Source organism: Cajanus cajan, chromosome 8 (assembly GCF_000230855.2).
Source record: "Cajanus cajan strain Asha chromosome 8, NIPB_CcT2T_4, whole genome shotgun sequence".
Taxonomy (NCBI): Eukaryota; Viridiplantae; Streptophyta; class Magnoliopsida; order Fabales; family Fabaceae; genus Cajanus; species Cajanus cajan.
The window spans coordinates 925,454-1,028,601 of NC_138524.1; the positions used below are offsets into that span (position 1 = coordinate 925,454).

The 103,148-nt window shown below is 30.7% G+C and overlaps 9 protein-coding genes and 1 long non-coding RNA gene across 20 annotated transcripts; 7 read left to right on the forward strand and 3 right to left on the reverse strand.

Annotated features, from left to right (window-relative positions):
• Positions 1–7,492: 7,492 nt before the first annotated feature.
• On the forward strand, positions 7,493–15,094 carry LOC109798639 (PHD finger family protein). Of its 2 annotated transcripts, none has more exons than XM_020358979.3 (13): positions 7,493–7,838; positions 7,998–8,328; positions 8,627–8,801; positions 8,884–8,933; positions 9,743–9,835; positions 9,915–10,003; positions 10,724–10,802; positions 11,189–11,271; positions 11,811–11,889; positions 12,009–12,732; positions 12,974–13,054; positions 13,617–14,199; positions 14,502–15,094. In XM_020358979.3, exons 1-13 carry the CDS (start codon positions 7,807–7,809, stop codon positions 14,641–14,643), a joined length of 2,541 nt encoding a protein of 846 aa, XP_020214568.1. In that variant the 5' UTR covers positions 7,493–7,806; the 3' UTR covers positions 14,644–15,094. The 2 variants fall into 2 exon arrangements, with proteins under 2 accessions (XP_020214568.1, XP_020214569.1); XM_020358980.3 differs by having other exon boundaries at positions 7,998–8,322.
• A 1,398-nt stretch (positions 15,095–16,492) lies between these two features.
• NRPB11 (DNA-directed RNA polymerase, RBP11-like protein) lies at positions 16,493–18,997 on the forward strand. The gene is made up of 5 exons (XM_020359264.3): positions 16,493–16,651; positions 16,736–16,825; positions 16,924–17,002; positions 17,938–18,033; positions 18,770–18,997. The coding sequence occupies exons 1-5, from the start codon at positions 16,599–16,601 to the stop codon at positions 18,800–18,802; spliced, it is 351 nt and encodes a 116-aa protein (XP_020214853.1). The 5' UTR covers positions 16,493–16,598; the 3' UTR covers positions 18,803–18,997.
• Positions 18,998–19,571: 574 nt separating this feature from the next.
• Positions 19,572–22,684, reverse strand: CHX28 (cation/hydrogen exchanger 28). Its single transcript, XM_020359262.3, has 4 exons — positions 22,341–22,684; positions 21,243–22,250; positions 20,477–21,070; positions 19,572–20,210 (listed from the first exon to the last, which is right to left on the reverse strand). Exons 1-4 carry the CDS (start codon positions 22,497–22,499, stop codon positions 19,602–19,604), a joined length of 2,370 nt encoding a protein of 789 aa, XP_020214851.1. The 5' UTR covers positions 22,500–22,684; the 3' UTR covers positions 19,572–19,601.
• A 3,450-nt stretch (positions 22,685–26,134) lies between these two features.
• On the forward strand, positions 26,135–37,229 carry LOC109798874 (protein SEMI-ROLLED LEAF 2). Its single transcript, XM_020359293.3, has 19 exons — positions 26,135–26,565; positions 26,686–26,760; positions 27,280–27,395; positions 28,244–28,358; positions 28,491–28,619; positions 28,771–28,818; positions 29,182–29,303; positions 29,392–29,588; positions 29,684–29,976; positions 30,135–30,284; positions 30,400–30,921; positions 31,032–31,178; positions 33,012–33,087; positions 34,544–34,671; positions 34,921–35,121; positions 35,198–35,335; positions 35,438–35,569; positions 35,983–36,216; positions 36,426–37,229. The coding sequence occupies exons 1-19, from the start codon at positions 26,431–26,433 to the stop codon at positions 36,591–36,593; spliced, it is 3,126 nt and encodes a 1,041-aa protein (XP_020214882.1). The 5' UTR covers positions 26,135–26,430; the 3' UTR covers positions 36,594–37,229.
• A 3,458-nt stretch (positions 37,230–40,687) lies between these two features.
• Positions 40,688–44,254, forward strand: TWD1 (FKBP-type peptidyl-prolyl cis-trans isomerase family protein). Of its 4 annotated transcripts, none has more exons than XM_020358452.3 (8): positions 40,688–40,800; positions 40,942–40,982; positions 41,078–41,263; positions 41,871–41,960; positions 42,089–42,273; positions 42,341–42,463; positions 42,590–42,742; positions 43,755–44,254. In XM_020358452.3, the coding sequence occupies exons 2-8, from the start codon at positions 40,943–40,945 to the stop codon at positions 44,088–44,090; spliced, it is 1,113 nt and encodes a 370-aa protein (XP_020214041.1). In that variant the 5' UTR covers positions 40,688–40,800; position 40,942; the 3' UTR covers positions 44,091–44,254. The 4 variants fall into 4 exon arrangements, with proteins under 4 accessions (XP_020214041.1, XP_082918244.1, XP_082918245.1 ...); XM_083062118.1 differs by having other exon boundaries at positions 40,739–40,800; positions 40,913–40,982; XM_083062119.1 differs by having other exon boundaries at positions 40,758–40,846.
• Positions 44,255–55,096: 10,842 nt separating this feature from the next.
• On the forward strand, positions 55,097–60,186 carry TTA2 (fibronectin type III domain protein (DUF1423)). The gene is made up of 2 exons (XM_083062417.1): positions 55,097–58,435; positions 59,376–60,186. Exons 1-2 carry the CDS (start codon positions 55,435–55,437, stop codon positions 59,930–59,932), a joined length of 3,558 nt encoding a protein of 1,185 aa, XP_082918543.1. The 5' UTR covers positions 55,097–55,434; the 3' UTR covers positions 59,933–60,186.
• A 5,923-nt stretch (positions 60,187–66,109) lies between these two features.
• Positions 66,110–68,215, forward strand: LOC109798282 (protein TEEBE). Its single transcript, XM_020358491.3, has 3 exons — positions 66,110–66,333; positions 66,478–66,972; positions 67,488–68,215. Exons 1-3 carry the CDS (start codon positions 66,246–66,248, stop codon positions 68,006–68,008), a joined length of 1,104 nt encoding a protein of 367 aa, XP_020214080.1. The 5' UTR covers positions 66,110–66,245; the 3' UTR covers positions 68,009–68,215.
• On the reverse strand, positions 67,357–70,637 carry LOC114915906 (uncharacterized). 2 transcript variants are annotated; one of them, XR_014428600.1, is made up of 3 exons: positions 69,137–70,637; positions 68,507–68,604; positions 67,357–68,324 (listed from the first exon to the last, which is right to left on the reverse strand). It is a non-coding gene; the product is annotated as an uncharacterized LOC114915906 (long non-coding RNA). The 2 variants fall into 2 exon arrangements; XR_003804114.2 differs by having other exon boundaries at positions 67,357–68,604.
• Positions 70,638–74,843: 4,206 nt separating this feature from the next.
• LOC109798353 (2-oxoglutarate (2OG) and Fe(II)-dependent oxygenase superfamily protein) lies at positions 74,844–84,517 on the reverse strand. Of its 5 annotated transcripts, none has more exons than XM_083062345.1 (17): positions 84,310–84,506; positions 83,992–84,069; positions 83,170–83,219; positions 82,994–83,047; positions 82,757–82,809; positions 81,388–81,460; positions 80,584–80,645; positions 79,643–79,711; positions 78,859–79,011; positions 78,584–78,689; positions 78,335–78,399; positions 77,997–78,124; positions 77,216–77,311; positions 76,019–76,086; positions 75,808–75,853; positions 75,200–75,275; positions 74,844–75,072 (listed from the first exon to the last, which is right to left on the reverse strand). In XM_083062345.1, the coding sequence occupies exons 1-16, from the start codon at positions 84,451–84,453 to the stop codon at positions 75,204–75,206; spliced, it is 1,317 nt and encodes a 438-aa protein (XP_082918471.1). In that variant the 5' UTR covers positions 84,454–84,506; the 3' UTR covers positions 74,844–75,072; positions 75,200–75,203. The 5 variants fall into 5 exon arrangements, 4 of the variants coding, with proteins under 4 accessions (XP_082918471.1, XP_082918472.1, XP_020214172.1 ...); XM_083062346.1 differs by having other exon boundaries at positions 78,024–78,124; positions 84,310–84,504; XM_020358583.3 differs by lacking the exon at positions 78,859–79,011 and having other exon boundaries at positions 84,310–84,502.
• Positions 84,518–92,386: 7,869 nt separating this feature from the next.
• On the forward strand, positions 92,387–97,914 carry LOC109799164 (uncharacterized). Of its 2 annotated transcripts, none has more exons than XM_020359697.3 (5): positions 92,387–92,580; positions 92,709–92,871; positions 94,281–94,374; positions 94,979–95,178; positions 95,533–97,914. In XM_020359697.3, the coding sequence occupies exons 1-5, from the start codon at positions 92,521–92,523 to the stop codon at positions 95,607–95,609; spliced, it is 594 nt and encodes a 197-aa protein (XP_020215286.1). In that variant the 5' UTR covers positions 92,387–92,520; the 3' UTR covers positions 95,610–97,914. The 2 variants fall into 2 exon arrangements, with proteins under 2 accessions (XP_020215286.1, XP_020215285.1); XM_020359696.3 differs by having other exon boundaries at positions 92,388–92,580; positions 95,582–97,911.
• The last annotated feature ends 5,234 nt before the right edge of the window (positions 97,915–103,148 follow it).

A 103,148-nucleotide genomic window follows, 5' to 3' on the forward strand; every position in this document is an offset into this window, starting at 1 on the left:
CTAATTTTTAAATTATGCCTCGACTGGTGTTCCTTGAATATCTCAATGAGAGATTAAATGGATGGAATCACTTAGAGGTTAAAGTAGGTTCTCATTTTGAAATAATAATATTGTGGGTAGTTAAAAACTTAAAATATGAATAATATAATTATTTCATTATATTATAATTAACTGTTTTTTGGCTAATATAATATTAGTTTATTTTAATTTAATATAATCTTATGGATAGTTATGATAAGTTTGATGTTTTCCTTTCTTTTTCTCTTTATATTTATGTTATTATTATTATTATTATTATTATAATAAAAATAATAATAATAAGAGGTAATTTACTTATTTTAAAAATAAGTCTTTCGTTAAATTAAAACTTATATATATATATATATATATATAAATTAAGCATCTACTATATAATAATAACTATCCATTTATTTTGTAATCACCTTTAGTCAATATTTTTGTTTAAAATTATTTTGCAAGCACTTGTACATTATTTCACTTGATTTATATTGTTACTTCTATTATTTTTATTTTTTATTTTTTATTATTTTTAAATAAAATTTGTAGATAGAATTATATATTGTTTATATTATATATAATAATGTCTATTTAATAATAAGTTACTTTTAAGTATATAATAATTTATGTCATATTATACATTATTATATAACAGCATATAATTCTATATATGCTATGCTTATTATATATATTTTATTATTATTATTATTATTATTATTATTATTATTATTATTATTATGTATGTGTATGTGTGTATATATACTCAAATACTTAAAAAAATAATTTAAATTCTGTCAACAAAGTATAGTTTTTGCGGTCTACTTTAAAATATAAATGTACAAATGTAAAATAATACTATAATGTTTATTAATTGATAAATATATTAAATAGTTTGACTATTAAATACCATTTTAAATATATTATTGTGAAATATTTTTAAATTTAAGCTTAAATATAATTTTGATCATTTATTTACATTTTAGGTTTGAGTTTGATTTTTTTAAATTTAAAATATTTTACTTTGATCCCCTAGGTATCTTTGGGAGATTGAATTGATCCTTCTGACAATTTATCTCACTAATTTAATCAATTTAATAACACGTGTCAGTATGTGAAGATGTTATGTTTGTCAAAATTAATACTATTAGTACAAAAGGTTGATAAAAGGACCAATTGAGTAATAAAAGTATTTTAAGAGGTCATAATGAAACTTTTTAAATTTAGGGGACTAAATTAAAATCTAAAATAAAAATAAAGGATTAAAATCATATTTTAGTCATAAATTTTTTTAAAATTATTTTATTATTTATACAACTAATTATAAACAAATCAATTTAATATGAATATGGTATGTAAAAATTGTTTTTTATTCAGATAAATTGTACTTTTCTTTCTTTTAATTTGCATTTTTTTTCACCTTTTTATGATTTATTTTATTATAAATTAAAGACATTTAATCTCATAATTTTAAAAATATGAAATTTTAGTTTTACTGTCTATCTTACATCCATTGATCATACTTTTGAAGTTGACTCAAGACCTATCACAACTTAATTTTGAGCTTGTGAACTTATTTTTGCTCAATTGCCTAAAAAAATTTGTATCAATAAAAATATTTTTATACTTATAATTTTGTATTTTTCCTGTTATTCTAACAATATGAGATTTTTTATATTTTCAACGATCTTTATCTTAAACAAATGTTCATCTTTTAAGAAAAGTTAAATTTTCAATCTACAAACATTTAATTGTGATACTTAATACTTTATCGTATTATAAATACTTGCATAGTCGCTCATTTGTTAGCTCGCAACAACAAAAGTCATTTTTACAATTCACAAGCATTCAATGGTAGTTTTTAGAGCAATTAGTCATCTTTAAGATACTTGATTCGTGTTCCTTCGTTAACTCGCAATTAGGAATGTAATAAGTCAAACTTGGAGTATAAAACTCAAACTTGTTCTATAAATTAAAAATTTTAATATAATATATTACCTAGGGTTTTTCTTATATTTTAACATATTTTTTTTAAAAAAATAGTCTAACCTATTAGTCAATTTAAAAATTTGATATAACTTATTAGTTTGTTTAAAAAAGTATTTTATATTAAGTTAAATATACTAATCAATTTAATTTTACATAAGTCAATAAATCTATTTTTAATGCACATATGAATATCTTTTTATTTGTGTGATAAAATTAGTTTATTATATTATTATTAAATTTTATATTTTAAAAGAAAAAAAAAACTAATATAAAAGGGATAACTTATACATATTCATGTACACTAATATACATCCAGACACAAACTATGATGAAAAGGGTTAATATTGTAAAAAAAATTCTACATATTTCACATATCAAATTTGAAATATACTAAATTAGTATTTTAACATGTGCAATGCACAGAATAAATATTTATTATATATAAATAAAATTTGCAATAAAATATACATAGAAATAAATATTATGTATGAATATATAAATCATATTTAAAATTTATAGAAATAAATATTTTTAAACATATAAATTATATTTTAGATTTATGATAAATACTTTATATTATAACACAATATTATTTTTATAGATAATTTTTTTAAAATATTAAAATATAATCCATGAATAATTATGATAAATTAAAACTAAATCAGATAATATTTATATAAAAAAATCCCTAAAAGTATTTTTTTTGAAGAAAAATTCCTGAAAATTCTTTTGTGCAACATACAAATTCATGTTTAATATATAAAAGTTGACAAACAATCATGAAGATGAAGGACAAAGTATTAGAATTTCTATTTTTTATTTCTTTTAAAGGTGAAAATATAAAAAAAAATGATAATTTGTTTTTTATATTATAATTTTTTATTTAATTACATTGTTAATAATGTAATATGTACATTAACTTTTTTATTTTATTATATTATATAGATAAATATGTTGATTTTTCAAATCTAACAAAAATTTTATATAAGTAAAAGTTCAAATTTTTAAAATAAATAGATTTTTAAAAAAAATAAACTTGACCTATTGTTAAATATGTCAAAGTAGGTTAAGCTTTAAATAGGTCAGACTACAAAATTATTGACTCTAATATTAATTGTTGCGTATAATGTGTTTACACACATGTCATTACATTGATATGGTATTATCTATTTTGAGTTTAAATTTTATGATTTTACATTTTACCATTATCTAAAAGGTCTTATACTAAAAGAGACTTTGTGTATCCAATAAACTCTCATATTGATTTCTTTAAAAGTATACTTTTTAAACTAATTATAACTTATAATATTTTTTAGGAATTTGTTTTAAAGAAAGTGTTTTTAGGTATTTTGTTTTGAATATAAAGAATTTTATTAATTTAAAAAAATTTATTTATAAATTAAATTTTAATAATCTCAAAATAAATTGAAAATAATATTGTATTACAAATATTTTAAGTTTTTTTAATACAAATTTTAAATATAATTTATATATTTAAATAATTATATATATATATGTGTATAAACTTCTCAATAACAATGCATAAAAATTGATTTTGAAAACCAATGAAGGTTCTCTTAATAAATTTTTCATAAATACTTATAAGAAAATAAAATAAGAAGCTCAAAAAATTAAACACATTTTATAAACTAAAATTAACTTATACACTTAATTTTTACAGAAGATTTCTCTTATAATTTTTCTAAAATTTAAAGTGCATAAGTTAATTTGTTAAAAACAAACTAATATTAATTATAGTTTCTTTTATCTTTTGTATGAGTATTTTATATATATATATATATATATATATTTTTTTTTTTTTGGAAAATGGTGATGAACCTAAGGTTATTTAAAAGGTGAAAGGGAACACTAGTGTGAAACAGTAGATCTGATCCAATGACAAAGGCCAGGTCGGGGCATGACATGGCATCCAATTGATTTGATTTTCTCTGTCCTTTCGATCTCCTCCTTCCTCGTCTAAGCAGTCACTAGTCAGCAACCTTGTTACAGCACTCCCTCTCCAACCTTGAATTGAAAGTCATATTTTCCATTTATGAATATTCAACTTTGACTCTAGTACTTTATCATATTAGATATTTGTTTTGTCGTTTTTTTTTTGTTAATTTAGGATCAAGAATAAACCAGATTTTAAATATAAAAGTGCAATCTATTCTATAAATTTAAAATATAATCTAATATATTATTTATTATAATTTTTTCTCATAAGTTTAATCCAATTTTTTAAAAATATTTAGTCAAATTTATTAACCTATTTAAAAATTTTAATTAATTAGTCTATTTAAAAATATATTTTACATCAATAACATTAAACAAATTAATAAAATTAATTTTAAATAAATTAATAAATCTATTTTAAATATATATATATATATATATATATATATATATATATATATATATATATATATATATATGAGGAGGGTTATAATAATGTCGGTGTAATTTTTACTAAGTATTACATTGTTTAATAACTTTATATTAAATGTGAATTTTGTAAATTCAACCATTAGATTGAATTTTTTTTTACTTTTAGATCATATATACAAAATTTTATATTAATATAAGATGATTTAATATTTCAATTTTATAAAACAAAATTAATGTAATATATACATTTTAAAATATACTAAAATATGAACATTTTGATTACCTTTAAGTTATTTTTAAATTTTATCTAAATTTGATATAAATATATAAATTGATATGAACTTTCAATATAACGATTGTATTTATAAAATTCATATTTAAGATTTGACTTATTCTCACCTTTACAGCTTTACTCATGACAACAAGACATGCCAATTATAGTCCTTATATATACTTGTTTGGTTAATCACTTAGTTGAAATATTGCTTTAATACTAATTGTTATATGTTGAAAGTTCACACATATATCTTTATATTATATGATATTGTCTATTTTGAGTTTAAATTTCATAATTTTATTTTTTATTATTAGTTAATAAAACACTTTATTTGTGTTTCTAACAATTCTTCTCGTGTTGAATTTTCTAAAAACTTTTTTAAGCTATCATAAAGAAGTTAATTTCACTTTATTTTTCTTATAAGTATTTTTAAATAAATTTATCTAAATAGAACTTCTATCTCTTTTTTTTTAAATTCTTAATTTTGTTGAGATTTTTTAACTAGATCCTTAAACTAAAAAAAAATAAATTGAGTCATACATGTTTTATTATTATTATTATTATTATTTTTTATTATTTATAAATATTTATAATTTAGTCATCAATATTAAAAGAGCTGTTTATAATATGTTAAATTTGTCAAAATAATTTTATATCTTTATAGTTGAATAGCCACATCATATTTTTATTCTATGATATTATCCCTTTGCATCAAATTTTAACATTTACTCATAAACTATGATGATATAAATAATATTCTGACAAATTTCACATATCATAAACAAACTTCAAAGTATGAAATATGAATATTAAATTATAAAAATATAAGGAACTAAATATTTTTTATTTATTTTGAGACCTAATTAAATTCTTTAAAAGAAACAGGAATAAAATAATATGTTATTTTTCTAATACAAGAATTACGTAAATAAAAAAGAGATTTTAAGACAAGTGAATTTACAGACATCAGTAATTTACATGTGAGATTTTCTATTTGTTTCTCATAAAACAATATAAAATTTGTTGCCTTAGTAAACTTGTATAATGAAATACTCAATTCCACCCTAATGTTCTTAATAAAATTATGTGTTAAATACTCAATTTTATTCATTATTTAAAAGTACTTTGGTTATTGTAAGTCTGTACTTTATTTAAAAGCATTTTTTCTTATTGTAACCAATTTGATTGACCTATGATGGTAAGTCTTTTTTACATATGAAATACCTCTCGTAAATGTAAAAGTAATAAAAAAAAATTGAAGCTACAAAAATGACAACCATTTGTGATTAAGAAAAATATGTTTTAATTTAATGTTTTTTTATATATAACTAAAATATACTTCTTTTACAATTATTTCCCTCTCATCTATAATGGATGTGAGATAGTATTTTTTTAACATACTACTTATATCTAATAATATTTGAATTGATATGGGAATAAATGTTGTGTGAATATTTTATTTTAATATTCAGTTGGATAATAAATTATTTGTTTGATATTAAGGATATAAGAGTGAATTGGATGTTAGGTGAGTAAAGTTCACCCATTCATAAAAAAGAGAGAGTATTATATAATGCTTTTATCGGCAGAAGCTACACTCCTTGATTCTAGATTAGTCATTTTAAAACAGACTATGTCCACAAATGAAAAGAATATTCAAATGATAATGAATATAAACAAATTTGAAGAGAGTAAAACATTTACATAATATTAAATTATTCTTATATATATATAGTGAGAGAAAGATAGAATGTACAAATCTTTACATTAACAAAATATGACTATTAAACTTTATTTTTATGACATATTAACATGTTTAAATATTTTATAGTATAATAAATATATACAAAAAGAAGACCATGTACCAAAATAATGATAATAATAAGATTTAATTCTACCTTTGTCATGCAAATTTTACATTATTGCAAATTTTGTTGTCAAAATTAAAAATATGTTTATGTTATTGCATGAAATTTAAAATTATTCACATTTTTCATATTGTTAATTAACTGTTTGATGTTGTTAATTAACTATTAACATGATATATTAATTGTTGCCATGAATTGATGTGTTATATCAACTATTAACTACCGACATGAGATTAACAATTAATAGAGAATAAAATATGTAAAATTTTAAATTTTTTATACCAAAAGGGGGTAAATTTAAAAGCTAGGTGTCAAAATTATTAAAATCGTAAAACATGGGAAATAAAATTACATTTATGTTTGATAATAATCTACACTTATATATTAAGTATGATTGACTTTTTTAGCCATAATATTTTTTTTAACTTCTTATCTAATCTTTATTTATAAATTAAATTTAATATTTTTAACATTGTGTTACAATATAAATTATAGTATTTATTTATATATATATATAATTTAATATAATTTTTTTATTATACATAAAATAATAATAATAATAATAATAATAATAATAATAATAATAATAAAAACAACGTTTAACTCATGTATCACCCATACTAAAATGCTAATCATTTAATAAGTGAAACTTTTAAATAACAAATAGCAATGCATAAAAATGATTAAGGTTCTCTTATTTTTTTTCTTCATAAATACCCATAAGAAAACAAAATAATAAGGGGTCAACAAATTAAATTTATTTCATAAACTAAAATTATTATAGTTTATTTTCTTTTATCTTTTGTATATGTATTTAAAAAAAAGAAATCCGAACAAGAGTTGTGTATTTTAGAAGTAAGAAGAAAATATTTGTATGGAGTTGAAGTTGATTTATTTTTTGGGATGGAAAATGGTGATGGGCCTGAGGTTATTTAAAGGGTGAAAGGGAGCAGTAGCGTGAAACAGTAGATGTGATCCAATGAGTAAGGCCCGGTCGGCGCATGGTATCGCATCCAATTGTTTTGATTTTCTCTCTCCTTTCGATTTCCTCCTTCCTCATCTCAGCAACCTAGTTACAGCACTCCCCTCTCAATCCCATCCACCCTATTTATTTTTTTTCTTTTTAATTTCCCCCTTTTTATTTATGTTTTAAAAAAGAATCTCAATTCTCCATTTTTATTTATAAAAAAAAGGGGAAGTAAATTTAGGGGGGAGCGATCCCCTAAAGACGAAAAATTGAAATCTAAATCTACAACACCACAACACAAAATGGCATTTCACGTAGCTTGTCCAATTACATGGTAATGCTTCTTTTGCTTATGCTCATGCTCATGCTCATGCTCATGCTTCCACTCTTTATTTCCCTCTCTTCTCTTCTTTTCAATCACGCCAAACCGCTCTCTATATATATCCACCGCCGCTTCACTCTCTTCTCCTTTCCTTCCTTTTGATTTTTGCAGTCGCCGAATCTGTTTCTGCGCGCTAGGGTTTCCGCGAGCGCTCCACGCTCCAGACCCTGCCAATGCCTTTCTCCACGACGTCGCTGCGCTCGGGGACTTCCTCGCCAACGCCACCGTCGACGACGCCACCGTCCAGGTCGCCGTCCCCAAGGTTTTGCCGCCGCCGCCTCCGCCACCCACCACGGACGGTGTTCCTCCCGGCGTCGACGCTATCGATGAGTCCGCCTCCATGAAGGCCAAGCGCATCGCGCTCCAGCGCAAGGGCGCCGCCGCCATGATCGCCGCCGAGGAGTACGCTCGCCGGTTTGAGTCCGGCGACGTTGTGGTGAGTGTGAGTCTTCTCTTCTCTCCTGACTCGAGTGTGATGGAATCCTGATTTGATTGGCTTGTTGCATTTTTTGATTCATTGATTCAATGTTCATTTGAGCTCATTGCTGCTAAAGTTCTTGTGTTGAAAGAGGAGCTGGAGTATTTTTTTTGGCATGTATATGATTTTAAACTTTTGATTATTATCATTGCTGGGCATTGAAGTGGTTTTAATTAATTGTGTTGATTTTATTTTATTTTTTGATTTTGTCTTTCTTAATTCTCAAGACTAATACATGTGACGGTGCTGGTTGTTTGAACAGAATACACCCGGGAATCTTACTGGAGATGAGCAGGGTCAATCGAACAGGACCTATTGTCGATTTTGCAAGTGTGGAGAAGTTGAAGGAAGTGAGAGAGCTCAAAAGATGCTATCGTGCAAAAGTTGTGGTAAGAAATACCATAGGAACTGCTTGAGGAGTTGGGGTCGACATAGAGGTAAGAAAATATATTTGCTTGTATATGTAAATGTGGTCTAAGTGTTGTTTGTTCTCATGTCATGGGTGTTCTTTTATGGCAGATTTATTTCATTGGAGTTCATGGACCTGTCCTCTTTGCCGAATTTGTGAGGTAATTAGTGATGCTAATGGGATTTTACTTTTCCTTGTATTGTTTGGGGAAGGCTCTCTTCTTTCCAAATCTTCATGTGAAAATGGTTGCTGTCTTTGTAATTTTAATCATACTCTCAATCTATGTATTATGCTCTCTAGAATGAAAGCAGCAATGCTGTACACTAGCAATGTTTCATGTTATTTACTTGATTATGTGGTTAGCATATCCTATACTTGTGAAAATGTTGCTTGAGATGAAACTTGATATTTGGTTTTTTTTGGGTGGTATCAAGTGGAGTCTAAGATTAGCTTGTTACATTGAATGAAGCTGTACATTGGTTTTATTAATACAAAATGGGAAAGTTTCTATCTGTATTTATTTATTTTTTAATTACAATAAAGTAATATTTTATACCAGCTATAATCATAGTCGTTGGGATATCTGCCATCATTTAGTTTCTTATGTATTTTATTCCGGAAATTGAGTTAATTTTGGAGATGATGTCATTATGTGGCCGTATGACGGAGTCATGTTTTTCCACACTTAAACTATGAACTTAATAATAACCTGCTTTTTATGTGATCAGATACTCAGCTGGTTTTAATGACTTGTGGGGGGTACTTACCCCCATCTACCCCTCAACCTCTAAATATCCCTGAAAGTCAGCTTATTTCCATGTGAAGTGTTTAGAATAGCTATTTCTCATGTTCTTCACCTTAAAGATCCATTTACGTTGATAAATTGAATGTCTTTGTAGAAAAGTTGCTGATACCAACTAATATTTAATTGGAGTTCTGGTAGTCTTATGCTTTATTTGCTTCATCCAGGCTTGCAGAAGGACTGGTGATCCATTTAAATTCATGTTTTGCAAAAGGTGTGATGGTGCTTACCATTGTTATTGTCTGCAACCTCCTCACAAGGTTGAGTTTGTATCACTTACTAGTGAGCTTAATATTGATTTTATAGTTACCATTTCATTTATTATTGTTCATAATGCAGAGTGTTTGTAATGGGCCCTATTTGTGCCCAAAACATTCAAGGTGTCACAGTTGCGGATCCAATGTCCCTGGAAATGGACTAAGTGTGAGGTATGAATCCTGAATAATGTAGCTTTTGCTTTGATGTCTGGTCTGTTGTTGGTATGCCTAACATTGTTTCAATGATTTATTATAACATAGCCCTTCTATTGTTACTGTGTTGATGCCCATAGGAATGTTGTAAGATGAAAGTCGAGTTATATTTATAGTCAAAGCCTATTTTCCTGGAAGAAAGAAGGCTGTTTTTTTTTTTGTTGGATGTTTTTCAATTATTACCTTCCTTTATTTTATTTGTTGGCTTTATATCATCAACAATTACCATGGCATGACATGCTATTCAATGAGTTTTGGAAATGATAAGTAATGCTTTGGTTTTATTTTAATTTCATGTCATAAATTTAAAATACTTTATCTTCCCCATGGAATAAAAGCAGAAAGTTTTTGTTGAAAAGTGTATTTGCATATTCTCTCCTGTAAATCTTTTTGTAATTTTTCAATGAAAACTTTTTACGTAATGATTCCTTAACTAGTGTCCTTAGGGAACTGGTTAGCAAGACCCCTTCCCCCATCTGTGTAGTATGTGACCGGACTTTATTTTTTTTAATTCCCGACAATGTAAATCAAATAGGCTACTTAAAGTAGTTTAAAGCTTTCTGTCTTTATTTTTACATTGGCACTGTGGCAGTTAACACCTTTCTTGGCTTGAAGATGCACAGTATATATTAATCCAGGGATGGATTTACCATTTTTTTCTTCTAAAATAATGTATAGGTGGTTTATGTCATACACCTGCTGTGATGCATGCGGAAGATTGTTTACAAAAGGGAACTACTGTCCTGTTTGTTTGAAGGTCAGCATCTCTTCCTAATCATCTTTAAGTGACGGTTGGCAGAATACAAAATCTTAAAGGAATTTATTTGATGATATATATATTTTTTCAAGGAACTTATCTGCAGCATTCTTATTTCCTTTATGATATGCATGCATGTCTGTTGGTTTCACAAATATTGGCTAGAAGTGTGACATAGGTTTTATAAGGTCCCATATCCATCCAGCATCTATCTCAAATATTATGCTGTACTTGTATGCATGCCATGTTACAAGTTAATTTCATTTCGGCTTCACTTCCGTATCCCTTTTGTGCCCCATGAATACTAGGGCTATGTGTAAAACTAAACAATGTAGGCAGAACAGGAGTTCTTAAAGTTCATTGCACGTTTTTGACTGACTTTGTAGGTTTACAGAGATTCAGAATCAACACCTATGGTTTGTTGTGATACTTGCCAGCTGTGGGTACATTGCCAGTGTGATAATATCAGGTTAGGTTACCCCTAGTACTTGCAAAGGCGGACTGCTTTCAATCTTTCTCTGTATCACATGGGCAGTTTTTCATGTGCAATTCTGGAATATATACGTTGAGGAATGTTCTTTAATTGTTTTATTGTGTTGTAAACATTGATAACATTTTGGTGATTACTTGGTCCTAATTCTATAATGCGTGATGGATTAGTATTTGGGTTTCAATCATGCAACTATATGTCTGGACTAGAAGGTATTGTATATTTGTATAGTTTACTTCTTGTGCAATATTCTTTTACTATATGCGCTTAAATACAGAAAATTGCACTCAATATCCTTTAGGGATACAGATAGGTGTTAACTTTTGCAGATTAGTTTCTTTGAATATTTTTCCATCTCGAGTTTTTTTATTAAATAAATTATTATTCATTACTTTTCGTTCAATGATTGTGCTTATTGATTTGTCTTGACCTACTTTTTAAATTTTGTATTCATGAGAGGCTGACTTGTTTTGGCAATGACATCAGTGGACTCTTATTTTGGAATAACTGTTTTGCAGTGATGAAAGGTATCACCAATTTCAAGTGGATGGGAATTTGCAGTATAAATGTCCCACGTGTCGTGGGGAATGTTATCAGGTATGTGGTATATGCCTTCAATACATAACTACTTTTTGTCTACCATGGAAAAGCTCTTTGAAATGAGTAAATCTAGATTTTATTATCTCATCCACCTTATACGAATCTTTATGCTCCAGGTTAAGAATCCTGAAGATGCTGCACAAGAGATTTGGAGGAGAAGGAATATTGCTGAGAGAGATTTGATTGCTAGCTTGAGGGCTGCAGCTGGTTTGCCAACTCAAGAAGAGATATTTTCTATTTCACCATATTCAGATGATGAGGATGGTGGGCCTTTAAAGTTAAAGAGTGAATCTACTCGTTCCTTTAAGTTCTCTCTAAAGAATTTGTCCAGTGACTCGCCAAAGAAGAAATCTTCAAACAAAAAGACTGCTAAGAAAAAAGACTCTCAGTCATTTATGACTAGTAAAATCGACACACACAACAGTTTTGAAGGACATAGTGATATTAAATCTTTGCATAGCTTAGATGATGATAAGAATGATGATGTACAATCTCAGAGAAATGAAGGTCCAGATGTTTACTCATCACCTGCTACTGGGAGCCTGAGTCAAACTGATGCTCCTTGCCCAATTAATCAGCCAGGAGTTTTGAAACATAAGTTTGTTGATGAGGTGATGGTCAGTGATGAAGAGAGGAAACCTAGATTTGTTCGAATTAAAAGTAACAAAGCACATATTTTGGATAGTGAAGAGGAAAGTGGAAAACAGAATGTTAAGACTCAGAATGTGAAAGGGAAGAAGTTGGTTATTAATTTGGGTGCGCGGAAAATTAATGTGGCTAGTTCCCCACGGTCTGATACTTCAAGCTGCCAAAAAGATCAAGATCTGGTGGCTGTTAATGGTATATATCTTTCTTTCTTTCCCTTGTCACCATATATTTGCTTGAGAAACAGTTTGTGATTTGATTGTGTAAAAGTGGTCTCTGGTTGATTTTTCAGTCAATTTCTCTCCGTGAATTTGGTGACACATGTTACACATTTCTTGTGTGTATGCATGTGTTCTTGATTGGTTTGATTGCTCTCTTATGTTATTTTCCACTCTTATTTTTGTTTGTGATTTTTCCAGTTCTTATTTTCTTTCAGGAAATGAAGATATAAGCCAATCGAGGAAGGGAGACAAGTTTGCATCAGACAGACAAGATGGCACAGCTAGGCATATTGATGGTAAAGATATTAATCCCCATCGGCCCCCAATCTATACCAATTTTTGGTTATTGCTTTTTGTTATATATTACCTTTGTCCTTAATCCCTATATATAAAAACCTTTTAAGAAAGATGGTTAATTTAGTTAGTGACATTAAATTTGTTAATAATTTAAACTTTTTCCAAAGTTACCCTTAATATTTTTTAAATTAATCATCTTTCTTTGTACTTAACTGTTTCACACCTAATTAATTAATGTTTGAAAAGAGAAAGTTGACGAGTAAGGCATTTAAAAATTGTATCTACTTATCTTCAATTCTAATGAGAGAGAGAGTTTGTTTTATTAATTTCTAACATTTATTATTTTTTGCCTAAAAAAATGGTAAATAAAAAGGTGTTTTAGGAAAAATAATTAATGCAAGAGACAATTAAATAGTGTCTTATAAAAAGAGACAAACATAAAGTAAAAAAGTCTTATATACAAGAGTAGAGGTAATATCAAGCATTAACAGTTGAAGATTTCTCTGATGTTTATATAAGTTGTCTTGGATAAAAACTGACCTAGATTCATGTTCTTTTCAGGAAACAGAGTCGATTCTGGGCAATCAAATTTTTTCAAGGTTTCGGGAAGAGAAGGAAATTTGATTAAGCTGGGAAAAGTTAAGCCAGATGTTTCTGAATTCAACCCGACCTCTGGTAGAGGCAATATGTCTGATGGGCGGGTAAAACATAATACTGATGGAACGATTGATCAGGTTGGACTAAAAGTCACATCAAGAGGCGAAAGGGTGCATCTGGGGAAGCAATCAGAAGTCAGCTCTGATGCATGTGATGAGACAGATGACAATAATAATCGTACACCTTCACATTCTTTGCCAAAAGATTCTAAACCTTTATTAAAATTTAAATTCAAGAAACCAAGCATTGAAAGCCAAAATTCTCCTCATCAGGAGGAGGAGAAGATAATCAAGGGCCAGAGGTCAAAAAGGAAGAGACCTTCTCCTTTTAAGGAGAAAACACCATTTAATGAGTCTGAAAATGCAAGTCAATCACATCAAGACAGTGTAATGGATGAGATCTTGGATGCAAACTGGATATTGATGAAATTGGGCAGTGATGCAATTGGAAAGAGAGTTGAAGTTCATCAGTCATCTGACAATTCTTGGTTAGTGCCTTTTATGGTTTTTTGTTAATTTTGTTATTAAATAACACACAAGGGGGATGATGGGTCGATCATATTAATTATTTTATGAAATAACATTTCTTTCATTACTGTGTTTTTCCCCTAAGTTGCATTTTGCAATATAGAGTATGCTTGGATATAGTCTATAAGGACTTTCAAGAGCTTCTTTCTTAAAAATAAAAAGTATTTTTCAGTGGAAAAACTATTAAAAGCATTTCTAAATTGGTATCCAAACATGCTAGTATGACAATTTATGCCTTTTTTACCTTCTTTTTCTTGTCCAGGCACAAGGGAGTGGTCACTGACGTAGTTGACGGCACTTCAAAGTTACATGTTGCCTTAGACGATGGGAAGGTGAAGACCTTGGAACTCAGGAAACAGGGGGTCCGTTTTGTTTCTCAAAAGCAGAAGAGATCAAAGACATGAACTAAACTTGGTCAGCCTTGGTGATCATTTAATGTGGAGACTTTACTTAATTGACTTTGAAGATTGTTTCATCTTTATGGCCACTCCTTACTGAATTTATATTCGTAGCTGCTCACATTGCTGCTGATTTTTGGGTGAAGCATTCTCGATTGGAGAAATTTCAGTATTCTTAAAAGAATTAACCTTTCACCTTAGTCCTTTTTCTGGGCTGCAGGTTCTTGATCGCGAGTTAGATTTTTCTTGCTTTTCTACATGTATCTGATTCAAAGTAGATTCTACCTGTGATGTATAGGTCACCATTTCTGTAGAATAGGGAAGTTAAGGCCAAGGTGTTAGCTGTATGATTAACGCTCTGCTGGTAGTTGTGAATTGAGATATTTGTCTTGAAAGATGCAATTATTGTCATTTTGTTAAAGGAGATGGTAGTTCACTTCTACCTTCTCACCCTCCATACTTGCATCTACTAAGATTCCCTTTCAACACTAAAATAGAAATAGGTGTTTGGGTATAGCGGTGGAATAAAGCACGAACATGTATCTATAAATAATTAATCAATCATAGGCGAAGGTACCGACCAAAGAAAATTAGAGGTACAAGTGTGTAGGTAACTCTGCAGCTTTTCGATGATTTCCATCTTAAGCGCGTAGGGAAGTGACAGTGATTCCTCAAATTTTCATGGCGTTAAATCTCCTATGCATTTTCAACACTAGGCAATTGGCAAAATGAGTAAACCATTTCAATGTGTCACTACTAATCTGGAAAAAATGAGGTGGGACAAATTGTCTTGTCAGCAAATGGCTTTAAATTAACAACAAAGTTTTTTTTGGATAGGTTGGTGGATTGCTTATTTGATAATGAAAAAAATTGTGACGTTGTATTGAATGCTCATTCGCCCATCTAAGATACCCAAATTTGCAATGGGAAGTTCACAAACGCTCACAAATCACTAACTAGTTAGATATGTAAGAGCATCTCCAAATGAGAACTCAAACGGGTTCTTAATTACTTTTTTAAGATCTTACTTTGCCATATGACTTAAGAATTCTAACAAATATGTATTCCAATGCTGAAAAAACAGGGAGAGATGAAAAACATAATGATAATAACTACAGTAAATCGTAGTGATTGTGACGGATTCAATGTTGGTGTGATTGATTTACCAGTTACATCCACTTAATCAGCTGTTGAGTGTAAAAGATACATTTTTACCTCTACGATGCAAATAGGTTTTAAAACACACTCTTAAGTTGTTTTGAATGTTAAAATTTCATACTCAATGATATTAGTTGGAAACTTGGAATATTGAGTCTCAGCACTTGAAATCCAACTTGATACTAACCAGTTCAATTTATGTTATTTTTTAAATATGTTTCGAGTCATGTCGTATTTTTCATGTTATTATTATTATTTTTCACTTTGTATTTATTTATTAATAATTGTCTTGATTATTGAACCCAACTTATACGAATATGTTTCGATTCATTTCGGTTTATTTCATTTAGCCATATAAGGAGCTTTTAAATGTTTTAGTCTTTTATTGTGACATTAATTTTATTTCTCATCAATTATTTTTCCACATGTAAGAGTCATAAATTGTTTTAAAAATATTTTAGACCATCGTAATCAGTTATCATATAATATACATAGTACGCCAATTAGAATGTTCATTAATATAAGTTTATATATATATATATATATATTTATAATTATCCGAATTATCATGTAAAATTATTAATTTTTGCGATAATTATTTTAAAAATTAATATAAAATGATTTTGAATTAGTTTATTAGTATTACTAGTTGGGTTTATGTTAGTGGTCATATTAAGTATTAACTAGGGCCTGGCCCGTTTTGATATCCCGGCTTCATGTCTTTGACCGAAAAGACGATATAAGTGCAGTATTTGAAGCGTAGTGAGAGAGAGTGAGGGAGGAAACAGAGAGAGAAATAAGCGATGAATGCACCAGATCGTTACGAGCGTTTCGTCGTCCCTGAAGGCACCAAAAAGTACGCTCCCTATTCCCCCCTCTTTCTCTTCCTTCCATTTCCACTTTCTGATTCTCTCTTTTCTCTCTTCAATTTCAAAAACAGGGTCTCTTACGAGAGGGACACCAAGATCATCAATGCCGCCTCCTTCACCATCGAGAGAGAGGAACACACTATCGGCAACATCCTCCGCATGTATTCCCCTGTTCTCGTTCCCCCTTCTCCCTTCATTTTAACTCCCTCTGGCCAAACCCTAATTTTTCTTTGTTCTTGTTTCTGTCGTTGGTGTTCAGGCAGCTGCACAGAGACCCCAACGTGTTGTTTGCTGGATACAAGCTTCCTCACCCTCTTCAGTACAAAATTATAGTTAGGGTTAGAATCTTTTCCTCATTACTACCTCCTTTTTAATACTTGTTTCATTTCGCTTCAATTTTATCGAATATTCAAAGGTTTCAGTAAACATCCAAATTGGTCTTCAAACTAAGGAATTGTAACATACGGCCCTAAAGTACGAATTCATAATTACAATAGTCCAAAACTCTAAAAAAAAAATGTGACTATAAAAATAATATTGATATATTTTCAGGACCAAAATGATAGTAAGCATTTAAATTCAAGGATTTATATGACATTCTAGAGACTTTCTTGGCAATTTCTTAGTTTCAAGACCAAATGATAGTTTCATGGACCAAATTGAGTGTTTACTTTCAAAGGTTTTACATTTCAAAACTTCTCCCAATAAGATTTTAGTTGTAAGCTATTTCAACCAGTTTGTGGCATAGTTTGTTACGGGTAGAAGATACAAATCATAGTTTTGTTTGGAATTAATAATGGTTGACCAGCCTAAGTCATGCTTCTTGAGTGCATCCTAGGTTGTTAGCTTTGTGATACTGCATGGACTGTATTTGGACAAAAATTAAAGCAACTCATGTCCTTGTGGCATTTCAATCAATTATGGCGTGTAAAAGTTTAAAAAATTAAAGTGAATAAAATAATAATAAGCATAAAGTGTCTCTATGCAGTGTCCGACATAAATACATGTCTGACTCCGTTAAGACGTAACATTGTCATTATTCAGAAGTGTATTTGCTTCTTTGGTTTAGACTCTTTTGGATTGGCTCAATCTTACTCCTTTTAAATCTTGGCACGTCGATATTGACTTCAGATTTGTATGTGTGTGTGCACTTGCATGTGCTGTTTGCAGTATTTTTTTCTTCCCGGAGCTGGGGAGAGCATAAATTTTATGTTCTTTCTGTATGTGAATCAAGAGTTCTCAAGTATTATCTATTTTATTGTTATTTTTACAGATACACACCACTAGTCAGTCTTCACCAATGCAGGCATATAACCAGTCTATTAATGATCTGGACAGGGAATTTGATCATTTGAAGAATGCCTTTGAGGTAAAATGCGTCTTCTTGTTGTTCTTCGAGCAATATATATGTAAATTCTATGACATTATTATTACTGGTTTACTCGTCTATCTAGGAATTCTTCTAAATATTGAATAGAGCATTGGCTATTAGTATTGCACCATTACCCTGCTTGTATATGGGTCTCATTTCAATTTTCTTCCCTAACCTGGAAAGTTGTTGTTTAATTTTGACTTGTATCATTTGACTGTTTGGTGTCTCTAATCCTTGTATCTATAGAGAATTTGGAGATTTACTGAGGTTCAGCATTTATAAATCACTTTATGTATTAGAAGTGTGCTTGTCTTTTGATGTTGTCCACCCTTCGATGGCATTCACTATATTTTTCCTAAAGGCATTTAGAAACAATCATGTATCTAATTAAGGACATCTATGCCACACTTGGGATTCAGAAATAGACTTTTGCCTAATTTGGGAATGCAACCTCTTGAATATCAAATAGTTACTGACAATTCTCTGGCATTAATATAGTTCTTTTGAAATATACATACTAAATATTTATCTCTAGGTGGTTTGTATGGGGTGAAATACTTACTACTTCAAATAGTGGAAATCGTTATAGCATTCCAGACTCTAATATTTGATAGGATTTTCTGGAACCACAATATTTCTAAAAAATGATTGTAGTAGATGGATTGTATTCAATATTCTTATTTACTTTTTTCTTAGGTTCCCGTTGGTAACTTATTCGATATGTTTATTGCAGGCTGAAATGTTGAAGTTGGCAAGGGACTATTGATTTACAGTCAAGATGTATGGTGTGTGCATTACAAGCCTCGGCAGATATCGAGATAGCAAATCACTTCTGCTAAATGAAATTTAAATAGGGTGCTATGAGTGTTTTGAGAGACTTGTTAAAGATGATTTGTTGTTGTGAACAATTACGAAGTTAACAAAAATGCATTAATAGGAGCAATTGCATTATATTATGCTAGTTATGTTCGCAACTATTAGTAAATTTCTGTCACATGGATGTTATATTGACGGACTTGGTATAGACTTATTTGATGTTCCAAATATACAATGCCTAGGGCCACGGGTGACGAGTAATCAGTTTTACGGTTTGGATTATTTTGGCAACCAGTTAAGAAGAGGATAGGCTTCCGTTGTTTAGGTGCGCAATTATTACTGATTTCGAATGGAATAGTTCTGAATATGTGGTCTTTTTATTGTATGGTGAATATTATGTACAAGTTGTCTAGTTCTAGTGGATGCGTGTTTAGTTTCTCTTGTACGTAGTGTATTATTTAATCAACATTTTTAGAATCAGTTAGTTGTTTTAGGATTATACCAGTAATCGATCGACTAGTGTGGGGAGTCTGTTTCTATCGATTTTCTTTTATTTTTTCGTTTGGCAACTGAAATTTGTTGAATCTACCGTTTTTTTTTCTTCGTAAAATGATGTAAGGAACATCTTCAATGGAGACATGATTTCTGAATGCGCTTTTATCTTTACAATTTTCACAAGGTGATTCTAGCAAAATTTTGTTTGTTTGCTACAATTTGCATCTATCTCTACACTACCTATCCATTTACATCTACATGATAGAGAAGTCCTCGTCAAGGCCATCTAGCTCTCCTCTAAGTTTGTGTTGTTGGATTATTAATACAGAGACTGACGTTGAGAAGTCTGGTCCTGAAAGAACATCCCCTATCGGTCCTAGTTCTGGGCATTGTTGCCAGTCATTCATCCCCTTTGTCAATATAGAGTTTATCCCACCTTCTCTTCCTACAACCACCAGTGAGTATTGGCCTTCCAATGATCTCAGAGTAGCAAATGTCTCGCCCGCATTTGCAAGATGCTTCTCCATATAGTGGATGCGACCTGCAACTATATGCTTTTCATAGAATTGTGCAAAGCATTCGTCATCCAACCCCATCTCCTCCTCTTGCTCTGGCAGGCTTACCCTATAAGCCGCCAGTCTCGAGGATTCTGCACTGGTATCTACCAGGAATCTTATTACTGTCACTTTTACTCCCGAATGCCATGCTACACGACCCGCATATGCAAGTACTTCTCTATCATCTTTTCCACCAATGAATATTGCTGCCACTTGTAGTGTTACCTCAGACCTTGATATTTTCGGAATGGACCCAAAACCTCTGTTCACAAGAATCCCCACGGAGCAAGGAGCAGTCTTCAATAACTGTTGAACGAAAAATCTGTTAGCTGGTTGAGCGATTAAGAAGTATTTCTCTGTAATTTTCTTTTGTGTAACCATACCGGTAAAGCAACACTAGTTTTTTTGCTATAAATTAAACATACTGTGTAAGATTTTTCACATGAATGAACAAGAATTGATGCATAATAATTCACAGCATAATTTTTATATTTGATCAAAACATCGACCTTTATGTTGAATAAGAGATCCTAGGTTCAAGTTTTACTTATAATTTGTTTCCCTTAAATTACCTTTCGGTTCACATATCTAAAACCTTGATTGCCACCATCCAATTTTCCATCCTGACGCTGGCTCCTGTGGAATGGAAGTATAATGAGGGCAATCATCAATTCCTCTGCTAAAGAGCAGATGTTCTGTGCCATGTTGTTGATTGTTGAAATTGCCAATGATCTTTTGAGCGTAATACCATCGCCATCATTATCTAGATAGGCTTTGAACGAGCTCGTCACTTGTTCTCTCATCTCTATCACTGCCTTGTCTCTCACAGTTGATGCATGTATTCCTTCACCAGTCTCTACTGTTGCTTCTATTTGATCAGTTAATTCAATAATTTCTGCCAGATAAACCAAAAGGCCCGGTTCTGTTGTCCCTCTGGAAATCTCCATGAAGTTGATGGAAGCAGGAACATTGGGAGGTCCGTGAACGCACAAGAGTATCCTTAACTCACTTGACGGGTCCAGCAACTGGAGGGCCATGGTGTGAGTAGGTGCCCTTCTCCTGGCACGTTTGATGATATGTGCCACAATTATGGGTGCATGCACCACTGTGAGAAATGTTGCAATTACCGACATAATGCCCGCGGAAATAGTGGAGCCACAATTGATCTGGTAATACAAGAGAAGGAGAAGGCATGAGAATGAGAATGATCATTCATGATTTGTGTTTTAATTATTAAAAAAAGAAAAAGAAAAAGAAAAGGTGAGGTCTCTTCCTTTTGCATGTATAGATAGTATTAGTGGATGTATGATAAAAGTGAGAAATGAGGGAAATACTTGCCCCTTTGATAACCATGTAGATCTGAAAATGGCCCTTGGTGACGAGTAGCAAGCCAATTACAAGAGATTCTGGCCAGTGGAAGCCAAGCAGTGCCCCAACAGCAAGCGTGCCAGCAACTTTACCGACGACCGCCATGACAACGGGCAGAATAAGCCTGAGCCACGTCACAGGGTCTCCAGGGGCCAACCTGGTGAAATCAGCAGCATAACCCATCCACAAGAAGAATATCGGGTAGAAGATGGTGGTCAAGAGATAGTTTATCTTGCCGACAACCCATTTGGAAACTCTTCCCTCCCGGGGAAAACAAGTCCCTGTTATAAACGCACTTAGAACCGGATTATAGTTGTATAGAGTTGAAGAGGCACAAATGATGACCACGAAGGCTATTGACAGTACCAGATGTGGACCTTTCATCGGCCTCCCCTCTGGGTTCTCATCGTTAACCCACGCCATAAACACCGGCGACACCAGCCCCGTGAACACCGTCTGCGCCACCACCGCCACACTCATCGTTATCACCGACTGCGTCGTCTTCTCCACATGACTATGAGGCTGAGGCCCTACGCAGAATGCCTCCGCCGGCATGAAAATGTACCCTACTGATAGAAGCAACGAGCACACAAAATCTGCGTGCATCCCTGCCCCTATCACAAGCTTCCCAATATCCGATTTTCCTATCTTGAGGTTCGTTAAAAGACGCGTCAGAACGGGAGAGGCTGTGCTTGAGACAAGCGCCGAGAGGCACAGGATGAACGCAAATCCACGCTCTTCTGTGAAGTAATGCAGAAGTGGTGTCAGGGAACACGATATCACGAAGGTGAAGATTATTCCTGAATACGCTATTTGAGCATCCTTGCTTGGCCTTCTCAACAGTGCGTACGGATCCATCTCTATACCCAAAGCAAACATGTAACACATCATGCCAAAATCAATGATAAACCCAAAGGTACTGTTGAATTCATCATATAGTTTACGTAAAAAAGGTATGTTCCCCATAATTAGTCCTACCTGCATAAACATACATGGATATCAGAAACTTCATCATCATGCATGCACCATGCTGTCTACGTGTCTTACTCATCATCACGAGATGCTTACTATTATGTCAGAAGCAATGCGAGGTTGTGCGTACGGCTTTAGTACGTAATGTGCCCCGTTGCATGCAATCACCATCGCCATGAACACAAGGAAATTTTTCCCTAGTTGAAGTATCAGGTACCCTAGCTTTTCTGAACATTGGGTTATCGCTACTGCCATATTATATTATATATCTATCTTCTCTTAATCTCTTATCTTGCTTTTCTTTTTCTCTACCTTACCAGTTACCATTACCATGTTGTGCAACACTAGTCTCATCGCCACGCACGCAATTTTTCCTTCGCATTTTTGTTTTCTTGATGACAATCCATTGTCGCCAATTTTTGGCCAAACCCTTTGGGAGAAGCGAGTGGTCGTGATTCATGGCTTACTTTCAGGAGACAATATTGGAGGAGCTCTCTCCCCAGTATAAGACATACGTAGCTTCTGAATTTGGAGCATTTCGACACTTTACGAGGCTGCTAATAAACCGGAAAACATGGATAAATCACAAATAATGTTCTATATATCTACACCAAAATCACAAATGTTCTATCCAATCTCCTTCACTAATTATTTCTATGTCGATGACCATTTTTTTAAAATGCCAACCTGTCCCATCCTATAATATATACTTTGTTTTCTATGCTTTTTCTTTTTTTAACAACCGATGGAGATTAGTTATTTAAATTAATCACTACAATTATAAATTATTTTATTCCAAAATATAGTCTTCATTATTTATTTTGGTTCTTGATCTCTAATATGTCTAAAAGCAAATCAATCGAGGGTTGTTAAATTCAAAAATAAATTAATGATGATGGTTATATTTAGTGTTGTAATGTAACTAATTATTTGGTATTTCTAATTTCAAATATTAATTAATTGATAGTTGTCAAAAGTTGAAATTCCTTTTTTTTTTTTTTAAATATCAAGGCGTAAATTAAATGGTATTATAGTTTGCGAATATAATTTGGTGAATTACTCCACCAAATCCACTGAGACATTAAATATCTACTGAAAAATAAAATCCAAGAGAATCGGATCCAGTTTTTTTAAATTTTTTTTTTATCTTATCTTCTTTTTAAAAGAAAATGTTGGGCCATATATTTTTCAATTTCATAGAAAGCTATTGAAAAGAAAAGGTGATAGAGCTTGAAAAAAAAAGGTGTTTTTAATTAAGTTACTTCACATATAGTCCCCTTTTCAAATTTCAACACTCCAGAAATTCTCCCGTATATCCTCAATATTCTATTAATGGAGAAAATTTGATTATTTTGCTGTCAAAAAAATAATAAATTCAACTCTCATAAAATACCATTATTTTTAATTTATCATCGGCTTCTCCAATGAGTGTCATCGTCTTGTAATTAGTAATTTAATTTTTAATTAATATTATATAAACTAATTTAATTTTCCATCATTATTAAAATTAACTTTTATCAATTAAAAAATATTTTTACATTTTTAAAATTAAATTTTTTTAATGTATGTATTTTAGTGCTTTTATAATTTTTTTTATTATGGTTAAAAGAAATTTTTGTTGATTAGATTAATTTTTTATGTAATTTTTTTTTTGAAAATATGTTATTCCATTGAGTAAGATAATTAGTTGTTAAATAAATTTAAAATCTTTAAATTTATTTATCAAACAGTTTTTAGTTTAAAAGAAGCTTTGAAATTAATATATATATATATATATATATATATATATATATATATATATATATATATATATATATATATATATATATATATATATATATAATCAAGAAGTTTGACACAAATGACTATAGTGTTGAATTCAAGTTCAAATTGTTTCGACAATGTTAAAATTTGATTTTTAATGGAAGTAATGTTTAGCCAAATTTTACTTATCTCAATGGAATTAGATTAGCTATGACGAAGTTTTAAAACACCGATGTAAAAATTAAAAAAAGAAGAAAAAAAATATTAAATAACTTTTTTTTTTTTTATTTGGAACTTTAGTTTTAAGCTGAAAAAAAAGCTAGGCCGAATATAGCCGCCGCCGGGGTCCCGGGAGAAAGTAAGTAGAAGGATTTTTTATTTTTTATTTTTTTCAGTTTGATTTATTTTACATTTAAAAGAGGGCTTAATGATCTCAAAGAAAAAATAGGAGAGAAATTATAAAAAAAAATAGTGCTAGCAACTACATAATAGTAAATAAAAAATATTATCATTTAATTTTATTTACTATTATTTGAATTAAAAAATAGTGATAGTAACTACATAGTTTTAGATTAAAAAAAATCAACTCTTATTTTATTTTTATCTAAAAAAAGAGCATGAGTGTTTTTTTTTAATATTTAAAAAAGAGTATCAGTGTTTTTCTTTTTATGTAAAAAAGAGTATCAATGTGAACATTGATACCGTAATGAGTTTTTATATCGTATTTAATTGCACATTGTGATATTTGTTTGTTTGTTTGTTTTTTATACTTTAACAAATAAATATATTAAAAGTCATACTTATTATAATTTTACATCAATAATGCGTAAAAAATAAAATTAAAAAATTACTACTTCTGTCTCTATATTTAAGATTTTTTTAAAATTTTTTAATTGCTAGTTGTATTAATTAAATATTCTCTAAAATACCATTATTTAATTAATTTTTTTTAGACAAAATATAATAAATATTTAAAATTAATTGGATAAAAACTTTTCCTCTTTTATTAGATTTGAAAAAGATAAATGGACATATAAATACTTCTCTTCTAAATATTAATTAATTAGGTAAGAAATGATTAAATAAAAAGAAAAAATTTAATTTAAGAGATGTTGAAAATAATTTTGAAAAATATTTAAATTATTGACAAGTTTAATACACTTAATTAAATTAATTAATTTTCAAAAAACGTGTAACTTAGTTAAAAAATATTATAATTTGAAATGAAGGTAGTATTCCATCAGAACCTATATTATATAATAATAATAATAATAATAATAACTGATTTCATATGAATTAAAAAAATTTATTAAATACATTTAATTATCCAAATTTCACATAAAATATACACTATATTTTTTAAAATATATTCTTTATCACATTTATAATATATATTATTCTCATTGGTTATAAGAGTATTTTTTAATCATAAATATTAAATAAAGTTAACTTATATTTTGATAAATAAATAAAAAGTAAACATTTTTTTACCTATATAAGTTCATACGGAATATATATTAATATTTATGACTTTTTAGGGATTGATTTGATCTTGTTATATTTTATTTTAAAAGTGGAAACATATGCAATCATTGTCCATTTGGAGTTATCGGAAGTTTGGATGAGATTAAAATTTTCAAACAGAGGAGAAATTTTTTTCTCTCAAACATTGAGAAACTGCTTAAAATTTTAGGTTGTTAATCATTAAATTTTGGCTTTATTAGGAAATTATGAAAGAGAGAGAGAGAGGAATATTTTAAACATCATCGATCAGTCAAATAAGTTTATTAATAATCTAATGATTTTTCATTTTTGCATGCAACTTTTTAAAATAGAATGTTTGGCAAGCGACCGGCACATGAAATTAAATAATATAAACAGTTTTAGTTTTATATTTAAATGTCTATTATTAATAAATATGATAAATAATATAATAAAGAGAGGTAAAAACAAAATTTGTCGGAGAATTTAGATGTGATGATTGAGTTAAGAAGAGATTCAAAATTTGAAAAAGGAGGAGTGCATGAAAGGTTATTAGTTGGCGGGAGAGTGAGGAGAGTGTGAGGTGTCAAAAAGGAGGTGTGGTGAGGAGAAAGGGAACACTATAAATACGAAGAGGAGAGAAGCGTTCCCATGATTGGAATTTGCCTTTGGAGCACAAAGCCAACACCCAAACGCGGAATAGATAGAAAGAGAGAGAGGGAAAGGGAAAGAGAGAGAGAGAGAGAGAGGAGAGCCTCTCATTGAGCGGTGCCATCGGAATAACAGTTTCATTCTCATTCTCGTTTCCCTCTCTCTCTCTCTCATTGGATCCTCTCTTCTTCTTCTTTCTCTCCATTTCCAAATTTCACATGCCATCCATCTTCTACACCGTTCTTGTTTCCAAGTAATTTCCGTTTGGATTTGAAAGAAGAAGAAGAAGATGAGCGTGATTTCACGTAACATATGGCCGGTCTGCGGAAGCCTCTGCTGCTTCTGCCCCGCGCTTCGAGAGCGATCCAGACATCCGATTAAGCGTTACAAAAAATTGCTCGCTGATATTTTTCCTCGCTCACCGGTCAATTTTCTCTTTCCTATCACATTCAATTCCATTTCTCATTTCTAATCTCTGATTAATTAATCCTGATATTAATTATTAATTAATTAACGATGTTTTTGCTGTAATCGCTGATTGTAGGATGAAGAACCGAATGAGCGTATGATCGGCAAGTTATGCGAATATGCCGCCAGGAATCCTCTCCGCGTCCCTAAGGCATGTATATCGCATTCTCTTTAAGTTTTGTTCGAATATTAATAGATGTTTCCATAAGCTCTTATAAGAAGGTGATATGTTTCTTTCTAAGTTTTGGTTGAATAAATTTTTCTATAACAACACTTGTAAGGTGTTATGTTTTGAGTTTCTCGGGGCCTAAAATTAACTTTAATACATCTTAAAATTTGGAGACGTTAAATAAAAAAAAGCTTCTATAAAAGTTAATTGCATGAAATTATTTTAGTTTATTATCTTTCGAAGACATTAAATAATTAGAGCTTCAACAAAAGTTAATTGCATAAGTTGATTTTAGTTCATTAGTTTTTGAAGACATTAAATAATTAGAGATTCAATTTAAGTTAATTTCATAAGTTTTTAATTTATTTTACTTTTTTTTCTTTTTTCTTATTAGTGTTGATGGAGAAATTTAGTCAGACATGAAGGGCTTAATTCTAATACTACGTATCTATCTGTTTTTCTTATACTTACAAATATTATGTATCTCTTTGTTTGTTTCAGATAACCAGCTATCTAGAGCAAAGGTGTTACAGGGAGTTGAGAACTGAAAACTACCAATCTGTAAAGGTTGTTATATGTATCTATAGGAAGTTGTTGATTTCTTGCAAAGACCAAATGTGAGCTTCTTTATCTCATTTTGAATTCACTCTTTTCAAATTAAGGTTCGGATAGGATAAACTTCTCTGCTGCTATATGGAGAAAAAGAGACAAGATTAAATAAATTTATCTCATTAGTTGAAACAAGCTTTAAGAGAAGCTAATACGAGAGATGTTTATAAATAAGCTTTTAGTTTACAGGAGGAATTTATTTCTTTTTTTTTTTTTTAATTTTCTTCTCCTGTAACTGTTTGTGTTCATAGAGAAGTTTATCAAAATAGGGTCTAGTTTCTAGTTGCATCAGCTTTCACACTCTCCAATGCATCACTATGATTCATCACTGTCAGTAAAATAGTTAAGGGGCTTCGAATAAGAGTGTGTTTAGAAAATATGTGAAAATTAGGTTATTTCAATAATCGATAATATCTATAATTGATTGCAATCAGAATGAGTTTTTGTTTGAGTAAATTATTGAAAAGTGATTTTGAGATGTTTAATTTTGTTTGGATATAACAAAAAATCAGTATTTATACAGTAAATCAGTTTCAGAAGAAAAAGAGTTTTTGAAAAATAATAACAAGGTTCAAATTTTCAGATTCTTAAAAACAGCTTTTTTTTTTTTAGAAAAAAAAAGTTATTTGTAAATTGAATCAATTTTACCGAACATAATTTTTTTGAAAAACAACTTTTTTCAATGAAAACAGCTGAAAATATGGGAAATTGTCTTTCCCAACCATGCACTATGGAGCCGTGTCTTCGTTGCATCTACATAACATCGTGTCATGTATCTTAACACAAGCCTCCACATATTGTGAAAATAGCCTCCTAAGGAAACAAACACAAGCTGATTTTCCCTTTCTTATGCCAGGCCTTTGTTTGCGAGTAGCTTGCTTAGCATCATACAGATTCTTCTTGATCAATCAAGGCATGATGAAGTGCAGATTTTAGGATGCCAAACTCTGTTTGACTTTGTGAACAATCAGGTGGGGGATTTTTGGTAGGTTTGCTATTTTTGAGTTTGTTGCTAGTTCATTCTTTGTTTAATAAATTTATACAACAGTGCTAGTTTTTTCATGCGAAAGCTTCAAGTGTCTGGTATGCTCTTATTTGTGCAGAGGGATGGTACTTATATGTTCAATTTAGATGGATTCATTACAAAACTCTGCAATCTAGCTCAAGAAATGGGAGATGATGTCAAAATACAACATTTGCGTGCTGCTGGCCTTCAAGTTCTTTCATCAATGGTAATTAGAATCTCACATGGACATATGCTGTCTACTGTTCTGTGCTCTTTTCAATTCTAATCCATTTTTCAACACACCAAAATAGAGTTATAAAAACAGAGGATAATGTAGGGTGAAGTAAAATTTTTAAGATTGTTTCCATGTTTTACAGGTTTGGTTCATGGGTGAATTCACACATATCTCAGTTGAATTTGACAATGTAAGTAATATTTTTTATTTACTTAGATAATGTTTTTGCCCTTAATTGGGTAGAAAAAAGCACATTAATGATTGGTTGTTCTTCTTAAATCAGTGCACTTTCTTTGACCCAAAACTAGGTGTTGTCACTAATTCTATAGAGTTTTTTAACATATTACATACTGATTGTTGTTTGTTGTTCTTCTTAAATCAGCGCACTTTCTTTGACCCGAAGCTACATGTTTAATAAATCTGTCACTAATTACTCATTGTTTTTTAACATATTTCTTTGTACACCTTATAATAATAGTTCCATGGGATCATTTATCTTACTCTTCTGTATACATTTGCATTTGACAGATTTGTGCATCTCTTGTTAACTCAGGTTGTTTCAGTTGTTTTGGAAAATTATGGGGATGTCAACCAAGATTCTGAAAATGCGAATTCAATGAGAGTTTATTCTTGGAGATCGATAGTGAATGACAAAGGAGAAGCTAATGTGCCTATGTAACTGTCCGCGCTATCATAATTGCTTATGTTTTGATTTTCTCATCAGTTATAATCACTGTTAACTTCTTTTTCTTCTCCTCCATAGGGATGATGCCACAAACCCTGGATTTTGGTCACGGGTTTGCATACAAAATATGGCGAAGTTAGCCAAGGAGGGTACAACAGTTAGACGTGTTCTGGAATCCTTGTTCCGCTATTTTGATAATGCCAATCTCTGGTCTCCAGAACATGGACTTGCTCTTTCTGTCCTGCTTAACATGCAGTCTATAATTGAAAATTCTGGTATTTATTTTCTGGAGTGCTCTAACATTAGATTTCTATCGAAGTTTATTTTCCCTGTCTTAACAGTTTATAATTGGATTTGCTGTAATTTACAGGACAGAATACACACTTGTTACTCTCCATTTTAGTCAAGCACCTTGATCACAAGAATGTCTTAAAGAATCCTAATATGCAGCTTGACATTGTTGGTGTTATTACCCATCTTGCTCAACAAACAAGAGTTCAACAATCTGTGGCTATAATTGGTGCATTGAGTGATATGATGAGACACCTGCGGAAAAGCATACATTGCTCTATTGATGATTCAAATCTAGGGTCCGAAATAATACAATGGAACCAAAAATACCGACTGGAAGTAGATGAATGCCTTGTACAATTAACAATCAAGGTGACAACAAATTCCCCACTATTGAAGATGATTTTAGTTAACTGTGTAACAAATTGGAGAAGCATATACATCTGTATGCACATTTGATGTGAAAGTTGGATGTTTAATTTTTAAAGATCTAATGTTCTTTTGTTCTTACTGACTATAATGTTTTGCAGATTGCAGATGCAGGTCCTGTTATTGATACCATGGCTGTGTTGTTGGAAAACATGTCTAATATTACTGTTATGGCCAGAACCTTGATTGCTGCAGTCTACAGAACTGCTCAAATAGTTGCTTCAATACCAAATTTGTCATATCAGAACAAGGCAAGATTAGTTAAATTGCTTGCTAGGCTACTATGATTGTAATATTTCCGTGCTTTTTTCTGACTTTTCTTTGTCCTTTTCTGTTTGTTTGCAAATTTCAAACTCGACTCTATAGGCATTCCCTGAGGCATTATTTCATCAGTTACTCCTGGCAATGGTCCATGCAGACCATGAAACCAGGGTGGGTGCACACCGCATATTTTCTGTTGTTCTTGTGCCATCTTCAGTTTGTCCTCAACCTTCTTCTTCAGATCCCCCCATAACAAAGGCAGCTGATATTCAAAGAATGCTCTCAAGAAATGTCTCCGTGTTTTCTTCTTCCGCTGCACTCTTTGAGAAATTGGAAAGGAAGCAAAATTCCTTGCCAGAAGATAATAGTAATACCGATGGAAAGGTCAATGATAACACCATTTTGAACCGATTGAAGTCAACTTATAGTCGGACTGCTAGTAAAAGAAAATCTGGTATTGGCAGTACTGAATATCTGGAAAACAGGAACTCAAAGAATAGTAATTCTTCTGTGATGAATAGATTGAAGTCTAGTTACACCCGTGTTACTAGCGTGAGGAAGCCCCAAATAACCACAACTGGGGAAGAAAATATTACAAATACTTCCAATACTACCGATAAACAACAGGTATATATACTTACACTTTTTCATTTTTACATTTTGGTAATAATAAAAGAACTCGTCAAAATCCAACACCACCAGATGCTACCAGTCTTCTTATGGCTACTATGTCACAGGTATTACCCATTAGGCTAAGTAGTCATCAGATTACCCTTTTGCTATCATCAATCTGGGCCCAGTCCATCTATCCTCTAAACACACCACAAAATTTTGAAGCAATTGCTCATACCTACAGCCTTGTCTTGCTAGTTGCTCGGAGTAAGGTAATATACTCACTTTTTGTCATTTTAATATCTATATGTAGACTAGAAACAAATTGTTGATATCAATTCACCTTGCTTAGTCAGCATTTTTGTTTGGCGTTTTGTATATCTTGTTCAAACCAAATTGTGGTGCCGGTAATGACAAACGAAGCTGAAGCTAACACGTGACATGTTTTTGACACATTCTTTGCTTCTTATGAATAATGAGAAAATCGAATATACTCGTCATGAACAAGTGGCAGGTTCAGAACTGCATACATAAAACAAGTGGCAACTTCGTGCGCCATCTCTTTAAATTACTTTTAAAAAATTCCCTGTATAAGCTTATTAATCAATTTTAAATATAAATATTTAGTTGGATTATTATTTTTTAACAAAAAGCTTCTTTATTGACTTTTTTGGCTAATGCAATTGTTTCATTATTGATTAATTCACTTTATTTGAGAGTGATACATCCATCTATTTGAGCGTTTAATGGTGGTATAGTTAACTGTCATTTTATGTTAGTTTCTTCCCATATTAGAATAATATATTGATAATATCTTCACAGTGATCTTGTGTTGTGTTACACTTACGGGTTATTATTCTGTACAATATCTTTCACCTGGATTTATCTTTTCATGATTTATAGGTTAGTTTTCTTTTAGTTGGAACTTGGTATACTTTTTAACAAATTGATGAAGTGATGAAAAATAACTCTAAATATGCTTTTCAATTTCAAGCGTACCAGTTTTTTTTTTTTTTTTTTTAAGTTCTCTTCTAAATATTTTCTCGATAATGTAGTCCTAAAAATTAGAAGAAAAAAAACTTACCTCATGTTATTCCAAGATTACACTCAAACTCATGACTTCCACATATTTGCATTAACATGAAGGCTATGTTAATGATCAAACTTGCAATTACATATTTTAATGCCAAGGCAGGAATTGCCATATTACCTTTATAATTTGGGAGTTACATGATTAAAATGTTCATGATCTATGCAAAATAATAATAATAATAATTAAAAAAAATAAAATGAAGCCGACTATTATAAAAGAGAAAAACATGGTTTCTAAAATTATATTCCACTTCATTGATTAACCTACTTCATAACAAAACTGATAAATGTAACTATAATTTTGTATAATAGTTATAGAAAAATACAATCTTAGAAGTTTGATTGGAAAAGGTTTAGTGACTAATTAAAACATAACTATAATCAATATAAAGAATTCTATTTAAGTTATAAAATCTTTGTGATAATGTTCAAACATTCACCAGTAACCATGAGTACTGTATTTTAACTGTTCTTTTGTTTAATTTATATGCTGCTCACTAGTTACCTCAATATCCCTAGTGTATGTTACTCCATCTCCATTTCTTTTTAGTGTGATGGTTAATCGTCACCAACATCGGGTGATAAAATAGCAATGTGGTCCAACACAGCATCTTGATTTGGAAGTTAAAATTGATTAGATATTAAATTTGCTGGATGGTCCCTTATTTATTTATTTATTTTGTTTATCATTTTATGATAAATGTAACCATCTCAGATAGAGAAATATTTGATGAAGTAATTTATATATGATTTTGAGAACTTCAATTAATTTGTCAAAGTTTAATTATATTGGTCTTAATGTTCTAACGACTTCTGGTATTGGTCATGGAAGTACTTTTACACCTTTACTAATTGTTCAGATTTATTTTATCAATGCTTCACAATCAAGTCTGTAGTAATCATGGGGTTTTAGTTCTGTAATTGAATATTCTTTGAACTTTTTGAGGCACAAGTTTATTTTTAAGTATAGCTTTTATTTTATCCTCATATCTTGTAAGTTTTGTCTCCTACAGAATTCCTCTGACGAAGCTCTAACTCAAAGTTTTCAGTTGGCTTTTTCCCTGAGGAGCATTTCTCTCAATGAAAACGGTAGAGCCTTGATTCTCATATTATTTAATGTTTCTGTTACTATATTTGCATATTCTTGTCTTTCCTAAGAATGAGAGTTCAAGCTCAATTTGAGCAATGCACGCTATGATGGATGGATATCTTAAGATCTCATCTTTAGAATTGTGTGATTTCTTTCCCAATCTTCATTTCTAAAAGAAGGTTTGGTACTCAAGATTGGAGGAATTCCATTCCTGCCTCTATTATGCAGGAATTGCATTTCCTTAATTTGTATGTAGAGAAGACATGGAATGACAATTCCATTTCAATCGTTGATTCTGCAAAGACAGAGATGATCTTTCATTCCTTGTGAGGTGGGAATGATCATTCCTTGCAGATATGAATGATTTACTGTTTGTTTTATGGTTCCGTTCTAGATTGTTTCCAAATATACCAGAAGTACTATAAACTCACATGCTAATTAAAGTCATCTCTGACTTTTCCTAATTGAACCAATAGTAGAAACTCAATTTGTTTCTCACAATTGTTTAATATTATCATTTTAATTAAATCTTTAAGTTAAAGGAGGCTTCATGAATAACTAATACGGGAACAAAGTTTCTACCAACAATTCCATTTCGTTGCACTCTAATCAAAAGAGAACTGTCTTTATGAATGAACTAGTAGGAAAAGAGGCACTTCGTGCTTCTATATATATATATATATATTTTTTTTTTTTAAATTTGAAAGAATTTTTTTTTTTATAAATCTAAAGGTAATAGAGTCTGGTACAAAAATGAAATTTTATTTTTGAAAAAAGTTTGAAAAAATAAATTTTATTAAATCTAAGGATAATAGAGTCAAATATAAAATGGAAACAAAAAAATGGTTATCAAAATCTATTTCCTTTATAATAGGTATAGAAAATTATCTAGAACTTACTTCATTTTTCCCACGGTCTAAACATGTAACTGACTAGATTAGTTTTATGACTAAACTAATAATAAAAAGGCACTCCGTACTTTCGGAAAAAAAATTAGTGTTTAAAAAAAAAAGTGGGTAGTTATTAATTTTAAAGAGGTAGTTATTTTTTGTATATATAATTTTCCTATTTTATCCTTATATATAAATTAGCAAGAAAAAAATAAAATGAAACATAAGGGTATAATTGTCTTTAGAAAAGTGAACACACAAAAAAAATAATTCCCTTTATATATTGTTATAGATTATAAATTACTAGAATAGTTACATGATGGTGATTAGTGTTTTGAATTTATTTGGTGGAGCACGGAAGGCCTAAATTTTTATATGGATTCATATGCAATTCCATCATCTGTATTTTATTATATGTTGTGATTATAATTTTGACGCATGACATATATTTTATTTATTGCATACGTTCTCATATTTGATTTTTGTGTTGCTTTTTGACAAAATAGTTTAAAGTTGCAAAGTGTAGTTAAGGTGCCTAGTTCTGAAATACCTTTTATCTTTTCAGTAAAACTGCAACCATCACGCCGCAGATCTCTCTTTACACTAGCAACATCCATGATTATCTTCGCATCCAAGGCCTACAACGTCCTCTCTCTCATTTCTATTGCTAAAATGGCATTGGCAGATAAAACAGTATGTATATCTTGTTCCATACAAGGTTTTTCATTGAAGTTGTTCTATTTTCCTTACTTTCCCCACTTTCTGTTATTGCTTGCTAATGCATTAATTACTTACTAAATTGAATATGCTTCTTTCTATTTCTTTTAGGTATTTGTTGTGAAAATGGCTATTCGTTATATCTCTAAGAATTTTTTGTGCTTTTAGGTTGATACATTCTTGCAACAGGTTAATGATAGCAAGTTACAATTTTTGTGCTTTTAGGCTGATCCATTCCTGCAACTGGTTAATGATAGCAAGTTACAAGCGGTGACTGATACAGTTAGGCTGCCAAGTAATGCTTATGGATCAAAAGAGGATGATGAAGATGCTTTAAAGTCACTTTCAGCAGTAAATTTAACTGAGAGTCAGTCTAAAGAATCATTTGCTACCATGATAGTGCAGAGTCTGGGAAAATCGTCAAAAGTAATGACTAGATATGATGTAATGCTACACCAGCGTATCAGAACCAGTGAACTAACCTTTAGTCCTTTCTATGTAGGAATCATCCATGTTAAAAGAACAGCTGCTCAATGAGTTTTCACCTGATGATGCCTGTCCGTTGGGAACCCAGTTATCCGCTGAGACAACAGGAAATATGTACGAGTCCGGACTAAAAGATGATAAACTTCCTGATATGGTAACTTGCACAGCTCTGCTATTGCTTTTTAAAAAAAAAATTAAAAACTATTTTCTTTTATTTTAGCCTTCAATTCATAGCTTACTCCTTGAAATAATGCAGGTCGATATTTCATTATTTACTATTGATGATGACATTCCCGCTTCTGGTTTGGAGAGCCAAGATAATTCTGATGCACAGCAACAGCCCTCACAAAATCTAAGCCTGCTGAGTGTTGATGACATATTGGGTTCAGTAAGTTCTTGTCATTATACATACTTGTAACATGTTAAGTTTGAATTAAATTATAGGCAAAAATCACTTTTTTTTACCTTTTCAAAAACACTCTTAGATTTTGATTAATATTGTTTTGAACATAAAATAACTCAAAGCACAGATAACATCATACTTGTTAGATATAAACTATTCTTGGGCCTACACCTAACAAATTATGATTGGAGGTTGATCTAACTCGATATAATATTGTAGTTTAACGTGTATTGAATTATCATTTTTGTTTAACTTTTAAAATAGTTACTATAAAAATCAACAAATTTATCATATTAGTAATTGGATAACAATGTAAAAAGAGTTTTACACAACCATTGCATTTGTATCTTTTATTTATTATTATTATTATTATAAAAATGATAATTCCACCTGCGCAGGTTTCGGAGACAACACATCAAGTAGGAAGGATTTCTATTTCAACACCGTTTGACATGCCTTACAAGGAAATGGCTCTCCATTGTGAGAATCTCCTCGTGGGAAAGCAGCAGAAGTTGTCTACATTCATGGCTGCCAATTCAATACAAGGATGTTCATTTAGGATTCCTCTCCCTGAATACAACCAGGAAAAGGACGCTTCCTCAAATTCCAATGTTCAACTGACTTTACCTTCGGTACTTCTTTACTTCAACAAATTGTTCACTTTGAGATATTTGCTTGCATCTTCAAGCTGCTTATTTTTATGGGAGTGTTCAATTATGAATTATTAAATTCTACTAAACACTCACCCATTTATTGGATACCATCATGTTTGAAAAGCTTGAGTTATCCTGTTCCCTATAACCAAAAAAGCATCTTATTCCCCATTTCATTTGAATTGCAGAGTGGAAATCCATTCTTAGATACAAACTTCGACTCTACTTCACACAACACATTGCCTGGCACTGCTCCAATGCTTTGTGCGACAGCATACCAGCAGCATCAGCCTGCCTTCTTTCAACTACCAGCATCACGCCCTTATGATAATTTCTTGAAAGCAGCTGGTTGTTGATTCATGGCCGAAAAAGATGGTGATTCCCATAGTTGAGCTTCTTCATAGAACTGTCCTCACAATAGTTGATATAGAAGATGCTCGGAAAAGTTGCACTAGCTGCTTTCTTGACCGTGAATTGGCAACAATTGTGATGGTTGGATCAGTGTGTTTTTCAGGGCCAACAATTATCAATCAGAGTGTCCACTAAATTATATCTTTTCATTCATTTGCTTCATGCAAGGAGGTTTATCTTTTATTGACCTCCTTGCAGAAGTTTTATATGAGCATAGGTTTCCGGTCTTGCAAATGTGTTCGTCATTATTTTTCCCTTTTTCCTTTTTCTTTCCTTCCTTCATTGTTCTTTAACTCCTCATACTATTTTTGGGGTGTGAGAATTTTGTAAAGACAATTCTTTTTGATGGAGATTCCAATCTGCAAATGGATCAAACCAAACAACATGGAAGGATTGCTATGACGTTTGAACTTGACCATTCCATGAATCAGTTTTGATCCTGGAAGGAAGCGTTGAGATGAGAGGATGTAATGGTATAGCAGTCTTGCTTTGGTTTACGTAGAGAACTTGAATGGTAAAGTGAGTCAAACTACTTATGTAAGAGAATGCCATTGCCAAACCATTCTCTATTCTCATGTTCATAGATATTCTTTAAAAATTCTGATGTTCCTACAATTTATATATATATAATATATTAAAAAAAAGCAAAAAACTTATTGGTGTACTTCTAAATCCTGTCGATAGGAACTTGCTTAAATTTCAATATGTTTACCTCTTAGAGATGACCAAGATATATCACATTTGAATAACCGCGAGTTTTATTAGTTTGAGGTTGGGGTGGCAAAACGGGTCAACTCGGCTTATTTTGGCCTGGTTCAGCTTGTCAATGGTTTGTCAGAAACAGGTTGGACCGGGCTCTCCCGCCATTGAAAAACGGGTTAGGAATGTTAGCCCACCCTGCCTAAGGGTAGACTGGCAGGTTGGCGGGCCAGCCCGCATATCACTAAAAAAATTGTAAAAAAAAGATATCTTATGTTCAAATAAAAAAATTGTTATGAATAAATAAATATAATTACATGAAATTGAAAATGTTTGTGCATAATATATGTTTAACAAAAATAAATTACAAAATTTGAACAAAATCAAATAAAAGTTAGTCCACTTACAACAAAATTAAAACCAAATTACAAACTTACAAATTACTAATAATCTAAATTTTCTAATAATTCACAAATGAAGTCCAATTACTTATGCGGGCTAGTGAAGCCCAATTACTTATGCGGGCTAGTGAAGCCCAATTACTTATGTGAGCTGGCAAGTTGTGACGAGTCAACTCGCCATTTGGCCCGATCGGTTAGCGGGTTGAAATAATGAGCCCGACCAACACAATTTTTGGTGGACCCGTGACCATGACCCATTTTGTCACCCCTAATTTGAGACAACAATATAGACTGCCCCTGTTTTTAACTTTTGGATATAAATTTAGAATGATTAATGACTAACTTCATGAATGGTAAAATCAACCTAGACCTTGCGAGTATCCGTAAAAATCCTCGCATGCGAACGGATAAATACTCGCTTATATGGGATGGGTACGTGGTGAGTATAGACCCGTAAAATTTAATGGGTACAAGTATGGGTATGAACATTATGATATCCAACTTGTCTCACTCTGCAGTTTATATATATATATATATATATATATATATATATATATATATATATATATATATTAATTGATATAATAATATTGTTATTATTTTAGATCCAAGATATAAGTTGAAGTTGTTAGAGTATATTTTCTCTAAGTTTTATGATAACTCATCTTCAATCGAAATTAATAATATCAAGAAATTATGTTACTCATTCTTTGAAGAATATCAAACTAAAGTTAAGAGAATAGTGAATTTTTTAACTTCATGAGCAAATGTCAATAAGTCAAACTAAATAATTTAAATATTAGTAATTTTTTTGGTGATTATGACTCATTTGTGAATAATACAATAGAAATACAAACAAAGTCTGAAATAGAGTTCTACTCGAAAGAAAGAGTTTTGCCTTGAAATGTTATTTTTGACATTCTTGGATAGTGAAAAATAACTAGGATCAAGTATCTAACTTTGCAAAAAATTGCTAAGGATGTTTTAACAATCTCAATTTCAACTGTAACTTCAAAATTTGCATTTAACACACGAGGTGAATTTTTGAGTCTTCAAGTTCCATGAATTTACTCTGTAGACACTTATGTGTGTATAAAGTTGGTTGAAATACATGCAATAAGATAATACATAATTAAACTTTTTTTATTTAATAAAAGTTTTTTTTAAATTTTTTATTGTTAGTTTAAATTATTAATTTAAAATATCTAATCACTCATTTTCTTGTCATGTAGTTTCTATTGTCATTATTGGACTAAAATAATATATAAATTTGGAAGACAAGTATTTGCAAAAATATGGAGAAGTTGATTCCAATGATAAAGTCAATTTGCCTACAAATTTATTTTTTGAAATTTAAAATATATAATTTTAATCTAACTAATTTCTATATAATTATTTTCATAAGTCTTGACGAACATTGTTAACATGTCATGGTATTAAAAATTTAATTACAATTTTTATTATGTTAATTTTTTTAAAATTTATTTACAAGAATTGAATATTTTATAATTTTTATTTATAAAAATTATTATATTAGATTTTTATAATGTTAAATATATGAAAAATTAATATTATGTTTACTTATATGAAATGTTATCACTTTATTGATTTAATTTTTTTTATACATAAATAAATGTGAGGCACAACTACAAGTGTCGATATATAAATATTCAACGATACATGAATAAAGATTAAAATTACTATCTATATAAACATAAGACTATATAGTATATTATTTTTAAACATGATATGAATTATTTCTATTAACATATTACTTATTAAAAAATTACACCAAATATATAACGCTAAATTAAGAAATTCCATTCTAATTCTGAAGTTAAATTTTAAATCCAAATTCGATATCCGCCCTATTTCTTTTCATTTTCTCCAAATCTTCACCTTCAAAATAAACAAAAATAATAATAATTGCAATGCACACATTTTCAAACTCCCATTAAGAGGATATTAAAGACTGAACAATTTATACGTATAACTAACGCGAAATTTTGTATACTTTGATAATTCATTTAATTTTCCCCCCTCAACTTTTATTTTTAGAATATAAATTAGTTCATTTTAACAAAATGAATTCCTTTTTCTAAATCCTAAACCCTCAACTTAAATTAGTTTATTTTAAAACTTGTACATAAAATAAAGAGAATTGAAAAAAATTTGGGGTCATGGTCCCTTACAACCAACACATAATAAATGTCTACTTTATTTAACTAATATTTATAATAAATAAATGTTTAAACATACAAAGTATATTATATTTAGAATTAATAGTTATTTTGTTATAATAACTAGAGAAGAAGTCTATAATAACAAGTAAAAATTTAGTTATGTTTGCTAGCCTTGTTCATTATATAAATATGATTATTTTATTTTTTCTATTCTTAATATTCTTAATCAATTATTATCTCTCAGCACATTTATCTTATATCATTAGAATTGTCTATCGTGATATAAATTATTTTTAACTATTTATCATTATTATCTTTAATTATTTCATGTTTTATCTGTAATATTTTTAACAAGTATGTTTTATATAAGTGAACTAACTTAAGTAAATTGTTTGGTTTTTCATAAATTGATATCTAACCAATCGACACGTGATCAATTGACATAGTTACTATCGGCTCGAGTCCAATACTAAATAAATATATAAAAATATTAATTATATTTTATATCTACATAAATATTTTGAATTAGAACATAAAATTATTAATATTATATATGTATATATTAAATTATAGAAATTAAAAAATTAATTTCAAATTTGAAAAATAAAAATAATCTTATTCCAAATTTAAGAAAATGTTCAATAAAAAAAATTGAGGTAGGTGATAAGAAAGATTCTAGAAAATTTATGGAGCTATTAAACCAAAAATAAATAATGTAGAAAAAAGAACCAATAATAAATAAATATTTTTTTTCTTTCTTCGTAATTTTAAATCAGATTCACTATAGCAATATAGCCATATATCTCTCTGTGTCTGTCTCTCTCTAGAATCATCTTCGATCGACGCAGACAGAAACTGATCCGGTCAACGTAAGAGTGTTCCACTGTTTGCCATTTCACAGTTTTCCTCTCCCATGTTTGATTCCTCACAAAATTTACACTAATCTAATTGCTCTTTTTTTCTTCAATTCTCCTCATATAGCGTATACAATATTTATTTACTTTTTGCAGAATGGAGGAAGTTCAAGAGTCTCAAACCCCATCATCGCTCGGTAATTTGTATGCACTTCTATGGGTTAAAAAAAGGGTCTTTCTTTCAAATTTTGTTAAAGCCTCTCTTTTTTTTTGGCACTTTTAATTGTTACAGGTCAAGAAGATGAAAATGGGGTGATTACTGAAAGTTCGGCATTTGTTAAAGGGGAACCGGAACAAGAATTCAGTAGTAACCCCCCAAAAGTTGATTCTGAAGCTGAGGTCCTTCACGACAAGGTCACCAAACAAATAATTAAGGAAGGCCATGGCCAGAAACCTTCCAAATATTCAACATGCTTCTGTAAGTACCTCACTTAATTATAGTCTCACTCTGTCATGTTTGCAATTATTGTGAAAATCATTGTTTCACAACAATCTAGAGTTATATAATTTAATTTGCGGTTGTGTATATAAAAAATATTTGAAATCAATTGAACTTATTCCTGTCAAACTACTCGTGCTTTCTCTTCAAAGTTCAAACTACCCTAAATTCGAGGGCAAAGTCACAGCCCCAGATAAAGCATGTGTTAAGTATTGCGGTTATGGAGGGGAATATGGGATATATGCTACAGTAATATCAAGTTATGTGATATTGGAACTTTTGTTTCCTTGGATGGCATTCATCGTGTCTAGCTTAGGTATAGCAACTTAAGCTATAATTTAAGCAATTTAGGGCAATGATTTGATTCAAAATGTAAAATGTTCAGATATCTAATGTTGTTTCACTATAAGAAAATTTTCTTTTGTTGAGGCAAAATGAGGCCAAAAATTGGGAGGACCAAAATATATTAGGAAGTTGTTCCTAATTAATATCTAATACTGTACTCTTCTTATTAGCCATTTCCTGCTTAGCCTTTTCTTTTTCTTGTTGATTAAAATCATGATTGCTAGATGGTATGCGGTTGCAGTCCATTACAGGGCGTGGTCTGAGAAAACACAGCACAAGTTTGAAGACACGTGGCAGGAGCAACGGCCAACTGAGATGGTCTTAGGAAAAGGTATGTTCCTGATGGAAGTTTAAAGCATTGAATTTCTTTGTTCAGTTAATCAATAGGACATGGGGGATATCATTTTACTATTTGTACTGCTCATTGTTATTCAATATTGGTGTATTTCTCTTAAACAGAGAAGAAAGAAATGACTGGTTTGGGCATTGGTGTTGCAAGCATGAAAGCTGGGGAGCGTGCATTGCTGCATGTGGGCTGGGAATTAGGATATGGAGAGGAAGGCAGCTTTTCTTTTCCAAATGTTCCACCCATGGCAGATTTAGTTTATGAAGTTGAGCTCATAGGCTTTGATGAAACAAAGGAAGTAAGTTGCCATTAAATTATTGGATTGCTGTGGACTCGATAAGATGCTTAAACACCTGATTTTGCAGGGGAAAGCTCGCAGTGATATGACCGTGGAGGAAAGGATTGGTGCCGCAGACCGGAGGAAGATGGATGGAAATGCTTTGTATCAGGATGGAAAACTAGAGGAGGCTATGCAACAGTATGAAATGGTTACACATTTATGTTTCTTGTGCTCTTCTACATAATTCTTTACTGTTCTTAATCCATTGAAATTTCTTTTTTGTCTTTTTATTTTGGGATTTTGACAATTTAATGATTGTTTTGGTTCTTGTCAGGCCATAGCGTATATGGGAGATGACTTCATGTTCCAGTTGTTTGGAAAGTATAGAGATATGGCTCTGGCTGTAAAGAACCCATCCCATCTTAACACAGCAGCCTGTTTAATTAAGCTGAACCGCTACGAAGAAGCTATAGGACAATGTACCATCGTGAGTATCAGACTTTGGCTGATCAATTCAGCATAAAATGCTTTCTGTTTATGATTTTTTTTAGTTCTGATAATAATTTTTTTCTAGATATAAAATAGTGTTAAAATGATCTATTTTGCAAGTTCCTTTCACCCAATTTTGGGTTGTGAATGGAATATAACTATAAAATCACAATTATACAAATATTTATGCTGCTTTAGTGTTAGACATCAGTAAGGCTGTAATATTCCCACCTTAAGACATTGAAGACAGCTAATGTTTTTTCGTCATAAGGGTTCCTTCTAATCTTATTGAAGTTAAAATTCAAATGGTTTCTTGTTTATTTGCATGATTGATTACCCAATCAGATTATGATTGATGGAATAAGCATACCTTGTCATATTCTGTCAGTCAAATAAAATGTGTAGCTGGTGTCCACAAATAAATTTTTTGCTGCCAGTTAGGATAGGATGTGTTACCTCGTCGAGAAAATGAATTAAACCAAATATGTTAGCATTTTAACTATCAACGAAGAAACTGTATTGTGAATTTATGATGCAATGAAAAACCATGATTTTCTGACCGAAACTCAAATAATCTTTCCACCTGTGTTTGGAAGAGCGTATTTACAGCTTATCTGAGTTTATCTTATGACATGAACATTTATGCAAGTGTTTGGGAGAGTCATTAGTTGTTTTTGGTTTATTTCAATAAATTCTTCAAGATAACTTTTGAAAACAACTTACAACTTATATAAAAACAGTTTAATCTTATTTTCTCTTTGATTACAAGTCTGTTTGGATTCAAGTTAAAAGTATTTTTGAGAATTTTTTTTACTAGAAAAAGTGGGTTTATTTTTAGTAGAAAAGTTATCAAAAATCATTCTAAACTTGTATTCAAACAGACTCTATAGAAACAACTTATGCATAAATCTTGTATGATAAATACTAGTTTAACAAGTGTTTAATTATGTTGTTTACCCTAAAGTGAAGTCATTGGTCACTTATGTGTAACTTTATGATGGAACTTGTAGGTACTAGGTGAGGATGAGAACAATGTGAAGGCATTATTTAGGCGAGGTAAGGCTAGAGCAGCACTTGGGCAAACAGATGCTGCCAAGGAAGATTTTCTAAAAGCACGTAAATATGCCCCCGAAGACAAAGCAATTGCAAAAGAATTGAGGTTGCTTGCTGAACATGACAAGGCTGTTTACCAAAAGCAGAAAGAGATTTACAAAGGAATATTTGGACCAAGACCTGAACCAGTACCTAAGAGAAGAAATTGGCTCATCCTTATTTGGCAGTGGTTGCTTTCAGTATTCTATCGCCTTCTCACGCTCTTCAAGCGTGAAAGCCATAAATCTGACTGAACAAACAAGACCATTGGTGAGTTGACAATTGTTTACGTGCATCCTACGAAAAGCCACGTTTTGTGCTACTACTGAGGATATAATTATTTATACTTTTACTATTTCCCTTTGCTTGTGGAACAATCAGACGCTGAAATAACAGTTGTGATTTCACTCTTTGGCAATGCTTCCAACCTGTTCGTATGTTGCTTTCCAAATAGAGTTTGGTAGTTTGTCTAGAAGCACCTTGTTCTTTAATTTAATCTTTATTATTACAAAAAAAAAAATTGAAATGGGAAAGAACCAGTTTATCTAAAATCAGATAATTTTTAAGAAAATGCTGCATGCCTTTGAATTAATTCATGATTGGGTAGCTCTAATGCATGGATATTTTACAATTAACAACCTATTGAAAGGATGTATATTTATCATATTTCTTATTGGGATGGTTTTTGTTGTTGTATCGGTATCCATGTAACATAGTTAAGGATGAAAATTGAAAAAAGAAAAAAGAGAAAAAAGAAGATAATTCTCTCTTTCATTTGAAAAATGTATAGTTCCAGATCAGCAAGGATTCTGAGAGATGAGCATAGGAATGATCCAAAAATGACAACTCATACGGGAAAGTGTGCAAGGAAGAAGCCCCTATTTCCTAATAAATAAAAAATTGCCGGATTCATATGAAATTTGTCGGTCACATCAATTTTACGTGTTGCGTTTTTGTGGCAGGTTGCATATCCCTACAAGGCTGCAACCTTAATTTTTTTTAAGGATCACTTTGCTGTTTTACACACTTCATTAAGTTTATGAAAACAATTGAAAAGGTTGAAAAGAAATTTTGCTCCAACAGTAATCTTTGCCGTCCATAAATCTACTACTGCAACAGTTTTACCAAAATCGTGTATCCTACGATGCTATACTAACATTATTTAATCAAAGACTGGTCCAACTGCCCAAATCCTAAGTTAATAGACAACGGAAAATCCAACTCTATTTTTTCAGGTAAGGACGGATAAAGAAATCGTATTGTGTGCTCCAAGATAATTGATAATTGTAATCTTTTCTTATGTGCATCTACAATCTCACTCTACTTCAAGCTCAAGCCTCCAAGTACCTAGAAAAATATATGGATCTTCTGAAAAATAAATTACAATTACCTCTTTCATTTTTTTCACATCACTTATTTTATTTCACATTCCTTTTACTCTTCAATATTTATCTCTTTATCTCTTTAGTATACAAATTGTTGTGAAAAAACGTAAAAGCAGGAATAGGATTATTGGCATCCTCTTTCGGCCATCACAATTCTTACCCAACTAATATATAGAGAATCGCCAAGAGGAAATGAATATGCATATACAAGAGTAACCAAAGTAAAAACAACAATAATAAATAAAAATTTAAAATGGCCGCACACAGCCACCATCTATTACCGTTGACCAATACATAGCCATTCGTGTTCATAAAACTTTAATTACAAATGAGCATTTTCCAAACACATCTTATTGCTGTTATGCAAATAAATGGCCAGTGCTTACAATTAATTACAAGGGTGATCTTTTCTACAAACGAAAGGAAAGTGTAGAACTTGATCATAAGAAGTGACTATACTACCACATGGGTTTGGGCACAGAAGTCCAAGCAAAATAGGCACATACTAGCATCTGAGATATGTACACATAAACTGCAAACGATATACTCATCAGCAGCAAATCTTTCCAATCACCCTTTTGCTGAGGACTCAAATTCTCTTTCATCCTCTTCCCTACCTTCCCAATATTGTTTAACATTTTCCATTTCAACAACTTTGCCTTTTCTCCTTCTATGTCTTTCTTCTCTTCTGGACTTGGTTTACTACCTTGGCATGATAATAGAGTAAAAATTCTGGGTCTGTTTCTGTTGGTGAATTCATGAGCCAACACCCTTTTGCTGCAGCAACAGTGGCCAACAGTGAGAGATGCCATGGATCAGATTTTGGTTATTGATGAAAGTGTGGAATGTGAATAATTAGAGAAAGTTGGAATTTGAAGTAAACAAGCAGAAGAAGATAAATCTGTCACTTTGTAATTGGTAGTCTCTTTCTTTACGCCAACGCAGAAGAATAATATTGCAAGTTAGAATTAGATATTTTCTTCAAACACCCAAATGGATAAGTCTTTAGACCGTAGACCCATGCATTATGTGGAGGAGGAATAACAACTTGAGTTAAAATAAAAATAAAAAAAAAACTTTCTAAGGATTTCTAATTTTATCTTGTTGCCAGTGATGAGTCATATGACAATTATGTTTAAAATAGGTACAACTGTTATGTTCGATGATTGTAAAACTTTTTCTTTAATTATTTAACTCAATTATATATACAAAATTTATATTCTAAATATTTATATTATTTAATAATATGGAACAACTTTTACCGATTTATGCGTGCGTTTGGTGGTACAAAATAAAAATGGAAAAATTGAGTCAACTAATCTCTCTAAAATGCAAAAATCTTAACAATTAAAATAATTTTGAAAATTACAAGAAAAATTCAAAAAAAATAATAATAAAATTAGTAAAAAAAAATTATAAAAAATATAAATTTTGACTTAAAAAAGCATAAAAAATATAAATAATAAATTTTGTTAATTAATTTAGTCCCAAAATAAATATTAGTTGATAATATTATTATAACTGACGTGACAAATAGTACAATAGTGTCACATCAATTTGTACTATCAAATTAGTCTATATCTAAAAATAGTTAACAATTACATTAATTCGAAACTTTCAAGTAAGTCTCTACATTAATTTATTAAAATTTATTTTAACTCTTGAAAATTGATAATAACTTTCAATTTGGTCCTTACCAAAAATAGCCAACACATATTTTAAATTCTCAAACTAGTTCATGCATTAGTTCATCAAAATCCATTTTAGTCCCTATTAGTTACTAATAACTTTCAATGTCATTCTTAGACAAATAACTAACACAAATGATCTTGAAATGCTTGTAATGAAACTTTATGATATCTATGAGCTTACCCATTCATCCTAGCTAAATGTAATGGTGAACTTGAAATGAAAGAACCATCCAAACTCTTATTTTTTTTTCCTTAATCTTCCTTCACCAAGTTCATATTTTGTTTTTTTTTTCTTTAAATATTTCTCTTTCCATGTTTTAACTTTTAGGTTAAATTATATTTTTACTTTCTCTTAGGATTCAATTTAGTTTCATTATTTTTAAAAGTTTTAATTTAATCTTTTCATTTTCAAGAAATATTTAATATTGTTCTTTCATCCAAATTGATACTAACAATATTAATAAAGTTAGGTGAAAGGACAACATTGAATATTTTCTTAAAAATTAGATGACCAAAATTGAACATTTTAAAAATAATGGGATTAAAATGAACATTTTAAATGATTCAATTTGATTATCTAATTTTATACAATGTTCAATGTTATTCTTCTATCAAATTTTATTAATGTCATTAATGACAATTTAGATGAAATGATAATATTAAATATTTTTAAAAAATTTAAAGGACTAAATTGAACCATTTAAAAATAATAAAACTAAATTAAATCTTAAAAATAAAATAGAGATACTAAAAATATAATTTACTTTAACTTTTACTATCACTAATACCACTATTTTCACACATTTACCCATAAACAAAATGATGAGAATTTCAATAATACATCATTATCTTGTTCTCATCAACCTCGAATAAATCTTCATTCTTATACTTGTTAGCAAAACTGGAGGTAGTTGAAAACACTTTAAACACATAATTAAGTACAATATCATCATCATCACTAGAGTGAGTTTTTATTTATGTATGTCAAGTTCCAATTTTCTTTTATTAAACAAGTTATAGGTAACAACAATGCTTATGATCAAGAAACTCCTAGAACTTGTTAAGTATAATTTGGTTCACAAAGTCAAGGACTCATGAGATCATAAAGTACACATAGTTGTCTTTGAATTTAGGACAATAATAAACAAAATCATCATTAACATAAAAGTAGTCCATTTATTATTAATAGAAAAAAAATTAATATCAACAAGATTCATTACAATTTATAGAGAAATCAAGTTTTTTAAGTTAATAATTTTTACGCCTTAAAAAAATTAGTCTCAAACTATTTAATTCACACAAAAATGTAATAGAAAAAGATTTAAGCCATGGCAAAGGGTGATTATGTGAATCCCAAATCCTTAGGCCAAGCAAGTTTGTTAAAACTGACCAAACTTTAGAACTATCAAATTACATTGAACTCAACACCCTCGATGCAATTGCAAAAGCTACTCTTCCTAACAATTTTACAAACATTTAGAGCTATTCAAGTGTCCCCCACTGTCGAATGTTAACCGTTGAATCTATTGTAAAAACAATTTGATGTGTGAAAGATGTCCTCATGAACATCTCAAAAGAAATAACGCACGAGTCATGTGATCATACTATTTATCCAATAAACAATGAGTTAATCATTTATATATTGTCAGTATAAATTTTTTTTACACTGGTAATTAATTATATTTTTTAATTATGTCATGTCATTATTAAAAATAAATATGTTTACAGTGACATGAAACAATTAAAAAATATAATTAGGTGATTAACTCATAAACAATTATTTACACAAAAACAACTAAAAAATTAATTCCGTGTGTTTTTGTCATGTTTGATCTCCTTCGTCTTATGTATGTCGCAATAAATTTGGTTATCCTCGAAGTATGTTTTCACACCTACATTTGGCTTGAAACCAAAATTTCAATCAAAAGCAAGCAATATCAAAGTTACTTTTTGAAAGATCAATTTTTTGTTGGAAGAATTTAACCGGGATTATTGAATGCCAAACCCACTTTATATTTTCTACTGCATAATGAACTTCACACTTTTTTCCACTAATTATACATTCAAAATATACTTTTGATTATTATCAAAATAAATTGTATTTTATCAAACATACTTTTGAGAAAAAAATATTCAAACATAAAAGAGTAATTAACTTTAAAGTAGTTACTCTTCATTTATTTTCATTTTAATTGTCAAAAAAGAATTACTCCTTTAAACCGTTAAATTAAGAGAAAACAAAAATTGAGATAAAGAAAAAAGAATTTAAATCACTTTTGGATTATTTCTCCGTATTTTATTCTTAAGAAGCTAAAACTACTTTTTATTGGGTCATACATACATGCATATAAGTCGAGAAAGAGAAGTATAAAAAAAGAATATATATTTTACCTTTTCTAAATGTAGATAAAAAATTTATGTTTTATGAATTAAGCTCTGAATCCCAGCCCCAGGTGAGAGTGAGTATACATAATGATAATGTGAAGCGGTGCGCAGAGAATAAGAAAATGGTCAAATCAGCGTCAACTATAAAAGTAAAAGCAAAACAAATCACGTGACGTCAAAAGCGAAGCATGTAATGTACAAGAGTCAAATTGTGCCACCTTTTATCACGTTCACGCTATCACGTTAATTCTCCACTTTAATCTTTTTTATTCAACTTATTTTTATTATATGCTCATTTTTAACATTTTATTCAAAATATAAACTATAACGAGACAAACGAATAATTAATTGGATAAAATCACTTTTTGTCAGATTAAAATAATTCATAGTTCTTTCACATTTAATTGCAATTATTAAAATAATGGATACTATGTAAATTTACTATCATCATTAGGATTATGGTTAATGTGTCTAAAATATTATTTACTTTGACGCTTGTTAAATTATCATGATTTTGTCTTCTAAAAAATATTTTAATGGGTTAAGAAAATAAGATATTTATAAATTATTGGCTAAAAATCTAATTTGATCCTTTATAATAATTTTTTGTTTTAATTTAGTCCCATTTTTATTTTTGGTTTCAATTTGGTCCCAAACTAATTAATTAGTTTCAATTTAGTCCCTAATAAATCAATTGGTTTCAATGTGGTCCTTCCGTCAAAATTTCTTTAACGGTGTTTGGATTTTTTCCACGTGGCAAAAAACAAAAATGTGATAATTGTAATTAATGCTGACGTGGATTTCCAACGTGGGCTGTTCCATATTCAAAAATTAATACACCACCAGTACAGCAGAACGGGACGTTCTGGAACGAGAACGGGACGTTCGGGAACGAGAACGGGACGTTCTGTCAGAACGGCCCGTTCCAAAACTGAAAATAAAATATTCTTGCTCAGTTGTGTTTTTGATCGCTCAAGTATTATAATTATGCAATTTTGATCCCTAAGGTTTTAATTGAGTAATTTCAGTCCTTAAAAGATTACAGTTATGTAATTTTAGTCTCACAATTTTTAATTGAACAATTTTAATCTCTCAAATATCATAATTGTGCAATTTTAGTCTTTCTCATTAAAAATTTAATAATTTTAAAATTTTAATATATATATATATATAATGTTTTAAAATTATATAATTATTTGCTTATTTAAATTAACGTATATTATAATTTTTTTATAATTATTTGCTTATTTAAATTAACGTATATTATAATTTTTTTTAATGTATCAAATGATATATATTTACATTATATATATATATATATATTAAAATTATTAATTTTTAATGGGAGAAACTAAAATTGTACTATTATGATATTCAAGGGATTAAAATTGTTCAATTAAAAATTGAAGGACCAAAATCGCGGAATTACAATTCTTTAAAGACTAAAATTACCCAATTAAAATCTTGGGGATCAAAACTTCACAATTGTAATACTTAAGGGATAAAAAATGCAATTAAACCAATATTCTTTATTAATTTTATTAAAAAATATAATAATTTTGAAAAATATTTTTTTATGGTAAAATGTTAAAATTACTTATTTTTATAAAATACATTTGTCTTATAATTAGAGTAATGGTTTTTTCTTTTTCTTTTTCTGTTTGAAGAAATATTTAAGTATCACTTTATAATTTTTTGCAACTTATTTAAAATTAGAGGAATAAAATGATAAAAATTAATAAGATAAACATAATAAAATAAAATATAAAAAAATATTAATATATTTATTTTATTAGATATAACAACATAATTAAAATATAATTAATAATATCTATTTTATAAAATTATTAATATTTTATATATAAAAAAAATGAAACCGGAACGGCCGTTCTGAAACTAGAACGGGCCATTCTGGTTTCTTTTTTGGTGTGTTAATTTTGCACCTGGAACGGGCCGTTCCGGATGTAAAATTAACACACCAAAAGAGTAGCTAGAACGGCCCGTTCCGGTTTCAGAACGGGCCGTTCTAGGTCCAGGTGTTTTAAAATAAATTTCATCCACGTGTCATCCACGTATGCATCTACGTGACCAAAAATTAGCTTCGTTTAAATAATTTAGACGGAAGGACTACATTGAAACCAATTAATTTATTAGGAACTAAATTGAAATTAATTAATTAGTTTAGGATCAAATTGAAACTAAAAATAAAAATGGAACTAAATTGAAACAAAAAATTATTATAAGGAATTAAATTAAATTTTTAGCTTAAATTATTTTTAGACTCAATTATTAAATAATGTGGAACTTTTAGACGTATCGACAATGGTAATATAGTGGAGATGGAGATTTAGTTGCAGGTGGAAGGTTTGGCATCTCCATACGTCACTGCGTTGAAAATTTGGTCTCCGATTATTGAAGATTCCCTTTCCTACGGGAGATTTCAAGAAAAGGTTAGGTGCATCACATGCTTCCCTTATACATTTACCCTGCTTCATACTCACTAAAGAAAATAAGGACAACAATTAAGATTTAAATCATTGTGACATTGGGCAAGAAGAAACGTATCTAGCTACTGACTTTTATAGTGGTGTTACTTTTTAAATCGGTTACACAATAACCAATTTTTCAAAAGTGTGTCATGCCATATTTAGTTTTTGCATTAGTGAATGATAAAATTGATAATCTTAAAAAATATATAGTTGTGATACCTTTTTATGAAATTTGATAATAAAGTTAGTATTTGAGTAAAAAGTTTGTAAATTGAAAAATAGATGTATCATTGTGAAATAATTAATGGTATGATTAACAATGTCATAATAATGATTTAAATAATATTTTAACTATTAAATAGGGTTAATTCACACAATTTAATTAAAATCAACACTGTCATACTCGAATAACATTAGTTAATTATTAAAATATAAGAATCAAGATTGAAATAAAAATTAAGGTGAAACCGCATGTTAATCAACCATGCAAGAAATGCATGTTTTAACGTTGAAAAAATAGTAGTCAATACAAATATAAATCATATATGTTAAACACTAACATTTCACATAAGTATAATAAAAAATAAAAATGGAAAAACAAAATATGCTAAAAGAAATATACAATCTAATAATAATCTAAGCATTTGAAAATGTTATAAAAGATAAAATAATAGAATGATGTCATCGATCTAGTACATATACCTTAAACATTAATTATATTAGGAAATATATAGTCATATTCTTACTAATTCAATACATTAAGAGAAATTAACTAAATAGATTTCACATTAAGAGAAATTAACTAAATAGATTTCACCTCTTGTTTTTAAAAGTTCTAACAATTTAAGCCTTCAATTAGTGGATTTGTCCACATAATAAGATGTCCAATTTGAGTTATGTACCTTCCTGGTTTACAATTGACCGACCAGGCCGAATAATACATACTTTCTTGATCCTCATCTTACTGAGCAACCCGGATCTTAGGTCAGTCATTGACGTATTAATGAGTAAATTCTGGTAAAACTAATTAACGTCATGATTTCTATGATTCTTGCGCAGGTTTGATTACGATTATAAATGCAGTTCATAAAGTAATTATAGAGGAAATTTGCATGTATTTCAAGAAATGATAATCAAAGATCCGTATCACGTATATGAGACCAATATAAATAAGGAAAAAAAAGTACTAATGAAAGACATGTTTTTCTCATTCTTAAATATTATAAATCAAGATAGTGGCTAGATCTTCTTAGAGTTCACTTCACTAAAAATTCATTGGCTCAAATCTCCTTATTGAAACAGGTTCAAAATCATAATTTTGTCTCCCATAAACATACACTTAAAATCAAAATGTTTTGTACAATAAAAGTTGTTGTTTTGAGGAAAATGCACAACAATATTGTCCACAATATATAACAAGACGATGAAAAAAATTCAAAACTCTTTTCTCCTTCTGCTTGTCACGCGTACGTCAAGAGGGAAAGGAGGTTCAAATCCTCCACAATGATATTTTCACTATAGGATATATCAGGCACTAAAATTATTTAATTTATTTTGTAAAAATACTATAAAGTATGAAATTATGTTTAAAAGTTTTGGATGAAGGAGACAAATACACATGATCCTCCCATGTTAAATTTCATGGGAAAGAATTCTTCCCTATGAGGGACTACGAAAATGTAAATGAGCCCACCACCTTGTGTAACTAAAATATTCATTTTTATTTTATTTTTACACACATTTAATCGGGTTAATAAAATATCAAATATGTCACCCTTATTTTACACACTTCTCTTTATTTGAAATGTTTGTCATTATACACGCATATTCTTTCCTTTTTTATTTTTACGCAACAAATCAAGAAAAAAGAAAACGATTATACTTTTCTTATTATCTCGTATTAAAGAACCTATAAAGCATTTTAGTTTCTACATTTTTTTCCTTGCGAAACCAAATGAAACATAAATATATAATGTTTCCATTAAAAACACTTCTTACAAAATAGTAAAATATTGTAGTCACTATTTGTATATCATTATTGTCATCTTTAATTGTCACTGCTTCTGTCACCATATAAACAACTCTTAAACAAATTTAAGCATATAATTGAGAATTTTCAAAATAAGTTTATTTTGAGACTAAAAATTAGAATAAAGAACTAAAATTATTTTTTAAAAGCTAAAATTTGATTGTAAATTGAGTTTTTTAAAACTCACTATTACAAGTCACACCATTGTTGAATCAAAAATAAAATTTTTATTTTTATAATTTATATCGATTATGATATTTAATACAATTTTTTTATTATACAAATTACTTAAATTAAGTTTCAATTAAAAAATAATACAAGAAATAAATACTGTAAGAAACTATATCTAAATTTTACATGAAAAATTACCATCCTGATTTTTGACCCATTTTTAATTACAACACTAAATCTTAGGAGTTTAGGTCTCTTAATCTACTTCCAACCTTTTCTTAATGCTTCTAAAATACGTTTGAAATAATGAATATAGTTGGATTAGCATTGAATTATAATAATACTTTCTGCGCGACTTTTAAATTGTTGTGGAGTGTTCAACGCAAGGTTCATTACCAGCTACCAAACTAATTTCCATGTTTGACTTCATTATAAATGAGAAGTTATCAAACACCAACTTGCTAGCTTTTGAATCACAAATATGGCTAACAAAATTAAAATTTGCAACTTTTACCAAGTTGTTTAATTCCAACTTCCAATTTATCCAAGAGCCATTTTAAAAATAAATTTAGAACAACTTTAGAACATAATGTATTTTTTTTACGGCAATGTCTTTTCGATCAATTCTTCAATAAAACAATTGTAATTTTAAGTATGAAAAATCATTTTATTTAGAATATGACGAAACACATGTCATGCACCAACTCCTTATTATTTGAGACATTATTGGATTTGGCAAAAAGAACCACCTAATTTTGCACAAGTGTTATTTATTGATTTTGAGAATGAAAAAAACAGATGAAGAAAACAAACAAGGCGTGAAGGTGAAAGAGCGAAACGTGTCAGTGAAAGAGTGGTGTGCGAAACACGCAGTAATCGTGAACCCACCGCATGCGATCCAAATCACCCTAACCACAATAGTACAAAGTACAAACAAGTCAAGTGCGTTCTATTTTTAAATCCCGCTAAAATGCGCGTATGGAGCGCAATGCGCACTGCAAGGTTCGCTTTTCGTTTTCATGCGCAGCGTGTGCGTAGTGCGCACCTTGCGTATCGAAGTCCAACACCTTTTGTTCTCTCTCATGAGTAGTTAAACTGCGTTGACTGGGATAAATCTCATACCTTTTTCATTTCTTTCCTTTTTCCCCCTTCTCTTTATTAATATATCACCACCGCCACAACTCGCCGGAAAATCTTCGCCGGTAACATTTTCCGATCGCCGCTCTTTTTACCTATTTAACTCTCTCTCTCTCTCTCTCTTACGCTTATTTCTTTTGAAACACTCCTTCTGCCTTCTGTAATCTGTTCTCAAAACTAGGGTTTCGGAAACCCTAGCTGTTGCTTCCGCAACTGCTCCATGAGTTTGGGGGAAGTTGTGCAGGAGTTGTTGTTGTTATTCAGATTCACCTTGTTGAGGTAAACGACTTGCGTTTTGGTGATTTTCGAAGATGAAGAGATTGAGGTCGAGCGAGGATCTTCACTCCTACGGAGAGAAGAACAGTGGTTGCAAGGATTCGAATCTGAACCGTTCGTTCTCCTCCGCGCAGAGGACTTTCTACTACAAGCAGGAGAATGCGCGGAAGGGTTTGGTGTCGTCGTCGTCGTCGTCGTCGCGCTACGAGAGGGATCGGACGGTGGAGGAGGATCGGGAGGGTTCGCGCGTGGTTCGGAAGCGATCGGAGCACGATTTCGAGGGTTTCGATCGGAGGAAGGGGTTCGATCGGTACAGGGAGAGCGAGAGGGGTTTGATTCACCGGTCGGAGAGTTTCTGCGGCGGTGGTGGGTCGCGGCGGGATCAGTTTCCGAAGGGGTTTCGGTCGGAGAGGGAGCGGTCGAGGAGGGAGGGGAGCGTGTCGTCGTGGCGGAGAGGGTTGAAGGATTTGGATGAGAGGGAGAGGGAGAGGGAGAGAGTGGTGCGTTCTCCTAAGGGTTTGAGGGATGTGAAATCTCCTTCGTGGTCTAAGGATTCTGTTTCCGAGAGCGAGCAATCTAAGAAGAGATCTTCTTCTTCTCCGAGACCCTTCAGAGATGCTAACTCTGCTAAGTCTAAGTCCAAGTCTCCCACTTGGTCTAAGGATTCCGATTGCGAGCAGTCCAAGAGTGTTGAGGTAAAGAAGACTGAGGAGGAGTCGTTGCAGCAGGTTCAGAGCGGAAGTAGTAGTGAGATGGAGGAAGGGGAGCTCGAGCCTGAACCGCAACCGGAACCGGTTCTTCCTTCGGGTGAAGACTTGCCCTCTGTTACTCTGGAGACTGATGAGAAGCAGGTTCAGAATGAGAATGAGAATGAATGTCGCCCTGATGGTGACACTGATGCTGTTATGGAGGAGAGGCAGGAGTTGTCGAGTAAGGAGGAAGTGAAACCTGATGAGGAGGTTGGTTGCGAGGTAAAGGATGCAGAGAAAGAGGTTGATAAGCTGCCGGATGTCCAGGATGATCCGACTGAGGAAATGGTTGTTACTGAGACTGATGTTGGGTCTGTGGGTAATGGGGATGGTGATAGAGAGGAGTGTTTGGATGCAGGTGGTGCTGAGTGCGAGGAGGAGGAAGCAAAGAAGGATGCGGATTTGGAAAAGGAGAAGGTGGTGTTGTTGAATGAAGAGGAGCAGAAGCAGGACAAGGCTGTAGGTCAAGAAACCAGCATGGATGTTGTCAAGCCCGAGTCAAATGATGAGGTTTCAACAGGAAATGAAACTCCCAAGCATGTGGATAGAGAAACGATGATGGAGGGTTTGATCAACAATGTAAAGGATAAAGGCAAAGGTGTCTCTGTTGCATTTGTACCTACTGACGTTGCTCATTCTGCAGAAGATGGCCTGTGGATTGATAGAGGGTCGAGAGACTTCCCAACGTGTTCTGTTGATGTTATAGAAGGTCCAAGCACGAGGGGATTCGAGTTGTTTTCCAGATCTCCTGTTAGAAAAGTGGAGAAAGTTGACCACTCCGTTCTCAACGATCATAAGGATGACATGGAACAGCTTGATCTTACTCTTAGCTTGCCGAATGTTCTGTTACCTATTGGTGCTCATGAGACAACATCGCAAGCCCCTGGATCCCCCAGTCAAGCACGGAGTGTGCAGTCTTTAAGTAATACATTCTGTACTAACTCTGATGGTTTTACTGCATCAATGTCCTTTTCTGGTTCTCAGTCATTGTATCACAATCCAAGCTGTTCTCTGACCAAAAATTCCGTGGACTATGAACAATCTGTTGGCAGTCGCCCCTTATTCCAGGGAATAGACTGGCAAGGTCTGTCTCAAAGTGATCCCAAGCAGAAAGAAGTTCCTTTTGGTCAAAGAACTTCGGCAAATGGAAATGGCTCCCTTTACCAGTCTCAGGCATCATGGGGTGCTTTAGACAGTCAAGCTGTGAAGGGTCAACATTCCAGGGTTCTAGAGGGGAGTTCAAAAATGGGCGGTGGAATAGACAGGCAATTGAGTTTTCATAAGCAGTTTTCAGGACAGTCAAGACGCCTTGATGATGTTAGGTCTCCGTCACAGAGTGTTGGGTCTCATGACATTGGATCAAATTATAGCTTTGAGAAAAAGAGGGAGGTTAGAGACAGGAGTACTGGTAGTCTGTATCGAACTACCAGCCAGAAGGAACAAGAACAACTTCTGATGGGTGGAGTTGATTTTGTTGAGACAAACATTGCTAGAATAGTATCTGAACCTGTTCATGCAATGTCCAGAAAGTTTCATGAAATGACCGGACAGTCCTTAGTATCTCTGAAAGAGGGTATTCGTGAAATCATGCTCAATGCAGATAAGCATGGGCAAATACTGGCTTTTCAGAAAGTTCTGCAGAACAGGTCTGACATAGTCTTGGATGTCCTGCTGAAATGCCATCGAGTGCAATTGGAAATTTTGGTTGCTTTAAAAACTGGTTTGACTCATTTTCTTCACCTAGACAACAGCATTTCATCTTCTGAGTTGGCTCAAATTTTTCTGAACTTAAGGTGCAAGAATCTTTCATGTCGAAGTCAGTTGCCCGTGGATGAATGTGATTGCAAGGTTTGTGCGCAGAAGAATGGTTTTTGCAGGGAATGTATGTGCCTTGTGTGTTCCAAGTTTGACAATGCCTCAAATACATGTAGTTGGGTTGGATGTGATGTTTGCCTTCATTGGTGCCATACTGATTGTGGATTACGGGAATCTTATATTAGAAATGGGCATGGGACAAAAGGGATGACGGAGATGCAGTTTCACTGTATTGCTTGTGATCATCCTTCTGAGATGTTTGGCTTTGTGAAGGAGGTATTTCATAATTTTGCAAAAGATTGGTCCGTTGAAGCCCTTTGCAAAGAGCTTGAATATGTAAAGAGGATTTTTTCTGCCAGCAAGGATATGAGAGGGAGACAACTATACGAGATTGCAGAGCAAATGCTGCCAAGGTTGGCAAATAAGTCTAATCTTCATGAGGTTTTGAGGCACATCACGTCTTTCCTTACGAGTAAGTAACAAGTTTCTTCCATGATTATAATACATACTTATCCTATTCTGTTGCTTTAATGTTTCTAGCCTAACTTTACAGTATGTAAAATGCTCGCATTAATTAATAATTTAGTACAACTTTTGTTGATCATATCTGAATCAAGATACTCCGACTAGTGTCTTTGGTCCAATTAGTTGTGTTAAATTTTTTCTAACTATAGACTTCTTACCTGTCTCCATTTTCCACAATAATTAGAACATATAGATAAATCATGTAAAGCATACCTTTTCTTTTTGAGAAATCGGATGGAAGTATTAGTTACTGAATCTGATTCTTTCAATCTGAATGATATGGATAAAAATATCGTTGTCAGATTTGAAATTTTTTTGAATAAAAGAAACAGTTATTAATTTGCTTTATGTTGAGGTGAAAATCTGAGTATGAATATTTATTTTGCTGAATTATTAGTTACTTAAACCGATTCTTCTGATCTGAATGACAGGTATAAAAATATTAGAGTTGTCAGATTTTAAAAACTTTCGAATAAAAGAAACATAGTTTATTAAATTTGCTTTTTGTTAAAAAAATCTGAGTAGAACTCTTTATTTTGCTGCACCAAGTCATTCTGTTAAACTTGGTATGTTTTGGAATGTACAGAATATTCATGTATTTGTATTGAATATAAAACCTGGGGGAAATGCTGTAGTCTTACTGCTAGCTCTTCTCATTTTCTAATGGCCCATGTATGATTTTTAAGCCATAAAAGGTTGACGAGAGGAAATATAGTGGTGTTCTTGGACATGAGATCTATGAGAAATTTAAGATATTACAGATCTCAGGTCATGCTAATTCCTAAGTATGATTTTCTTCAGCATTTTTTTTTTGACGTTTGTGTAACTAGTTTTTGTGAAAGGTAAACTGTATGGGTGTGTATTTACATGCATTATGGTCATTGCAGATGGTGATCCTTCCAAATTACCCACGACAACTAACTTTTCTGGGAAGGAACAAATTAAAGAAAACAATGGAGTAGCTGGGCCTAGCCAGGAAGTGGCTTGGATGAAATCTATTTATTCAGAAAAGCCACCTCTGTTAGAAAGGCCTGCAAATATCCTTCCTAGCTTTGGCCAGAATGATAAGAGAACTTTTGGGCAAGAGTTGCAGATGAGTAGTATCCAGAAGGACTTCTGTTTTGATGAGTTGGAGAGTATAGTTAAAGTTAAACAGGCAGAGGCTAAAATGTTTCAGTCTCGTGCTGATGATGCTAGAAGAGAAGCTGAAGGGTTGAAACGCATTGCTGTGGCAAAGAGTGAGAAAATTGAGGAAGAATATGCCAATCGAATTGCCAAGTTGCGATTGACCGAGACTGATGAAATTCGAAAACAAAAATTTGAAGAACTCCAAACATTAGAGAGGGCACATATGGAGTATTTGAACATGAAAAGGAGAATGGAAACAGACATTAAAGATCTGTTATCCAAAATGGAAGCTACTAAAATGAGCCTTGCCATGTGATCTCAAAAAAATCTAGAATAGTACTTTCATTTTCAGACAAATGTAATGTGTTCCATCCTGAAATTTGTAGGTTCTGATGCCACCACCTTATTGTTGTGAGCTACTTTAGTCCTGATCCGTAGTTGTATCTACTTGTTGTAGTTCATTTTGCTCTTAAGCTGCTAACCAAAACCTGTAGAGTTCATCACAACAGTTAATTAGTCTTATGAAACAATATTAGTTATGAAAACAATTTAAATAGATTATCATCTAAATGCACTTTTAACAATGCCTAGCTTTGGATGAGTTTACTGTCATTGGTGACTATCACACTTTGACCAATGGCATCAAGTCATCAATACTGTTGTATTTAGTCAAATGATGATTTCATGGTTATCCTTGGACCAGTGTAAATCAGCTGAACCTCTTACATCCATTTTCTGAAGCTTCATGTTCATGTTTTTGCACTAGTCTTTATTTTTTCTCGAAAAAGTTTGGTGTTTAATCAATGGATAAATATTATCCATCCATCATTTCAATCATAATTCAAAAAGTAGCCATCAATTCCTGTTTTCATATGGCTTGAATATGATGATAGGGGAGTGAATGCATGAGCCGATGAGAACTTAGAACTAGTTTGATACTTCTACTAGTATGTGAGTTGCATTTTTCATCTTGTTGAAGTGCGTTTTAAGTTTCTCTCAAGGCAAAACTTAACCTGTTTATTGGTAAAACTTCTCTAGAATTTGGATTCTATCTATTGAATCGACAGTTACTTTCGGCATTGAATTGAGTTTCAAAACCAAAGGAGAAAGGTTATAATTTTGGTACGTATACTTTCTATTTTTAAGGAGTACTAGTATTTGAAATAATTGTTAGTTATCTGTCTCTTGTTTATTAGTATATTTGATGGATTTTGTGAAAAATAATAATGAAATTAAAAGTAGACTATGATTCTCCCTTAAAAGTTAGAACGATAGTTTCTAAAAGAGTTTTATCTGGATTTTAACTTTTAACAGATTTAATTGCTCATTAAAAACTAATTAATATAATATTTTTCAGGTGGACATAATGTCTAAAAGCAGCAAGTAGTTTTTAAAAAACATACTTATCTCATATTTCAAGTATATCTGCGTAGATATTTTTTTCTGTTTGATTTTGATCCTTTAAACTGATGTCCCAGCCGTACATTCTATTTTGGCGCAAGGAAACAAATTTTAGTATTACAGTAATAATATTTTACAAACATAATTAATTCAGTTTATAATAGAACGTGGGATTGGTGAGGGACGAAATTAACAAACTTTAAATTCTCTTTTAAAAAAAATTATATTAATATTTATATAACTTTTTAAAGTTTTATAATTTAAAAGTCATTTTTTGTATTCTTAATTTTTTAAAATATTTAGATAAGACGATAACCAGTAAATAGTGATGCAACATCATAATTTTAAAATTGTATAAAACGAAGTATTTAAATATTGAGTCCTCAAGCTGCGTGTGGTCCTCAAAGTTTACAAATTTACTTCATTATCGTAGTCGTACGTACCACTAGACTGGATAGGACCTATCTTCCTCGGGACTTTTTTCAATGTCAAGTATTTATTCCTTAATTTAAAAACCGTTGTCATATTACTTATGAACGAAGTAAATTTTAATAAAAAGTCATTGAAAAGTATTACAAATTAATAATTAGATTGATGTAAAATTAAAAAAATCAAAAATCAAAAGTCAATCACATAATAGATGGTGATTCACTTTCATTATTATCTTGAGAAGGTTCGTTCAGTCTGGACTGTTAAACAGCCACTAAGGCCCATTATGATCCAATACCTTTCACTTTTGGCTGATGATAAACACACCTCCACTCTCGTATACATACACCTCCTTTTTAAAAAAATATATATATAAAATGTCTAAATTACTCTTTTAAAAAAAATAAAATTCTTAAATTTACACCTCCCTTCCCCGCACTCCACACTTCACACCCCTCTTCTTCCCAAAATCTCTTTCCGCTCAATGTCATTAAGTAATATACTTTTACAGTCATTCTGAATAGAAAAAAAGGACTAGCCCCACCATAACCAGCATAAGAAAGGCTCTTTTACAATCATTAGCATTCCGGAAAGTACTTTTACAGTCATTAGCATTTTGGAAAGTACTTTCTGGAATAGTAAAATTATTGTTCATATAATTCCGGAAAGAACTTTCCGTAATAGTAACTTTAATATTATGGAAAGTACTTTCCGGAATTATGTAACAAAACATTTCTGGAAAATACTTTTCGGAATAAGAATTTAATATTATGGAAAGTATTTTCCGGAACATTTTTATATAATTCCGGAAAGAACTTTCCGTAACAGTAAGAAGAAGAAGAAGAGGAGTGCCAGAAAGAGAAAGAAGAGGGGTGTGCGAGGTGCGAAAAAAAAAAGAAGAGGAGTGCCACAAAGAGAAAGAAGAGGGGTGCGCAATGTCAGCAGGTGGTCTTGTAAGAGAAAGACTCTTACTTGTTCTATGGAAAGAAACACTAGTACAAAAATGACTTTTAAAATCGGGGTTTTAAAATCAGTCATAAGGTAGCCATTTTAAAAGTGACGCGGTGGCATGTACTGCAACAGAACGGCCCCAGAACGGCCCGTTCTGCAAGCAGAACGGCCCGTATGCTTTCAGTACGGTCCGTACTGCAAGAAGAACGGCCTGTACTGCTTTCAGAACGGGTCGTTCTGAAAGCGGAACGGGCCGTTTCCAGACTAAAGTTTACATGCAGATACAGGATAAGGGGGGTGCGGGGAAGGGGGGTGCGGGGAAGGGAGGTGTAAATTTAGAAATTTCATTTTTTTAAAGAATAATTTAAACATTTTATATATTTTTTTAAAAAAAGAGAGTGTGTTTATACGAGAGTGGAGGTGTGTTTATCATCTACCTTCACTTTTATCATTCTTAACTGATGTATTCTAATCCAAAAGTTTGGGTTCTGCAAGCCTTTTTTATTTTTAAGTAAAATATTCTATAGGCTCATTTTGTTGGAAAATTGAAACTTTTTATAAACAAATTATTTGTATAAAGTATTTACCAACTTGGCTAATAATCAATTTTTGCCAAGAAATTTGACTAATTATTTTTAATAAAAAAATTTCTTTTAACCATATTATTTTTATTTATTTACAAAGCTTGAATTCAAAACTTTATTTAAGACAATCAAGTTCAATTCTAGTTAGATCAATAATCTGTTAGTGTTTTATTTGAAACTTTTTAAAATTTGTGATTGATCAAAAAATAAAAAATAAAAAATTGGTACATGTAACCCTTAGAAATTAAATTCCAACCATATATATAGTTAATTTTGAAGTTCCATTATTAGCACATGCAGTTCTTTATTGTTGGTTCCAAATAATAAACTAGGACGCAACTTATACTTGCCGCCCATATTTTCAGCCGCACTCGTTGCATGCATGCCACAACAATTTTAATTACTTGCTTCTACTTTATTAATAAAATATTCATGGACACTGAGTTAACTTAGATGTTAAGATAAATATATATATACACACACGAGAGAGAGAAATGTATGTGTAATAATTAATAAGTGACGGAGGTAAGGGGTGACTTCGAGGCACCATGGTCACCTCCATTTTTTTTAGTGTATTTAGACTACTATAAAAATAATTTATATCTCTATAATTTATAATAAAAAAATTGTTGGAAAGTGATGTATGGATACAACCATGCTAGTTGATAATTTAAGTATGATCATGGGTAGAAAAGAATAATAGGTGTTATTTATTTATTTATTCATATATAAAGTACAACAACTGAGCTTCACCAAAGAAATTAACATTGACAAGAGCAATTACTCTTTTCATCTTTTCTCTTACTTTGAGGGGAAATAATAATAATTTTTAACCTAATAGGTAAGCAAAATGTTGAATCATATATATAAACACGACATATTGGTCGTGAGAGAACATTAATACTAAGAAGAGTGAAGAACTTCTAACTAGCCAAGCACCAATGAATCTATCCTATATTTTGGTAAACACAATTAAGAATGCAAGTGGTCAAACAAAAGCTATCTATTGGCTTTGATTTTTTACCCTCATATATATCTTCTTTAGGAGATATTGAGACACCATATTAGACACTAAATGCAGACACATACATTGTATTCGGATTGAATTACTAAGAACACAATAATACCTTCATCAGTTCCTAACTAGCTAATACCAAATTGATATCCCACAAATATAGTTGGGGTTTGAAATTACAAAAGACATGATACTACCTTCATAAGTTCCTAACTGATATCAAAATATAAGGTTTCATTTGGGGAAACACTATTCATCAAAATTCAAAACCGGGGAGGGGTTGGTTAAGGTTGTGATATTCATGAAGCTGATCAAATAAATCAAATTGATTAAAATAAAACCAAATCAACCCCGTCTATATTGATTTTGAAAGGTCACCAAGTTTAATTTGATTATTAGTGTTTGGCTTAAGCCTTTTTTTTTTGTCAAAAACATTAGCTCTTTGATGAAATGAAGATAACTTTTGTCTTTTTATTAGTTGATTTACCAGTAAAATTACCCTGTTATATACAACACTAATTAAAACGTTTGAATATTTATCTTAAGTTTTCTTATCTGTGGTTTTAATTAATAATCAATCGTGCTAACAATTTTGCATGTATTTACATCTTAAGTAGTTATATATTTCATTTACTCTTGGATGATTTGAAAGATGATTGTCTCTTTTTATAACGTGTTTTAGCAATAGAATATTTTCCCTGTTATACCAATCAATCAGTGCTATTAACAAAAATTTGAATACGAAGAGTTTTCATCTCTACATTTTCTTATTTGAAGTTATAATAATTATTCATTTTATTTATAAAAAAAAAATACATGGACTGCCAATATCATAAATGTTTTATACTGTTATCCAATTACAAATTGTTATATTTGATAAATTTATTGAAATTTATAATAAACACCTTAAAAATTATATACCAAGAATAATTTTTAATTAGTTTACAATGTAATTTTTTTTTACAATAACCATGGATGTTTATTAAACTCTTTTTATATATAATTATATCCTATATATCATTCTTCAACAAGTTTTGAGGTGTATATAATATTGCTTAAATATTTATATGATTCATTAACATCACATTCATATTAAATGCATAATCGGCTTTTAAACACAACTTAAGAGCATTCATCTGCAGTAAAAAAAAAAAAAAAAAAAGAAAGAAAGAAAGAAAGAAAGAAAGAACATTTATCTAAAAAACTTGAAAATATTATTTTAAAATTGTATAAGAGAATCATCTTTCAGTTGGAGGAAATAGCATTTTACGGTATTAAAATAAAACATTATAGGATGAAATAATACAAAAATATAGATAAAAAAAATTATTTCCTTTGAATTCTCACAAGAAATGCATGTGGGGCGAGGTTCATAATGTAACTGCTAACTTAAAACAAAACATGAATATTAATTTATTGTCATTTAACAATTAAATCGTAAGGCCAAACTAGATGCCCGTCGCAGGAGTTACGGAGAAAAACTAGGTTCACAAAGTCAAACTATTAAATTAAACTCTACCATTAATTTTGTTTATCTGTCTCTATTTAGTAAACATTAATTGATAGCATTTTTTTTAACAAAAAAATCCTACTTATTTAAAATATTTAAACATAATATATAATATAGGATATTAGAAGTAGTTTTTTTTGTTATTGACATGTAATATTTACATATTATTCTCTTTAATGTTTTATAAAATATTAAATAAAGAGCATATTTAAAGTGTTAACATTTTTTAATTTATTATTTATTATTGAAAAATTAACTAGTGATATTGTTTAAGAAAATAAAAATTAGTAAAGAATATTACCATGTTAATATTGATTTCAATAATAAAAAATGTTTAATAAAGTATGGTATATATTTATTGATTTTTTATTTATGAATATAATCATTTGTATTTATGGGCTCAAAAATTATTTTAATACAAACGAAAATTGAATTTGGAAACATCAGCTCAACCCCTATACTAGGAGAAACCTTAATATTTTTAATTTAATACACTTACAAATAAGAAATTTAAATAAATTTCATATTCATCCCTATGAATATTTTAAGTCCAAGTTTATATTTTATAAAACAAAACAAACTTGCAACTTACTGCACAAATTGGAGAAGCATCGAAAGAGGCGAATTGTTGGCAACGTGTGGTGTGTTGTTGCACCATAAAATGGAGTAAGCTCCATCCTCTGCTCTTGCACTATAACACCCTTCTCTTCCTCACACATTGCTTGTTTTGGTGGTGAAAATGGCAGCCACATTCATATTCACACTTTCTCTGGCCATGCTATGTGCGGCTTCAGCTTTTGCTGCAGTTCATCGCAGGGTGCCAGAAAGTAATGCTCTCTGCTGACACCCTCTCATATTTTCTTATGACAACCTTATATTATTTCTGTGCTTTGATTCTAACACTTGACACATGTAAATATGTAATGTAACATAATGTAACATGTTGTGCTTGTTTTTGTGGTTTATGACAGCTTACCTTAGGAATGGTAACTTTGAGGAGAGGCCAGACCCCAGAAACCTAAAAAAAAGCACACTCATTGGGAAACATGCTCTTCCAAAATGGGAGATCAATGGTCATGTTGAGTATGTCTCAGGGGGGCCACAACCTGGGGGCATGTTCTTCCCAGTTAGTCATGGAGAACATGCTGTGAGGCTTGGAAATGAGGCTTCAATCTCACAAACCATAAGGGTCAAACCTGGCATGTGGTATTCTCTAATTCTTGGAGCCTCAAGGACTTGTGCTCAAGATGAGGTTTTAAGGATCTCAGTGCCTCCCCAATCTGGAGATGTTCCTTTGCAGACCCTTTATAGCCTCAATGGTGATGTTATTGCTTGGGGATTCAGGGCCACTTCTAATGTTGCCAAAGTGACACTACACAACCCTGGAATTCAAGAAGACCCTGCCTGTGGTCCTCTCGTGGATGCAGTTGCTATTGCACAGTTCTACCCTCCAAGGCCTACAAGAGGTAATCAGACATATTTGATATGCTTACAAAAATATTGTCTTATGTCATCCTAATTTGTAGATCTCATTGCCTTGCTTTCTCACCACTAATAAGATGACAGTAAGCAACACACTAAGAACGTGCCGCTGGAGGTGCTCTTAGTCCCTTGGGATGCAGTTCACTTTTCTAGTGTTTTCCAAATTTGTCATTTAGTAAAATAATGTGTTACAGTAGGAAGCCACGTAACGGCAGAAATTATTGCAAATGTGGAGGATCACCAAGGTCCTTGTTAATCTCTACGTGACATGCAATCGGATTTTATTAACTCTTTCTGATAAATTAAAAAGTTTGATTATATGTTACCTAGATTAGTTGGGATGATATATTTGCCATGGTCCGAGATCATGCAATAATTTCTCCATACAATATATATAAAATATGAAATATCAGTTATATATGTTTTCAGTTTGCATTTGGGAGTTGTGTTTGGCTTATTTGGTATCTGATAAGACTACATGCAATATGGTCTTTTGCAGCTAATTTGGTTAAAAATCCTGGGTTTGAGGAGGGTCCATTCCCTATTTTCAACTCTACACACGGTGTTCTGCTCCCTCCCAAGCAAGAAGATCGTATGTCTCCACTCCCTGGTTGGATGATTGAATCCCTCAAAGCTGTGAAGTTCATAGATTCAGAACATTTCACTGTCCCATTTGGTCAGGGAGCAATAGAGCTTATTGCAGGCAGGGAAAGTGTCATTGCCCAAATTCTAAGAACAGTTCCCAACAAAGTCTACAACATGAAGTTCACAATTGGAGACGCGCGAAATGGCTGTCACGGATCAATGATGGTTGAAGCATTTGCAGCAAAAGATACCCTCAAAGTTCCCTTCAAATCTGTGGGAAAAGGCCACTTCAAGACTGTGAGTTTCAAGTTCAAAGCGATTGAAAACAGAACCAGAATCACATTCTATAGCTCTTTCTACCATACAAAAATTCATGACTACGGATCTCTTTGTGGCCCTGTTGTTGATCAAGTTATAGTGCATCCTGTCGCTTGATTACTGCTTCTACTGCTTCTACCATACCAAGTAGTAATTTAGATTTTGCGTTGTTCATTGTATGTGAAGATGAAAAAATTGTATCAGTCTTGTGACTAAATTTAACCTTTCCTTTACTTCATGTAATACATGAGAATGAGATCAATTTCTATATTAATTACAAACTTTAATAAGACTATGTTTTGGGGTTTTGGACTTCCTCAAAGAGTATACTCGCATGTGACCAGCTGCATAGCCTTGTTCATAATCATAAGTAAAATTTGTATCACCACGATTCATTCGAAAAATCCTAGTTTGACGTTCATTTGTTCAACACCTAAGAAATAAGAATCAATTCATGAGTCATCTCAACTCTCAATCATACCTTTCATTTCAATGTATAGTAATGCATATCTTACACAATAAAATATTTTACAAGCTGTTTACGTAGAGCAAACTTATTTTAACGCATTTCAATGTGCGCACACTGACACAGACTAGCTGTTTCATGTTTGGTACCTAATTATGATTTCTTGTACCGATTTTGATGTAACTGCTTTCGAGATCTTTCTTCGGTAATATCAACAAAACTACTAATATTTTTCCTCCGTACCTCCCTAAACAATCAAACGGGAAACAAGGATCAGATATGCATGTGCTGAGGCACCAATAACATAACATTAACATTCAATGCTAGTGCTACGAATATTTTAATTTAATCACGCTTTTTAAGGCTTAAGCGGAGACATTGCATGCACAGTGAAGGCAAGTACGGAAAGATCATCAATGCGTACTTGTGACCAAGCATGTGACAGCTCCTATTCTGAAGTAGTTTAAATGCAGTACGACTAATGACTAAATATATTATGAGTAAATGAATAGATAAATGAATCTAATCAATAGGTTGTGATTAAACACCTTATACTCGCACATTGTGGGAAAATGATCTATTGAGCAAAAAACTCATATTTAACTCTGCTAAAAATTTGTCAAATCAATAATAGTCACGAAATTAGTTTTTTACCCGGTGGACTAGGGGGATATCCATAGCGGGACAAAAAAAAAAAAGGAATCTATGCATTTAGGAGTTATTCCCATGTTCTGGTAATTAAACCGAAAAAAATAGAATTGCTAATGTAATTTAGTCACCTATTAGTGGATCTTGATAACAAATTCACCAGCAGTATCATTACCATGAAGTTCTCAGCATTCCTTTGTGCCACTTGTTAGATAATCCATCTTTCCTCTAATGATGTGGTATGCACAATCTGAGACCATGAAAGGAATTTGCAACAGTTGAATTGATGTGACTTGAAGTTGAACCGAGGATGAATCAGTTACAGAGTTCTTGGGATCAGCTAACTGGTTTATGGATGTTTGAGGAGCTGATACAGAGTTAACCACAAAAGGACATGATAGAGTTAACGTCAAACTAACTTGAATTAACTGATACAGAAAAATATAATGCAAAGTAACAAACCACACTCATCAAAACTCTTATCTTAACACTATTTACAACTGTGTACAATTAACTTATCCAAAACCCTGTTACCTTGACATCTCATCAATCATCTGACACACAAATTCTGGATCTGGACATGCATCTAATATTTCAAGAGAACATAGACTATACATCTACAGTGTAAAATAGTTATCTACTATCATCCAAATCACAAACCACACTAACAATGCATTAGCCATTAAACCCATATTTCAAATGCAACATCTAATGTAGGTACCTAATAAAATAATGTGCTGAATGTATAGGTGTTGGGATCAATATTGATGATCTTTAAGGGGTATCAAAGGCAGAACCAATTCTTGGTATGCTCTGCCAGCATTCTGAACCTCGTGAAACAATCTAAAAATTTCATATTCATGGTGTCAGTCCTTTTATTTTTCATTTGTTTGACTTACTTAATGACTTGGATAGATAATAATTATAGTCGGCGCTTACTGTTGAGTATACAATAAGATTTCAAAAGCTTAGCGGTTAATACTTAATAATAGGTCTACGATGGGAAATTGGGAATGATCTTCTATGACAAACTCTCAATTCTTTGTCAACAAATAAGTACTCTAATCCTTCATTACGCGTTCGCATAACCAAAATTGTGGTCTCAACCCTCAATCCGTTTAATAATGGATGAGGGATAGAAAGAATATTCACACGCGGTAGATAACCTTGAACAATTTATAAATCAAAATAGTATCTTGGAAAGATAGCACTTGGAGAAAGAACACTTGTTTCATCTCAATAAAATTTGTAAAACAAGGTCAGATAATTACAACAGTAATTACACAGGGAAACGAATTAAGCACCCTTTTGGCACTCAACTCAAAGGGTCCCAATTTGAAGACCTTATTTCCCCCGATCAACTAACCCTACCCTATAAGCTACCACTTTCAAAGACTCAATTTTTCCACCTTGTGCTTCAAGAATTCTTCAATTCAACTTCAAAACACACAACCCCATTTGCGGGTATCTTCATCGTGATTCGTGATCCTCCACTTTCCCACACCCGTCCTTGTGATTCATCTTGTCCACGAGTGTAGCAAAAGCAAGAACGTGCCCATAATGGCAAAAAGCAAAATTTCGATGTTTGTAATTGCAACATAGCTGAAACGCGCGTTAGAGTGACACGTCTAGTCGGAAATAGAGTGGTCGTGCCAGCAGAGGAGCATAGCTATACAGCGTCCGAAGATGTAGAAGCGCGTTTTCTGTTGCTTCGCCACGAGAAAACAGCGTTTTCGGAGGCTTGTTTTCCTGCAAGGTTGAGAAAGAGCCATGGTTGGGTACGATGAATCAAACACAAACTCGAACTCAAAAGTGAAAAGGGTTTTGATTTGGTTTGGTTTGGAATGGCCACATTAACCGAACCGTCTTAGTTAGTTTTATAGAACATGTTGGGGACCACTCCTATAGTAACACTCATGACTCAACTTGTTGTGGGGCCCCACTTTTCTACGTTAATGTCGATTCACCATGCATTATGTTCTGGTTCCTTACTTTGATTTTCATGTCACAATCTTATGCGCCGCCACAAAATTGGGCCACAAATTTCAAACGCTATTTTAACAGGATTTTCTTTATTTTATTATTGTCATCACTATTCACCCATTTGTTTAAATTGACCTAAAAATAAAATACTTGACACATAATCTCTTTAATAAAATAAACTCATCCGAGTGAGACCATAGCACTTTTAAACTTTTTTTTTTTGGGGTGTGGATAGTACTTTTAAACTAATAATTTACAGTAGAACAAACTACAATAAATTTTTTTTCAGCGAATATCCTCTTAAACTTAAAATAAGTGAGTTTTTTTTTTCAATAAATAAATTATAATAATATTTTTTATGAGCATCAAGGGTAAACTTAAAATAAATAAGCTTTTTTCTCTTTAATTAATTTTTTATGTATGATTTGAAAATTAAATTTTTATTAACATATTTAAAAATTCAATTATCTAATAATTATATATGTGAGACCTTGTTATACTATATAAATAGTTTTTAAATTATTACAAAACTTTATTGTCATTTAATTGATGAATTTAATGATGACAATAATAGTGTTAAATAGTTTTATATGGTTAAATATGACATTTTATTTATTTATTGTAAAATTTAATAAACTATCATATATAATAATTTGTAATTAGATAAAAATGTATGTTATTTTTCCTTTTTTTTTTGGGTAAATGAAAATTGATAACAAAAGGAAAAAAAATCTAATCTTAGAAATGACACTCGCTCCATGTAAATCAGGTATAAATTGGTGGTACAAATTAACTGGTCTCCAACTCAAGTAGTGCAGTACTAGAGTTCAAACCTATCTTTAGTAAGAAGTCACCACATAAATTATCTTCTCTAAGAGTATGCCTAAAAATATTATCCCTAAATTTCTCTATCAATTTCTTAATACTACTAATAAGAGCTACATACTTATAATAAATTAGACTAGATTAATTTATCAAAGATAACACATACGTTGAGTTAAAACAACAAATCACTAACGAAATATTCCTTTTCTAAACTATTTTCAAACCTTAAAACATAGCTAACAATTTCACTATTATTCGTTTATCATGTATCTCTGTAAAAGACTAAAATTAACGTGACATTTGAGTCTTTATAATTTCGCCGCTTCCAATTAGGCCCAATTGCCCCATAAGCTACCACCCACATGTAAGGAGAGTTGATGCACCCATTTTCTCATAATTGATAAGAGAAAAGAAAAGAAAAACTAAGAAGTAAAAGTGAAATTTGCTGCTTAATTTTAATTATTTGCAGAGAGTTCATACTGGCCCGGAAGGAATATGGGTGTGGTCAGCGGAAAGGACAGAGAAAAGAATCCAAAATGGTCAAAAAGAGAGAGGGGAAAGTTGCATGAATGACAAGGACAATTCCATAAGCAATTAATTAAACTGGGAATAGGAAGAGTAGATAAATGAAAAATTAATGAGAATCCGTGTGCAATGGAATGTGGATGGTGTTAGGAAATTTCCATATATGATATACAAATACAATGAAGTGCCCCGGTGGCATTGTTGTCCTTATCCAATAATCACGTTTTTCTTAATGGCGAATAAAAGAAGAATGAATAAGCTTTGACTGTAGCAACTATGAGATGCAAATGTAGTGTGTGGCCACTGCTGAGTTTGGCGGCAAAAACCAACATGTCGGCTAGTTTATTCCAGATAAGATTGAATTATTGAATATGCTTAGTCACCCATCAACCCTTCTAAAACCCCACTTTTCCATTTCCCTTATTTTTAGTTAAAAAAAAACATATACATGTACAATTTTAATTTTTCTATCCATGTTGCCATGAATAAACCCTTTCATTAATTCTTCCGTGTCCAAGTAATTAACGATACATACTTGAATTTCTTTTTCTTTTTATACAAATATACCTCTAAACAATCACATCAATAGTTATAGATATTGATAAATTTTTTTAAAATATATTGATATATTGTTTTACATATGTGTGTTTTAAAATAAGTTATATATTATTTGATCTTTATAATATTTGAATATTTATATATTAAAATATTCTTACACTTTTAAAGAAGTAAGCGTTGAGCACGTACCGATGAGAATAAGACTTGTAAGTTAGTTGTAGTGTAAATATGTGAATTTGTTTATTCTTCACGCAAGTTCTCTAATTTTATAAATAGAGATTTATTTTACATGTTTTATCTTTTTTCTGGGTTCTATCCAAAACACTTTAACTCTCTCTCTTCTCTCTTTTGGATTCTCTATTAAATTTAATTTCTTGATAGTTCTTTTTCTCAACATTGTTGAAAAGACCCTATTATATCTTGAAGGACTTGATAAGTTCGTAAGATCAGTACCATCACATCTCAGAGAGAAGTTATTTAATGATTTTTTTTCTAGTGTTTCAAGTTATCCATTCGCACGTTTGTCATTTAAAAATAACATGTTGACATGGTTTGATCCTCGATAATGCATGTCAAAATTTTTCTACTATTCATATGTCAAAATTTTTTTACTATTCAAATATTTTTATGATGGAAGAGATTATGAAATTTTTTACTAATTCGAATTAAAATCTGATACATATAGATGATTACTTAAAATAGTAATCTGATATGTATGATAATATAAAAATTATTTTATCAAATTTCATGAATTGTAAACATACTTCTCACCTTGAAGACTAAATTATAATGATATAAAAGAATAAAAGACAATTTTTTTAGTTTAAAAACTTAATTAAAAACTCTAAAAAAACTCAAAGATTACATGATATATTAAATCTTTATTTTTTTTCCATAAATCCTTAACTTTTAAAATTTTAGTAATAGAAAAATAGGAACTTATAAGTAATTTAGGTTCTCATTTAAAAATGAGACATATCATGTCACACATTCTTAAGTCATTACATTTTTACAAATAAAAGAATCTTATAAGCAACCTATACTTTATAAATTTTTTTATTTATACTTCACTTTTCGACAATTTAAAAAATTAATGCAATTGTTATAATTAAATATTAATTTAATTAAACATTATAATAATATTTTTATTTGTAGAAGTAATTTATGTTATAAGCAACATTATTTATTTAAAAATTGTTTATTTTTAAGTAATTTTTTTTATCATGTAATTATATTTCAATATTTATTGTTAGTAAGTACAATTACATATTAGTAAGAAATATCACAAATACTCTACTCTTATATATATTACTAAATTCATTGTTCTTTCTTATAGACTTATGGACTTGGTTGGTTTCTAGTTACCCAAATTAAAATTCTACAAAGACGACTGCCTATTTGGCCGACCGCCCAAAATATTAACTATTTTTATTTGGTGGACATTTTCTTGTCTGTTTTGGTTTTATGTTAGTTGGTGAAAGAGACATCTGATTTTGTTTGGTTTTGCAGAAGGGAAAGAAAAAAATGAATCAAATTATACATATAGTTATATATATATATATATATATATATATATATATATATATATATATATTTTATGTTTAAGTAACCTAAACATACAAAATTATATAAATTATATCTTTTGTTGTTAAAATTCTATTTATCTGCTGGTGTTTGCTTGCAAATTAATCGTTATACTATGCCTTGTATGTTCGGTCGAGCAACTTTTCCACTGAAAAAGATTTGGTACTTTATTCCATGCATTTATTAGTATGTCGTGTCTTAGAAAAGTAATGAAACTTCTAATACTGTTATGCTCGATAGGTTTAAGGATCGCGATTTGAAAATACTTAAAAAGTTTAACTATGTACTTTAAAATTTGACGCTTAAATCCCATCACAAATAGGATTTTATCATTGCATTACTTCCCATTAAAGAAAAGGAACATATATTGGATTGTGCAGTACCTTTCATTCCATCCCATCAATTGACATCCTGTTCATATTAAATGGGCTTATCCCACGTAATTTATAAGAATTTCCTTTTCTTCGCTATATTATCCAATAGCAACTGCACATATACACATGTTTATTCTAGTCCCGTGAATTATTAACAGGCTAAGTCTCTTCAACTAGTTACACTTGTCAGAGAAATAACATGTATTAAACCTTTGGTCCTGCAAAAAAATGAACAGTTTATGAAATCACCATCAGAGAACCAGAGTAAAATGAAGCCAAAAATACCAAAAGAATAGATTGAGTTTGATTAACAATCAACATCAATAGCTAAGATGTAGACATTACTGTTTTAGTGGTAATATTTGTCGAGCAACATCTCTGAATACTCTCCAAAAGTAAGGACAGCATTTGATGGAATAAGCTGAAATAAAATAAAATAAAACATGAAAATTCAGCCCATTCTTGACTTAGGAATGCGGCTTACCTCTTTTAAAATCAGAAGGCAGCAGGTTTAGGGCGTATCATCTGGGTGTCGAAATATATCATGCAGATTGCAAACTTCGCAGATTTCAAAGTGAGATGGATTTGTATTTTTTTTTAATATATCAGAAAACATTTGTATTTGTTAAACATAAAACATTCGGAATGTTACATTCCCCGGTCCTACCTTCCAGTAAATTCAGACGCTATATAGAAATTACAAAAAATACTTATTTGGTGGTACCTGAAATTCTATTGCCTTACATGCACTTTCTACGAAACGAAACAAATTAGTATTTCGTCCAAATAATAAAATCACAGATGATATTGCAAGGGCACTCATTTTCTTCTCTTTTCTTTCTTTCTTTTTGTTTTTTTTTTCCTTTCGATGTCATCTTTTTTTATTCAAATCTCATATGGTGTGTTGTTTCATGCTGAATGCGAAGAATAGTGATGACCTCAAGAATTCATACCTCTTTATGAATGTGAACTTCGTCGGGAAATTTGAGTTTTTCATCCCTGAAAGACAAAATTTATGATACATTATCAGAGAATTGAGCTCAGATTTCTCTGATATTTAGCATGTTAGCATGCTAACTTGTGTTCTACTATAGTAGATAACCCCAAACATAAATTAAGCAACAGAGCAATCTAGCATTACTTGCTCAGACTAGGAGAACATACCAGTCAGGTTGCATGAATAATGCAAACGTCGAGCGCTCAATACCATAGGACTCCTCCCCCTTAGCAGCCTAAAAGTATCATAACATTTATATTTTATTACAAAAGACTGCTATTAAAAACTGAATAATAGAAGGAAAACACTTGATAGTTAAATAAATTACATTTGAGAATATTTAGACTAGATCAACCGATAATCTGAGTGACACAAAAAAGGTGCTAGAAGCCCAACATATGGTAAACATTAAACATTTATTTAATAATTTATATACAAAATATTAATTAATTAATAAGAATTTGACATACCAAACTGTTGGAAAACTGCCTTAATTAGAGTCTCCCCTGGCCTGCCTTAGTTGTGGCCTCTTTGGGGTCTGCCTAAACTACAGCCTCAAGGGTGGTGGTAGTAATGTGTCACATCAACTAGAGACATGAGTTTTAGCTAATAAACTTTAAACAGTCTTTACCTTACAAATCGATTTTATAAAGTTGAGTTAAGTCTTAATATCAAATCCTAAGATGGTATCATAGTTCATTCTAGGTCCATTGTTGGACCACCTACATATGCCATGTTCCAGGCCAGAAGTCCTGACCGTGAGGAAGAATGATGGAAAGACGCCTTAATTGCAATCACCCTTAGCCCACCTTAGTTTCGTCCTCTTTGGGAGCTGTCTAATTTGCAACCTCAAAGGTGATGGTTTAATCCCATGTTAATTAGAGATATGACTAAGTAAAGCTTATAAAGCTTACATAGTACTCACCTTACATGTTGGTTTCAAGACAAACTTAGTAACTGCAATTTTGCCCGACATGGGCATTAGGCACCTATCAGTTTAAGTTTGAGTAGGTCTCCAACCAAACTCGGTGAATGTTATCTAATATTGAAACCACCAGCACCCCATTCCCCAATCCTTGCAAATAAATGGGAAAAGAAATAATAGCAATTCCTAAAATGAAATTTATAAAGCCTTCTAATAGGAAAATTGTCAATCACTGTAGAATAAAAAACAATGAAATGAGAGATATAATTGTGCATCAACAAGTAGCATGTGTACAAGTGACCACTGATGTAAAGTGTAAAGCCAGAAAAAGAAATATATAGAACAACTTGATTCAACAAGATGACCATGGCGCATGCTACAAGTCCATAACAAAATAGGGACAATATAATTATGCATGTTATTGGACTATTTAAATTACCTGAACACAATGAGGTGTTGCACAAAGATAACCTCCGGAGAGTATTTCAGTGGTTTCACCAATTTGGTATGCTATATCATCCTCTCCATAGACAACCTATAAGATTGAATAAACAAGTAAATGCATTGTATTAATTCACATAAATTCTGAGCTTCATATTTGCAACCATTCAGGCATAGCATGTCAGATTTTACAATTTTAAACCCTCAAAAGCACGGAACCCAACATTATTTTTCAGAAGAAAAAGATCCATGAAATGCTTTTATTGTTTAAGACAAGGAATATTTCTAGCAGCTCATGGATCATAAATTAGTTCATCCTCAATGCAGTAATTTGAATGAACATATTTATTTACTAAAGAAAACATTATGGCGTATTCAAAGGATGGCTGCTGACAGCATACTCTTTTCAACACACTATTATTAGAAAAAGTTCATGCAAGACTCGCTAAATCATGGGAATCACTCGTACTCCTTATTCAGTGGAACCCACAAGAATTTCTTTCAGTAATAAAGGGTGTTGATCAAAGAGGGCATTACTAGCATTTCCCTATCTAAAATGTATCATCCACAACAGATTGATATAAAGCATCTGAAACCACTTCACAAAAAAATCCAGTCCGAAATAATTCAAAACAGTCAAAAGAAAGGAGACATTTTACCAACACCTATCTGTGAGGAAAAATGATGGATTTTTCACATTGAAAGAAAGATGAACCAATAAAATATTTTAATGCTGCAATTATGTAATTTTGCTTTTTCATTTATATATCCAATGTTACTTGTATTTCTAGAAGACGCATGTATACTTTGACAATTTGATCATTTCTTGTTCGAATATAGAGGCCAGCACCACTATCAGGGCAAACAATTTCTACACCATCTCTTGTAAATATACCACAAGTCAGACCTACATATTGAATTGAAATGGAAATTAGACAAATGATAGCATCTGAAGAACTATAATGTTGTTACTCTTCATAAAAGTTTATGCTTCTAATATCCATGGACTTCTCTAATCAAGTTAATTAGGGATGTAGCATATAAGAAGTTAATATTACAATGGATGAAAATATATGAAAGCACAGTCCATATCCTAAAACAATAAACATATAATAACCTGTCAGTGAACCATGGTCTGTGTGCCATCCACACCAAGAAGACAAAGAGTTACCATCTGGAATTCTGTAAAAAGTCATCGGTATGTTAATATATTGTCATGTATATGGAAAAGGATTAATTACAAATGTTTGTGGTATTCAAGTATATAAAACTATATTCAATTCAAGAACTAGTGAATAAGAATTAAGAAATAATATAGCAAACGTCCATGGATAACTAGCAAAGAGACAGTGTATAACAAATTTACCCCTGTTGTGAAGGAAAATAATACAGCAAACGTCCTTTATGACAGCGGGAGCGACGAAGTATTGATTCCAGACCTTCATCCTTGTGAATTTTCATCCCTTTGGATACTGAAAGTTGTTTGTGTTACATAAATTAGGATGGCAATAGAAATGAAACAAAAAAGTGCAATAGGTAAAGGAACGTGGTTATGAACAAAAAGCCAGGAATGAGTAGTAATTGCTATGCCACCTAAGTGTGAGTGCATCAAAACTCATATCAGGGTGCTTGAGGCCTTACTTGATAATGTTGTGAATATAAAATCAGAAGCTTTGCTTGACAGAATCTCATAGACCAGATTATTATTCCTATGAAAAATGCCAACGACACTCACTCTAATAGTCTTGGTAATACTGTCTACTATTTGTTGAAAATCACATATTTTAGTGGGTCCTACCATTAAATCAGGAGAGAAACTTCTTAAATGAGATGAGAGATCAACAAAATTTATAATTTCCAATAAATTTCGGCCAATAAATAAAGTGTTAGAAAGAATGTAACTAGCATTCCTCTTATTCCTACTATACATAAAACCTTAGAGCTTCAATATTATATAAGAAATGTCTTAGAATTTGGGCTTAAGGTCTAAATAAATCTCACAAAACTGACTAGTACAGTGAGTCCCTGGGTTCAAGTTCAATTTTGTCAATCTGTCATCAGTTCTGTCAGGGACCCAATTAAAAACTTTTTAGTTTAGAAACCTAATTGAAAATTCCCAAGTAGTTTAGGAACCAACTGACTAATTAAACCTTTTTAATTGGGCCTTGATCATGTAATCAATTGAAAAAAAATTACATGATCAAGGATCCAATTAAAAAAAATAGTTTAGGGACCTACTTGAAAATTCTCAAATAGTTTAGGGACCAACTGAGTAATTTAAATTCTAACCTTAACTTGGAAAAAATAACCAGAAAAATAGTCCAACTTCTCACAGGCAACAATTTGTATAGAAAGCTAGGAGAACACCATAGGCCACTCAAGATGCTTTTGTCTTGAGCCAAATAAATATCAACGTCTGCCTTACCATATTGATCGCAATGATATGCCAACATCAATCCAACCTCAAATATTAGCTTCCCAAGTGCTTTGAAAGCTACAAATCAGAAATAAATAAACGGTGAACTGTAGCAATCATTTTACCGGCCAGTAGGATATGCAGAATAAATAAACTGGGATAATTTATAACCATCATCTAATGTTTATCATCATTTTGAAGAAGTATAAGTATCATGTTCTAATCTTCTAACTTTAAGGTCAAAATACATTAATCATTTATCCAGAAAGGATGAAAAAATTATAAGAAGGTTAAAAAAGGAAATTGTTGGTAAAATATTTCAATTAACCATTCAGCTTGAACTGGTTAATGATACTCAAACAGTATTGATTGGGAATATTTTTACCACAAATTCCTTTTTTGTATTGTTCACAAAATTATACTCTTATCAAAGATGAAATATTCATTCAAATTTCAGTCAAGAACTACAAAAGTAATGTTTTCCAGTATCTGGATAAACTTGTAAAGAAACACCAATAACTGACAGAAGGTGTGAAGGAGCAAACAATGTAAGTTGACTACTTCATTCATAAATGCAAAGCAACACAGAAAGACAACTTATGGTCTTTTTCTTTTTTTGATGAATAAAGAAATGAAGAAAGAACAGAAAGAACTAAGGTCTAACAAAATGGTTGCCCATGGCATCAGCTAGGGAAAGAGAGGTGAGCTCTGAGGTACAATTATCCCAAACATGACAAGTTATATTTGACGAGGCTCCTATCTTAGCCAACCAATCAGCACAAGGGTTGGCTTTTCTGTATCTTAGACAACTTATGATCTACAATCATCTTATGATCCTTCATGTAAAACCACAAGAGAGAGAAAAATCTAAAAATATAGCAATATATATTTCCACAAATCAGGTACACAAACACTGCAAATGCAAAATCAGTGCAGGCTTCAGGGCATACCCTCTTCAAGTTCTGGTAAAGCATTTTTGGGCCATATATTTGACCCACAATATGATGGATACCTGCAAAAACACAAAATCCAAGGGAAAAAATGCATATGATCATAGACATAGAATTACAGACAACTACTCAATACTACCTCTGGTCCTTTATATAAGAAACAAATAAATAATGCATCAAGACCAATGAAAATAATTAAGTTAGTTAATTTTAATTAATGTCATAGATTTAAATTTTATTGCAGAAATATCCATAGAATTAAATGATTTAAGTAGTAGTTATATTACATAAGACTATTCGGAATTCAAGTGATAATTTTCCCACAAATGAATGTGACTTTTATTGTTATTAGGCCAGTGAACGAATCCACTTGCATAGGAAAAGAGTAGGTGTCTCGTTAATAGACATCACAATAAATCAAAAGGTATATACAAAATTAGCAATTAATACATTTGAAAATGGGTCTTTGTTTCTTATAATTAGGACCAAAAATGCATTCATTTGTTTCTTATATAAAGGACTAGAAGTAGTATAAAATAAATGGCATTTAAAAAGTAAGCAAGATAAAATGACAATAAAAAGTAACGTATAAAAGGTTTAAACAGGCATCAATCCACATTGGTTTTATAAGAAAAAAAAACTTGCAGGCTGAGGTATGAAAAATTGTGTGAATGTCATATATCTAAGACAATAATAATTGAATTATGATAAGGAAAAAGTTTCTTCGTATTATCCATATAAAATACAGACACCTACAACAAGAAAATATTGAAAATTTTATAACGTGTTTTCATCTATTTTTACCGTTGTATCAAAGAAGCCTCTGTTGTAGGTGTATCAAGTATGGGATTGGCATAGAAAGATCCTTTTAAAATATCTGCAATCAGGGAATTAAAAAGTAGATGAAAAAAGGCCTTACTATAATGTAGATAACTATGATTTCTGCATATGCATGCATGCAATTAGGTACTAGAATTTCCAAATTTACATATACAAATGAAATAATATAGGAAATAACATATAGTTGAAGATACTTTCTGTAGTTACAGATCAGATTTATTTTATGAATTAATTTTAACACAAAAATCATAACTTTCTTTTGACAAGAAGTCACTTCCAGAGCATCGCTTCTTTTTCTTTTGATGCCGTAACCCATACCAACAGAAAGCATACATTGCTTATAGCATGATCAAATAATATCCAATGACTTGGCATCCTGATTTCAGAAAGTATTAGTAATACAACAATCTCTCCAGTGAGCAGAGTAACTATATCAATAACTTGGACAAATCTGTGTTGGATTCTCATTAAAAGCATCTGATTTATAATGTACAAATCCAGTCTCCTTATGAAGCCATTCTGTGCTGAACAAAACATAAGTGCTCAACATCTAACTATCAACCCGAGGTTCCTTGCCCATTAATTTTTTCATCTAAGATAAAAAATTAACCTGGCATGGAATGCATAACCATAGACCTTTCTCTTGGCCTTCCAGTACGGGTTTGTTCCAAGCATCAAAGGCTCAGATTGAATTTCATTCCTTCTGGGCAGTAGCAATGTTCATTTTCCAAGTATCATGTACCACGGTAAGAATTCCAAATACAAAAATGCACTGTAGGTTTTAACCTATAAGTGGGTGGCGGGGACTAAATATGCCTTTTCATTAGGATGTATGCTATGAATATATGTGTGTGTAATTATGTAAATACTCACACAAAATTTTGTCATGTCTATGCATGACAATTCACACAACTCAGAAGATTACAACCAACCCATGCATGTTCAGTATATATCTATGTTTTACATGTTTATTTCCAAATTGGACTTGAAAAATACACTAATTCATATTTCTCACTGAAGATTTTCCAATAAAATAGCCCTCTTTCTCACAAATCATTTTGAAGCATACAAATTACAAACTTGTTTAGAGACATCTTATAAACAGAATAATTAAAATACCAAAAAAAAAAAATGAAACCCATAAGTTAAAAGTTAAAACACAGCTAGTTTTTTCAAATAACTATGCATATCCAAAATATAAACATACAGTAAGTAGCAATGGGTTGAAAAACCAGAGAAAGAAGCCATAAACAAAATTTAATCCATGGAAAATTGAAGTCTTCAGAGAGAAACCACCAAAAAAATCACTGTATCTAATAGATGAAATAATTACCTGGCTTCCCAGATTCAAGTTTCTCTTTCCCATGACTCCAACCAAAATTGTACCTATGAATTCAGGGTGGATAGAAACAGCATAAGTTATTAGCCACTGTAGAAAGCAACAAACACAGTGCCTTGGACCAATGGCAAAAGAAAATAATATGTATATACAGTGGATGAAGTAGAATATGCAATGGAAATTAAAAATTTAGTAGTAAGAACCAAGAAGTCTCAAATACAGATAAGTTACCTACTGTGAGGGTCTTCAAGTTCCTCCTTCACTTCTTTAGGAAGATTTGCTAATCTGCCAAAAGGACAGGAAAACATGTTATTATCAACAAAATAACAGCTTCTAGTGGCCTCCTTTGTTGTTTTACTACTAATGCATTGGGAATATATGCCGAAATATCATCTGAAAGTACATACCTTGGAGCAAGATGCAATAGATTTCTGCGCAATGAAGAGTATCCTGGGACCTGTAATTAATTCCAATAAAATAATTATGACAGCTCAAATTATAATGCAGCCATAAAATCAATACACAGGAATTTCCAGATCCAAAGCTGTTATAGTGCCCCCTAAAACAGAACACGTTTTCACCTCTAGACTAACCGGGACAGGGATCCCCAACTTCTCTGACTAGACAGAAATTTAAAAAGTCTACTCTGTGTTTCGTCGTGCCATATTGCCATGTTGGAAATTTCACCTTGTTAGAATATAATCAAAGTCCAACATAGTTAGAACAAGAGGATAGACATGAGTTTATAACACACAAATGTCCCCATTGATAAGAGGTCTTTTAAGTGATGACCAAAAATAAAGTCATGATAACTTAGGTCCAAAGTGGACAATTTCATACCAATGTGGAGACATGTGTATGTGGGAACCCCCGATGCATAACACACCTTATAAGTTAGTTTTGTAAATTGAATTAGACTTATAATTTACTTCCTTAAGATGTCATTACATTGAGCAATTGAGGTTCAACAAAAACTATGATTATTAGTAAATTGTACAACAGACAGCCTTCATTTTGACTCTTGTCTTCATTGTTTGGGTTTATATTCTTTACAAACTTGGTTCAACTCTATATCCAAACACCAACAAAAGTGGTGAGGATTACTTAAATAATTGATCTCTTTAGCGATCACTTAGGGGAGAGAGAGCAGTAAATTTGATGGTTTATTCCGTTATAATTCATCAATATTTCAAACAAATAAACAAATAAGTGCAACAGTATGCGCATACATCAGTGACGGATAGAATCCCCAATCCATTGGGTCCAAACCCTTGTTCAATCTTCGATGACAAGTCAGCGTTCTTATCCTGTTACAACGAAATAAGAACAAGTGAATCAATAGATTTAATAGTAATCAAACACAAGGCACTGGCAACGAAGAAAAATCTAACATCAAAGCAGACACTAAACGACAGAGAGGACCAAACACGTGGAACATGAACCATAGTAACTTTTGAAGATGAAAGGCACTCGAGAGTTGTTTTTCTCGATCACTAAAAATTAACAAAAATATGTTTAAAAAAAGCAAAGACATAGAGAGAGATTACTTGGAGCTGAGTAAAAGAGATGGAAGTAGTGGTGAGGTAGGGAATGGAGGTTTGGGAGGAGTAGGACATGGCGTGTGCTGGAACGACACCGTGTTGAGAAATTGGACGGGGGAAGCCAAAGAGGGACAGCGTCTGCATGTTCATGAGAGTCAGACTTCAGACTTCCGTTTGTTTTGTTTTTAAGAAGGCAAAAATATTCTTACACTCATTCTCTTTTTCTTTTTCTGAATTACAAGCTTAAACTATATCTTAATAATTTTTTATTAATCAAAATTATAATAATACCACTAAATTTCTAATGTAAGAATTCAACTTTCATAAACCTTTTTTTTTTCTTGTGAGTGTCATAGTCTCTATAGCATTTAATCTCAAGCGTGTGATTTAGTGGTAGGAATTAATTCACGCTTAAACAAGGTCAGAGATTCGAATCTTACCTTGTGTATGCAGTCGCATTAAATTTTAGGCTAATTATTCTATTCTTTGATGTGCCTCTAACGTAACGAAGAGATTAATCACTGCTATCGACGGTAAATACTCCATGATGATTCTTTATAGCATTTAAAGAAATGTTCAAATTTCATGTCTCCAAAAATTAATTGTCTTCGATTCACATTTCACGAGATTTTATTAAGCCATCATCAAGTGACACTTTCTATATTACTAACTTAATGGCTATTGTAACAGATAAGGAGATACTCATTAAATGATTTATTACGAAATTCATCAAAATTGATAACCTTCGACAAATTTTAATCAATAAATAAAAGAATGTTAAGAATGAAATATAGAGTAAGTGCTTGTAAGCATTTCTCTTTCAAAAGAATTGGATTAAATAATTGTTTTGGTCCTTAAATTTTAAAAAAAATTGTTATATTAATTTTTAAAATTAAAAAATTATTAAATAAGTCTTTAGAACATTAAATAAGTTTTTAAATTAAATTTCTTATTGACATTTCAATTCTAAATATATATAATAAAATTTTAATCACATTTTTTTTAATTGTGGATTAATGTAATTGTTAATTTTATTATTTATGATGTATTTCATAATTTTTTAGTTTCAAAGAATAGTATAACGTATTTTAAATTCAGGAACTAAATGGAGTGTTTACTCAATAAAATTTAGTACTCCTTTGAACCTATATAAATGTAAAAATAAAATAAAAAATGCTTAAAGTTTTTTTAGTGAAGTATAAGCATATTTTAAGTAAATCAATTTCATTTAATGCTCTTAATCTAAAATTACTCCTACAATAATAAATAATAAATGAGAGTATTATTTATAATAAATGCGTTTAAAGGTATTTTTGTAAATATAATATATATTTTATATGAAATTATAAAAATTAAATATATTTAATTATCCTTCTTAATTTATGTAAAATTAGTTTTTTTCCCCTTATATATAGGTTTAGAGGGGTTACCTTTTAGTGGTTGATATGTTAGTGATGACACAATTTGATATCAAGCAAACATGCTAACGTGACTACTAAATACTAATATAGTTGTTTTAACAAGTGTTAATGACACAAATGTTATGCTAACGATACTTTTCTTATCAAGATTGTGCTAATGAAATTTAAGCATTATTAACATGTTAATATATTATTGAGAGACTACATTTATATAATTGTGATATTTTTGAAACTAAAATTATAAAACTAATATGTCTTTGAATATTTTTAAATTTACTTTATATGCTTTAACCTTTTGTATTTATTTTAAAAAAAAATTAAAGCAATACTAAAATAATAATAATAAAAATGACAAAGAATAAAAATAAAAGATGAGAAGTAAAAAAAATTAAAGAGAAAAGAGAGAAGGGAAAACATATTTTCATTTTTCACGACACTAAAACCATGATCTCAAAGGTGCTCCAAGCAAGATATTACTGGCCAATGATTTAGATCAATTGACAAGCCTTCATCAAGAAAAGTTCAAATTGCCAACATTTCGACATGTTCACGCACCAACCAGCAGAAACACTCCACAACGTCTACTCCCCTAGCTCTTGGTAACGTGTGGCATGAATATACTAGGGTATTTCCTAGTAACCAAAGGACATGTCAAAATTTTCTTAGTTATCATTGATTATTTCACCAAGTGAATTGAAACCAAGTTGCTAGATCACAAATAATATCCATAAATTCACATGGAAGAGCATCATTTGCAAATACGACCTTCCACACATCATTTTCACTAACAACGGAAGAAAATTCATAACATCCAAATTCAAAAGCTTCCTCAAGGAACATGACATCTCACACACAGTAGCATTAGTTAAACACCCACAACCTAATGACCAAGCTAAAGTAACCAACAAAATCATCCTGAACGAACTTAGGAAATGCCTTTAACCCTCCAAAAAACCATGGCTGGACGAACTACCTATAATACTATGGGCCTACCATTGCACTCCCTAATCTACCACCAATGAGACCCCCTTTCGCTTAACATTTGGCATTGACACCATAATACAAGTTGAACTTTGCAAATTCTCCTATAATGATCACATTTCAACCCACAACAAACTCTAAGAACATAAATATTGAACTCGACCTTATCGACGAGGCAAGAGAAAAAAAAAACAAAAATCAATGAAGCAACATACAAGCACAAATAGCTCATTGCTACAATTTCAAGTTAAAGCCTCAATCCTTCCTACCAGGTGACCATGTTTGGCAAGCCACCATGGAAGCATGAAAAGATGAACAAGTAGACAAACTTGTTCCTACTTGGGAAGACCCTTTCTTGTCATTCAAAATCTAGACAACGAGGCATACCAACTTCAAGAACAGGGAGGCAAACCCCTCCCAAGAATGTGGAAAATCACTTACTTGAAATACTATTTCAGCTAAATTGGGAACTATACTCTTATTCCTACCTTAACCTCTTCTTTTTTTTTTCTCCATGAAAAGGGTTTTGACTAAGGAGGTTTTAATGAAACAACCTAAAACCATGTGAGAAATTCAAATGACTCATCAATAAAACCACAAAAGCGCATTTTCAACAAAAATATATGATCGTTCCCACCAAACAACACTTTAAGAATTTCTCTTGCAATTTTTAAGCGAACGAGCTCTCCCGTTTACACAATTTCACATGTAATTTTCTAGTGAACGAGATCTCACGTTCTTATGATTTCATACATGATTTCCAAGTGAACGAGCTCTTGAGTTCTTATGATTTCATAAGCAATTTTCTAGTAAACAAGCTCTCACATTCTTATGATTTGAAATGCAATTTTTGAGCTAGCAAGCTCTCGTGCCCTTACCATTTAACATGCAATTTTTGAGCCAACGAGCTTTCGCGTTCTTACAATTTCACACACGATTTCTGAGTAAACGAGCTCTCACATTTTTATGATTTCATAATTTTTGAGCAAACAAGCTTTTACATTTTTATAATTTCACATGCAATTTTCGAGCAAACAAACTCTTATATTCTTACAATTTCACACGTAACTTTTGAGTGAACGAACTCTCATGTTCTTATGATTTCACATTATCAAAAATAATATCTCTATCAACATGAGTATCTCTTAGAATCATGTAATATTATCTCTAATTCTATAAATAAAGTCAATTATTTATATATAAAACATTAGATATTATTTTACCTTAATTTAATTTTTAATCTAAACTCTTTTTTAATTTGAATGTTGAAATATCTTTACTAATATTTTTTATCGTCTTGAATATTGGAATAAGTAGAATGACACTCCTATCGTGGAAGTACTTGCAAATGAGGATAATAACATATAATAATGAGTCCCGAACTTGGAGCATATGTTGTCACGAGCCACGAAAAACCCTTGCTCCGTCGTCATGTGCAAACTACCCACCACCAAAATAGAATCGTCCCGCCGTTGGTAAAAAGATGGCATCACGCAATGGACAAGTTAAGTAAAATTACGTGTAGGAATAGAACAAAGTGATTCGGAATAACATTATAATTAGAACGCTTAAACACAACGGTGATTAAAGATAATGTGAACCGAAGCTTAAAGTCATATTCTTTGCTTTTATTTTGCGCATCAGTTCACCACAAATTTGTTTATTGCGTGCGACAATTATTCGTCCTCTTGGAACTTTTTTTTTCCATTTTATGCAGTACATATTCTTTGTCTGAAATTATTAATAATCACCCTTACACGGTTATTTTTGTAATTTATCTCTTTGAATTGAAAATTAGAAACTGTTGCCTGCCAGATTTAAAATTGGTTGACCATTAGGATTAATCTAGTAATTATGTGAAAAACGATTGAGGTAGTTAGAAACATGGAGACCTAAGTTCAATCCTTATTACGACTATCTTTATAATCTTTCCTATCTTTACCAAAAAAGATATAAATTGATTTTTTTTAAACGAGTATTTCTTTTTATGGGTATGTTCAGAAAAGATCATTTAGGAAGGATTTGAGAAAAAAAAGAGATTATTATTTATTAGAAATTTGAAGAAGAAAAAAAGTCTCTTTGAGAGAGATGATTTGTATGGATCACATGGAAATATGTGTGAGTTCTAGCGGAATTTAATAAGATTTGAGTGAATTTTATGTACTTTTCAACAAGAATGTATTGAGACAATATGTTCCACATTGTTATAAATGAAAACCTATATTTAATTATGTAATTAGGGATGATAATAAGGTCGGGGAGAGAAATAATAAAATATCTCTACCCGTTAAGTGAATTAAAAATTCATCTTGTATTTATTTTATATTCTTGCAAGTATTCGTTAAGTGATACTCATAAATTTTATAAATATTCACGATATCCGTCAATATTTTTGAATTTAAATTAAAAAATTATTATAAATAATTTTAAACTTATATTTGATGTTAAATATATTGAAATATTAAAAATAAATAATTGATATTAATTTTTAAACTTGTAATTAATAATATATTTTTTTGAAATATTAAAAATATTATGAAAATTATAAAATAAAAATATGAATATTCAATTAATATTATTTAGCAAGTATTCACAAGTATGGATACTACCATACTCGTTCCCACTCCGTTTATAAATAGTTAAAAAAATACCTATATTTGTTATCTCATACATTCATCTAAATTATCAATTTATTATTTATGATGTATTTTATCTTTAAATATACACGAATATGAATAATTTTGTCATCCCCATATATAATTTCATATTCGATTATATAGTCTTCCATTTATATATATTTAATTAAATTCAATTACATTTTCTCAATGTACATATGCAAGGCATTATTTGACTGCGCAAGGTCATATACGAAATACAATATTTAATATAATCTATACATATATATATATATATATATATATATATATATATATAGTTTACATTCATTTAATTTTAAATAAATAATAAAAAATTAATGGTATATTTTTACGGTAAAAATTTAATAATAATTTAAATTAAGTTAGTTCATTTTTAAAATATAATTTATAATTTTAATATTATACAAAAAAATGATAATTTTATATATTTACTTAAATTTAAGTATAAGAAAAGGGTGAACTCGTAAGAGTATAAATATTTTTTTACATAAGATTTTAATTATATAAAATATAATTTTAAAATTTCAAATTTCTTTTCTATTTCTCACCTAATAATTTTACTCTACCAAAAATTATAAATTATATTTTATTTATTTTTATCTTTATCAAATTAATTCTCACTTATTCCATTTCTTTTATCCCTTTCCTTTCATCAAACAAAATATTAAAGGATAATTATACACTGATAATTATTAAATTAAGGTAAATTTTGATTTTTTTTCAAAATAAAGTAAATTTTTTTTGTCTCTATTTATATACATGTTTAATTAAGAGCTTATCAACCAATTAAGTTAAGCCTATGCTTAGTGTCTTTGATGCAATAAAAAATTGTTTTTGTTACGATAGAATTTTTTGTTTTTATTTTATTATTTCATGTTGTGACGGAAACTTGTTTTTTCATTTTGTATTACAAAGTGATAGCTCTTACGTCTTACCTCTAATAATAATAATTATTATTATTATTATTATGTTTAAATAAATTTTTTATTTTTAAATTTTAAGTAATTATTTTATAGTTTTTTCTAATTTAAAATTGATTTTTTAAAATTTTTTTATTTAAATTTTTTTATTTTATATCTACTCAAATTTGTTAGGAATCTATCAAATATTATTGTATAAAATTTATTTATTAGTATTTTTATTAACAAAAATATCAAATTAAACTCAACTGATAGTACATAATTATTTCAATCTGTCATTTTCATATATGTAATTGATGATCTAGAGAATTAAAATATAATTTTTAAAAATTATAAAGATTAAAATAATAATTTTAAATTTGACAAATAAAAAATAAATTTACTTTAATTTTGAGAGAATTAAAACACATTTAAACCTTATTATTATTATTATCATTATTATTATTATTATCATTATTATTATATAACCAAAACAATATTTATATGAATATTTTAAAAATTGGATCAATTTTCAAACTGGTTAGAACATTAAATTAGGTTAGTAAATTAGAAGTCAATGAGTTACTCATTAAATAATATGATTTGATTTTTATTAATTTTTTTAAAAATACTCATATTATATATATATATATATATATATATATTTTTATATTTATAATAAATTTCAATAAAATTTATATCATATAATGTCTTAAAGAAATTTATTTTTTTAAATCAATATAATATTGAAAAAAATAACTAAATTATAGATAAATTTAAACGAATATAAATAAAATATACTTTAATTTTAATTATATATATTATATTGTTAATTATAAACACAAAACATTGCATGACTTAGTGGTCAATTGGATTGTCCAAAACCTCCATGACCTTGTTTCGGATCCTTTTATTTAGTTACAGTTTTTTAAAAATTTACTCAAAACTTAACTTCGTAATAAATCACTCCCAAACCAACCCCTGAAACTAGGGGAAGCATGTTACAACAGCTGTACAAGTGGTTCGTTCCTAAAATCATCTGAATTTTACTGGTTCACACCGATTCGATAAAAAGTTCGGACCGGCTATACTACTGTTTTTAGGGGCGGACCTTAGACGTGATTAGGGAGTACCTCTCCCAAACTTTTTTTAAATTATATATATATATATATATATTAATATTATATTATATATTATTATATTATTAATTATAATAAAACTAAAAAAATTAAGTAAAAAAAAGGAAATTTTATTATTTTTTAATTAATAAAAAATTTAATTTATAATTTTATATATATAAAAAAATAATTTGGTACTATCAAAATTTTTTATCCAAATTCAGCACTTACTGGTTTCCGGTTAAGTTTTTCCGTACGGCCAGACTGAACCAATTTTTAAAAGGGAGTTGTTACGGTACCCTCTAAAATTGAGGGGTTTTAATACATTTTTTATGTAAACTTATAAAAAATTTAAAAAATTAATTTAATTATAAAATGAATAATCTAAATTATACTTATAAAATAAAAAGTAAGATAAAATTATAAGATTTTAATAATATTATAAAATATTAAAAAAGGAAAAAATTAATAAATAGTAGAAATAAAAAATTATTAAAATTACAATATAGAAATTCAAAAATTTAAGACAAAAAAATAAAAAATATACTTAAAAAATTATTAAAATTAAAATATAGAAATTCAAAAATTTTAAGTGAAAAGATAAAAATATACTTAAAAATTATTAAAATTAAACTATTTAAATATATAATAATATTATTACAAATAAATTAGAATATATAAAATAAAAATAAAATGACTAAATAATTTAAAAATTGAAAAAATAAAATATCATAAATATTATTTAAATAAATTATTAAAAATATAAAATATAAAAGACTGTACCGGTACTCTCTCAAATAAGATGGGTACCATAGAATTTCTCTTTTTAAAATTATAAGTTGTATAAAATAAAAATAATATTTTTTGTTAAGAGTATTTTCTGGAAAAAAAAAGTGTAAAAATATAGTAAAGGGGTGTAAGAATAACATGGACCTTAGATTGTGCTCTAAAACGGGGCCTAAATTTTTTTAAGCCCACATATTAGTTCGGTAGGCTGGGCCTGGCCTCATTTAACGTGTTTGCTCACGAACACAAAAAAATAAAATATAAATTGCAATGAAGCGCGGGAAACGTTGAATTGAGCCGTTGAAAAGTGGTGTAGCATTGCAGAGTGCATTGCATAACAGAAAGAGAGAAAGCAATGGAAGATTCAGGAGCGATTCTCGCTCACATTTCATCTCTGAAGGAAATGCTGGATCAGGTATGTATGTGTGTATTTTCTCATCTTTCTTCTCACGCACGCTATTCCTTCCTTGTTGATAATACTTGATTAATTATCTTTTTTTTTTTTCAACCACTTGATTAATTATTTATTCTTCGAGAGATCAGGTAAACGAAGAAATCGAGGCTAATATTCAGATTACTCGAGAGATCGAATCCAGCATCGTCAAATGCGAGGAGATCGAGGCCGATTTTGCAACCAGAGAAGCTGAATTGATCAAAACCAGTGCCATGTTGCAGTTCGACACCGTAGGATACGTCACCGTCGCTGGTACGCTAACTTTGCTCTTCATTGTTCCACTTCTTTTCGATAAATTAAATACACCTGGTTAGATGCTACTCGGTACTCTTCTTTGCATTAAATTATTACTTGTTCTGATCGATTCATCCTTGAATTTATAGAAACGATATGAGAAGCTCATTAGGAAATCAAATAGTTATAGTTGCTTACAGGACTGCATTTCAAATTAAAATAATTTGTTTGATAATCGGTTAAGATTCTTAATTCAAAAATAGGTGAATCCGTTTGTGAAATGTCCTAAACCAATAAATCGGCAATTAATCAATTATTTTGATTAGTGTTTCTAGTTTTTTTTTGTTTTTTTTTTTTTTTTTTGCTTACAACTGGTTTAGGATTTATGGAACTAATTATATACCTTCGTGCCTCTAATAGTTAGACACTAATAGATATTAGAAGTTGGGGATAGTTATTCAGAAAAAATATAATTTTTTTTTTACATCCAATAGGTATAATGATTCACTAAAAAGTGGAAACCAAAAGATTGGTTACCTAAATATAAAGTTAATCACCTATACACTGTCACTATAAGGTTTTTTTACACTGACAATCAATTATATTCTTTAATTGTGTCATGTCACTGTAAACACAATTACTTTTAACAGTGACATGACACAATTAAAGGATATAATTGGTTGTCAATGTAAAAAAACTTTACACTGGTAGTGTATAAGTGATTAACTCCTAAATATATCTTCTTTATAAGTACTAAAAGGAGTATCTCCTTTATATATTAGTATAAAAGATAGATAAATTAAAATAACGGAACTGGTAAGTAAGATAGATAGATAGAGTTTATAGACATCATAACAACATACCGTGGAATTTTTTGAACATGTCCTGCTTGCTTCCTCTTTCTTAATTAATAAGTTTGACGATTTGAGTCTTGTTAACCTTTTCCCCTTCGGAAAAAATGAAGGCAACATAAACATCGTGTTTTCTTTACTTTCTTTTTTCCTGATTACTTTCACATCCATGTTTAGTTTACATTTTGACTTTTAAGAATTTTTTAATCAAATTGGCTTCAAAAATTTGAAAAGTAAAATCTAATTATTGGTTCTGGAACTCGGATGTTTCTTTCAAAGTCATGAACCATTAATCTATACAGTTTTATGCTGAGATTAGATTTATTTGACCAAAAACAAAATCTGTATGTTCCTTCCTCAAAAAAAAAAAAAAAATTGCTTCCACAAGAGAAAATTCTGAATGAAATGATATTTTAATTTAATAAAAGCATCTATTTATTGGAATTTGGATCTTTAGCAGTAGGATCTATATCAAGTGTCAACTAATTTTCCTTGAACAATTCATTGTTTGGCGATCTTATTTTGGCAGTTCCATTCGTGTGCTGCATTACAATTTTCTTTTCTTTTCTTTTATAGCTGATTTCAGGGCTTCAGTAAGTACATTGGAGAAGGAGTTATGCTGTCTTAAAATGAAGCGGGATGAGATGGTTAATAAAATGAATGAAAAACGGTATTGAAATACTCTTAATATACGTAGTTGTTATTGAAGTCTAATTCTGTACTGAGCTTTTCGTGAAAGTCAAACTTAAAATCTGCAAGCAAATGCTGGAATCATTTTTCATGGACAGAAGCATCTTTCAAAAATCAATCCTATACTGCAAAAAGTATCAGTTTTGAATTCGCTGTTAGGGTAGAAAGTTGCTATATGTCTATGCATTTATTTGTGGTACTTTGAGGAATTGGGGTGACAAAAACTGTCCCTGGACATTCATGCGAGGTATGGTATCTTTGTTATTTCAACTGATAATATAAGATCTGTTTTGAGGACCAATTTTTTGATCCTATTGCTGACTGAATATAGTTTAAAAGTTAGTTCTCATTTCTCCTTTTTGCTATGTGGCTAATTGCTAATATAATAGAACGTATACATTAGTGCCTTCATGAACTTGTATGTATGAGTATATACATTTTAACTTCGAATACCATTTGAATCCTCACTTCTTATAGCTTTTTTATAGTATCTAATCTAAAATGGTTAATCTTCGTGGAAGTGATATTATCTTATGCAACGTCACTGCCCAATTTTGATGTCTGTGTGATTATTTTCTTTGCAGTGAAAATTTTACAACACTATGTCTAGAATTTCAGAGAGAAATTGACAAGAGAGAAGATTGTGAAGTGAGAACTGTGTTGTCTGAGAAAGATTCCCTTGAAAATGAAATTCAACTTTTGGAAAAGAAAAATAATGTTTTTAAAAATTCAGTATTGGCATTTGTGGAGGAAATTCTTGAGGATCTTCATAGTTCGAACTCAGGTAGTATTTATTTTTAAACCTTAGTCCCATGAGTTTTCTTTATTATTACTAGAGGGGCCGAGGCACTTCGTCCCTCTAATAATTACACATAGATAAATATTGAAAATTACAGATAATTATTTAAAAAAAATATAATTTTTTTTTTAACATTTTAAGGAGTATAATAGTCCACTAAAAAATAGAGATCAAAGGGGTAGTTATCAAAATATATCCCCTTTATAATAGGTTGCTTCCACCAAATCAAATTAAGGACGACATACATAGGGAAGTTGATGCATCTGCACACATTGTGGTAAATAATAAAACAGATTCTTAAAGTTAATGATTAAGTATTAGATGTTGTCTATTTGACAGTGATGTTTTGCAACCTTTCCAATTCACTTCCTCACGACCCCTACTGCAGCATTAGAAGTTCAGATACTGAGGAGTAACTGGGAGAATGAGAAATTGCTTAAGGATATCAATGATTTGAAGACTACACTGCTTTCAGCAATTGGGACCAGCGATGATATACTATAAGTTCATTTCTTTAAATAATTAACTGGAGTTTCAAGTCATTTTTGTCATGTTTGATCATTAAGGATCTTCTGGTGAGGTTTAGATATGGATAGATAAATATGGAAAGTAGGAAAACTTTTTGATGGAGCAGAGTAGATGATTAAAAAACTAAGCAGTCAGCTTGTTGTGGCTTTCTTGTTCTGGTAAGTGATAAGAACAAAACAATGCTAGCGTGCTAGTCTGTTTTGTTCTTTATTAATTAGCATCATGATATCTCATATTCTCCCATGTATGATTTTGAATTTAACTTGATACGGAATATATGAAGAATAGCGACTAGCAAGTAAATGGCCACTGCGCGCACTTGAATCAAAACCAAGTTATGGTCACAAAGTCCCATGCACCAGATATAGGCAGCAAGTGTATCAAGAGAATGAAGCACGTGGTGTTGCTCCATTGAAGTTGACAGGTGTAAAGAACTGTAACTGTGTCCGTGAAAGATAGTTTTCTTGTTGAATTATCTCTTCCTCGCGGAGTATGAGCTTTTGAAGCCCTTTGCGGTAATGCAGCTAAGCAGCTTTTCATGTTTGGATACAGTTGGCGCCTGAGGATTACGCTGCCTCACATGTGGGCTGGCCACTGCCCAGAGGTATTGGTCAAACTACAGAGTTCATGAGCTTATAGATTTTGAATTTGTACGGCAACAATAAGACAAGGAAATCCTTCCATTTCGTACTCTATATACTTTTTTTCCCTGCTGGGAGTGTTTGACATCGTTCGTACCTGAAAAGAGACGTCCTCATATCATTTTCTAGCTCTCAAAAGGACAAATGTGCTCATTTAAGTTGCTCCTTTTGGGTAGGGGTCCGTTTCGAAGCCTCCACAAGCTTGCTTATTGACATTACGCAATAGTATGTGATTGTTCTGTCACCATCCACTTCAGTTTGGGCCCCATAATTTCGAGCATTGGTTCTGCTTCAGTATATCAGTAAGTAACAAACTGGGGCTTTCAGGTTATTATTTGTGAATAGGGTCGTTCATTCATAAACAATAAACTCGTTCATCAAATCATGAAACGGCCAACCTTTGCTACAAATTACAAGGTTTTACCACTTAAACAGCTTTACCATACTTACATCTATGCTCATTTTTATTTTTTTTTCACTTTGGATGGTATTTCACTGGGCTGTAACTTTGACCTAAGTTTTACAGCGTTGAGTTTCAGTTATCTTGTGGAGTTATAATGTCCTATTATCCTTTTTCTGATCTTACAACTACAAACAGTTAAAGTAAATACATTCATTTAAAATATAGGCATCTATGACTTAATCATATGCAGAACGATGCCTAGATCCATTAAAGGTTCTTGACTTGTCAATTTTGATTTAGCCCTTTCAGCATCCAATGAGTGAGAATCATGCTCATGGTTCACGGTGTCAGGTAGCCCGTAGCCCTGCAATTATTTTAACTGCCAGGGGAATTTGATGTGGAAGGTTTGGGGGATTTGTATCACTTCAATCTGCACTATAATTAAGAATGCACGTAGCAATCAATTCATTGGCATAATTGATGTAGTTAATTATGATAACAAAGTAATAATTTAAATCAATGATAACTGTTATATTCAAATAAAAATATTTTTAACAAGCTGGAATTGGTGTTGTAATAATATCACGTCATTCTTGTTGCAATAATATATCAGACCATTTCAATTTCCAAATCGTTGTAAAGTGACAACATAGCGTCGCCATCGGCCAGTAATTGTTCCTTCATGTCAAAGGGAGAAGGAAAACAACAGGAAGCTACCTCAGCCAAGGAAAGTAATGTGTGGTTTAAAAATTTGAAATGAGAAGAACAACAAACAAATACTGTCTTCCACGCTAGCGACAGTGACCATGTTTATCACGTGAACATCACGTGCAACAAAAGATTGATTTTGGTTCCGTACAAATTTTATTATATAGAAATTACTTTAACTTTAAATCTAGATTTAGAGTCAAATTAAGTGAGTCATTTAAGGGTTTGTTTTCATTTTTTCCCCTCAAGACTTGGTCTGAAACATCAATCATTATATCCACAATTTATATGAAAATCCTCCTGGGACAGACCTCCTCGGTTTGCTACTTTGCTTTAGAAGCTTTGGGACTTAATTCACTTTGTGTAATTTAGTTTCTTTTCTATTTTTTCTGTTTAGTTTCCTATTGTACCAAAAAATTAAAAAAAAATCAAATTCGTTCAATATTCTACCTCCACCCTTCTCATATACATGTAGGGTTTTATTTTATGACTTGTCTCCCTATTTCGCACTTGCTCATTTCATCTCATATATAATAAACGTCTTACAAAGAAGGACATATGTATCTAAAATAATTAAACAAATGAATTACTAATCGTAAATATATAACCAAATATTTCTGAGAGAAGAAACTAATACAGGGGCAAGAACAACGTGAGAAGAGTTGACAAAATAAATTATGTGACAATTTGATTTTAATTTTCTGATTTGAACAACCCAAAAGTATTCAACTTCGAATATAGTCAAAAATATTTTTCCAAAAAAATATTAACCAACAGGCAATCAGTTCAGGTGATACATGTTTGATTTTATTTTATTTTTTAAAATAAGATCCCAAATAAATATAACAGTTCAGGAGAATTACTTTTACCATATTATAAACATTCTAAACCTAAACAGGTCTATCTTCTATAGATTATAGGTATTTGAAAGGCGAAGTTGATATGCAAATAGTTCAAAAAAATTTCCTAGCTAATATGAATATGTGTCTTTGCCATTTCGAATGAATTTATTAATGTGAAGCGGTATTAGCATGTATAGTTTCACATTTCGTATATGATTTTTATTGTCTTAAATATGATTTTAAAACATTGATAATTGTTAATTTCTTAATTCTGAACGGTTTCCAAATACGCTCTATACCTAATAACTAATATATATATATATATATATATATATATATATATATGAAGGAGAAAAAAAAACACTATGCGAAGTAGTTTCTGAAGGAGGTGGATCCACTTTAGCATGACAAGTTCTACGGTATTTTGTCCTTCCTCTTTATCAAACAAGTTGCGAATCACAATGGTAAAAGAGCACATGACAAAAGTTTATCATCTTCATACTGTTTTCGCTTTTAGCCAACTACTGATACCGTAGGATTAGGATTCTGTTCAAAACGATTGAATCGGTCATCATTATGACTTTCTTCACATCTTTAGGTTTATCCTAAGATTTATATATAATTGATAATTAAGGTAAATTTTACTATTATTTAGTGAGGACTATCCAACTAAACTTAATTTTAAACTATTTAATGTGTCTGAATTAATCTCAATCACAAATTTTATAATTAACTATTTTAATTACCAGAGTCACTTTTTGATGTTTTATTATGTGATACACATTTAATTGTACATTTTCTTTTATAAAAAAAAGTCTTATTTCATAAACATATATTTTTTTAAGTGGTTGCTATATGTGTGTATGTTTAATAATAGCACACCAACTTTTTTTTTCCTTCTAATCATAAATTATGGCTTTTGTTTAGACTTGTTAAAATACATGTTACTTTTCTTAATGAAGAACTAGAATTTATACATGTTACTATTATGATGTACGTATATCTGCAAAAGTGACTAATATATAAGTGATAACCTATAGAGTGGAGTAACTGTGCTTACTAGTTATACTAGCTAGGTGATGCACAAATGTTACACTATTAGTAGAAACGATGAGCACTTAGTAACCACCTACCAATCCATGTTCAAAGATCATGGCCAAAACTGGTAACATGCATGCATGCTAATATGCAAAAGACTACTTTTCATAAATATTTCAGCAATAAATAAATAACATTTTTATTTTAAGATAAACAAAATTCAAATTTATAGTGTCTATTTGTAAAGAGTAAAAATTTAAGGATGCATCCTAAGTTTTTGATTGACCCTGATTATAGTTACCTTGTTGGTGAATGAATTACGAAATAATAAAAAAAATAATCAATAGGAATGATATAAATTTGTGCATGAGCATGACTCATGAGTATAGGCTTGAAGAATAACAGTGCACTAATTAATTCTATTAATGTTAAAATTGGATTTCTGACTTTCTCCATTCCATATGATGATAGAAATCTCGTGCACTGAAGTACTTGTTCGAGATAAGATTGAAAGCCCTAAACATCCTTTTAGGAAAGTCATAATTTTATTATATGAGGTGAAATAAAAAACAAAAGGAAGAGATAAAGGAAGGAGAGAGACAGAGAGTATGTTGTATGGTTTTGAACATTCCTTCTTCTTTATTATTGAAGCTTGCCAGAAGTGTTGGGGCCCAAAGTGTAGCACACTGTTGAGAAAGCTGGATAAATTATCGCATAGTACGTATGTGCTTATTATAATCTTTTAATAAATAATCGAGCATTATAAAAAATTATGAATTAAAAATTCGATTGTATAAGGTAAAAATTGGCTGAGAAAGAATATAAATACATATAATAGTCTAAAATTATCTAATAATTGTTTTTGTACATGTGTCTCCACTCATTCGAGTCAGTAAATTTATTGTAAGTGCAAAATTTTCTTTAACTAAGTTAATTTCATATTCATAACTTAAATTTGATATTTTTCTAATAGTTTTTTAGATGACGAAAGTTAATGGCACTCAGTAGCTTTTTTCTAACATTATTCTTTTATATTATTGATTAAAATTTATTCAAAATCATAAATTTTGACTTGTTAATAAGGAGATTTTCTTCAAGTAATATGTAAGATTAATTAAAATTTATAATTTTTAATAAATTTCAGTCAAATAATAAAAAGAGTGTCAACTATCAAGAGAGTATTGCTAGAGACGTATGGGACATCTCATGTGAACCACCACAAACCCCACGTTTGGTTTCTTCATTGGTGACCAGGGAAAGGTAGGAGCACAGGACCACCACAAAACCCTTTATTTAAGTGCAACCATCTCCCTCTTCTTTCATGCAATTTAATCATCACCTCATGTTGCAACTGGATTGCACATTGAAAGGCCCTCAAAAAGCATAAAGAGAGCACATTACCCTATATATAAAGTACACTACATGTTTGAAAAGGAGCATAGAGGGAACAAAGCCACAGCTTCATACATGCAGAGAAGATGAAGATAGAAACTGAAACAACTATTAGAGTGTCCAAAAGAAGGCTAATGGGCAAAGGCATGGGTGCTCTTCTCAAAGAAGGTAGAGGAAGGTTTTATATACTTAGAAGATGTATCATAATGCTTCTCTGCTCCAATGATTAGTGAGTATTAATTTATAAGTTTTGTTCATATAATATATGCTACTTCTAGTATATATGAACTTGTATATTATTGTCTACTAAAGAGAAGAGAAGGGAAGGAAGTTGTTCTAGTTGACATAGAACTACAAGGCAATTGGTTTCTTCTATTCTCCTTTAACTTTTTTTTTCTTTCTTATTCAAGTTGTTATCCTAAAAACAAGTTATCTATTATGCATCTTGGTGGTCAGGTTAATTTTCTTACCATTCTCTCTTTTTAATTTCTCTATTCTCAATGAAACTCATTGGACATATATAAATGATTATTTATGATGAAATGTTTCAGACTTGTGGTATTAATGGCTAAAATCTGTGTGTGGCACACAAAGAATGAGATGAAGAAGGTTTTGCTGCAAATGATCTTAGTTTCACTTATACTCACAAAATTCTTATATATATGACTTAACCTAAACTATTTCTCTTCATAATTTTTAATGCGTTATTGATCACCACCTAACCAAATTTTTTTCAATATATATAACAGGGACTAATCAATTAATACCAACAACTTTTAAGATCCTACAACAGGAAACACTAATAAGAATTAATTTGGAGTATATTTGAATACAAATTTAAAAATATTTTTTAAAGTTTTTCTATTGAAATATATCTTTTATTGTCAATAAAAAAGTTTCTAAAAGTCTCTTTAATTTATATTCAAATAAGTTCTTACTTTAGTTACGATCACTAATTTTTCATGATACCTTAAAAAAATCCAGGCCGGAGTTGAATTTTGTTGAATTGGAGATCTGAATTAGTAGTCATATGTCAAACTATACACATCTTGACTTTGGTGTAATTTCATGCTGTAATAAATCTTTGACTTAATTTGATAATGTTCAAGAAGATTTTGGTACCCAAAAGGAAGAATGTGGAGTCAAGGACTATGTGATCAATTCAGACCTCACACAGTCAAACTTTCTTCTACAATTTAAGAGGACGTACTTGAAGCTTTTTGTTCAGCTAGAATAAACAGAGATGGGATCAAGAGGAAATAAAATATAGTGAGAATGAGAAATTACAAAAAATATATTCCTCTTGGTTGGGAGAAATTTAAATCGGATACTCATTTTCTTATCTATTAATTGAATTTTTTTTTCTTAAAGAAGATAATAGAAAGTGTGTAATTTTTTTTTATTTTTATAAATATAATCCATACAATACTTGCAAAATGTGATTTCATTAACTGAATATTATTTTAACACAAATATAAATTGAAATTTAGCTTATCAGATTATTCTCCTTAATTTTATGCAGATCTTATATCTATTATAACTACTAGAGCCAAGAGACTTATAGGATTTAATTTTCATCTCTTAGTCATTTTCTCAGGCTTTCACCTTGTAAAAATGTGATTAAGACTAATTAAGTTACACCTAGTAAACATGTTTTTAGTACAAAAATATGAAACAAGTGGATGTTAAGAGAATTCCGTGAATATACATAAATTGCAAGAAACTAACCAGCTACTATTTCATTATCATAAGGCTAAGGCCACGTGGATGGAACTTTTTGACATTTTTATAGTCAGTGATGGGACTTGTGTCTTCTCATAGCAGTATGGCCTCTCCTTCAAAAGGGCCCAAAAAAAGAAATAATAGATAGTAAAATAAAATATAAAAAAAAAACATAATAGAAACTAGAAAGCATATAAAAGTGGTAAAACATTGGTATTTCTTAGTTTTCCATATTAGGAATTAATTCATTATTTAATAAACCTCTAAAACCGTGTTTTTTCCTCAAAAAAGAAAAGGAAAAGGGGATACATATTTCGTTGATTTTATAGTAGTACAGTGCATGGATGACAAACAGTGTTTCTCCACTATAACTGTTCAAGAATCTTCAAATTTGTCGCTACAGAACATCAACGATCAACCTATTTTGCTGTTGTGTTTAAAGTAGACATTTCACGAGGACCTCCTCTCTCTACTTTTTAACAAGTCAATACAATTTATATTTTTGTTTGGTTTCGTACCATGAACAGTTTCACTGCCTCAATTTCAATTTATAAAAGGAAATATATGAAAGAGGGAAAGATTGGTTTGATTTGAAACTTAAATGACTACCTAAAACTAGCAAATATTTAATTGTGGGTACTCGGGACATTTTATGTTATTTGCCACTAACTAAAACGATCA

What these genes read in the sequence shown, in the direction of transcription:
- LOC109798639 (XM_020358979.3), top strand. Translation starts at nt 7,807, where the DNA reads ATGGCATTTCACGTAGCTTGTCCAATTACATG. An exon ending in GAGTTGGGGTCGACATAGAG is followed by an intron (nt 8,802 to 8,883) that starts GTAAGAAAATAT and finishes CTTTTATGGCAG; the next exon opens with ATTTATTTCATTGGAGTTCA. An exon ending in TGCCAGTGTGATAATATCAG is followed by an intron (nt 11,272 to 11,810) that starts GTTAGGTTACCC and finishes ACTGTTTTGCAG; the next exon opens with TGATGAAAGGTATCACCAAT.
- NRPB11 (XM_020359264.3), top strand. Translation starts at nt 16,599, where the DNA reads ATGAATGCACCAGATCGTTACGAGCGTTTCGTCGTCCCTGAAGGCACC. An exon ending in AGTACAAAATTATAGTTAGG is followed by an intron (nt 17,003 to 17,937) that starts GTTAGAATCTTT and finishes TTATTTTTACAG; the next exon opens with ATACACACCACTAGTCAGTC. An exon ending in ATTTGAAGAATGCCTTTGAG is followed by an intron (nt 18,034 to 18,769) that starts GTAAAATGCGTC and finishes TGTTTATTGCAG; the next exon opens with GCTGAAATGTTGAAGTTGGC.
- CHX28 (XM_020359262.3), bottom strand. Translation starts at nt 22,499, where the DNA reads ATGGCAGTAGCGATAACCCAATGTTCAGAAAAGCTAGGGTACCTGATA. An exon ending in GCATTGCTTCTGACATAATA is followed by an intron (nt 22,251 to 22,340) that starts GTAAGCATCTCG and finishes ATGTTTATGCAG; the next exon opens with GTAGGACTAATTATGGGGAA. An exon ending in TTAGATATGTGAACCGAAAG is followed by an intron (nt 20,211 to 20,476) that starts GTAATTTAAGGG and finishes TTCGTTCAACAG; the next exon opens with TTATTGAAGACTGCTCCTTG.
- LOC109798874 (XM_020359293.3), top strand. Translation starts at nt 26,431, where the DNA reads ATGAGCGTGATTTCACGTAACATATGGCCGGTCTGCGGAAGCCTCTGC. An exon ending in TTCAAGTTCTTTCATCAATG is followed by an intron (nt 28,620 to 28,770) that starts GTAATTAGAATC and finishes CATGTTTTACAG; the next exon opens with GTTTGGTTCATGGGTGAATT. An exon ending in TTGTACAATTAACAATCAAG is followed by an intron (nt 29,977 to 30,134) that starts GTGACAACAAAT and finishes AATGTTTTGCAG; the next exon opens with ATTGCAGATGCAGGTCCTGT.
- TWD1 (XM_020358452.3), top strand. Translation starts at nt 40,943, where the DNA reads ATGGAGGAAGTTCAAGAGTCTCAAACCCCATCATCGCTCG. An exon ending in CAAATATTCAACATGCTTCT is followed by an intron (nt 41,264 to 41,870) that starts GTAAGTACCTCA and finishes ATGCGGTTGCAG; the next exon opens with TCCATTACAGGGCGTGGTCT. An exon ending in CTATGCAACAGTATGAAATG is followed by an intron (nt 42,464 to 42,589) that starts GTTACACATTTA and finishes GGTTCTTGTCAG; the next exon opens with GCCATAGCGTATATGGGAGA.
- TTA2 (XM_083062417.1), top strand. Translation starts at nt 55,435, where the DNA reads ATGAAGAGATTGAGGTCGAGCGAGGATCTTCACTCCTACGGAGAGAAG. An exon ending in CATCACGTCTTTCCTTACGA is followed by an intron (nt 58,436 to 59,375) that starts GTAAGTAACAAG and finishes TGGTCATTGCAG; the next exon opens with ATGGTGATCCTTCCAAATTA.
- LOC109798282 (XM_020358491.3), top strand. Translation starts at nt 66,246, where the DNA reads ATGGCAGCCACATTCATATTCACACTTTCTCTGGCCATGCTATGTGCG. An exon ending in TCATCGCAGGGTGCCAGAAA is followed by an intron (nt 66,334 to 66,477) that starts GTAATGCTCTCT and finishes GGTTTATGACAG; the next exon opens with CTTACCTTAGGAATGGTAAC. An exon ending in CCCTCCAAGGCCTACAAGAG is followed by an intron (nt 66,973 to 67,487) that starts GTAATCAGACAT and finishes GGTCTTTTGCAG; the next exon opens with CTAATTTGGTTAAAAATCCT.
- LOC109798353 (XM_083062345.1), bottom strand. Translation starts at nt 84,453, where the DNA reads ATGAACATGCAGACGCTGTCCCTCTTTGGCTTCCCCCGTCCAATTTCT. An exon ending in CTTGAAGACCCTCACAGTAG is followed by an intron (nt 82,810 to 82,993) that starts GTAACTTATCTG and finishes CTGAATTCATAG; the next exon opens with GTACAATTTTGGTTGGAGTC. An exon ending in TTATTCATGCAACCTGACTG is followed by an intron (nt 75,854 to 76,018) that starts GTATGTTCTCCT and finishes TTTGTCTTTCAG; the next exon opens with GGATGAAAAACTCAAATTTC.
- LOC109799164 (XM_020359696.3), top strand. Translation starts at nt 92,521, where the DNA reads ATGGAAGATTCAGGAGCGATTCTCGCTCACATTTCATCTCTGAAGGAA. An exon ending in TGAAGGAAATGCTGGATCAG is followed by an intron (nt 92,581 to 92,708) that starts GTATGTATGTGT and finishes TCGAGAGATCAG; the next exon opens with GTAAACGAAGAAATCGAGGC. An exon ending in TCTTCATAGTTCGAACTCAG is followed by an intron (nt 95,179 to 95,581) that starts GTAGTATTTATT and finishes CCCCTACTGCAG; the next exon opens with CATTAGAAGTTCAGATACTG.